General features: G+C 42.1%; 1 long non-coding RNA gene across 1 annotated transcript; it reads left to right on the plus strand.

The window, feature by feature from the left end:
* Positions 1 to 30,734: 30,734 nt before the first annotated feature.
* Positions 30,735 to 104,831, plus strand: LOC146036665 (uncharacterized). Its single transcript, XR_014460914.1, has 3 exons — positions 30,735 to 30,973; positions 75,138 to 75,227; positions 104,762 to 104,831. It is a non-coding gene; the product is annotated as an uncharacterized LOC146036665 (long non-coding RNA).
* Positions 104,832 to 144,179: the final 39,348 nt, after the last annotated feature.

The raw sequence follows: 144,179 nt of genomic DNA on the forward strand, positions 1-144,179 counted from the left end.
CCTTTGGCTTTCCTCAGTTTGGTAATTGGTCAAACATACTCTGACAGTGCCAACTACACTGGTTGTGTGCTGCCTTTAACCCCTTCCTGACAGAGCCAGTTTTTGCGTTCCTGACAGAGCCCTTTTTTTCAAATCTGACATGTCTCACTTAAGTGGGGATAACTTTTTTTTGCTTTTACTTATCCCAGTGATTTTGAGATTGTTTTTTCGTGACACATTGTACTTCAAATTAGTGGTAAATTTGGGTCGATACAGTCTGTGTTTTTTTGTGAAAAATACCAAAATGTCGTAAAAAAATGGAAAATTTAGCAATTTGCAAAATGTTAAATTTTCTGCTTGTGAGACAAATAATCATACCACTCAAAATAGTTAATAACTAACATAGACCATATGTCTACTTTATGTTGACATCATTATTTCAACTTCCTTTTAATTTTTTTGGACACTAGGAGGCTTACAATATGAATAGCAAATTCTCAAATTTTCAAGAAAATTTCAAACACTGATTTTTTTAGGGACCAGTTCAGTTCTGATGTGACTTTGAGGCACTTGTATGTGAGACACCCCCATAAATGATACCATTTCAAAAACTGCACCCCTCACAGTATTCAAAACAGCATTTTGGAAGTTTTTTAACCCTTTAGGTGTTTCACAGGAATTAAAACAAAGTGTAGGTGAAATTTCAAAATTTCATTTTTTTGCAGATTTGCAATTTTAATACATTTTTCTAAGGAACACAGTACATTTTACTAGAGAAATGTGACTAAAAATTGATTCCCCCAATTCTTTTGTTTTCATAAATATCCTATATGTGGCCCTAGTGTGCATGTTGACCAAACCACAGGCTTCATAATAGAAGGAGCACCTACTTGATTTTGGAGCCTCCTTTTTATGAGATTATTTTTTAGGCACCATGTAGGTTTCTAGGCACCATAAGATGCTAAAAGTTAGGAACCCCCCCACAAGTGACCCCATTTTGCAAACTACACCCCTCAGGGAATTCATCTAGGGGTATAGTGTACATTTCAAACCCCCAGGGGTTTCACCAATTGTGGTACAACTGGGCAGTGAAAATGAAAAATTACATTTTTTACACAAAAATGCAGTTCTGGCTCAAAATTTTTCATTTTCAGAAGGTATGAAGGAGACAAAGCACCCCAAAATCTGTGCCCCAATTTCTCCCGAGTACGGAAATGCCTCACATGTGACCAAAAAATACCATTTGGGTGCATGGCAGGACTCAGAAGGGAAGGAGTGATTTTTGGATTTTGCAGCTCAGATTCTGGTGGAATTTTGGTGGGTGCTATGTCGCATTAGCAAGACCCCCCAAGCACCAATACAGTGGAACCCCCCCACAAGTGACCCCATTTTGCAAACTACACCCCTCAGGGAATTCATCTAGGGGTATAGTGTACATTTCAAACCCCCAGGGGTTTCACCAATTTTGATACAAGTGGGCAGTGAAAATGAAAAATTAAATTTTTTTACACAAAAATGCAGTTCTGGCTCAAAATTTTTCATTTTCAGAAGGTATGAAGGAGAAAAAGCACCCCAAAATATGTGCCCCAATTTCTCCCGAGTACGGCAATGCCTCACATGTGACCAAAAAATACCAGTTGGGTGCATGGCAGGACTCAGAAGGGAAGGAGTGATTTTTGGATTTTGCAGCTCAGATTCTGGTGGAATTTTGGTGGGTGCTATGTCGCATTAGCAAGACCCCCCAAGCACCAATACAGTGGAACCCCCCCACAAGTGACCCCATTTTGCAAACTACACCCCTCAGGGAATTCATCTAGGGGTATAGTGTACATTTCAAACCCCCAGGGGTTTCACCAATTTTGATACAACTGGGCAGTGAAAATGAAAAATTACATTTTTTTACACAAAAATGCAGTTCTGGCTCAAAATTTTTCATTTTCAGAAGGTATGAAGGAGAAAAAGCACCCCAAAATCTATGCCCCAATTTCTCCCGAGTACGGCAATGCCTCACATGTGACCAAAAAATACCAGTTGGGTGCATGGCAGGACTCAGAAGGGAAGGAGTGATTTTTGGATTTTGCAGCACAGATTTTGGTGGAATGAATGGTGGGTGCTATGTTGCACCAATACAGTGGAACCCCCCCACAAGTCACCCCATTTTGCAAAGTACACCCCTCAGGGAATTCATCTAGGGGTATAGTGTACATTTCAAACCCCCAGGGGTTTCACCAATTTTGATACAAGTGGGCAGTGAAAATGAAAAATTACATTTTTTTACACAAAAATGCAGTTCTGGCTCAAAATTTTTCATTTTCAGAAGGTATGAAGGAGAAAAAGCACCCCAAAATATGTGCCCCAATTTCTCCCGAGTACGGCAATGCCTCACATGTGACCAAAAAATACCAGTTGGGTGCATGGCAGGACTCAGAAGGGAAGGAGTGATTTTTGGATTTTGCAGCTCAGATTCTGGTGGAATTTTGGTGGGTGCTATGTCCCATTAGCAAGACCCCCCAAGCACCAATACAGTGGAACCCCCCACAAGTGACCCCATTTTGCAAACTACACCCCTCAGGGAATTCATCTAGGGGTATAGTGTACATTTCAAACCCCCAGGGGTTTCACCAATTTTGATACAACTGGGCAGTGAAAATGAAAAATTACATTTTTTTACACAAAAATGCAGTTCTGGCTCAAAATTTTTCATTTTCAGAAGGTATGAAGGAGAAAAAGCACCCCTAAATCTGTGCCCCAATTTCTCCTGAGTACGGCAATGCCTCACATGTGACCAAAAAATACCAGTTGGGTGCATGGCAGGACTCAGAAGGGAAGGAGTGATTTTTGGATTTTGCAGCACAGATTTTGGTGGAATGAATGGTGGGTGCTATGTTGCACCAATACAGTGGAACCCCCCCACAAGTCACCCCATTTTGCAAACTACACCCCTCAGGGAATTGATCTAGGGGTATAGTGTACATTTCAAACCCCCAGGGGTTTCACCAATTTTGATACAAGTGGGCAGTGAAAATGAAAAATTACATTTTTTTACACAAAAATGCAGTTCTGGCTCAAAATTTTTCATTTTCAGAAGGAATGAAGGAGACAAAGCACCCCAAAATGTGCCCCAATTTCTCCTGAGTACGGCAATGCCTCATGTGTGACCAAAAAGTGGCAGGACTCAGAAGGGAAGGAGTGATATTTGGATTTTGCAGCACAAATTCTGGTGGAATGATGGTGGGTGCTATGTCGCATTAGCAAGACCCCCAAAGCACCAATACAGTGGAACCACCCCACAAGTGACCCCATTTTGCAAACTACACCCCTCAGGGAATTCATCTAGGGGTATAGTGTACATTTCAAACCCCCAGGGGTTTCACCAATTTTGATACAAGTGGGCAGTGAAAATGAAAAATTACATTTTTTTACACAAAAATGCAGTTCTGGCTCAAAATTTTTCATTTTGATAAGGTATGAAGGAGAAAAAGCACCCCAAAATCTGTGCCCCAATTTCTCCCGAGTATGGCAATGCCTCATATGTGACCAAAAAATACCAGTTGGGTGCATGGCAGGACTCAGAAGGGAAGGAGTGATTTTTGGATTTTGCAGCTCAGATTCTGGTGGAATGTTGGTGGGTGCTATGTGGCATTAGCAAGACCCCCGAAGCACGGTGAAATGATGAACCTAATAATCCATAGATGTGTGGTATATTTTAAAACACTCCTTTATTCATAGGCCGGGTTTGTCGGGGCAAGTTTCACAGTGGAAAATAGTTTCCTTTCTTATTCCCTTTTTATAGCAAACTTTGCACCTTTTTTGTGTCCTGCCCTTTCTTGCAGTGGAGGGGATTTCGTTCGGAAAATGCTGCCCTGGTACAATACGGGGGCCAGTACTAGAAGTACTGGGGCCCTCTGCCTGCTGGTTCCCAAATACTAGGCCCTTTATGACTTCCTCTTGAAAGTGCATAAATGTCCCCCTCTGGCCGGTAGAACGGAATAGCACGTAAGCGTTATACAGTGCCATCTGGATGATATACTGGGCAGTACGGACGGTGTAATGGTTAGCATTACTGCCTCACAGCGCTGAGGTCATGAGTTCTATTCCCACCATGGCTCTAACTGTGCGGAGTTTGTATATTCTCCCCGTACTTGCGTGGGTTTCCTCCGGGTACTCCGGTTTCCTCCCACAATCCAAAAATATACTGGTAGGTTAATTGGCTCCCAAAAAAATTAACCCTAGATCGTCTGTGTGTGTGCATGTACATGTGGTAGGAAACATAGATTGTAAGCTCCACTGGGGCAGGGACTGATGTGAATGTATAACTATACTCTGTAAAGCGCTGCGGAATATGTGTGCGCTATATAAGAAACTGTTAATAAATAAATAAAATAAATATACACGGCCAGCTTCTTGTACCAGATTTTTGTTTTCCGCAGGGCACTGTACGGCTTCAGTACCTGATCTGAAAGATCCACTCCGCCCATGTACCTATTGTAATCCAGGATACAATTAGGTTTTGAGGTGTGGGTACTGGTACCTCGTACAGGGACGGAGGTGGTACTGTCTCCGTGAATTGTTGTCAGTATAAGGACATCCCTCTTGTCCTTATATTTGACCAACAACATATTTTCGGTGCATATTCCCCTGCTTTCACCCCTTCTCATTACTTGGGCAATGTGCGTTTTTGGGAGGCCTCTTTGGTTCTTGCGCACAGTACCGCAAGCTGCTGTACCTCTTGAACCAAGGGCCTTAAACAGGGGGATGCTAGTGTAAAAGTTATCCACATAGAGGTGATAACCTTTATCCAGGAAGGGGTGCACTAAATCCCAGACAATTTTTCCACTAACACCTACGAGGGAGGGGGGGCATTCTGGCGGTTCAATTCTTGAATCCTTCCCTTCATATACCCTAAACCTGTGAGTGTACCCTGAGGTGCTTTCACACAGCTTATACATTTTTATGCCATACCTTGCCCTCTTACTGGGAAGGTACTGGCGGAATTTAACCCTTCCTTTAAAATGTATAAGGGACTCGTCTATGCAAATGAATTTATCTGGGATGTACATCTCTTTAAATTTGGCAATGAAATGATCAATGACCGGCCTGACTTTGAATAGCCGGTCAAAGGTGGGATCATCTCTGGGTGGGCACTGTGCATTATCGTTGTAATGCAAAAATTGAAGGATCGTCTCAAATCGAGCCCGGGGCATGGCCATACGGTAAAATGGGGTGCTGTACAGAACATCTGTACTCCAATATTGCCTAATTTCTGGCTTTTTTACTATGCCCATATGAAACACCAGACCCCAAAACGTCATCATCTCTACTGCATCTACAGGGGTCCACCTAGCAAATGATGACGTGGGGTTTAGAGCAATAAACTGCTGGGCATATAAATTAGTTTGGTCCACCATTAAATTTATAAAATCATCAGAGAAAAATAATTTGAAAAAGTCAATTTCTCTGAGACCTGTGGAATCAAATTGGATTCCTGGCATGGCCAAAAACTCAGGAACCTGGGGCTCAAAATTGTCTGGTGGTGGGGTCCATACGAGATCAATTATTGGGGGGGGGTCTCAGCTGCTCTACGGGGGCGTCTTTGAGGGGGTCCCTCATCACCAGAGGAGGAAGAGGAGCTTAAGGCGAATCCTTCAAATTCCCCGCTTGCATCACTGGCTGTGTCAGAGTCAGAAGCAAGCATGGCATATGCCTCCTCTGCTGAATACATTCTTCTGGATGACTGGGATGACATTTGGGATGACATTTGGGATGCCATTTTTATTTTTGTGTTACTGGTAGTGAAATGTTTCAACACGTGTATAGTGTAGGGGGGGGGTACAAACCTTATTTCAACCAGGGGGGTATGTAGTGTGTAGTGTGTATGTAGTGCAGAAAAAAAAAATACTTTATACAAAAAAAAAAAAAATGAAGGGGTTAAAAAAAAAAAAATTGAAGGGGTTAAAAAAAAAAAAATTGAAGGGGTTAAAAAAAAAAAAAAAAAAGGTCCTGCGCCAAAAATTGAGCACAGATGTTGGTCAGTAACGTCCGTCACTGAACAGCGCTCAAAGGCAACAGGAATTTGATCAAAAAAAAAAAAAATAGATCAACCCTGTGCCGAAAAAGATGATCAGTGATGTACGTCACTGATCAGCGCACGGCGGCCACAGGACACCCCCAAAATCACAGTGTGTGTAAAAAATAAATAAAAAAAAGACCCCACAGCACACACAAAAAAAAAAAAGGTGATCAGTGATGCGACACTGATTACCAGTGAGGGGCAGCAGGTGCACAACCTTTGGTGCAACTGACAGTGCAACTGGCAGGTATATATATATAAAAAAAAAACCTCTGCACCCCTAAAAAGTTGCTGATCACCTCAGATATAGTGATCAGCACAAAAGGCGGGGGCAGCAGACACAAAATTTAGCACTCTCTATCACTCTCTGTCACTATCTCTCTATCTCTCTATCTCTCACTATCTATCACTCTATGACACTGCAGCAGCAGCACTGACAGTTATATATATGAAAAATAACCCCTGCACCCCCAAAAAGTTGCTGGGGGTGCACAAAAGGGGGGCAGCAGACACAAAATATAGCAGTCTCTATCACTCTCTGTCACTATCTCTCTCTATCTCTCTATCTCTCACTATCTATCACTCTATGACACTACAGCAGCAGCACTGACAGGTATATATATATATATAAAAAATACCCTGCGCCCCCAAAAAGTTGCTGATCAGTTAATTTATACTGATCAGCACAAAAGGGGGGGCAGCAGTCAGTTATATAAAAAATATATAGCACGATCTGTCACTATCTCTCTATCTCTCTCTATCTCTCTCTCTCTATCTCTCTCTATCTCTCTATCTATAACTCTATTACACTGCAGCAGCACAAAATATAGCACTCTCTGTCACTAGGCCTCTCTATCTCTCTCTCTCTATCTCTCTCTCTCTCTAACTCGATGACACTGCAGCAGCACAACACAGCACAACACAGCACAGGATGTCACAAGATGAAGCAAGATCCCAAGCAGTGATCAGGTAAGTATTGAGCAAGGTTCTGGTCAGTAAATGGCGACAGCTGGGCACGGTGACCGCACTGCACGCTATTCCAGACCGGAATGGCGTCTGCAGTGTAGTCCCCGTTAGTTTAAACCCCCCTCCATGGCTGTGATTGGTCCGTCGGTCCGACGGACCAATCACGGCCTTTGGGGGCGGGCGGGGTGAGGTGGGGTGACACCAGTGTCACCCTTACACCCCGCGGTGATTGGTTCTGTACTTTACAGCACCAATCACCTCCGATCCCGTGTCACCGGCGAACGTTATTCGCCGGTGACACAGAAAACGCTGTAATTGGCTGTTCACACTGAACAGCCAATCACAGCGATCGCCGACGGGGGGGCTGCATCGCAGCCCCCCCTGGGCATGCAGGGACATGTCTGCTGTCAGGGACAGCAGACATCGTCCCTCTGTCACTGCGTCTCTAAAAGCAGTGACAGTTAGAAGTCATGACGTATATATACGTCATGTGTCGGGAAGTACTTCCCGGCCATGGCGTATATATACGTCAAATGTCGGGAAGGGGTTAATTCACAGACAGAAGTGAATCAGAAAAAAATGTACAGCTGTCTGTTAATTAGAGGCAGTGCGTGACTGTGATCATCAGTGCCCATAGGTGGCAGGATGCTGTTATTAGACCGGAACTCAAGGTCATCCATGCCTCTCTAAGGTAAGGGCCAGGTCCATGCACTTCTCCTTGCACTGGGCCATTCATACAACAATGCTCCAAATGGTTTGTGGGAGGGCCATAGGATAATTCATTACTGGTTTGGGAAGCAGTGGGCCCCTTAGTCTTCAGGGGCCTGGTTGAAATGCACCTGCTGCACCAATCTGAATGTACCTGTCTGGTGAGCATACTGTGGAGTCTATTCATGAAGCATTGAAAAGAGTGGAGAAGTGAGCCGGTGGAGAAGTTGCCCATGGCAACCCCTCAGCTGCTACTTATAATTGTATAGAATGTACTTGATGTTGCTTGCAAGCTGATTGCATGAATTGCGAATGTTCCTGCAATGCCGAGTTCAACATATTTTGATCGCCTCTACACTTTGGTTCAGTGATGGAGTGTCAAAGCATTTACAGGCTATGCAGGGTAGGGCATAACTAAAATATGCCTGTTTGGAGGCCAAATGAATGTATTTGTGCACACTTTGTGGCAGAGTATGTCAGATTAATTTGTACATATGCAACAAACCCTAGTTGTTTTTTGTAATGTAATGTAGTCTTTTGATTTTGATTGATATATTTATAGCATCTATATGTTTTTAGAATTAAATTCATTTTTATGTCAATACTTTTTAGTCAAAATCATTGTCATTATTGATGTAATTGGATTTAAATTTGCTCAGCAATATGGTTTTGTTATGCTCCTAACTTTAAGGGGAAGATTAATATAACTGTGGTGTTTACCACTCGGTTAAAGCTCTGGGTTTAAAGCATTAGTCTTACTTGCCTAGAAGTTGCAGAACACTCACAATTTTTTGGGGTAGTCCATTGCACTCTGGATGAATGGGTTCTCCTCCTGCATACAGGATAGGCAAATAATGGCAGGAATCGTGGGACAGAATGAAGGAGGCAGTGTTAAAATGACACTAATTGCTGCCATCTTAGCTGAGCCCCCTTTGGTACGACCTGTCACTGACTCACAGGATTGAGCATCATGTGGGTAGGACGTAATGACATGGTAACCTGATATTGGGGCAGATGTATTAAGCTTGGTGGAGAGATAAAGTAGAGAAAAGGTGGAGATAATATGAAAGGAGGTAACATACCAGCCAATCAACTGCGTTTGAAAAATGACAGTTGAGTATTGATTGGATGGTGCGTTATCTCCTCCACTTTATGGGCCAGATGTACTAAGCCTAGAAAAGTGATAAAATGGAGAGTGATAAACATCCAACCAATCAGCTCCTACCTATCATTTTTCAAACACAGCATGTGACATGAAAGTTAGGAGCTGATTGGCTGGTTGTTTATCACTCTCCATTTTATCACTTTTCAAGCTTAGTACATCTGGCCCTCACTCTCCTTCAGGTTTAATACATTTGCCCCATTGCCTCCTAAAGTCCCCAGCTGCTTCTCCTCTCTGTGCTTCTCCTGAAGAGCATTATTGCAATGTAGGCAAGAATATGTTAAGTGCCATAATCTATGGAATATTCTGCTCCATTCAGGGCCGTCTTAACAGCAGTGTGGGCCCCTGGGCAAAGCAATGCACTGGGGCCCTTACCCATTCCCCCCTCCTAGGGGTGGGGGGTGCTATCAGCAGCAGCTTTGATGTCCCACGGGTGGCAGGGGGTGCTCTATCTTCCACTCAACATGTAGGACCTGGAGCAGTAACTTCTGCTAATTACTCCTTTACTGCACAGGTGGTGGGAGGGAGAACACTAACATGTGGAAGGGGGCACTGAGCTGAATGAAGGGTCCCTTGTAAATTACTTCCAGGGAGGTAGGGGGTGTTTTATACGCAGGGGAGGGTTGGATAATGGAATGGGCTTAATATTAGTCATTTTCTGGTGGAAGGGCAGCTTGTTTGACTGCAGATATCGCCATTATCTGGAAATAAATTTCTTAGCCTTCAATAATATAAAAACCTAGAGTCCCAACTTTCAGGAGGTGCTGGGAACTTGGGGATCAGAGATCAGGAGCCAGAGCAATCTGATGACAAAAATATAAAACTGTACACAGACGTTTGGAGCTGGAGCAGGGACCGGCTGCTGGAAGGCTGATAACTCTGGTTCTGGGCATGATAGGGACAAGCTGATGGTGTCAGCAGAAAGGAGAGAGTCCCAACTTTTGAAATATACTCTCAGAAAAACTTTACGTCAGAGAGAACCTGAGAAATATGACTGGGAATTGCAATTAACAGGTGGGATGTGGACTTCTGCTTTGAAGTTGGATATCTCCAGTTCCCCAGGGCCGATTTTCAAAATTCTGGTATCCCCGGAAAAAGGGGATCCTCAGCTATCCCCATAGGCCCCTTATACACCTGGGGCCCCTGGGCAAGTGCCCATTAAGCCCATACGAAAAGACGGCCCTGGCTCCATTAAATCCTTAACACACATTTTTCCTCATAGGTCCTGAGACTGAGACATTGGTACAGACTGTAGCTAATGAAAAATAAGTGTTAAATGTACCCTCTGGAACATGTGGGGTCATCCATAGATTCCAGTACTTAGGGTCTGATTCTGGTTCACTCGCAAAAGTAAATTCTCTCTTTAATGTACAAACCCATACATACAGAAAATGTCCAAATAAATCACCCTCTGGCACAGCAGCTAGGTTAGTCTCAAACACACCTGATGGGAAGACACCACTTCCCCCACAAAGTACAATACAAAGAATACAGGCGGAAACACACCAGCTCTAAGGATATGGAATATTACTTCCCTTTTAGATTATTTTAGTATATGATGTTCAAATGATTTGTCAACAGATGAATGGATGGAGTCTCAGCAGAAATGTTTATGGAGGTGAATACATGAAGAAAAAAAAAAAAATACACAATATCGTGAAGTATGTCCACAAAAAGTCTTTCTATGATATCTACACCAGTGCAGATGTATTCGGGGAATGTGGGCGGTTCTCCTTCCACCGGAAAAAGGTAACAGGACTCGTACCCAACTCACATTAATACTTATATGATGAAACCTATCAAGGTATCTTTTTAAGGGAATCGTACCCCAACTCACAGTATATATATCAGATGCTCTTTTCTATTAAGGTATCTTTAGGGGTCACCACAGGACAAGGGTGTTTAAGTTGCATACCCCAAGTCACTGATAAAAGCAATGTGATCCTCCCGTAAAGGTTTCTTTTTAAGGTCACTCGATGCAAGGTCTTAGAAGAAAAATTGAATCCATTTTTCAGCATACAAAGTTTAAAAACACGAAGAAGAAGTGATGGTATTCCAAAACTTCCAGACTTCGAAACAGGGCAGATGTACAAAAAAAGTCTACAACCTGGGTGAGATCTGGAAAAACATCCCAGGAAGCATGAGATGGTGTCCCACAGTCTTTAAGTCAGGAAGTCAAGGTCCTCCTCCTCTGCTCACAGACACGTTTATATCCCACCTGGGATCTTTTTCAAAGTGTCACATGTGCACGGCAGGTGGTGCAGATATAACGGGTGCAGAGTGAGTTAGATTTGGGTGGGGTTTGTACTTCAAACGGATATCTATATTGCAGCGTAAAAATAAAGCAGCCAGTATTTATGCTGCACAGAAACAAAAGAACACAAAAATCTAACTCTCTCTGCACATGTTACATCTGAGAATTTGCTTTTGCGAGTGAACAAGAATAAGGCCCTTAATGCAGCATCTATGTGATAGCAGTGTTAACCATGGATTTACTATACGAGGAGCAAAAATGTAATGACTTGTGCAGTAAAATAAACAGGTACAGTACAGTTATTAAATCTACCCTAAATGATCCAGAGAGTGTGGATCATAAATAAGCTAAAGTACTTTATTTAGTATATTATAACCTTTTAACAAAGTTCATGTAGAAATTTGTTAAATGGTCCAGGTTCTAGAAAATGTGCTAAAATCTTCCGTTTTACATTTGTGTAAATAAGCACTGCATACAGAAGGACTTTTTGCACATATTGATAAATGTAGCTGTTCATACTTATGTTGTAAAACGTTCATTAAGCAATTACATTGTACAGATTCTAATAAACTAATTTCATTGGCTCACCTATAAAGGGTCATTTTGCTTAGTATTGACTCAGCACAAGTTCTGCTAAACCATTATGTACAGTATAATGATTAATCTAAAACACGCTGACACAGTCTGTCAACTCCTGCTTTATATTTATCAATAAGTTTGAATATTATTAGGACAAAACTAATGTAATGTTCATAAAAAGCGCTCCCAATAATCCAAGGCCATTATTCATACTGTAGCGATACATTTCTGCTGGATGACTTCGGGCAGCGGATAACTTGTCCCCTTATAAATGAAGACCAGAGATTCTGTCATCGTACACTTCTGCATATATTCAAAGGTTGTTATCTTGACGGATGGTTTTGTAGAAAAGGAAAAGCTTTTAAAGCACGAGAAATATATTGTGTTAAAGTCGATAATTTTATGAGTGCCGTTTGAAAAGGAAAGTATACTTTGGCTTAAATACATATTTAATTCACTTTTCCACGTTTATTGTTGTTACATTCCTCTGTGCTTAATTGATTTAGATGAAACATGCAGGGGGCGTAACTTAAAATTTTGCGCCCCCAAGCCAAAAAAATCACTGCCCCCCCCCCCCCCCGATCGCTCTCCCGGCCACGGCACACGGCCGCCATGGTACCTGGTCACAGGGCTCCTCCTCCAAGATCCGGCTACAGGCCACTGCGGCGGCTCCATGTCTAGCCCCATCTAGTCGGACGCCCGTTGCAGGTGAGCCTTAAGGTCGGTGCTCAGCACTAGAGTGGGCCGTTTGCATCTCCCTGGCAACGGGTCAGGCGTCTTCTCGAGTAGTGACAGCGAGGTCCTCCGGGAGGCAAGGGTTTCACCCCTGCTTCTGGTGCCGCTGCCTGTCAGTGTGAGAAGTGCAGAGGCGGCCGGCAGCAAGATCAACAAGGTCCCTCTCTGCACCTTGCTGATCTTGCTACCGGCCGCCTCTGCACCTCTCACACTGACCGCCTGTACTGCATCCTGAACCCGGCGCCCTCCGCAGAGCTTGCTCCTCCAAGCAGTGGCAGGGGCTGCCACATGGTGGCTACGCCACTGGAAACATGCAGTGGCGTAACAATAGCCCAGCAGACCCCATGGTGGTGGGGAGGTGCTGAGTAAGTGTGGTTGCCAGGGGTCTGCGGGGGCTATCGCTGCACTGTGCTGCACTGCCACCGGGACCTGCCTTAACCCTCCGCTTGCCGCTGCTGGGACCTGCCGCAGATCTACTTGTCTGTAGTCCTCCCTGCTCCTGCTGCTAATGAATAAATAGCTCTCACAAACTGTGCGGCCCTTACAGCAGACGGTCTCCTCTAGCATCCTTAAAAACGGTCTGCTTTTGGGGGCAGCATTTTGTGAAGGTAATCTTTCATTAGCAGCAGATTCCCGGAGGAGTGCTGGGAGGCAGATAAGTAGATCTGAGGGTCCCTGCCACAGAAACGGCAATCGTGGCGCCAAGCGGCAACCAGAGGGGTAACACAGGGCAGGGGTTGTTTTTACTTAACTGTGAGAGGGAGGGGGGGGGCGCCGAGATTTTCTTGATGTTCTAACATCCGTGACCCCTCTCCGCCCCTAATCGCATATGCACTAACATACAGTATGCAATTAGTGATGCAATGGACAGCTTTTTGTGATGCTGCACAGTACCTCTGCGCATGTGCAGAGTGATGACGCCGGCTGTGGGGCATGTAGGACATGCCCCACACATGTATAAGTGGGGTGTCACGCCTGTGGTTAGATCTTGGCTGGAGATAACCACAGGCTTAGGGGCTGATGGGTACTGGAACTTGGGAGCCTTGATGAGGGTGTGGTGCATACCAGGGACCCGCGGACCGTAGCAGACGTGACCACTTAGGAGAAAAAAGTAAAAGTCTTATTGACTATAGCAGATAAACAACTGGTAAGTTTGAGGAATGGTATCGCAGAGGATCACAGGCAGTAATGAATTACAATAGCAAGGTTGGTGTTAGCTGCAGTGTGTGCACACTGATGAAGTCCATTAACATATAGCATAGATGGAAGGAAGCTGGTTCAGTGCTAAACGCACTGATGAAGTCCAGAGCATATATGATGGAGCTGTGTAAGAACACAGATGGAGTCCACAGTTAAATATGCAATGCAGATGGAAATAAATACTGACCACTGCGAGGAGCTAGATACCAAGGAGAAGGGTCACAGGATGAAGGTATTGAAGGTAGTGAGCACTGCTACACAGTCACTGGAAAGAACATAGAGTCACTAATGCAACATCGATGATGGCAGTAATCAATGTCAGAGCACCGATGTTGCAGAGGAACAATGTCAGAGCACTGATGTTGGAGAGGAACGATGACAGAGCACCGATGTTGGAGATGAACGATGACAGAGCACCAATGTTGGAGATGAACGATGACAGAGCACCGATATTGAAGCCAGGCAGCCGCTTGCAGGAGATGACACAACCTGGAAGGAGTGGAATCCTCAGGAACTGGAACCTGCAACACAGCTTGGAGACAGAACACACCAACAGGTAATAACCTCAGGATGAGATCAGTAGCACTGGCCTTGATCTGACTTCACCCAGCCTATTTATATGGAGCAGTGGAAGTGGAAAGGCGGGGTAATGAGCCCGACTGAGGGATGGCCAGGATTGGCTGGAACTCCAACATGTGACAGGAAAGACATGGCTGCTCCCATGTCTGGGAAAGGCGTGAAGCCTTGTTTGTTTGGCACATAGTCTGAGCTACTGTAATGGCGGCGGCCTGGAAGCTGCAGGAGGCTGAAGCTGAACCTCAGGAGTGACAGGCAGGTAGTGAAGAGCAATTGCTGAGACCACGGCACTGGGTAATTGCAGATGCTGTACAGTGCGGGCAGCGCGGACATGGCGCAAGTGGAAACCATGTCTGAAGCGCAGCGCCAGTCTTCTCAGGCATCTGGACAGTAAATAAGTTTGTTGTGATACCCGGATGGTGACATAGGGTATATGTGTCTACAATATGTATGTGTGTTTTTGAGTTTGACAGTGTGTTTTTGAGTTTGACATGTGTGTGTATGACATGTATGTGTCTGTGAGTAATCCATTTGTAAAATGTATGTGTGTGTGTGTGTGTGTGACATGTACTGTATATGTGTATATGAGTGGGACATGTGTGTGTGTGTGTGGCATGTACTGTATGTGTGCGTGTGTTTATTTATTTATTTACAGGTTTTTATATAGTGCAGCAGATTCTGTTGCGCTTTACAATAGTTAACAGTGATAAAACAAACTGGGTAACAACAGACAGACTTGGAGGTTAGAGGGCCCTGCTGCAAGCTTACAATCTATAGGGATATAGGAGGGAAACACATGTATTTGTGTGTATGCAGCAGTCTGGCATCCCTGGCTTGTAAATTACCAAGGCAGACCCGGCTTATGTCTGAAATCATACATCATAGGAGTATAACAGGTCTCAGGTGTAGTGTGAAAGAGGATCTCTAGCAAAAACCTGGGTACTCTTTACCTAGAAGGGCGCCCACGATTTTGATCGTGGGCATCGTTAGTAAAAAAAATCGCGTCGGTCGCATCGCATGCGACCAAAAAATCGCATGCGATGCGACCGACGCGATGCCCGCGATTTCCCATAGGGAACAATGTTAAATGTCCCAATTGACCCGATTTTCCTGTTCAATGTCTCAATTGACCCGATTTTCCATAGGAAACAATGAGGCCAAATAGGCACCCTGAAGTGTGAAATGTCCCCCACAATTGTTAACGCCACCCCACGATCAACGTGAACCCGAAGCGTGGCGAGTGCAGCGAACCCGCGAGGGCCGGCGGTACGCGTCCTACCACCTTTTCATACCCCCACTATCCACGTCGGCGTGGAGTTGAGAATAGAAAGTGTGGCGAGCGCAGCGAGCCACCGAGCCCGAAGCATGGCGAGCGCAGCGCACCCCGCGAGGGGACGCGGACAGCTGTGAAGGTGTCCGCGTCCCCTCGCGGGGCACGCTGCGCTCGCCACGCTTCGGGCTCGGTGGCTCGCTGCGCTCACCACACTTTCTATTCTCAACTCCACGCCGACGTGGATAGTGGGGGTATGAAAAGGTCGTAGGACGCGTACCGCCGCCCCTCGCGGGCTCGCTGCGCTCGCCACACTTCGGGTTGACGTTGATCGTGGGGTGGCGTTAACAATTGTGGGGGCCATTTCACACTTCAGGGTGCCTATTTGGCCTCTGAGGGCCATTTAACATTGTTTCCTATGGAAAAATCGGGTCAATTGAGACATTGAACAGGAAAATCGGGTCAATTGGGACATTTAACATTGTTCCCTATGAGAAATCGCGGGCATCGCGTCGGTCGCATCGCATGCGATTTTTTAGTGCATGCGATGCCCGCGATGGCCACGATGGGCGCCCTTCTAGGTAAAGAGTACCAAAACCTGGAATTCTGCTGAGGCGAAAGACCAAGGTTTCTGCTGGGAAATTCCGGGGTTGAATGTATAAAAGTGGTATCAGCATCCATAAAGAGACTGTGGCCTTTCCAGCTCTAAACAGAATTGCAGTGGCTTACTAGACAATGTCGAGATAATGTCCCAACATGACTGTGTTTTTCTCTCCACCCCCAGATACCTCCACCAAAAGCTGACTACATGTCATTTACTTTGTGAATAAATCTTGGAAAACAAGCCAATTGGAGCATGCAGCCAATAAGGAGCCCACAAGGCTGTTATCTGGGTGATGAAGCAGCTACTGCTGTAGATCCCAGATAGGGAGGAGCAGCTGCTCTGCATGCACATGTCACATGGCTAGTGAAAGTTAAGCATTTAGAATACATTTGACCATTTTTTCTAATCGGAAAGATAATGTTGTGGAATTGAGTTTAAGTAGTGTTCTGCTTTTACTGTAAATGCTCTTCTATTAAAAGCAAAATCTTTCCAAATGTTAAACTATTGGGTCATGCATTAGCTAAACTAGCCATTCAATTAGTACTGAATACACGATGACGGTTGCAGCTGACCTCCTTTCTACACCTACATGGCTTGCTGACATTGTGGAGACATTCATTATGGAGCTATGGACAGCACATAATGGTACCTATGCGCATGTTGGCAATGTATCTATGCTGATATCATACAGGCAGCATTCTCAGAAGGCAAAGAAGGTTAACTGTGATAAAAGTTTTTGCTGAAAATCTGAACTTTAACTTCTAAAACAATAGAAATTATTCCCTACTCCCCCACAACAGTTTTATATAATTCCTTTTTCAGTGCCACATTTGAATGAAATACTGCTATCGCTGTCTATACAATGGTTGCTGCCTATGATGTGCAACAGGAGCAACCAGGTGATATCCGCACCACTGCTAGTCAGGCTGTGGAGGCCAGGAGCCACTCTCTTCACTCAGCTCTTCCACTTTCCCCTTATACTGTATGTGACTCCTGATCTTGAGAACTGGGGATCTGACTTTGTGTTGTAGTAACAGTCCCCAATGCCAAATGTCTATTGGAGAGCTGCCAGCTGGAATCTAGGCCAGTGAGGAGATAAGTGTCTGCCTGGAGCAGAAGAGAAAGACCACTCAATCTCCTGACCATCACATTTGCCCCCTCCCTTCGAGTCCCCTGTGCTTCCTAAACCTGTCTGCTAGTGACTGCCTGCCTGTCTGCCTGTTGTCTGAGGAAGTTCTGCATCTGCCCTTGCAACCATTGATGGGTATCTGAGGTTATGCTGCAGCTTTATTGTGCACATGGGTAATTAAGTAATAACTAGTTCTATATTTGTCACCTACTTCCTGTGGATCTGGCTTTTTCAATAGTATTTTATGTGGATCTAGTGGTTTCTATGTATAAATGTTGATCTCTACTTACTGTATATGTGTGCATAAAGAATTTAAGTGGCTTTCCATATATATATATATATATATATATATATATATATATATATATATATATATATATATATATATATATATATATATATATATATATATATATATATATATACTGAGTGGCCAAACTATTATAACCGCTTGACACTTTTACGCAGATCGGCCATAACTTCACGTTGTTGCCGCTAAAGGGTAAGATAGCTATAAAAAAAGGGAATGCAGTGAAGCATTAATTGCACTGTGTTGCTTATAAAGAAGTGGGCAAAACATGTGATTTAACTGAGTTTGAACACGGGATGATTGTAGGCACTCAAACCGTCAGAACCAAAACGGCTGCACTTGGGACGTGTTCGAGAGCAGCAGTGATTAATGTTTACAGAGATTGGACTACTAAGCAGACAACCGTATCTCAACGTCAGTCTTATGGTCATCACAGGCTACTGAATGCTCAATCTGAAAGGAGACCTGCCACAGTTTTCAGTACATCAAATTGCGGGTAATCTTAATCAAGGAGCAACTGTGAAGGTCTCCGAACAAACTGTTCACCGCACATTACACTTTATAGTCTATGGAAGCCAACGACCTGGTCAAAAGCCTCTACTGTCTGCCTTGAACAAGAGCAGACGTTTCCAGTTCACAAAGGAGCACAAGGATTGGAAAGCAGATGACTGGAAAGGGTCATGTAGTCAGATGAATTGCGTTTTAAATTACACCATGCAGATGGCAGGGTGCGAATATGGAGAAAACAGCACGAGAGCATGGACCCCAACTGCATTTCCACAACACATCAAGCTGGTGGAGACAATATTATGGTTTGGGGGATGTTTTCTTGGCATTGTATGGGTCCTTTGATTCCTGTGGAACAACGTCTGATTGGCCAAGGGTATTTGAGTGTTATCACAGATCAAGTACATCCTGTTATATTAATGGTGTACCCTGCTGGTGATGGATACTTCCAGCAGGACAATGCTCCCTGTCATACAGCTGGCATTGTCCGCAGATGGTTCGAAGAGCATGACAGAGACTTTAGCTTGCTTAGTTGGCCTGCACAATCATCAGATCTCAATCTGTAAAGAGCAACACTTACGTTATTTAGTCATTTAACATTTACTGATTATTTGTAACATTTATTTTTTTATCAAAAAATAAATAAAACTATTGAGCATGGCTAACAAAAGGAAATGTTGAGATAAGGATTCCTCTGTAATAATGTTAAATTAGATTATTATTATGCTTCATTGTTCTTTAAACTGTTTCAAAATTGCATGTAGAAAGAACATTTCACCTTTTTTATTTTGCTGAGTCGTGTTCTCGAACTGTTCATTGTTTTCATACCTTTTGTTCTTTGCAGACGGTTCATCAATCAATATAAAACGTTGCATTTAGCAGTTGTTTGTTTTATTTTGAAAATGTGTCCGGTCACTGGATTCTGTTATATAAACCCCAAGACGCCCAATACCTAGAGGACTGTGTTTGCTTGACAGTTTCACAGTCACAGATATTTAATAATGTGGCTCTATAAAACGGTATTAATATTAAATACCAACATTTTATCTCTATCATATGCTTCTATATCTGCGTACAGCAAGTCTTCATAAAATATTTATATTCTTTAATTTCCCCTAAACACAGTTTAAAGTGTAACTTAATGTTTAGTACAAACAATAAAAAAAAAATACGCTAGCATCATGCTATCGTATGAAAACAGAGATGTTGGAATTTTGTAACTTTCCAAGGGATCAAAACCGCAGTCTGTTAGCAAGACAGCTTGAAACAGACAGGCGGCAACAGGGACAGTGAAACCCCAAACCACTATATATCATCCTGCTGTTTCTAGAATTGAATGCCCCAGCATAAAATATACACTTTGAGCTATCACTTTAGAGATTTGATTCTATAGTTATATTTTCTTTTTGGCTCGCATCATATTTGGGTCCAGATGTACTGAGCCTTGCAGAGTTATAAAGTGCCATTTAACCATCTCCCAACTATCATTTTTCAAACACAGTCTGTAACATGGCAGTTAGGAGCTGATTGGCTGGTACTTTGTCACTCTCTCATTTATCACTTTCCATGGCCCTCAGTGTCTGAACGCAGCCATTTCATTTTTGCTTGGCTTGTTTCTAGAACTTGTGCGAGATAGATTTTGAGAGCAGGACTTTTTTCCCTCGAGAGTGACAAGACAGTCTGCGAAATAAATGGTACAAGGGAACAGATTCAAAATCATTATTTAATGGGGAGGGAAAAGGCTAGTTGGAATAAAACAGGACTTTTTAACCTCCTGATAAAATCCATCAGAACAATTGGACAGGCCATTAAAAGTTGGAGTAGTACCAAGGAATGAAAGATACCTAGTTAGTTCACTTGTGGTCTGTGCCAGTTTGTTGAAGGACAGCTCACATTGGTAGGCTAGAAGCAAGAAGAAGAGAACTGTGGTATACAGGATATTTACATCTAGTGCTGTACATTTTTCATTATCCCAAACAATAGACAATTATCATCTGCAACTTTAGATAATATTAAGCCTTTGAGTGCCTTCATCTCTGTGAGAGATGTGCAAAATATCCACTAAAAATCCCAGCGCCGCTCACATTTGTTATATAAATTCAAATAAAAAAAAGTGTGTAAAAAAAGATTATATTTGGTATATAAGAAAATCATTACAGGTCGTTATGATGAATAAAAATGTTTGCCTGGCAATTTTCACACCAATTTTTGACAAATTCACTTTAATGGTTAAGAGAAAAATATTCTTATTTTGCAGATGTTGTTATGCCTTTCACCCCACAGACACCTTTGGATCTAAAGGTTAAATAATGTTAGAAAGCAAGCAATATTGGGCCTGATTCAGGCCTGATTGCTGCTGTGTGGACTTGCCCGGGGAGCCATTATCGATAGATTGTGTGAGGCCAACCTGTGATGAAATCCTGCGACTTTTATTAATCGCTAGCCGTTCGCAAGGTGACTGACCGGAAGCCAGCGTTTGAGGGTGGTAATCGTCCGTTTTATGGGAGTGCCAAAAAAAACACAGGCGTACCTAGACATTTGGAGGGAGGGTGTGTGACATCAGCTCAAGCCGCAATCACGCTAATTTCATTGTAGCCGCCACGTAAGTCCAATGCGATATGCGTGCTGGATACTGGCGATTACAATTACACTGTAGAGTAAATGGGACAGATTCTCATGGTCTGGGAAAACCCCCATGCCAGACCATGTTTGGCTGGTGGGCGGGGCAAAGTCCCGTTCGTGTGGAGCCCCAGATGTAAACAGAACACCGGAGCCTGGCTGCAGCAGTGAGGGGGTCCCAGAGAAGCACCTGAAGACATCTGGGACTTGTGGTTCTCCAAGTCCCTGCATGCGGTGCAGGTTTGCTGGGACTCGTAGTTCCACAGCAATACACAATAGGTTTAAACTTCTTTTTACACATTTATCAGCTCGATGTCCACTGCCCAGGGGCATCGAGGACTTGTATAATAAGTTCCCCCCGGCTGTGGCATTACCCTGCTGGCTTGTTGGGCCCGGTGCTGGTTCTTGAAAAACAGGGGACCCCTAGTCATTTTGTTCCCCGTATTTTGGGAACCATGACCGTCCCTTGAGCCTGGTGCTGGTTTTATAAAATCCTGGGGACCCCTATTTGGTTTGCCCCGTGATTTTATGAAACCAGGACCGGCTCTTTGAGCCCGGGGCTGGTTATGCTCAGGAGGGGCAATACATTGCCATATGCCAAAAGTAGTATTTTGTCGTGTTGCACTTAATGGCCGGGATTTTAGTAAAAAAAACACTGCAGGTTATGCATCACTGTTTTTTATTCTTTCATTTCCTTTGAACTATGAATGTATTTCTATTTTGAAAGGATTGTAAGGCTTCATGAGGCTTCAAAGGAAATATCATCTTCTCTCATGACTTTCCTTTACTAGCCGGTTCCCTATAAAAAATCTACTAAATGTGTATGTTACTCTGGCCTGATACTTATTATTATTTTTATGTGTACTGCTTGAGCTTTCAGTACTTATATTTTCTTTTAGCAAGAAGCTGTTGTTTTTGTTTGTCTCCTATGGGAGTTTGAATAAAACTCTACTATGTGAAGATGTTTGCTGTGAGACTAGGGAAATGAATTATTAAACCAATTGAGCAAATATTTGGAAGCATCAAAATATTACTTATTATAATGGCTACTTGTAAGAGTCGTGTGCCTGTTAATCAAACATGTCAATGGTGTATTTTGAATTATTTTTATTTTCTTGTCTTTTTATCAGTTTAGAACTGAACTTTATTATACTAAACAAGAATCACGTTTTTTAAAGTAAAAAAAATTGATGATGGCATGATTACTAATTCATGACACAATAATGCATCTGAGTAACACTTGATAAGAATTCAATTGTATGTAGATCTATTTTTGTTGAAAATCTAGGGTGGTTTACAACACAACGATATGTTCCAAATCTATTCCTTGGTGTGCAGTTTTAGCATTTAGCATGTAAGCATACATGTGGCACAATTGTATTTAGATACAGACTTCAAGATACCTAAATAGAGCTTTTATGTACAGATCTTCCAAGATGACCCATTCTATCCTGATACCGGTACTTAATTAATTGGTCATTAAATAAAGAAACTTTCACATCAACTAATTAACTTTGTAATGGTAATAGTAAATTAAATGAACAGCTGAGGTGGAGAATGGTTTGTACAGGGTGAACAGGTCATGTTGCAGTGTTTTTGACTATGAAGGTAACACAAGCTCTTCCTAAGATATTATTAAATGCAAAAGAAAAAGAAAGGTGCAAACTAGGTCAGAAAAAATGATACAAACCATAACTTTCAAGTGTAGAGAGACAAAGAGGTCTTGCACATACAAAATGTACAATTTATAAAGAAAATATATTGTGGTTTATTTTTAAAAAGTTCCAGGGACGGGGGAGTTGGGTTGATCCAAGATTGTAAAACCGCCTTGCCGGCTGCCACACTTATTGCTTTCACTAATTTTTTACACTCCTTGGTTATTCTTTGGGAGTCGGGTATAATCCCAAATATCGCCCACTCTATTGTAAAATAGAGGTGTGTAGTGGTAAATGATTTAATTTGTTGCCAGAACCTGCGAAGCATAGGGCATGTCAAAAGGCAATGGATGAGCATTGAACATTTAGTACAATTACTTGAGCCTGACATACCTGCTAAGAATTGAAGATTAGGCGAGTAGTATGCTTGGTGAATAATGTTAAGAAACATTTCTTGATAACTTGCTGCTGGTATGCAGGAGGTGATGTAGGATTTCAGTAGTGTGGCATATGTAACTGTTGGAAAGTTAGGTAGCCATTGTGACATGCCAGACTTGAGTTTGGAATGATCTATCTGGGAGTTGAGGATTCGATAGTGAATAGAAATGGGTAGGTGTAGAGGATCTCAACACTCCATCTAAAATATTATATAAATAAGAGTCTGACAAATGTCTTAATACTTCGCTTACATAGTGTTTGCATTTGGGGAAATGCTATCGGAAAGTCCCTGAGGACAGGAAAGTATTGGCATGCTGTTGAAAATGTCATAGGTTTGCCAGTTGCATAATCTATGAGATTATTAACATTTTTAATTCCCTCTTTGTTAAATAATGTAAAGGGATAATCCGCCTCCCCATGCTGGAAACTTTGGTTACCCCGAAATGTCAAAAACAAACTTCTATGGGGGTGTAATGAATATTCTCGTTGAAGAATATGCCACAGGCGGTAGACTGACCGCAATAAGGGGTTTTCCCTATGATTTAGAATAGTTTTTGCTTCAAGTTTCCGGAGAAATGAGATTAAGTTCCCCCCTTTCTAAGAAACCTGCCTCAAGAGCACTGTTGGCATAAATTTCAGTATCATGTATCCAGTCTCTGAGAACTCTAAATAGACTAGCCTGGTTATAAGCCTGTATGTTTGGGCATCCAATACCTCCATTATATTTTATCTGTTGCAGCTTCTGCAGTGCTATTCTTGGTTTCTTTCCCTTCCATATGAAATTTCTAAAAAGGGTATTTATTTAATTAATATCCGAATTGCTAAGTAGGACGGGGAGGGATTGTAACATATACAGCAGTCTTGGTAAGGCAGTCATCTTGATCAGGTTAATTTGTCCCAAGTAGGACAACCTAAGATGTTTCCAACCATCAAGATCATTTATTATAGAATGTATTGTGTCCTTTACATTACTGCGATTCAGCTCTGCAGGGTTTTTTGCTAATCGGATTCCTAAATAAGTAATGGTGGATTTGGCCCATGTAAATGGTAATTGTCTGCACCATCTTGGACACTTCATTCCCTGTTTCAAATAGAGACCTTTGGATTTGTCAAAATGTATTGGAATCCCGAGATGTTTCCAAGTATCTTGAGTAGTTCAAGAATATCACCCAGAGTATTTTGGTTTATTTATATACAGTACGACATCATCTGCGAATGCCAATAATTTTATCTCCTTATTACCTATTTTAATGCCTTTGAAACAGTGGGTCAATAGACAAATTCAAGAGGAGAGGGGATAAAGGGCACCCCTCTCTCTTGCCTCTCTGCATGAGTATGGGGGGCCCTCTCTTACCATTAATCAATACTGTCGTCATAGGTCATGTGTAGAAATATTTAATTAGATTTATGAATTTAATATTAAAGTCTCTGAGTTCAAGTATTTTAAATAAATGGTTCCAGCACACAGTATAGAATGTCTTAAAAACTTAAAAGCATGTTATCAGATTCTTTTTCTTGGCTAGAGGTGACATTAGCTGCTACCAGGGGCGCATCCAGGATAAAATGACAGTGGGGGGCACCATGATAAAAGAGGATTTGGGTGGGGGAGGGGAGGTGTTAGTGGTGCCAGTGTACATGCTAAGAGGGTGGTAAAGAGAGGGTGGGAATGGGATTAAAAATAGGCCCTGGCATTTAAAGTACTCAGGCCCACCACGGCGACAAAAGTGAAGGATGTAGTTGTGTGTGCGCCGAAGTCGCACTCCGGAAAAGGGGGTGTGGCCACTCAACAGGGGACGTATCCTTAAATGTAGTGTACCACACCATATACAATTCTACACATTATGCAACAAAATACTAGACCCCATTATACTTGCCCCTTACACATGATGCCAAATGGAATGAGCCAAAATTCACATAATGCCACATGGATTGAGCCAAAATTCAAATAATGCCACATGGATTGTGTCAAAATTCACATAATGCCACACGGATTGAGCCAAAATTCACATAATACCAAATGGATTGAGCCAAAATTCACACAATGCCACACTGATTGAGCCAAAATTCACATAATGCCACACGTATTGAGCAAAAATTCACATAATGCCACATGGATTGAGACAGAATTCACATAATGCCACACAGATTAAGCCAAAATATGCTTCATAAACAGGGACATTGTCTGCCAAAGAAGCACATTAAACATTTACACCATAATGTCCATTACACGTTAAGTTACACGCCATTATGTCCATTATGTATTATGCAAACACCATAATGCCTATTTAAAATTATGCTACATAACGGCTGCTTATCTACATGCTCATTGCCAAGGGTTCCATGCTCATTGCCTGAGGTTCCACGCTCGTTGCCATGTGGGATTACATGCTCATTGCCAAGGGGGAATACTGTACATGCTCGCGGTAAATGGGGGACAGCCGCCAGGCAGAAGTGATAGCCACTGTCAGTGGCAGAGCCTGGCTGTATTCAGAGCACTGCAGGTCCCGGCTATTTGAAATAATACCCCTTTCACACCAGAAAATGCATTCCCAGGTTGGCCCCTTTACACCAGTCTAGTCCCTGCATTTTCTGGTGTGAGGGGGAGAGAAAACCACCCCTCCCCCCCTTTAAACAGTTATCTCATTTAACCGGCTATATCTTCGGAACCAACTGACCCATTTATATGAGACAAGTATCATATTGAAGAACTTTAGTGTGAGCTTTGAATGATTTTGGTGGTGAAACTGGAATGTTTAGTTCCAGAGTAATCTGCCCTCAAACATGAACAGCCATGAAATTACATTTCAAAAATAAAAAGATTGGTTTAACCGCAATATCTCTGGAACTGATTGACCGATATGGACCAGCCTGGTATCATATTGAAGGCCCAGCGATTTGGAATTTAATGAGATCAACAAGCTTCTGTGATGCCAAGGGGGGAACTGGCAGCCGTCAGAACCGGGTGGGGGTCGGAATTAACGGGTCCCATATTATCCTATGGGGAAAACGTTACAGCTTTGCCAGGGGATATCTCCGGTTCCCGTTGGGCTAGAGACACAGGGCTTGTTGGAAAGCCCTGGTCCTCAGTTACAAAATGAAATGACAGAGGGGCACGTGCCCGGGTGCCCCCTCTGAATCCGCCAATGGCTGCTACTGCCATTCTAATTGCTTTTGCAGTGGTGGTCCTTTACAACAAAAAGTACAATTTATATTGTTATAGATATTTGATTTTACTTTTTTTTGCAGCATGCAATAGTAAGCAATAAATTGGTAGATACAATAGATATAGAGCTTTCTAGTACCACACATTTAAGCAGGTCTACCCAGCCTCAGAGGTTTACTAGGTGATGGTGCCTTTGGACTCCCTGGTTCCATACTCACGCTCTGCAAAATCTGGTGTGTGCAGATAGCTAAAGCAGTACAGCCACTAGTGGCGTGCGGTGGGGTGAGGCAGGTGAGGCACAGCCTTTCCTGTCATACTAGTGCATATGCCGGCGTTTTTATTTTATTTTATTTTATTTATTTTTTTATTCTGTTTTTTATTGAAAGAAGACACGGATACAAATTAAAACACCAACAGTTAATGGGACATCATCCAACAAATTAGTTAACTGGAAGTATAACGGCATGTATCCATGCATATACTATCAAAATAATGAGTCCAACATCCTTTAGCTCCGTATCAGTTTTTAACAAGAGAAATGATTAGAAAAGGAGGAAAAAGAGAGGGAATGAAAGGTAAGGAGGGGGTGACCTAGAGCCGAGGATATATACATAGAGCATAATAACAACATATATGCATTATTAGTGAATCGTCATTCAAAGCTTCCAGATGTGGTGATATAATCTTTATATACTTTTGAGGATTTATACTCTATCCACGGGAGCCACGTAGTCGTAAACTCAGAAATTCTGTCCCTGGAGCCCAGGAGCAAATCCTCCATGTTCATATAATAATCTAGTCTAGAGAACCAGGAATATCGGGTGTGGGGGGGGGTACAGGATTTCCAAAAAGTGGGAATCACCGCACATGCAGCATTTCCTAGGTGACTTAATAGTGATTTCTTATAAGCAGATATGGACATAGAAGAGTGATTCAGCAGCCAGAAGGCTGGGTCAGTTCTCTCTCCCATTTTTGAGTAAAGAGAGTGTTTGTTTGGGAGTTGGTTCGTTGTAATATCTGGTATAGGAAAGATATTATATGACTGGGGTGTGTGGGTGAGACTCAAAGTTTTTCAAATGTGGTCAGTTCTCTGGAAGCCTGTCTAAAAATATTTCCTGTGAACAGGAAGTGTCGTACCTGCAAGTACTTCCAGAAATCCGCTCGTGGTAATTCCCATTTTGTCTGTATGTCTGAGAATTGTTTCACTCCAGACATCTGTGCCATCTGGCCCACTCGAAAGAGGCCCTCTAAGGCCCAGTTCTTGTAGTGGGAGAGAGTGCAGACGGGAAGGAATGCATTGTTGCCTAGAAAAGAGGTAAGGGGACCAAATTCTGAAGATATGCCGGCGTTTTCAATTTATAAAGTATGTCAAAAATACAAATATTTTATAAAAAAAATCTTATTTTTATTATTCTAATCATTTTTATAGTCAACACGCTGGAGTAAAAAGTGCCTCACCTGGCTACCTTTTCTGCACATCTCTTATCAAAACTCAGTAAAGCTCCAGCAGTACACACTGCTGCACATGTGTTTATTGCTGGTATGTACCCCATGGCTCATATATTGTGTGCATATCTGGCTCTGGTACTTGCCAGGGACTCTTGAGCCATTTACCTGACCGCACGTCCATGACAGCCACATTAATAAAACTAGAATTGATAAGCCCACAGTCACTCTTTCTTGCCCTTATAGCGACTACAGCGAGTCTGTTGGTCCATCTTACATGTACGTAGTGAATATTAACGGAGATACTCACGAATTGGGGGTGCCGGATATCTCTCTGACAGCCGGGATCCCGACGGTTAGTATACCGACACTGAAATCCCGAATGTCAACTGCTGGACATTTGGGATCTTGACCAACAGAGGCTTTTCTTCCTTGTAGGAGTTCACAACCCCCATAGGCCGAGAATAGAACCTGTGGCAAGCATAGCGAGCCACCGAGCCTGCATAGGGCTTTTTTTGCGCTCCCCTTGACCGTCGGAATCCCAACCATTGGCCGGTCATACCACACTCTGCATTGGTAGCACAAGAAATAAATAAAAAATTGCTCTATACATTATTATCTGGAAGTAAACCAGCATCAGAACCCTGATGATTGCCAAGTTACTTGCTTCAAGTATAGGCCCAGATGCTGTGATTTAGCACAGCTCTGCAGGAGAGGAATACAAATTCAAATTCATCAATGGTTTAAACCATTATAAAATAAACAAAGAAAACAATCAGTTACTCACATTAATTAGATGAAACAAATGTTAGAAGTTTGTTCAACTTCAGGTATAAATAATTTCTGAAGAAATATACAGAAACCCATCTAAATTGTGGAATACTGCACCAATGCCACACAGAACATGAAATATTATTAAAGATTAATAATCTCTTCAGTACACAGTGCCAACTGTCTGATATAATATTCTAATAACGAAGAAAACATTTCTGAATAAAACCATAGAAAGATAGTTATGTTTGACAATCAAATATTTGTTGGTTAGTCAACATTTGTCTAATCCTTTGTGTGAGAAAGTAAAATGAATTAACAGTCATGTTTTATGGAACATGCACCTAGAAATAGAAACCAATTACCAGCAATGTATTATTTCCTTCTTTTTTTTATGGAATTTGAGTTGACAGGCATACAGTATTGATTTTTTTTGTGTTCAAAAGCAAACATGGAACATTTGGAATTCTGACATTTCTACTGAAGATTGCAATCTTTAATAAGTGCTTATGGCAATTGCACTTTATGGTGACATTGGTGCTTAACATTTTTCAAATACCTACAAAAAACACTAGTTTTCTAATTTTTCTTAGCATTAACAATTAATAAAACTTTAATATGTTTATAGCTCGTTCACTTACTTGGCAGTGGTCAATGCGAAATGAACAGTCCTGAAAATAGAGACTGTTGGTCCCATATCATAAATGCAATGTCAGTACACAATGCCTGGCAGACCAGGTTACTTTATAATTTATTATTATTTATTAACACTTTCTTATATAACACACACATATTCAACAGCGCTTTACAGAGAATATTTTGAACATTCACATCAGCCCCTGCCACAGTGGAGCTTACAATCTATATTCCCTACCACATACACACGCAGACACATTCCGTCTAGCGTTAATTTTGTTGGGAGACAATTGACCTAAAAGGATTCGCAGAGAGTCGAGGGTTTTACATTCCTCTTCAAACTGCAGGTCATGGCGCTTTAATTGAAAAAAATATATAAATAAATAGAAAATATATAAAAAATAATCCACTGCTGCTGCTGGTGTTTAGTGAGTCTGCTGGAACTCACAGTAACAAGAAGAAGGGGTTGAGGATTTAAATACCGTGCACTGCTAAGTGGAAATATTATTTAGAGTGAACTCCACTGAATAAATTTACACTGGACACACTGTTAATTATTTAAGTATAGGAAAACATATGATTAATACCGCTTCAAGAAGCACATTTATATTAGCACTGGTAATTCATACACAAAATATTTAGAAAAATGGCTAATAAAGCATAACAACAACAGTAGAGGGTAGTCCGTTAGTAAGGGAATCTCCATAAGGTCAGGTCAATGGGTAAATAAAAGGGTTAAATCAGGTCACTAATGCAAAATAATTTGAAAGTCAAGCAGGTGTTAGAAGAAGGCAAGTTGCTAGCACACATATAGCCAATTAGCGAGTAGGCAGTCCACGCATAAAGCAGTCACTAGGCACGTGAGTAAAAGCAGCAATTAGTACTGTGGGGAATAAATGTAAATCTCATCCTCCCTTTAGTGTTCTTGTTTGGAGGAGGAAGATGGGGAGCCATACAAGTCGACGGCTCAACCGAGTAGTGGTACTAGTGAGCATCCCCAGATAAATTTTACCCCAATACACGGGGGCAGGCGGTTACCTCTCCTGCTGGTGGTGATGCGCACAGTTGCTGCCAAGTGAAGGCGGCTCCGGGGGACATGACGTGGCAGACCAACTGTGTATCAGAGATTAGTGGCCATGGAGAATTCCCACGTAGAGTGGAAGTGACGTCGCCGCGTTTCATTTCTATGACAACCGGAAACTTTTTCAAGAGAAAAAGTTTCTGGTTGTCATAGAAACAAATATATCACCACTGGGAACCAGTGGTGATATATTTGTAACAGTAACGCCGATAGGAGCAGGAGGAGGCACACGTGGGTGAGAGACAAGGTGCCGTCACATAGGACCGCCATCATCGGCAGCATGAGTGAGGTCCATCCGTCAGTCTCCTCCAGGCGGGACACTCCACAGCCATACTGTGCAGGGCTTCATCACACGGCATTACACATGTGAAGTATGTGCATACCGTGTTTTGACACATCCATTGTCAATTACTTGATCTTATAAAGTGGCCAACTTACTTTAAAAAAACTTTTGTGTTCGGCAATACTACAGATAACAACTTGGCAAAACATCCATCCTTATTATTATAAGCAAGTTCATAGTACCTTCCAGACAAAAACTGAAAGCCGTATATTTATATCATCATTGAATATCAAGTTTCCTCATATATATGTTATATGTTTTATAAATATTAGTATTTATTAGTATTTTTTTTCATTATTATTTTGTATTTATAGGTGGCCACCTAATTTAATAATATTTTTATGTATCAAAATAAATTGTATATTAATTATTTTTCTTGAAACAGTCTCCATTCTTATTACTATACATGTGCTCTCCTCCATGGTGTATCAGATTTAGATTTTTACAAACTAGCACAGTTTTCACATTTCCTTTTGGGAAATCAGTGTCATAGAAACCAAACGCGTCAACGTCACTTCCGCTCTACGTGGGAATTCTCCGTGGTCAATATTCTCTGATACAAAGTTGGTCTGCCGCGTCCTCTCCCCCAGAGCCGCCTTCACTTGGCAGCAACTGTGCGCATCACCACCAGCAGGAAAGGCAAACACCCACCCACCCCCTAGTATTGGTGTGAAATTTATCTGGGGACGCTCACTATTACCACTACTTGGTTGAGCCGTCGACTTGTCCAGCTCCCCATCTTCCTCCGCCAAACAAGAGCACTAAACGGAGGGTGAGATTTACAATTATTCCCCACAGTACTAATTGCTGCTTTTACACACGTGCCTAGTGACTGCTTTATGCGTGGACTGCCTACTCGCTAATTGGCTATATGTGTGCTAGCAGCTTGCCTTCTTCTAACACCTGCTTGACTTTCAAATTATTTTGCATTAGTGACCGGATTTAACCTCTTATTAACCTATTGACCTGACCTTACGGAGATTCCCTTACTAACGGACTACCCTCTACTGTATTAATAGATTCTGGTTCCGTGTGTAATTATATGGACACAGGACTTGTACAAGCTTACTAGGTCTGTAGCATACCTCTAGAAACTATTTATGGTCCTATTATTTCTGGAACTGTTAATCAAGAAAGTATGCGTATGATATTTAAACCATTAATAGGGAGACATAATTTATGTGCTGGATCGCCACAGTCAGAGAGCTGCAGCCCCGATAAAGTAGACTCAGACTCAGCTGTTTATGAACTAGGCTGTCGTGACCTCTAATAGAAAGGGATACAGATTATAAGAAGATTTGTGAGAGCCATTTGAAAATGTCCATTCTGTTTTTGACACAAGACTCCTTCAAAATATATCCTGCCAACCTGGAGCACCTGGAAGTTGCATGGAGTAATATTATAACATTCTACACTCTTGTCTGTGGTGCTGGCATGCTTCTTTAAAGATATGAGTAATTTTTATTTTTTATTTTTTGTTTGCAAGATGTTATGGGTCTCAGGTGTTTCATATTCTTGAACAAGATTATGGGCCTTATTCTAGTTCACTCTTAGAGGCAAATTCCTTCTCAAATGGACAAAACCATGTGCGGTGCAGGTGGGGCAGATATAACATGTGCAGAGAGAATTAGATTTGAGTGGGGTTTTTCTTCAAAGTGAGATCTATATTGCAGTGTAGAAATAAAGCAGTCAGTTAGTATCCCTGCATGAAACAAAATAACACCCAAATCTAATTCTATCTGCACCTGTTACACCTGCCCCCTGCAGTGCACATGGTTTTGTCCATCTGAGAAGGAATTTGCTTCTAAGATTGAACTAGAATAAGGCCCTATGTTTGGAGTGGCGTCATGGTATCCAGTACACAAATGTGAAGAGTAAAGACACTTGCCCAGACTCTGGGACAAGTATTTACCTTTAAAGAATGATGGTACTTGTTTCCTATCTGGGCGCCCATCGCGGGCATCGCGGGTACATCGCATGTCATTATAATGACATGCGATGCGACCGACGCGATTACCGCGATTTTACATAGGGACCAATGTTAAATGTCCCAATTGACCCGCGATGACCACGATTTACCATAGGAAACAATGTTAAATGGATCAATTTCCCCAAATTATCATAGGGAACAATGGGAAATGGGGCAAAAACACCCCTGAACATAGAAATGTCCCCCCAAAAGTAGTTGACGCCACCCCGCCATCAACGTGAACCCGAAGCGTGGCGAGCGCAGCGAGCCCGCGAGGGGGCGGCGGTACGCGTCCTCCGACCTTTTCATGCCTTACTATCCACTAGGGCGTGGAGTGAGAATAGAATAGTGTGGCGAGCGCAGCAAGCCACCGAGCCCGAAGCGTGGCGAGCGCAGCGGATACCTTCACAGTTATACGCGTCCCCTCGCGGGCTTCCCAGGTGTCCATGGCGACGCGGACACCTGGGAAGCCCGCGAAGGGACGCGTTTACCTGTGAAGGTATCCGCGTGCGCTCGCCACGCTTCGGGATCGGTGGCTCGCTACGCTCGCCATACTATTCTATTCTCACTCCACGCCCTAGTGGATAGTAGGGCATGAAAAGGTCGGAGGACGCGTACCGCCGCCCCTCGCGGGCTCGCTGCGCTCGCCACGCTTCGGGTTCACGTTGATGGCGGGGTGGCGTCAACTACTTTTGGGGGGACATTTCAATGTTCAGGGGTGTTTTTGGCCCATTTACTATTGTTCCTATGCTGATTTGGGTAAATTGATCCATTTAACATTGTTTCCTATGGTAAATCGTGGTCATCGCGGGTAAATTGAGGCATTTAACATTGTTCTCTATGGGAAAATCGCGGGCATCGCGTCTGGCCCATCGCACCCGATTTTTTATCAGCCGCGATGCCCGCGATGGCCCCGATTTTACCCCTGATGCCCGCGATTAAAATCGTGGGCGCCCAGATAGGAAACAAGTACCAGAATGATCTTACCTGGCACAGAGAGGTAGATGTATGAAGCACTGACAAGGGAGAAATTATAAAGTGCTTGGTACTTTATCACTAGCCCATCAGCTCCTGACTGTTAAGTTATAGGCTGGGTTTAAAAAGGGACAGTTTGAAGCTGATTGGCTGGTGATAAAGTAACAGGCACTGTATCACTTTTCCTCCCTTATAACTGCTTCATTCATCTACCCCTAAGTGTTATAAAATTGAATTGAAATACTGCAAACCCTATTAGTGATAACTTTTATTCAATCTAGGTTTCCATTATTGAGTATTCTTTTGCCGGAGCAGATGATGGGTTGGTTACTGAGCACTGAGTTACTGTAGCTGGTGCACCTATCGGGTGACCGATCCGATAATATTAGTGAAGATAATTGGATATAGATGGGGGATGTTTGTAATATTGAGATCTCCAATGCTTGGAGTATTCAGATTAGGGTATGATGTACTGTATAAAGTGAATATTACCATCCTTATGAATCTTCTGGATAATGTGAGTCCAGTGTTGGTGACAACAAATGTCCTTGGTTGCCCAATGTTTTCAAGGGCTCAGGCCTCCCGATTTGGCGTGTTAGATATCCTCCTATACACTGGAATTAGGGATAATGCAGGTATCCCAAAATGTCCCGGATATTAGCGTCCGGCTTCTTCAGGAGCAAGTACTTGCTCCTGAAGAAGCCGGATGCTAATATCCGGGGAAACGCGTTGAGTTGACCTAATTGCTTTGGTCCTCTCTCCCACCGACGTTCAAAAAAACCTCCAAATTTACTGGACATTCCATTTTGGGATACCTGCATTATCCCTAATTCCAGCGTATAGGAGGATATCTAACATGCCAAATTGGGAGGCCTGAGCCCTTGAAAACATAAGGCAACCAAGGACATTTGTTGTCACCAACACTGGACTCACATTATCCAGAAGATTCATAAGGATGGTAATATTCACTTTATACATCATACCCTAATCTGAATACTCCAAGCATTGGAGATCTCAATATTACAAACATCCCCTGAAATAATCCCCTGATTGCTCTTTTTTAGATCAATTTTTCATGTGGATTTTTCATGTGATTTTTTATGTGATTTTTTTATTATGATAAATGTACATTACCTTAATTAAATATTAATTGTTGAGAACCGACTTGTCTCAATCCTTGGAAACAGCTAGCGCTGGCACATCTCTTGTTTTTCTCCTTTCATACAATTTGGGCTTGACAACCCAGTCGCCATTTTTTAAGTTGCCAAAAGGGTGATCCAACAGGTATGAAATTTGTTGGTTTAGAGGTTGTGTCGTTGGATATTTGGGGAGGCAATAGGGAAAAATTACTGCTCAAAAGGGAATCTTTTTGGATGTACAATCTGCAGACCCTACACCCTGAGGGACTAAATGAAGGGATGGAGATCACTGCATTTATTGGTTGAATGTACGGCTGCCCCATGAATTATTGTTGTTGCTGCTATCCCTCCCTCTCTTTTTCGTTTTCCCCCTCCTATTGCTGCTTCATTTTAAATATTTTAAATAGTCTAAATATTTTAATACATGTTTGTATATCCTAAAATCGATTTTATATGAAATTATTTGATATATTATATGATCTGGTTGCTTGTTCAATTATAGGCTACTGTTGGGAGCAGATTTTTCATGTTTTTTCCTATATACATTTATATGTTTTTTCAACTTCTTTCCATGTACTCAAAATAACATTTTTATAACTTTTTATTGTATTTTTTATATATGGTGTATATGCAAAATGTTTTGTATTATATATGTTTTATTGTATAAAAACAGGCAGTGGAGAATGCCGTTTTAAAGTTCAGTATAAAGATACACAGTTTTCTGCTTGACGGGCAGTCAAAACAGCTGTTTCTGCTAATTGCGGTCACAGCAATGAATAAAAGGAGGATACTGACTGACGCTAGGCCAGCCCTCTGACGAAGTCCATTGACGAAACGCGTAGGGGCGTGGCCTAGCATCGTCACCAGAAGGAAGGAGATCGAGTAAGAGTGTAACCGGCTCCAACTTACTGGGTGATATATACCTTCTCATGCTGTTTTATCTGCGGTACTATTAGACCGCCCTGTTTGGTACGTTATTCCATCCTCCGGATGGTCTACTTTGTCCTGTGTGTTGTGAATAAATCTTTAAAAACAGACTCATGCACTATCGAGCGCCTGTTTTCATTTCATTGTTCTAGAGATACCTGTTGGACCCAGGGAACACCGTTAAGGTGGAAAAACAGAGCTGCCGGGTTTAATAACCGACCTGAGTGCTATGAAGATATAATTGTTCATAATACTGGACTGATTTGCACAACGGCTGGGACTTGCAGTTCCATTATAAGTATTATTTCTTTTTTGCGCACTGTTATTCTTGTTTTTATATATATATATATATATATATATATATATATATATATATATATATAGTTTAGATGCTGTCACCTCCGGCACTCCCGCTACCCCCGTTGGGGCTAGTGTGCTCCGGTGCCCTCCCACAGGGCAAAAGCCAACACTATACTGGAGTAAATAGGCGGCACTTGAAGTCTTGTGAAAATGCAAAGAAGTGTATTGAATCACATCAACGTTTTGGGGAGAGTTTCCCCTTCATCAGGATGATGATGAAGGGGAAAACTCTCCCCGAAACGTTGATGTGATTCAATACACTTCTTTGCATTTTCACAAGACTTCGAGTGCCGCCTATTTTCTCCAATATATATTTATATATATATATATATATATATATATATATATATATATATATATATAGAAGCCAGGGGTGCGGCACTCCAACCTTGTCTTAAGAAGCAATAAAGGAACACGCAAGACTGCAGTGTGTACTATTAACGTTTCAAATGTTTAAATTTGTCTTCAGAATAAACAAACATACAGTGAGACATACCTTTATAGTGTACACCATGATAGAAGTCAGCGTGCAGGAGCGGGACCACACACCCGTCCACGCGCCGGAACGGAGTGACGTCATCATAATGCGCCCGCAGCCCTACGGCGCAACCTGACAACAAAACATAGACAATAACCATGACAACACTTAGAAACTCGTATACATATAGACACATAAAGCAAACAATCAAGCAATGACAGAAACATCAAACGGTATAAATATAGAGCAACAGTATCAATGTAGATAAATGTAGCAAAGATATAGAAAAAGATATACCAGCACAGGGTAGCTGGATTTATTTAAGCGCAGAGAATGAAGGATTCTCATTCAGACCATAAGGTGCTATAACATTAAGTTTATAAATCCAGCGCGCTTCCAGCCTGAGTAATTTTTTTGATCGATCCCCACCTCTGATGGAGGGGGGCACACAATCGATCATTCTGTAACGAAGGCTATTAAGCGGGTGACGATTCTCAGCAAAATGACGTGCCACCGGCTGTTCACTATGGCCACAAGTAAGAGCTTGTTTAATGGCACTGCGGTGACCCCCCATACGTTCTTTAAATTTTCTATCGGTTTTACCGATATAATTTAAACTACAGGGGCAGATAATTTGGTAAACAACGTACATCGAATCACATGTGAGACGATGCCGTATGCTGAATTTTTCCCCAGTATGTGGGTGGGAAAAAGAATCACCTGGGAGTAGAAACTGGCAAGTGACACAAGAACATTTGATGCAACCCAATTTGGGTGCTCCAAGAAATGTAGGTAAGGGCTTTGTTTTGGGGATTTGTATTTCAGTTTTTACTAACATGTCGCGAAGGTTGCGACATCTCGAGTAACATGGCATAATGGTTTTGTTAGAGAATGGTAAACTGCCATCACTTTTAATAATAGGCCAATGCTTTTTAACTGAAGACGTAATGTATGGGGAATTAACGTTATATTTGTTAACCCATGCAATGCGGGTATCTGAAGTATTTTTTGCTTTAATATTTTTATTGACCACTGCTGATTTAGACTCGTCAAGCAGTTATATATATATATAACGAGAGTACAAAGCACAGGCTACATGTCGTCTTGATAATGATGCTGCGGGCATCGAAACGTTGACTGGTATTCATGTACCCTGATGTATCATTTTGACATGCTTTCAATGCTTCACTAAAAATCTTGTTGAAAAGACCCCTGGAGTGACACTGCTTTGTACTCTCGTTGTTCTATACCACTGGAGGCACCCGGGGCAGTAGTATCACATCTACAAGGAGTGCCAAATCTTTCTTGCATCTATATATAACCCAGCTGGGTTACGGAGCCTTTGTTCGCCACAGGCGTGGTGACGTCATCGGGGACGGACCCGGAACTGGACGGGCGGCGTGCACGGTGACTGGGGAGCACGGTGGAGGTAAGGTGTATTTAAACGCTGTTTGTTTTACATTGTATTAAGCCTGATGAAAAGCGAGTAAAGCTTGAAACGTTGCTGCATACTGCAAGACCCTTGTGTCCAGTTTTTTCCTGCTATTGCTAAGTCCGACGAGTGCCTGCTCTCCTCCATCCTCTACATTACCTGGGTGACCAGGTGTTCAGCGCACCAAGGCAGTTTGAAAACCCATCCTCACCTGAGTGCCAGTCATCCAGCATATATATATATATATATATATATATATATATATATTAGTCCAGGTCAGACTGCACTCTCACTTAATTTGTCCAACTTTGGGGTGCCTCACAAGAGGGCTTATAAATAAAACATAAACCCCAACAATAGTGTGTGGGTTCTCACTAATTTATTTATTTATTTATTAACAGTTTCTTATATAGCGCAGCATATTCCGTTGCGCTTTACAATAGCAGACAGTGATACAACAAAACAGGGTATTTACAGACAGTCAAAATGTAGGAGGGCCCTGCTCGCAAGCTTACAATCTATAGGGAAATAGGCAATGATACATAAGGATAGATACTGTATTCTTTATTTCATCGATTCCACCAGAACGCAAGGTTCTATGACTGGTTCTGGAATTTGATAAGCTTGCCTGAAGAGATGAGTTTTAAGGGAACGCTTATAGGTTTGGAGACTGGAGAAGAGTCTTATTGTGCTTGGGAGGGCATTCCACAGAGTGGGTGCAGCCCGAAGAAAGTCCTGCAGTCGGGAATGGGAGCGAGTAATGAGTGTGGATGAGAGACGCAGATCTTGGGAGGAGCGTAGAGGTCGTGTTGGATGATATTTTGAGATAAGAGAAGATATGTATGTTGGTGTAGTTTGGTTTATGGCTTTGTGTGTAAGTAAAAGAATTTTGTATTGAATACGGTAGAATACAGGTAACCAATGAAGTGACTGACAGAGTAGCTTTGCAGACGATGAACGTCTGGCTAGGAAGATCAGCCTTGCAGCTGCATTCATAATGGACTGTAGTGGTGAGAGTCTGTATTGGGGAAGGCCAATAAGGAGACTATTGCAATAATCAATGCGTGAGATGATGAGAGCATGGATTAGAGTTTTTGCAGTGTCTTGTGTAAGGTAAGGGCGAATTTTAAATATGTTTTTTAGGTGGATGTGGCATGATTTTGAGACAGATTGAATGTGGGGTACAAAGGAAAGTTCTGAGTCAAGGATAACACCTAGGCAGCGAGCTTGAGAGGTAGGAGTGATTGTCATCTTCTCAACAGCGATAGAGATATCAGGTTGGTAACTACTATTTATTGGCGGAAATATAATTAATTCTGTTTTTGAGATATTAAGTTTGAGGTGGCGAGATGACATCCAGGATGAAACAGCAGAAAGGCATTCAGAGACACGGCTCAATACAGATGGGGACAGGTCCGGGGAGGATAGGTAGAACTGAGTATCATCCGCATACAGATGATACTGAAATCCAAAGGAGCTGATTAGTTTGCCAAGAGATGAGGTATAGATTGAGAAAAGCAGGGGACCTAAAACTGAACCCTGAGGTACTCCAACTGAAAGAGGTAGCGAAGAGGAGGTAGAATCAGAGAAACGAACAGTAAAGGAGCGGTTAGAGAGGTAGGATGAGAACCAAGAGAGGGCTGTGTCTTTAAGACCTATGGATTGTAGTGTTTGTATGAGAAGTGTGTGGTCAACAGTGTCAAAAGCAGCAGAGAGATCTAGAAGAATTAGTAGTGAGTAGTGGCCTTTAGACTTAGCAGTGACCAGATCATTCACAACTTTAGTCAGTGCTGTCTCTGTGGAGTGTTGTGCACGAAAGCCTGACTGATGCGGGTCCATTAAGTTGTGCGAGTTAAGAAAGTGTGTGAGGCGAGTATAAGCAAGTCTTTCAAGTAGTTTGGAGGTGCATGGAAGTTGAGAAATGGGACGGTAGTTTGAGAGAGAGCTTGGATCAGAATTCTGTTTTTTCAGAATCGGAGTAATAACTGCTTGTTTGAACAATGAAGGAAAGACACCAGTAGAGAAAGAGAGGTTACAGATTTTAGTTAAGATTGGAATGAGCACAGGAGACAGAGATTTACTTATTTGCGAGGGTATAGGGTCAAGAGGAGAGGTAGTAGAGTGTGAGGCAGAGAAAAGTGCAGATACTTCCTCTTCATTTGTGGGATCAAATGAAGCAAATGCTTCAGAGGGCTCAGGTATGGAATTGAGCATATCATCGACTCAGTTGGAGCTTACCAATTCATCTCTGATCTTGTCAATCTTATCCCTGAAGTAGGAAGCAAGATCTTGTGCATGGATAGTGGTTGGTGGCTTGGGTGAGGGAGGGTTGAGAAGGGATTTAAATGTATTAAAAAGACGTTTTGGGTTAGAAGCTTGAGCAGAAATGAGAGTTTGGAAATATGTTTGTTTGGCAGTTTCCAGGGCATAACTATAGTACTGGTAGATATTCTTATATGTAAAGAAATCCATTGGACTGTGAGATTTACGCCATTTACGCTCAGCTTTGCGTGAGATATTTTGTAGGTGTCTCGTTAATTTAGAGTGCCACGGTTGGCGTCTAGGCCTACGTGGAGTGTGGTGGGTAACTGGAGCTACTTCATCCAGGGCTGTTTTGAGGGTTAGGTTTAGGTGTGATACCGCCATCTCAGGAGTAGTGAATGCAGAAATAGGAGCAAGCTGTTGTTGCAGTGAGGAGGAGAGTACTTGAAAATTAATATCATTAATATTTTTGCGGGCTTGAGGTGGATTAAAGGATTTCTGTGTTTTTGAGTTAGAAGTACTAGAGGACAGCATGCAGGTGATAAGGTTGTGATCTGAGAGAGGGAAAGGAGAATTGGTGAATTCCGACACTGAGCACAGCTTAGTGAATATCAGATCAAGACAGTGGCCATCCCGATGAGTAGAGGAGTCAGTCCATTGGGAGAGGCCGAGAGAGGAGGTTAGAGAGAGTAGTTTGGAGGCATGAGCAGCAGATTTTGGGCTATCAATAGCAATGTTGAAGTCACCCATGATGATGGTTGAGATGTCAGCGGAAAGGAAGTGAGGGAGCCAGGCAGAAAAATCTTCCAGAAATCGTGTTGGCTGCCCAGGTGAGCGATAGATAGCTGCAACACGCAGCGAGAAAGGAGTGTAAGTTCTGATGGAATGTACTTCAAATGATGTGAATGTGAGTGATGGAACCTGAGGTATAACTGTGTATGTGAAGGATTGGGATAGTAATATTCCAACCCCACCTCCTCTGCTGTCACCAGGCCTGGGTGTGTGTGTGAAGTGGAGAGCACCGTGTGACAGGGCTGCAGGGGACGCTGTGTCTGATTGTGAGAGCCATGTTTCTGTTATAGCCAGCAGGTTGAAGTTGTTTGAAATGAAGAGGTCGTTGATGGATGTTAATTTGTTGCCAACAGAGCGTGCATTCCATAACGCACATTTTAGTGATTTGGGGGATGAAGGGAGGCATTTGATGTTTATGAGGTTAGCTGGATTACTATGTTCCTGAGAGTTAGGTGCCTGTGAGCGGGGCAGGCAGCTGGGGCCTGGATTAAGTGAAATGTCACCAGCTAATAGAAGCAGTAGAGAGAGATAGGTGTAGCTGCAGGTGGTTTGTGAATGTTGTTTCTGGCGACAGTTTGTGGATGTTATTGTCAATGTGGAGAGATATGTAAAAATCTCATGAGTGTTAATAAGAGGGGTGTGGATAATGGAGGCAGAAATGTGTATAGAGGGCTGAGCTTCAGGGAGAGAGAGAGAAGAGACTGATTTTGAGAGAAAACCATGGAGAGCGAAGCAGAGCAATAGTTTGTAGTACATGGTATATTTGAACAGTTCTATTGGCCAAGAGTTATATTAGACTTGCAATAGTTAATACCAGCTTACTGGTGTTGCTCAGATAGTCATTTATAAACCCTACATATATGTGAGTGCACAGCTGACCATAGATTGCATACAATGCTATGGCATGCAGTGAAGTCAATGTTTTCAGTTGTAGAATTACCCTGTATTTTGTGAAGCAGGCACCAGCCTAATATGGCTCCAATTAGCAAGTTTGCAATGTCTAAATGTACAAACACAAGTATTGCAATATAGAAGCAGATTATGTTATTAGAATGGATGAATCACATACACAAACAGGCAGCAGAGTGACAGTGTGAGTATATAGGAGTGCAGGTTAGGTACATACGTTCAATTTTAGTGGTTAATGCAATGGGTTTTTAAACTTTCTTAGGCTTGAAGATGTCTTGGTGTTGAGTTAATCTGTTTAAGTCCTGAATAAGTCCTGAATTTGTTGTTTCATTACAGAACCCTTTTAAATAAACCCTTATAAAAATAACCCAACAGCCCAGGCTACAACAGCCTAGTGAGGCTCTCTTATAAATGATGGATTCTGTCCATGTGAAGTCAATACAACTAATCAAAGCCTGAACAATCCACCCCTCCCCAATTACAAGGCAGGCAATAAAACTCCTATATAAACAAACATTCAAATAGCAGATTGCCAGCACTTGAAGACAAATTAGTTTAAACTTATACAAGAGCTCTCAAATCTATAAATAATATTAGCACTGTCTTGGATTACCCAATCAAAATATTTGATTCCCTGTTAAGCTGCAGGAGCAGACAGGCCAGTATACCAATAGCGATATTTACCCAATCAAAATATTTGATTCCCTGTTAAGCTGCAGGAGCAGACAGGCCAGTATACCAATAGCGATATTTACCCAATCAAAATATTTGATTCCCTGTTAAGCTGCAGGAGCAGACAGGCCAGTATACCAATAGCGATATTTACCCAATCAAAATATTTGATTCCCTGTTAATAATAGTGGGATGTGGAGCACTCTCCACTATAACAAGTAATCAATACTCTGTTATAAAATCATTGATGAATTTATTCCAACTTGCACATCAATTCAGTAGAAATCCATTAATCCTTCATGCCCGACGTTTCGGTCCTAAACAAACGGACCTTTATCAAGGAGCTTTAGAAAGATGGGGGAAATCATTCTCAATGTAGCCATAAGATTCACCTCAGCAAGGCAGGAACAGCTAAAATATATATCTACAGTATATTACAATTTCCGACACTCACAGGATGCAGGAAGATATATTGCCGGGTGCCCTCCAAAGGTGCACCCGTAGGACGCCAAAGGGGTGAGGCGGCATTCCAGTCATAAAAAATATATACTGAAAGCCAAAACTTGGTAGACAATATTTCAGCACCTTTTATGTGGTCACCTAAGTTTACCACACCATATACAACCTACAACGCAATAGTAACCCCCTTATACTGTACTTGCCAAAAATCACACTGACTGAGTCAAAATTCATGTTATGCCACACAGATTAAGGCAAAATTCACATTTTGCCACATGACTTGAGCCAAAATACACACTATACCAAACAGATTGAGCCAAATTTCACAATATGCTTCTCAAACAGGGACATTGTGCGCCAAAAGTGTGCATTAAAATTAAATTTACACCATGATATCCATTACATGTTAAGCCACACACCATAATCTCCATTATGTATTATGCCAAACACCATAATGCCATTTAAAAATTAAGCTACATAAGTGCTGCTCACCTACATGCTCATTGCCAGGGGTTCCATGCTCGTTGCCATGTGGGATTACATGCTCATTGCCAAGGGGGAATACATGCTCGTGGTAACTGGGGGACAGCCACCGCCAGGCAGAAGTGACAGCCATCAACAGCCGGGCAAAGAGCAGGGTGCTGCCCAGCTGTATTCAGAGCACTGCATGTCCAGGCTATATGATATAATACCCCTTTCACATCAGAAAATGCAAGGATTTACCTGGGAATATGGTCCCATGATCATGCAGGGACATTTCCGGGCTGGCCTCTTTTTCACCAGCCTAGTCCCAGGATTTTCTGGTGTGAAGGGGAGAAACACCCTTTAACGAGCTATATAGTTATAGTTAGCTTCAAATTATTTTGTCCCATGAAACTAAGCCATTTGGTTTCAGAGAAATCTGCCCTCAAAGAACATGAACAGCCATGAAATTACATTTCAGAAAGAAAAAAAAAAAAAAAACGGTTTACCCGCAATATATCTGGAACAAATGAACCCATATAAACCAGCCTGGTTTCAGTTTGAAAGCCCAGCGAGTTGGGTTTGAATGAAAACAACTTTGAGCGTCTGTGATGCCAGGGGGGGGAACTGACAGCCGTTGACAGGTAGCAAATAGAGCACTTACTGTTGCAGATTTGAACTTGTTTAGAGTTTTTTTTTTTTTCAGCAATGTATGTCCAATTGATTTATTGCCAACTCTGCAGATGCTTCTATAAGTTTAAATAACTTTAAAAAGTAGAGCTAGTGAACCTGTACTGTGGTGTAGACTGCAGTAGCCGCCAGATTGCTATAGCACAATTGTGGTATATTAGACTAAATAATGTTTAAATGAGAACACAAATAAGACAGTCAGAAAAGCACTGCAGTTTGTATATATTTATTTTTATGACTTACTATTGAATTACTGAAAATGAGTTTGGACATCTTACGGTTACCTTGGTATTTTAACCAGCAGTTCATGTTCAGTCATATATTAATATATTGGGTTACTTTATGCTATCTTGCAGATAGACTGTACATTAAACATTATCACAGCACATTGTTTTCAGCATTTCTATGAACTGTAAAATGAGTCTGTTGCATCTGATTCCCATTATTGTTTTGGCGTGCTATGCAGTACACATTCATTATGGTACAATTATGTTTTGACATTGTTTCTGCCCTCAAGGTCCCAAAAATAAAATATCCTATTATTGTATTTGTACTGGCTCTTATTGATCACACAAAGTAGAGGTTCTGGTACCTGACATCACAGATTTACCATTTAGATCACTCCACACAAGGCACAAATAGATTTTCTAGTTTGGCTTTATAATCCATTGTGATGCGTTGAAGAAAAATTGATATATGAATACACACAGTCAACAGATAATATAAAGAGATTAACATTATTGCCATTTACAGACAGGATTAACTAAATATAACATTATTATCTGCAGTACCTTCAGGCTTTATGACAATACAGCAAAATGTATTTAAATATAACGTTTCAATAACATCTGCTATATACCTGTAGATATTACAATAAATTCATGTATGTAATATTTTTAGAATTGATTTATATTTTTAAACTTTTTGAATATTCTTATTTGTACATGGTTTTATGGTGACTACCCATCTAAAGAACCAACATCATCAGCTATAGCTCCAGCTGCAATATGAGATTCATGGAAAGAAGGGCCCCACCATTTACTGTACCTTTTCTGTAGTACCTCCACATATTGCACATCCTGCCAGCAGCAACCTACGCAGTGCACCATAGATGGTTGCTTCAGATGGTTCCTCTGCAGGCTGGATATGCTTTATGCTGTTCTTTCTGCACAGGGTATATCATACTACTATACAAGTGTCAGTTTTCCCATATAAGCATTGGGCCTTTGTGAGGCTCAGCTCCCACTATGTAACCTTCATAGTGCACCCAATATGGCTGCTTCATCTGGTATGCTTGTGAGTGGAATAAACAATGCATGGGCCAGATGGTTTTGTTGGGACCTTACTCTGCGCATTAGGATGCTGCAATCACCCCGTTTTGTGTTATCTCTTCTAGGGGTAACTCTAAAAGAGGGTAATTCTATGCAGTGCACCCAAGATGGCTGACTCACCTGGTACCATGTGAGGGTGGAATACTCAACCCGTGGAAGTTATGCTAACTGTGGCTTCTAGGTTTTCTTTATTACAGTATGTTTGTGTGAAAACCTGTGGAAAAATGTTTCTCAAATTACATTGTTATGGCTGAACAAACCATTTAGAAGGACTAAAAGATGCCATGATGCAATCTTTCAGTTTTCCTTTTTCATACTGCACAATGGGCCCGATTCAGATAGGATCACATATTATAAGCTGCTCACAGCTTATCATATGAATAGGAAAGATCATATCCCCCCTTTGCCTAGGGGAGGAGACAAAGTTATCCAATTGTTATGGCTTGAGGCATGCTGGATAAATAAGCTTGGTGACCTTTCTCCCAAAGGTTTAAATAAGACTCTAGCACTAGAATGTTTTTTGTAATGGTGTATGTCATAAAAAAAAAGTGTATTGGGCTTGATTCAGAACTGATCACTGCTGCGTGAATTTGCACAGCAGGCCGATCACTAGCAATTCACAAGGTGATTGACAGAAAAGCAGAGTTTAGGGGTGGTAACCGGTCGTTTCATGCAAAGGACAAAAAATAAGCAAATGTGCCCAAGCGTTTTAGTGGAGAGTGTGTGACATCAGCTCAAGCCATGAGTGGTTGGGGCAACATCTCTCATTTCTAAAAACTCACACAATTGAACCCTAGGTGTCCATTTTGTGGTATATGCTGTTTATCATGAACTTTTTTTATTGCAATATGTTTTCCTTTATTTACTACTAATAGAACAAATGACACTGGCTATATAATTAAATACAATAATAGATTCAATTATAGATCCATATACAAGGGTGAACCAAAAATGATCTGTATTTTTTTTACATAATCTCCCTTACAATATACTTTGCCTATCTGTCAACCAACAAGCTTTCATATTCCCTAATATAAAATGTTTTAGGCTGAGCTGCGAGCCATGAATGCACCCACGTTTGTTGTGAATTATTGCATAGGCCGAGCCATCGCCGATTTGCAAATAATTTGCAACATAATCCACTGTCTATCCAACAGAGTCAGTTCATGTGCATGCTCAGTGTTCTCATCAGTTGTGGATATGCATCTGGCTTCTTCTTCGTGGCTGACACTTGTGTGAACTTCTTTGAACGTCTGTTTGTCTATTCACACACTTCTTCATGACAGAACGCTTTCTCCAAACTGTGCACAAAGTCTTTGATAAATAGTATTGTCACCAGATAAGCCCTTGGGCAACAAAAACTAATCACTGCATGCTGCCCTTCTTTCATGCGGCTTAGTAAGGAAAGTTTTAATAAGATGTGCGGACAACAGAAGTTTTAATGTAACTGTGTTGAGTATAATTTTTTAATCACCCTCATATAACATCAGTATCATTGGCCTAAATATGAGATGGATTCACACAGCCACTTTGTCTTTGGATGCTCCAGCAAACACCTTGCATCAACATCAGTATTAATACTGGTACTTGTGTACTAGCACGGCGCCCACGATATTTGGTCACACAACTTTTAATCGCATCGCATGGCATACACCCGATGCACTGCGATGCGATACGATTTAAAATTGTATAAGCCCCCTATAAGATGTTAAATTGTATTATCACCCTAATTACAAAGTTAAATGCACCCCCACGCCACCCCCACCATGAACGTGAACCCAAAGTGTGGCGAGCGCAGCGGTACGCGTCCTCCGACCTTTTCATACCCCCACTATCCACGTCGGCATAGAGTTGATTTTATATAGTGTGGCGAGTGCAGCGAGCCACCAAGCCGAAGCGTGGCGAGCACAGCGAGCCCCACTAGCGAACGCGTAATACCTGTGAAGTAATGCGCGTCTGCTCGCCACGCTTTGGGCTCTGTGGCTCGCTGCGCTCACCACACTATATAAAATAAACTCCACACCGACGTGGATAGCGGGGGTTTGAAAAGGTTGGAGGACGCGTACCGACGCTCCTCGCGGGCTCGCTTCGCTCGCCACGCTTCGGGTTCACGTTCATAGTGGGGGTGTCGTGGGGGTGCATTTAACATTGTAAGCCCCCATTAGGCTGCTTTTACAATTTAACATCACATTGCATCGCATTGTATGGCATTGTATGCCATATACAATGGTATACAATTTTAAATTGTATACCATCGGGTGCCAATCGCGTCGCATCGCATGCCTTATGGTCTGCGATGCGATGGGCGCCGTGATAGTACACAAGTACCTTAATACTGTACCTTGCAAGAACTCAGGCATGCAAACATTGAAGAAGTCCTAATGAGATCATATAATGACATCACTGGATTTTCCTGTGACATCTCACTATACTGTACAAATAAAAGCCACATGATGATTGGTTATTATGGCTTCATGCTTATTTGTACTGTGCTGTATATAATCACCACTTTGTTTTAAATTTTTTATTTTATTTTATTTGTGAGTCAGTTTTCTGTGTCTAATCTATTGCATTCGAATGTGTTTTACTCCATTAAAAGGCACTTTATAATTTAAAATATTTAACAGTACAATTTATTCATAATTATTAATGAGTCAAACAAATCCATCAAAGCAAATAAACTGTTTCACCAAACAAAATAAGAACCCACTGATAAGACATGAACAATGTATTTACACCAAGGTATAGAGTTTAAACATCTCTAAAACTCCAAAGCTGAACTGAACAGATGTTCTATATCTTATTGTGTTTTAACAGATGACAACATTTCTGAAGGCAAAGATCTAAAATTAAACATTTACTTTCTAATTTATTAACAATAATAAAATACAATTAAGAAACAGCCAGGGAAATAACCCTGGATTTCTTCCTCAATAGAAGACTCCTCTTTCTTTGTTAGTTACTCTTATTAATTAGAGATCTGGAGCCTGTTTACCATATAAAGTTTGTATGTTAATTATGCAATGCCGTTTTGGAACATGCCCCCAGTGAACAGACAGATCTTTCTAAAAAAAACTTTTGTTTCAGTGCTGAATCAGAAGTGTGGAAAGGGATTCCTAAACAGAGAAAGTAACTTTGCTTAAAATTATTTTGCATGATTAAAATCACTGAACGGGGTAATGCAGCATTTGAAATGATTCCTGCCACTTAAAAAATAGGACTTTGGCTTGAAACAATAAGCTGTGGCCTCATTAAAACACTGTTACTGTAGTTTGACAGATTAACAATGTTAATGACCAGTGGAGAATACTGTTTCCATGGTTGCAGATATTGCATAGGTAGGTCAGTTATTCACAACACATCAGTTAAATTGCAGGCACAGTGGGGCTGATGAATGAAAGTCAAGTCATAATTACTTCCACACTGCATGCACTGATTAAAATTCTAAGGTCCATGCATCTATGTGACCTTGCCTAATCATACACTTGGGGGGTCATTCTGTTCCATTTGAACAGGGCCCAATGCCCAAAGTCTTATAAGACTTATATGTGAGTGGCCTGAAGAAATCGCTCGATGGTTGGCAACTTCGTGACACATCCCCTTGCATGGTTGCGAGGGGTTATGACTGTGGGGGTTGGGGGGGCGGCAATTCAGAAGGGTGGCGGGGTGTGCCCTCTGGGACTCGGTAAGCTGCGATCATCGCAGCTTACTGAGTCAACCAGAATGAGGACCTTGGTGTCATAACCTACTGTACATAATCTTGTACTTAAGATCTGTCTGGAAACAGGTGTACTGTATCTTTGCCAACAATTGACATTGCATAGCCCATGCACTAAACATTCCTTCACTAAACGTTGCCTTTGTACTAATGGGAATTGGTGGGCCCGCTTTACTTAAAATAGGGACATTGTGCACCAAAAAGTAAGGGGCGTGGCTTCATGGTGTGGTGTAGTCACATAATAGTACACATAATAGTACCAATTCACATTACACCACACAGTAGTGTCTATTATGACACCACACAGTGCTACTTGTACATAGGGGATAATTCATGTTGGCTAAGTAAGCAGTGAAAAATCACTGCTTACTGAGCACTGAAACACTACTGCACCACACTGTACCAGGTAGTATATTAGACACTCTGTGACACATAGAGCCCCTTAGACACACTGTGCCAAATATAGGTAGACAAACTAGGCCAGGCACTCCTGTGGACCCATAATGCCCACAGGAATAGCGATGCTTACGCACCCAAGTCCCACAGAACTAGTGCCGTTTATGCACACAATGCCCACAGGAACTGCAAAGCTTATGCACACAATGCCCACAGGAGTAGCAGACAGTATGACAGAAGCAGCGGCTGGATAGCAGCACAGGGGTGGATTGGGATGGAAAACAAACCCAGGAAATTTCTGGAAGCAGCCCTAATGGAGGCAGGGTGGTGGGTGGGGTTTGTCAAGAGGGGCAGAATACTCCCTATTTCATTTGGACTGATTCTGAGTGGGGGGCAGTTGCACATTACTTGCATCTTTTGCTACAGTTGCATACATTACTTTATGTTAATGGAGCTACTAAATCCTCCCAAGGTTTCCATGCATGCATTTGCCACTACAGGAAAAAACAAACAAACAAACAAACATATTAGCCTCAATAACAATAAATAAACACACTGGCAGCCAAAGGAAAATATATAGGTCCCTATAGATATTTTTAAGTACACTAGACCTGAAAGAGGACACTAAATTGCAATTGCCTCAATAGGAAAAAACAAACACACTGGTCCCTACATGAGTTAATAAAAGACATTGGCCCCATACTCCTTTCCATTGCGCTATATCACACTCGCTCACCCAGCTACCTGCGCTCTATCACAATGACACACTCCACGCCTCGTGGCCTGTGCTCTGTCACACACTCCATCCCCCTGTGCCATATACCACTTTATCCCCTTTGTTTTGTATCACACTCCATCCCCCTGCACACTATCACACTGACATACTCCCTACTCTCTATCACACATACTCCCTCCCACTGCACTATACCACACTCCCTCGCGGCCATCCATCCCATGCTGCTCCCTTTCTCCCTTAGACTTTCCACCTCTCTACAAAATTTCAGAAGGGCTCTCAAGATCAACTTCTTCACCAAACACGATGAAATCTCATCTTAACCCTCTGTTCCATCCTCACTGTCTACCCCATCTGTGTCTCCCCTGTCTGACTTCCCAGCACTATTGAATGTAAGCTCTTACGAGCAGGGTCCTCTTCCCTCAGGTGTTTTTCCTTCTCTTACTTAAACCATTAATGGCACCACATTCTACCACCCTGGTACTTATTTTTGTGTTGTCTGCTGATGTAGCTGTGATTATGTACCCTGTACTTGTCCTCTATTGTATTCAACTGTAGGTCACTGTTTTGCTTATTCGTTTATGTAATTTGGTGCTGCGGATCCCTTGTGGCACCATTTACATAAAGGATAATAATAGGAAACAAAGTGAATCATCCTACAACCACAATTGTGAATTTGCTAATATAGTACTGTGGGCCTAATTAAGGTTCAGTTTTAGTTTTGCAAAACAAATTGCAAATCTACAACTGCCTACTCTAGCATGTGGGGTTGCCCAGCAGCCTAGCTTCGATGGCAGCCTAGCTTCGATGGCAGGCACAGTTTAGGCTCATAGCGGCTGCATGTGACAGAACACAGCCAATGCAAAATGCCCCACAAACCTTTTGGACAGACTTTACCTTCCCAACACCATGTTGCCGCCCCTGCCATCACTAAGACTTTGGTTGCATTTTCCAAGATTCGTCCACAGTTCAAGGGCTTGCGCAATTCATACAGTATGTGTGAATTATCTCAGATTTATGAAAATTGCAGATTTGATATTTTAGCAAATCTATGAGCACTATTGAATTAGACCCTGTAAATATTGTATTAGTGACCATATTTAAATATTTAAATTTGTCATGTTTTAGACCTATTTGCAGCAATAACAAATTAAATACCATTAAATTTATCAATATATACACCAGCAGGGACAATGGTGTTTTGATTCCACTATCATGACTCCTGCACATGCATGGTAGCAATTGTCTGGAAAGGTTTCAGAGACCATATGCTACAACAGGCTAACACCATCTTCAGATGGCATTATTTTCTATGTCCCAGTGACCGAGATTGATGAATATGATAGATTTGCAGCTCCTATAAAAAGCTATAGGGGCTGGGGCTGGGGCTGTGGTCAGAAATAGAGGGAATCGTGGCAGATATTAGAGGGAATAATTAATATATTCAGGTATCTACCAAAAATGCCTGTTTCTCTTAAATATTATTTGATAAATAAGCTCCATTATCATTGGAAAATGTTTGAATATTATAAATATATGATGTAATTATTATATCTCCAGCATAAGTTAGCCCGGGGAGTGCCCAAATCCAGCCCCAGGCCTCACTATCCCCCCCCCCCCCCACCTCCACCACCGGTTCTCCTACAGGAAGTTGGCGCCGCAAATGGCTGCCTGGGATCTGTGCACTCAGCCACATGTAACCTTATGTATAACTGCATATCCCCTGTGTGATAACTGTAATTTCCCTGCTGTAACTGAGCTGTCTTTGCCCATAATGTACTGTCCCTGCTTATATCGTTACCTACCTGGCGGCTGCAGTGATCAGTGGCGCAGCTAATAGCTGCCTAGGCGCTGTGCTGCTCGGCAGGTAGGTGTTCCCTGTGTGGTACTGTACTGTCCCTGCTAATACCATTACCTACCCGGTTGCTGCAGCGACCAGTGGTGCCGCCGATGGCTGCCTAGGTGCTGAGCTGCTCGGCAGGTATGTGGTCCCGCATGTAATGTCTCAATGTAATGTATGTAATGCCTTCACCCCCCCTCATCCCACTGCTGCACTGTAAATCCACAAAAAAATCCTAGTGTGCGCAAGCACACATGGCCAATAAAGTTGATTCTATTCAATTCTATAACTTTGTGAATAATAAAAATGTGTAATGATATTCATGTACTTAAAATTAAACTTGGACCCATTATCAGACTAATGGGATGGTTGGCTGATAGCAAAGAATGCTGGGAAATTTACTCATGAGAAGTTGGCTGCCACGGTATGAGTCATTGGGTCGATCAATTTAAGGTCGACAAGCATAGGGACTACTACTTAAGGTCATCAGGGCTTAGGTCAACACTGGAAATAGATCAACATGGGTAAATATCAAAAGGTCGACATAGGTTTTTAATTTTTTTTGTCCCAATGTCTACACAGTCAACATGGACACCATCAAAGACGACAAGAACTACAAAAGGCTTCTTCCCAATAGCTGTCCACCAACTAAACCGTATTGAACATACCAAATACTAACTCGAACTTTTCTAGATATATGTGAAATGTATGTGATGTATGTTTATGCCTCTCTTCCCACCCCCTTTGTGTTCCCTGATTAATGCTGCACTGGTACCACAAAAAATTCCAAGCATACGCAAGTATACCTGGCCAATAAAGATGATTATGATTCTGATTCTGATCAAAGTCAACATGAACACCATCCCCTTGCATGACTCGCTGTGCTTGCCATGCTTTTTTGTGCTCTATTTTATCTCCTAGCACGCCGTAGTGGGTGTTGGCACATATCGGCTAAAAAAATTAGTGAAAAACTCATGTTAACATTTTCATGGTTGACGTCGCCATTGCCGAACTAATGCTTGTGATGATCTTCCAACCCTGTTAGCCATGTCAACCTATTTCAGGTATCAACCTAAGCCCTGTCAACCTTCAGTGGTCGAACCAATGCATGCCGACCTAAATGGGGTCAACCTAGGCCCTTATTCAGATCTGATTGCAGTACAAATTTATTCTCAAAATGGGCAAAACCATTTGCACTGCAGGTGGGGCAGATGTAACATGTATAGAGAGAATTAGATTTGGGTGGGGTGTGTTGAAACTAAACTCTAAATTGCAGTGTAAAAATAATGCAGCCAGTGTTTACCCTGCACAGAAACAAAATAACTAACCCAAATCTAACTCTCTCTGCACGTTACATCTGCCCCCCCCCTGCAGTGCACATGGTTTTGCCTATTTTGAGAACAAATTTGTACTCTGATTAGATCTGAATAAGGGCCCTAGTGACCATATCAGGCTGCCACAAGTTTGTTAAAACTCCTTTAAAGGGGTACCAGTAACGGATTTACAATAGAAAGAAAAATTTAAAGTCTGTTTTCCTCTTTAAATCTGCAATTGTAATTTTCTTAATTGGATTTTCTGTTTGTAAAATGAAGTACCAGTTATCTGCAGCCTATTAAGTAACAACCACTTACTGAAACATCTTCATTTGTGAATCCCAAATGACTCCATGGCTGTTTCTACGTGTCTGAACATTTCAAACATGGCCGTCCTTTCAATTAAAGATATTTTTGTTCTACTATATTTTGAAAATGGTTCTTAAAGGCACTAGGCAAAAATATTTTTTTAGAAAAAAAGCACTGAACTGAATCTAATAGTTTTGTAAATCAAAAACAATTTATTAGTTTTTATTTTTAGGATTTTGTAGTTTATATGAAGAATTATGTGTGCATATTCATTTGCAAAGGTGTCTATTTATCATCTCAGATTTAAGATGTAACTTGGTACTAATATTTCATGTATATCTTGCTGTGAAGAAACATCCAATAAGATACTTTTTTGGGGGGGGGGGGGGGGGGGGGGGGTATAGGGATGGCATACTCAAGGGAGGAGTTTCCAGCTCATAAAAGTAACCTTCATGAAGATATATAAATAGCTCCATATCACTTTCTCACTTTCATTAGTGTTGACATGACCCATGTCGACACTACTGTAATGTCACTTACCTCAGAATGATGCCAAAACAGTGGGTACCTGCAGTGCTGCAATAACTTTTCTGTTCAGGGACCCAACTGTAGGTGAGGACAAGAGGGAGTCTAAAAAAACAAATGTTGAATAAAATTTCAAGAGGCAGTGGCCCTGGTCAACATGCTTGTCTCATGCTTGTCTCTAATTGGGAAGTTTATTATGGGAAGCATGCAGCTTCTTCAGTGAAAATGAAGAGGCAGTTATGGGCAGCAGCAATGCTGGTGATTAATTATTTTGGGCATTTTACATGGACTGTGGTCCTCTGCAGGAAGTTCCTCTTGGACATTAGTAAAAATGTCCAAGTATCACAAAGTAGGATGCAGGATTGTTGATGGTCCCTTCTGTAGAAATGGAGTAGCCTATGCAGCAGCAACACCAACCTCACTCCAGCTATTCAATCACTGCAACAATACACTGATCATTTCCACTTCCTCCCTCACCAATGGCAAAATACAAAAATAAGTCTTAATAACAAAAATAAAAATCACCTAGTCTCATTTGACCATTGGCCTTGCAAGGGTCTCATGGAAGTAAGCATGCTATGCCACTGCCCAACAAATGTCAGCCCTAGGCACATGCCTCCCAGGTAGGGATGCCAATCCCAGGGCATTTTTTCAATCCCGGGATCCGGGATTGAAAAATGTTCAATCCCGGGATTCCCGGGATCCCGGGATTGGCATCCCCACCAAAAAAAAAACGATTTTAGCATAGGACCCACCCCGGCCGACCTGCACATCTACTTACATTAGGGTGCGGGCGGCCGGAAGTGGGTTTGGAGGTGCACGGTGCCTCCCGGCAAGTGCACCTCCATAGAAGACAGCAGGCGGGCGGAGGCAGGCGGGCGGCGGAGAAGAGGTGGGCAGGCGGGCGGAGTCAGGCCGGCGTGCTGGCGGGCGGCAGAGAAGAGGCGGGCAGGCGGTCACTGGTGACGTGTGGCCTGCGCAGCGTGACCTCTACTGTCACGATACGCAGGCCGCACGCCGGGACAGGTTACGGGAACAGCCGGGCAGCGTCTGAGCGAGTGCTCAGACGCTGCCTGGCATTAGACTGCGCATGCGCAGTCTAATCCCGAAATCCCGGGATTGGATTCTCCTATCCCGGGATTGAAATCCCGGACTTTTTTAGGCCAAATCCCGGGATCCCGCCGATCACGATCCCGGGATTGGCCACACTACTCCCAGGACATGAAATATTAAGGCTAAATGTGTGAGAACATACCTGTAGAATGTTTTGCTTTGAAAATTCAATAATTTTTGCTTTTCTTTCATCAAGCTGATTCTTATCAGCTAATGTTATCAAAAGATACAGGGTGAAATTTAATAGGATAAGAGATTCATAAAGTGAGAGATTTGGTAAGAAATCTCCAGTTTTTTTGAAGCGGCAATCATTTACCTTGCAAAACCAGTTTGATTTTGAAATGTAAATGATTGCTGATTTAAAAAAAACTGGAGATTTCTTACCAAATCTCTCACTTTCGGAATCTCTCATCCTATAAAATTTCACCCACAGTCTCAATTTAAACTGTGCCAGAGAACTGGATTAAGGAGAGGAATGGGGTAAGATCAGTTTAACTGCAACTTCAGAGCACCAGGAACCTTGACCCTGGACCAATTAATGCCCCTATCCCACTGCAGCCTTAAAAAGGTATTTTACCGATTTTTGAGGGCAAAATACCGTTTAAGGCTGCAGTGGGAAAGCGCCAGAGTTGAAATACCGTTTAAAGTTAAACGGTATTTCAACCCGTTTTCAGAGCAGGGTTTTAGCCGGTAATCTACCGTTTAAGAGGCAATGGGAATGCCTCTTAAACGGTTTTACCAGCAGATGCAGTGAGGATGGCTCATATTTGAGCCATCCTCGCTGAATCTGTATACAGCAGCCGGGCTGAAAGATGCACGGCTTTCAGTCCAGCTGTCTGCTCCCTCCCTTGCCACCCCCCTCCCCGCCCGCAGCGTCATATACTCACCGCTGCTCACCGGCGCCGTCCCGCTGTCGCTCACCGGCGCCGTCCCGCTGTTGCTCACTGGTGCTGTCCCGCTGTCAATCACCGCCCGGCAGTCCTGCTCCCCCGCCCGGCCACACAAGCTGGGCGCTCCGCCCCTCCCGACCTGTTCGCCACGCCCCCGACTGCTGAACACGGAGACCTGCTCGCCCCGCCCCCCCCCCCCCCCCCCGCTGAACACGGAGCCAGTAACGGAGTATCAGCCAGTAATATATACATTGCTGGCACAGGCCAGCAATGTATATATTATTGGTACCACTGCACACCAATGATTAATTATCAGCCAGTAATATATACATTGCTGGCACAGGCCAGCAATGTATATATTATTGGTACCACTGCACACCAATGATTAATTATCAGCCAGTAATATATACATTGCTGGCACAGGCCAGCAATGTATATATTACTAGCACCACTGCACACCAATGCTGTAAAAACGTTTTGAAGAGCTAAAACGTTTTACCTGCAATGGGAATGGGACTTAAATGGCATTTCAAACTGTAATCTGCTGCAGTGGTAATGCTAAGTACCGTTTAAGATTACCTGTAACTTAAAACGGGTCTGCAGTGGGAAAGCAGCATTAAGGCCCCCATACATTAGGCCGACTTGTCCTAGGGACAAGTCGGACCCAATTTACCTGCGAGCCGCCCGGCAGCTCCCGGGGAGGCTCACATACAATTTGGCACTTGATGTGCCATTTTTACATGGGATAAATCGCATGCGATTTATCCCATGTTAAAAAAAAACCTGGGGAGCTGCAGGGCGGTGAGCAGTAGTGGGGGCGGGCAGCGGCAGTAGTGGGGACGGGCAGCGGTGGTCGGGACGGCCAGCGGCGGTAGTGGGGGCGGACAGCGGCGGCGGGGACGGGCGGCGTTTGCGGTGAGCGCAGTGTACTTACACATAGCAGCAGCGGCGGGGACGGGACGCGCAGTGGCGGCTATTATATTTTTAAAATACTTGTCAAATGACCGGCCGCTCTCTGATTGGCCGGAGAGCTCTCAGCCAATCAGAGAGCGGCCGGTCATTTGACAAGTATTTTAAAAATATAATAGCCGCCACTGCGCGTCCCGTCCCCGCCGCTGCTGCTATGTGTAAGTACACTGCGCTCACCGCAAACGCCGCCCGTCCCCGCCGCCGCTGCCCGCCCCCACTACCGCCGCTGGCCGCCCCCACCACCGCTGCCGCTGGCCGCCCCCACTACTCCCCCGGTGTCTGTATGCATATGCCTGTCAGGTGGCAGGCATATGCATACAGGGAGGTCGGACGTGATCGTATGTACAGACCGTCCGACCTCCCTGATCCGGTCCGATGCGCACGGGACCGCGCATCGGATCGGATCAAATGTCACATACCTACGATTTTGGGCCGATTTCATCCGATTATCGGCACAAAGTGCCGAAATCGGATGAAATCGTCCCAAAATCGCATAGTGTATGGGGGCCTTTAGAGTCAGAGTATAGGACATGGCGACAACTGCTGCTACCCACCATCCTGTCTGCCTACTTAGTGCTCTTAAGATGAATGTATGGCTGAGTACTACATTTGGGTGTTCTTCACATGTTTGAACACCTTTCTTTGTTAGTGAAATGTGACCAGGATTGGCAGTCATACTATAGAACACTGTCTCATCATTTTTTTTTTTATGTTCATTTTTTTGAGTCCCCTGATCATTCACTGGTGTTTTTCATTTCTTCAATAAATTTTCATTGAGTATGAGTTACCAGTTGTGATCATATCTTGGTATTAAAATTGATGCTATACCATTGACAGCTTTTGTTGATGCTATTTGTCAAGATTTCTAACCTGAAGTTTACAATAAAGGCAGTTTTACTACAGCAATTTACAAAAACAACAGGATCCACTGTGTTTTCTTAGATCTTGAATGGTTCATTGTGAACGGCCCCCTAGCCTTCTATTTTGCTACCTATGGGTATGTTAGAGATGGAGATGTTGATGGGTTTGCGTTTGTGATAGGATTAACTGTGGATCTGGTAGGGCTAAAATTAGATGGTTTTAGTAAACTTTTGTGCATAAGCAACAACAAAGAATGTTACAAAATCCTTGGTTTAAAAAATAAGAATAATAGTAGCCGTCACAAATATGTCTTTGAGAGATTTTCTGGGGAAATGCTATAACAATCATAATAATAGTAATAATAATAATAATAATAATAATAATAATAATAATAATAATATGAAGAATGATAAAGAGACTGGTAAAGGAATGAATGAAACTATAAAGAATTATTATGGTGATGAAGACAATTGGATGAAAGAACTGTTGCTGAAAATAATGAGGAGCCCCAAGAAAGAAAGGAATGACCCTTGGCTAGTCTGCTTGAATGAACTTTTTTTTTTAAATAGTATTTATTGAAGTTTTATAGTGAGAAACATACAGACAAATACATGTAACATATACTCACAGTTATAGGTTGTAGGTACAATCATTATGTTTACAAAAGATCGAGGGGCGTGGCCTGGCGTGCAACCTGACCAGACGCACGCATTTAGAGCTCCGGAACCAGGACAGTGGTTTCGGCTTTTAAAAACAATAAAAACCCTAGATCTACCCCATCCCACCTATCTAACCTGCAGCACAGAGACCCTGGTAACGTGTGACCGGCGTCGCGGAGCCGGGGAGTGCTTCTCAGCACTCCCGCAGGTTGCGGCCTGGTCGCACGGAGGAAGCCGGGGCCTAAATTTCGAGACGGGGACGCCGCGCGATGCCCGGGAGCGAGAGGACAGCACCGCGGGTGAGACTGCCAGCCTGCTGATCACCCAAGCGGACACACACTCCAGACGCCAGGTGAGGGAGTCCGCCACCAGTGACCCCACCACAACACCCGATCACCGCGACGGAGACCCGGCGCAGGGAAGCGCGCTGCCTACCTGCACATTCCCCACTTCCAGCGGAAACCTCTCTCAGAGAAGGCAAACGGCGGGTGAGTGCGGGGGAACCTGGTCAACACTACGAGGGGATAGGGGAAGGAGACGGCGTCACCAGCCTCCAGCCGCCATCTTGGGGTTATACCCCTATTAGCGCCCCAGCACAGCCCCACAAGAACTGCAGGGCAGACATCCTCCATCCTCCTTCTGACCCCTCTCCCCGGGATCCCCACCAAGAACCCCTCTTAAGGGACACAAATCCCCTCTGCTCTCACCAAACGTGCTGAGGAGCAGCAGGGTGTATATAAGACTCTAAAGCCCCTACAGCACCAGCCCTGTACCATTTATCTGCTACACCCCTCATTCCCCACCATCAGACCTCCTGGCACCGAACACAAATAACAGTGGGACAGTAACTCTCTAATTTCTGCCTTTTAATAAAGCAGAAGGAAAACAAACCCCTGTGCCCTTGCATAAACTGCAGGACTGTTCCCTATCACTTGTAATCCTAGCCTGCCCTCTAGTGTCCACTGGTGCAAATTGCAATCACTGATCAAAAAAAGGATCACCCTCTGGCAGGGAAGATACACAAGAGAGAATAGTAAACCGACCTTTTACTACTGATCAGCGGCAGCCTAAGACGCAGTAGGAGGAGAGAGGTGCCCGAGCTTTCCTTACTAAAGATGCGTCCCAAGTGAGGATGCTTCACTAGAAGCCAGGCCCCCAGGGAGTCACCGCCCGACGAGATATGCTACACTGATGCAAGTGCAATTAAAGCAACCCTACCAGTCCCGAGAGCTTCCCTCCTATTGGTTACAACCTAGGTCTCTGGGCTAATGATGGTCAAAGGCAAAAAAGCTCTGAAAAAGGGTGACGCGCCTCTTCCTAAAGAAAACATGTCCCAGGCAGATATGAGACCGTTTCTGCAATCCACCCCCGCCAAACCAGCAGACGACCCACCTGTCCACACCTCATCCACCACATCGGCAGACTTCCAGGCCTCATTGCTGGTTACGGAACTAGCCGAAATTAGAAACTCTCTGTCCTATATGAGAACCCTCCCAACGAAACAAGACATCCAGGACACAGTCCGCCAAGAAATGGCGGCGGTCCGACAAGATTTATCCCAGCTTTCCCAGCGTACAGCTTCATTGGAAAAATGCCAAGAAGAAACGGTCACATTCTGCAACTCGCTTACAGAGACTCTCGCTGCCCAATCCGCAGAGATCCGTTCTCTACAAATGCACTTGACAGATCTTGACAACAGAGGGAGAAGAAACAACCTCCGTCTCCGCGGTCTACCAGAGGAGGTCACCCAGGACAAGCTGACAGATGCCCTAACCAAGATCTTCAACGAAATCCTTGGGAACGACCCCTCAGAATCTATAATCCTAGACAGAGCACATCGGGCTCTAAGACCCAGAGGGTCACCGGCTGACCGCCCACGCGATGTAATTTGTCGTCTACATTACTTTTCACAAAAAGAAAGTATTGTACGTAAGACTCGCCAATTAGACGGAATTGATTTCAACGGTTCAACTGTTCAAATATACCAAGATCTGTCATGGCACACACTTCAGCAACGGAAGGCCCTAAGACCACTCACCTCTGAACTCTGCAAGCGACAGTTGAAATATAAATGGGGCTTCCCATTCAACCTTCAAGTAACCTCCGGGGGAAGAAATCACACCCTAAACTCCTTCTCTGACCTCCCGACGTTCTGCACAGCCTTAGGCCTACCGACTCCAGACATACCCAACTGGGAATTCAACCACCCGGAACTCCCTCCACTTCAACAACAGGGGCACGGCCGCCCTTGGCAAGAAGTCTACCACACTAAGAAGAAACAAGGACAGGCTCCAACCCCTCCTGATACGAGCCCCACCTGAAGACCTACCAGCCGATCTATACCATGATTCTCTTCTACTATGGAACCAGACACAGGACTGGTGACTATAACGTTTAGTTACAATGTTACCTCAGTTTTACCCTAAAGGGACTGTTTTTTCTTATTTTTTCTATACCATTAGGTTTTTGACTCTTAAACCCACGTGGGACTGAAAACAGTTTAAAGCAGTTCTACTTAGCCCCACTGCCAGCTAGAACCTGTAAAAATACCACAATGCTAGTACCACAGTTTAATTTGAGGTTGGGCCCCCATAGCCTGCGAGCTGGGTGAATGCTAACGGATAGACTTGAACGGAGACAGCATAGGCTGCCTCTAGAGTTCCGATACAGGTATACACCTACAAGACATCTGGCACGAAAGTTCCCCAAGTTTGAACTTAAACTAATATCTCACGTTTAATCAAGTAATTGTTGTTTGTGAGAAGGTCTGTGACGAAATAGTCCAAGACACCCCTATATCCCCACAGAGGAGACTCCCCTATGGGACTCCTGTAACTATCATACCACACCTTAGCTCCCAGTTAACCTTCCAGGTTGTATTAAGTAACTATTCTTTTGATGTAGGCAAGAAGGAGATAACTTAAACGGTTATGGGAACTCTGCTCCCATCAACAACTCACAGAATGTAACTAAAGATAAACAGTTTGGATAAGATGCACTTGTTCCCTCAATTATATCTCCACCGGGAGATCACACAATATTTGTTAGCGGTGACTCCCTCCACCCCCACACCCGCACTAGGCTCTATTGCCTTCTGAGTCGCTGGTGGACTTATTCCGCCAGTCGCCTCACAGCGGGATTTTTTCTTTCTCAAATGTTAATGTTGTTATTCACTATGTTTAAATGTACTTCTTTTTTCCATTTTTCCCCTTTTCCTTGTTCCCAATCCCCCCCCCTGACCTTTCAAAACACATCGCAGACCACACCTGACCTAGTTACATATGACCACACCAGGTAAATTGAAGATCCTCTCCATCAACGCAAAAGGCCTCAACACCCCTGAGAAAAGGAGTAGCTTACTCAGGACCCTATGGGCTGAGAGAGCAGACATAGCTATGATCCAAGAGACACACTTTAGACTCTCAGCCAAAAACCCATCACTCTCCAACCACCGCTTCCCTACCGCATACTATAGCAACACCCCGAACAGTAAATCTAAGGGAGTGGCAATCCTGTTCTCTAAGCATCTCCAGCTAACAGATGTGGCAATACATAAACCGGTCCCCGGTAGAATACTCCTCATTAAATGCAAAATATCAACTCAACCCTATACTTTTGTAGTCGTTTACGCCCCTAATCAGAACCAAGTCCCATTTTTCCACTCACACCTGTCACACTTAGACTCACTTTTTGAGGGTACGACAATTTTGGGAGGGGATCTCAATTGGACCCTGGACCCAAATATTGACACATCCACTGGTACCAGTAGATTTCCTGCCCACAAATACAGGAAAGCCCAGAAACTCCTCCACGACCTCCAACTGGCCGATTCCTGGAGGACCCTAAACCCCTCAGGCAGAGACTACTCGTTCTTCTCCCACCCTTACCAGACCTACTCCAGATTAGATTACATTTTTTTAAGCCATAGACATCTCCCGTTACTCCTAGACGCAACAATAGGTTCCATCACTTGGTCGGACCATGCCCCGGTATCAATAACCCTAGCATCTCACTCTCAGATCCCGGGACAATGGACGTGGAGGGTCAACGAATCACTGCTACAAGATGCATACTGCAAATCGGAATTAGCTAACACATTAGCAGAATACTTCAAACTAAACGACACTGCGGACATATCAAAAATTACCTTATGGGAGGCACACAAATGTGTAGTTCGAGGCAAATTAATACAGTTGGGCACATATATGAAAAAGCAAAAAGCTGCTAGAGTATCTGCACTACTAGAAAACATCCATAAACTAGAAACTATGCATAAAACGGGCTCCTCACCCTCACTGCTAGCAGATCTAATGGACTCACGCCACAACTTGAATAAGCTACTAACAGAACGCACCAAACTAGAGCTAAGGAAGTGCAAGAGCAGATATTACCAATGGGGTAACAAACCCAGCCGCTTACTCGCACAGGCCCTCAGAACACAAAGAGCCGCCTCCTTTATCAGTAAGATAAAGAAAGACGCAGACACTCTCTGCTTTAAGACCCCAGAAATAGCTTCATGTTTCCGAAACTATTACTCCTCCTTATACAATCTCCATGACGCACCCACCCTAATAGAACAGATACATAAAACCCTACAAGCAAAAGAATACCTAACCAAGGCTGCCTTCCCCACCCTATCTCCCTCCGATAGAGAATTATTAGAGAAACCATTCTCTCAGGTAGAATTGGAGTCAGTTATATCCTCCCTGCCTATGGGCAAAAGCCCTGGCCCAGACGGCTTCACAGCAATTTATTATAAGACATTTAAAGACATACTTACTCCTAATCTACTAAATGCTTTCAACACCATATCGGCGGAGGCACATTTTTCTAAACAATCCCTAGAAGCACATATAACAGTGATCCCGAAGCCAGGGAAGGACCCCTCCGTGTGTTCCAGCTACAGACCCATATCACTCCTGAACGTTGACATCAAACTCTTTGCGAAATTGATGGCAAATAGACTAAATAAATTTCTCCCCGCTCTGATCCATAACGATCAAGTGGGATTTGTTCCTGGCCGTGAGGCAAAGGACAACACCACCAAAATCCTCAATCTGATTCACCTTGCCTCTCACCACAAAATCCCCACTATTCTCGTCTCCACCGACGCCGAGAAGGCGTTTGACAGGGTGTGCTGGGGCTTCATGCAGACTGTGCTGGAGCACATCGGACTGGGCACACTATCCCTCCATAGAATCCGGGCCCTTTACCATATGCCCACAGCTAGAGTGAGAACAAACGGCTTCCTATCTGATCCCTTCCCTATCAGCAACGGGACGAGGCAAGGCTGCCCCCTCTCGCCACTGATCTTTGTATTATGCATGGAAGCGCTAGCCAGGACAATAAGGGCTAATATTAACATCTCAGGTATACAAGTGGGAGAGGGAGAATACAAGTTAGCTCTCTTCGCCGACGACCTGCTGGCAATAATTACACAACCAGCAACATCACTCCCCCACTTCATACAAGAACTTGAGCGCTTCAGCTCCCTCTCCAACTTTAAAGTCAACATGACCAAATCTAGCATCCTTAACGTCTCCATACCCCCCACCTCGGTCCCTCAGCTCAAGAGCTCTTTTTCATTCTCATGGCAACCCTCCCACATCACATACTTAGGTATAAATCTACCTAGAGACTTAACCCGATTGTATGCCTTAAACTATCAACCTCTCCTTACATCGCTCCGAGCAGACTATAGTAGATGGTATAACAAACAATTATCCTGGCTAGGGAGAATAAATGTCACTAAAATGAACTCTTTACCCAAACTACTCTACATACTCCAAGCCCTTCCAATTTCTGTCCCAGACACATGGTTCAAAACCATCAGAGCCCTGACCCAACAATTTATCTGGCAGCGGAAGAAACCCAGGATAAAACGTGAGGTTCTGATCAGAAACACGGAAAGGGGGGGATTCCGCCTCCCAGATATTAAGACCTATTATAACGCTATTCATTTAAATAGATTACTGGACTGGACCAGAAACCGTAGAAACAAGCAATGGGTAGAGTTAGAGGGGGTGTGTATGGGCCTTTACCCGGAAATCTTCCCCTGGCTACCCACAATCCCCACCATACCCGTTTCTCACCCAACTATTACCTCCACATTAAAAACATGGAAATCACTACGACAAAACCCACACATCTCTTCCGAATTCGGTCCACTAACCTCCTTTTTAAACAATCCAGACTTCCAGCCAGGTCTGACTATCTCAGACTTCTCAAAATGGGCAATAGAAGGGCTTTTCAGGGTGGGCAAGATGATGGTGGGCTCCAGCATCTGCTCTTTCTCAGATATACAAAGAAAATGGGAAGTCCCATCGAGGGACTTTTGGAAGTTCCTACAAGTTAGACATTTCATACAAACGGGTTCTAGATCCCACCCATCATCCCGCGAACTGACTGGGTTCGAACGACTATGTATATCCACCTCAGAACCAACCCACACTATTTCGCTGCTATATAAACTCCTCCAAAACCTAGACAATGACATCTCCTCAACTTTCACGCGAGCATGGGAGAGAGATCTCAACCGAAGCATATCAAATAAAGAATGGGAATCCATCTTCATAAAGGCCCACACTAGCTCTATATGCGTTCAAACCAGGGAGACTCAATACAAACTAATCATGAGATGGTATAGGCATCCCTCTATCTTACACCGCATGAATCCCAGTACATCACCAACATGCTGGCGATGCAAGAAGCACACAGGCTCCCTCATGCACATATGGTGGGAGTGCCCGTTAATTACCCCTTACTGGACAGACGTTATCAAGACCTCAAAAGAAATCCTCCACACCCCAGTCCCAGATGACCCCGCCTTTTGGCTACTAAACCTTTCCCCCACACCACTCTCCACTTATAAAACTTCTCTTTCCAAACATCTGGGCAATGCGGCAAGAGCCTGTATCCCTGTCCTATGGAAGTCGATAATCCCACCCACACGCAAAGCTTGGTTTACCAAAATTGACCACTTCATGTCAATGGAGGACATCATGCTGTCATCAGTGGATAAACACACAGATTTTACTGCAACATGGCTCCCCTGGATGGAGTATAAGACTACACAAGACTACAAAGCCCTTTATTCAGAGTGAAATGCCTGGACCAACTAAATAGCAAATGAACCCCCTCGCTTGTGAGAAAGGTCAACTCCCCCCTAATCCCCTCCCCCCCCCTTTCTCTTCCCTATCTTCTTCTTCTCCTCGCCCCCTCTTATTTCAACCACCGAGGGCATGCACATAGATTAAATACATGTGACTGCAGTAGATCGCGGTAACGTGGCCTCTGCAGTTTATCATGTTCTATTTGTGTTGTAATAATGCCTGAAGAAATCAGTACACGCTAATGTGATTTTGTTTAAAAGGAATATGTGTACATCTCGCTGCGTCGAGATCAGTTTAATGATCACATGCTCTGTTTGAAGTTTTCCTGAATATGTTCACCCTTCTGAAAATCAATAAAAAATGATTACATAAATGTTTACAAAAGATCAACATATGTCATAGATTCTAAGTCATAAATCGCAGGTACCTATGCAAGACTTCACCAAATAATGCATATGTATTATTCCCATATTAACACTATTATCTCTACTACTGATAGTCTTCCATTAATAAATTTTTATGCAAACTCCTAATGATCTTAAGTGGTGTTGTCTTATCTAGGTACTGCGTTAACCTTTTGCCTCTCAAGTTCACTAAGGTATTTACAACCTCCACATAGTTAGAATAAGACAATACACGGACAAACATAAATAACATGACATTATCTAACATGAAAGGGAAAAAGAAGGGAGAGGGGAAACAAAATTTTTTGGAGTATTAGGTCTACTAATTATACATTATCATCTATTATACTATGTTAACCGTGTGTTTGGTTTTGATTTAAGGGGCATAATATAAACAATACTGTTAAATCACTCACCCCACCACTACCAGTGGAGTGAATAGTTTGCAATCATCTACATCTTTCACACCATAAATTTATATCCCTAGTGCAAGTATTGATACATTTTCAAATATAGATGTTATATGATTCTTAGTATCTTCATCTAGAGATTCAATGAATAGAGACCATTTTTTATAAAATTTGACTGCTCCGGAAGAAATATCTAATCTCGCGTATTTTCTTTCAAAATATAGTATTTGTAACATTTTTTGTTGAACTTCCCGTAGTCGTGGGGCTGTTTTTTTTTGTCCAGTGTATTAGTATACACTTCCTGGCTACTGTAATAATGGTTATCAGCAAAGAAAGTTTATTTTTATCGAAATCTTCAAGTTGCCATCCAGTGAAGTTGAGTCCCATTAAGGCTGCCGTATTGTTTGGAAACCTGATTTTAAAAATTCCACTGCAATAGTCAATGGTTTTATTCCAAAATTGTTTTAATTTATAGCAGTCCCACATGCAATGTGAGAAGGTAGCTGAGCTCACTCCACATTTCAGGCAGTGGCCTGTTTCTTCCGGTATCATGTAACTCCTCCTAAGAGGGGTGATATAGGCCCTGTGTAAGGTTCTTAAGTAAACTTCCTGTAGATATGAAGATTTTAAAGATGAGAGTGATTGAGTTTGTAGGCATATGATATCATCTGTCGTGTGAAGTGACGGTATGTCTTTGTTCCATTTGTCTCTCAATAACGTCCATTGTGATTCCGCCGATACTGTGGATTTTATCAATAGAGCGTATAGATGTTTTAATTTAAATGGTCTTGCAATTAAATATCTCAATAAGTCATCTATGGTCTCAACTTTCATTAATGATTTCGGCTGGCTGAGGTCTGGTTTAGGTGTTTCAGAAGACAAAATAAAGTGTCTTGTTTGTAAATACATGTACCAATTTGAATTTGACAATGCATATTTCACTTGTAGTTCTGAAAAGGGTAGTAATATTCCCCCTGGGTCAAAAACTTTTGTGGAGGAGTCTAGGCCCTTATCTCTCCAAATGAGGAAAGCAGGATTCTCAACCGATGGAGGAAAATCCGGATTTCCCCATAATGATTTGAATTGGGATTGGTAAGGATTTCTGCGAAGAGCTTTATTCATTTTCACCCAGCTGTCGTATGTATCTTTAAAAAGAATATGATCCCGAATGTATTGTGGTATTTTTGTCTTTTTTGACTGTATCAGAGCTCCCGGTGAGAATGGAGTAAAAATCGCCCTCTCTAACGCGTCATCCGTGTATGTTGATTTGCCCAGGATCCAATCTACAACGTATCTAAATAAAATAGTGTATGAGTATGTTTTTATGTCTGGGTAACCAAGGCCGCCATCTTTCTTTGGGGTTTTCAACTTATTTTTTGCGATTCTAGGTCTTTTGTTTTGCCAGATGAACTTTGAGAATATACTCTCCAATTTAGTGCTATCGGCTTTGCTTAAGGATATGGGTAACATCTGCATTGGATATAGTATTTTAGGGTATATTATGGATTGTATTACCGCTATTCTTCCCAAAAGAGAGATAGGCAGGTTTTTCCATGAATCAAGCTTGGTGTCTATTTGGGCAATTATTGGTGAGAAATTTAATGAATATAAACGTGAAATATTAGAACTAATCTGGATTCCCAAATATTTGAAGTGAGAAGGGGTAATAACAAAGGGCAGATGGAGTGGTCGTAATATCGCAGGGTCTGTATTTCCCAAGAGCAGGATCTCTGATTTAGACATATTTACCTTATATCCGGACACGTCTCCAAATGAGCCGATCAGGTGTAGTAGAGCAGGGAGGGAATGGGTTGGATTTGAAATAAATAACAATGCGTCGTCCGCAAATAATGCTATTTTTAACTCTTCTTTATCTATTTTTATACCGTGTATCAGCGGGGAGTTTCTGATCGCAACCACTAAGGGCTCAATTGCGATCGCGAAGAGGAGCGGGGATAAAGGGCACCCCTGCCTCGTTCCTCTTCTCAGCTCAAAGGGGCTGGATAGGAGACCGTTACACGCTATGGTAGATTTAGGGGTATTATATAATATGTTAATTAATCTGACAAACTGTTGTGGGAATCCAAAATTCTCCAGTGTCTGGAATAAATGAGGCCAAAGGACCATATCAAAAGCTTTTTCCGCGTCTAGCGTTAGCATCAAATTTGACGCCACGCCAGACGCGGAACCTTTGCTTGACTGCTGAATGGCTGCTAGGACTCTACGGACATTGACCGCGGAGTGGCGCCCAGTAATGAATCCCGATTGATCTTTGTGTATTATACAAGGAAGCACGGGCTTCAACCTCTCAGCAAGAATCTTCGTAAAAATTTTGAAATCTACATTTAGCAGAGATATTGGTCTGTATGACCCAGGTCATCTCAGATCTCTGCCAGGTTTTGGCAAAACTTTTATGACTGCGTCTGAAAAATGGTCTGGTAGTTTGCCTTCTTGTATAATGGCATTATAACAGGCCGTCAGAGTTCCAACTAATTGATCTGCCATAACTTTATAAAATTCATTAGTGAATCCGTCTGGACCCGGGGCTTTTGCAAGCTTAAGCTGTCCAATTGCCCATAGGACTTCAGATTTCGTAATGGGGGCTGTCATGGTCCTGGTCATGTCTGTTGGGACGTGTGGGAGGGTTAACGAATTCCAAAAGTCACTAGACAATAAGGGGTTAAAATCATCAGTCGGCCCATCTGGAGACGAATCCGGAGGGGCATACAGAGTTTCATAGTAATCTTTTAAGATCGCAGCTATCTGGTCATTTGAAGTTGTTAATGTTCCATCCTCTTTCAATAGGGGCTGTACAACCACATGTTGCCTAGATCCCTGCATTAAATTAGTAAGTAACTTTCCCACTTTATTCCCAAAAGTATAAAATTTTGAGTTGACGTTAAATAAATATTTGTCCCCTTGAGCCTGGAGGAATTCATTATATTGTGATTTAGCCGTCTGGTACAAATTTTTATTGGCCTGTGTTGGGGATAGTTTAAATTTCTGGAATGTGTCGGTCAGGTTAGATTGTAATTCTTTGTATTTACCCATCTGATTTCTCTGGAGTCTCGAAGCATATGCCATAATCTCTCCTCGCAATACTACTTTGGCTGCCTGCCAGTAGATGCTTGGTTTTTCTTTCTGATATATTTCATTATTGGAGCTATAATCATTCCAATTTTTCATTATGATTTCCTGCAATCCACGAGACTGGGATAAATGAGACGGGTATCTCCATATTGGTCTTGTATTAGTGCGTTCCTGTAGAGCCATAGTTACAGTGATTAGTCCGTGGTCTGATAAGACTGGGGGTGTAATTGACGCAGAGTTTATCTTTGGGAAGAAAGGTTCTGCTACTAATATGTAATCTATTCTAGACCATGTATTATATGTAAGTGATAGACAAGTATAGTCTCTCACGTCTGGGTTTAACAATCTCCAAGCGTCTACCAAGTTTAGAGATTTCGTTAGGTAAGGAACTCCTACTTTTGGGAGTGGTCTAGATTTTTTTGGGGGTGGTGAGCGGTCCATGTATGTGGAAGACAATAAATTTAGGTCCCCACAAATAATTAAGGATGTCGGGTCATATTGATACAATTTTGTCAACAGCTGGGTGAAAAAAGACCTTTTATATTGAGTAGGGGCATAGACATTGCAGATATTCAGTTCAGTATTTTTTAAGTTACATGACACTATAACATACCTGCCCTCAGGATCCGCATCCACTGAAGTGACTTTTATGTCAACTTGTGACTTGACTAGGGTGACAACTCCACAAGAATTAAAGGTATGGGATGCAGAGCCCAGTACTTTCCATTGAAGAAAATGAAGTTTTTTTACTTCAGCCGGCAGTAGGTGCGTTTCCTGAAGGCATATCAGTTCTACACCTTGTTTATTTAAGTACGTCAGAAGCTTTCGCCTCTTCGCAGGCATATGGATACCCCTTATATTAAGTGAACCTATGGTTAAAGACATAGTATCCTAAAAGAGCTACATATGCAGACCTGAGAACTCTTATAATAAATGAAATGAAGAGGGGGTGACACATGAGGGAAGGGTACAATACAAAGACATGTCACAGACATACAGACAACATAAACAAATTCAAATGCAGAAAGTTATACAGCAAAATGTGACAATAGTCACCACAGCCTGTAAGTTTTCTATTCTGAACTTCCGATAACTATCAGGTGGGGGTATCACCTGTATACTACCCATCTGAAACTTATATGTAAGAGAACTATGTATTTGCGGCATTACTCCTAATGCCTTTGCTTCCCCATAAAAAAAAATTTCATTGGAGTTTTAGCTCCAAGAAAAATGTTAACAGGAATTATTAACGGTATGTCAGTTTAACTTTAAAGCATAACATATGCAAATAATAACTTTATCGCAGGACCCCTAACTTTTCAAATTCAATGTTGCATTTAACCATCTATTTGTGATGTAGATGGGATTAGTCCAATTCCACAGTAAAATTGGTTGCAATAGGTCTTGACTTGGATTAAGATTCCTAATTTTTAGGATAGTGGACGTCTTTTAGTATAATGTTAGAAAGAGAGATTCATCATTATGGAGCGTCTGCTATATCTTCCATGTTATTAAGGAGTTTCTCCTTCTGTAGATAGGCTTCTGCCTCCGCTGCCGTTAAAAAGTCTCGAAATTTATCCCCTGTCAGTGAGAATACCCGTAACTTTGCTGGGTATAGCATATAGAATTTCCTCTTGGATTTGACCAGAAAGGAGCATACATCTGTGAATGAGCGTCTAGCTTTAGAGAGCTCCATTGAAAAGTCCTGGTGTATGCGTATAGTGTGTCCTTCCCAGATAATGGGGTTAATTTTACGGGACGCAGCCCAGATTGCCTGCCTGTGGAGATAGTTCAACACTTTGAAAATCACTATCCTTGGTCTTTCTTTAACTGTAGGTTGGTAGTTCCCCAGTCTGTGAACCCTTTCAATTACTATGTCAGCACATGCTGCTTCAATGTGTAACAGTGCTGGTAGCGTGGTATGCACAAAGCGTTCCAGCTGCAGTCCTTTAATGTTTTCAGGTAAACCAGCCAGTCTGAGGTTTTTACGTCTGGATCTATTTTCAATGTTTTCTATACTATCAGTAAGGCGTTTGTTTTCAGTTTGGAGGGAGGTAACTGCCTTTTACAGGTCTTGGATCTGGTCAGTATGGTCCCCAATTTTATTTTCTGTCTCTGTGACTCTGACATTTAGGGATTGAATCTGCGCGGTAATGTCCGTTACTGCTTTCTGTAATAGCGGTGCCATCGTTTTATTTATGGCGTCCACTAAGTTATCAAATGTCAAGGGCATACCTGGGCGTCCTTGTGCAGAATCAGATGTAAACTCTGGCTCCGTTATCGGCTTCTTTGCCGCTGGCGTGCCTTGGGCGTTGTCTTGGCCCGGCGCCATTGCATGTTCCCCACGCCGCTTCTCCTGCCTCTGTTGCTGCGGGGGATGTAGCGGAGTCTTTGCGGTCTGCGACGGGGAAGTGTGCTTCTCCATGTCGGGTGGATACTGCCGCGGGGATCGTGAGCGGGTCCTGCGTGTTTCCGACAGTTTGCAGTTAATTGGGGTTGCTAAAGGCACTGAGCTCTGTGTAGAGGCTGTTTACTCCACGATGCCGGAAGCGGAAGTCCCTGCTTGAATGAACTTTAAAGCATGAACAATCTGGGTAATGAAGGGGTCAGAAGTCAGACTGAACATCCGGTGGGGTTTCCCCAAGAGACAGCAATTAAAGCAGGCTGTGCAGAGTAACAAGCTGAGGCCAAAATTATACTAAGAGAGACTGGGAAGTGCACTTCTTAGGAGACACTTTGTACTGGCAGCAAATAGCCCGAGATATGCCAACTATCAACTCTGATAACAAATGCCATTGGTTGCCATAGAAGAAAGGCAGGAACAGAGCCCAGGATGACCAATAGAACATTTACCTACAGTCAGGTCCATCAATATTGGGACATCAACACAATTCTCATATTTTGGGCTCTATACACCACCTAAATGGATCTGAAATGAACCAAACAAGTAACTGCAGACTTTCAGCTATAAGTTGATGGTATTTACATCCAAATCAGGTGAACGTGTAGGAATTACAATGGTTTCTATATGTGCCTCACGCTATTAAAGGGACCAAAAGTAATGGGACAATCAACTTAAAAGCTATTTCATGGACAGGATTGGGCTATTCCCTTGTTATTTCATCATCAATTAAGCAGGTAAAAGTTCTGGAGTTGATTCCAGGTGTGACATTTGCATTTAGAATCTGTTGCTGCCGACTCTCAATTGGAGATCCAAAGAGCTGTCACTTTCAGTAAAGCATGCCATAATTAGGCTGAAAAATCAAAAGAAATCCATCAGTAAGATAGCAAAAACATTAAGTGTGGCCAAATTAACTGTTTAGAAAATTCTTAAAAAGAAAGAATGCACCGGAGAGCTCAGCAACACCAAAAGACCTTTAAGACCATGGAAAACAACTGTGGCGAATGACAGAAGAATTACTTTCCTGGTGAAGAAAAATCCCTTCACAACAGTTGGCAAGATCAAGAACACTCTCCAGGAGGTAGGTGTATATGTGTCAATGTCAACAATCAAGAAGAATTCACAAGAGTGAATATAGAGGATTCAACACAAGATGTAAACCATTAATGAGCCTCAAAAACAGGAAGACCAGATTAGTTTGCCAAACAACATCTAAAAAAGACTTTACAGTACTGTAGCAACATCCTATGGACAGATGAGACAAAGATAAACTTTTATCAGAGTTATGGGAAGAGAAGAGTATAGAGAAGGAAAGGAACTGCTGATGATCCAAAACAAACCACCCTTTCAGTGAAGCATGGTGGTGGTAGTGTCATGGTGTGGGCATGTATGGCTGCCAATGGAACTGGCAGCAGGATGAATTCTGAAGTGTTACAGGCATTATGATCTGCTCATATTCAGTCAAATGCTTCAGAACTCATTGGACGGTGCTTTACAGTGCAGATGGACAATGACCCGAAGCATACAGCAAAAGCAACCAAAGAGATTTTTAAGGCAAATAAGTGGAATGTTATGGAATGGCCAAGTCAAACACCTGACCTGAAACTGATTGAGCATGCAGTTCACTTCATGAAGACAAAAATGAAGGGAAAATGTCCCAAGAACAAGCAGGAACTGAACACATTTGCAGTAGAGGCCTGGAAGAGCATCACTATGGATGAAACCCAGCATCTGATGATATCTATATGTTCCAGACTTCAGGCTGTAATTGAATGCAAAGGATTTGCAACAAAGTATTAAAAAGTGAAAGTTTGATTTAGGATTATTTAGTTTGTCCCATTACTTTTGGTAAAGTAATGGGATGAAAACCGCCTGAGAGCAGTTGAAACAGCTGTCAGGTCTACAGCTGCTACTGTCTGCAACTATGCTTGTACATTAAAACTTTTTTTTCCCCTTCAACAACTTCTGTGTGCCGGCTCCATTCCTTCTCCAAGTGGGGGGTAAGTGCTTTCTATTCATTATCTTATGTGCCTGGCACCAGTGACAATTTTAAGGATCTGCTTGGAGTGCCAACCTGCACCAGGCCAGGATGCGCAGGGTTAATGGAGGCAGGCATGGGGATCAGCTGTATGATCCCCGCACCCACAGTACAGGTGCAGCGGGGATGGAAGCGGCGGGAACGGAGCGATGCTTTGAATCTGGCGCCGCTGCGGCCGCCAATCCAAAGCGGCGGTTTGAATCTCCAGCTATTCGGGAGACAATCAGGGAGCCAATGGCAGACGGCTGCGGTGAGTCAATCAGCGCTCGCCACACCGTACTCAGCCTCGCCCCCGGCGTCTGACGTCAGGCGCTGCTGGGAGGGCGAGCAAGGAAGTCCCCCGGCTGAGGCGCAAGAGGACGCTGGATGCCACAGAAGACTGCGGAAGGGAGAAGAGCTCCTGCGGCTGCTGAAGAGGCCAGAAGACGCCGGGATCAAGAAAGAAGATCTCCGGCGCCTTCTACAGGAAGAGGAGAAGCAGCGCCGCTGCTGGCCAGGACAGTCCAGTGGCAGAAGAAAGATGGTGGCCGGATCCGGAAAGGCCAGTAGTAGGGTAAAGCAGCAGAGCTGATGAAGCTCCCCCCTGCAGCCTCTCCCAACAGCAGGTAGGCGGCCCCAGGCCACCTACCCCTCCCTAGACCACCGGGTTATCGGGCACTAGGCCCGTGGGTACAGATCAGGCCCCTCCGGCCTGTGGGCATGATAGTCGGGCCCCCTCGGCCCATGGGCATTTCTTTCCCTCCTGGCCCTTATTGTATTTAGCTGGGCCTCCTGGGGCCCTCCTATTGTTGGGCGGTCGTCTTATACGGCCGGTCGTCTTATACGCCGGCAAATACGGTGTATATGTGATGTCAATGTAATGTTTGGTATTGTGTGTTTGAATTTCACAGTTCTGAGTGTTACAGAATAAGAAGCTGATCTGATTGGACCAGAATATAGAAGGCTGATTGTCACCAAGTACTGTTTTCAATAGCTGCAATTAAAGTCTAAAACTTGACTAAGCAATAACTGCAATAATGGTTAATAAATTAGCTTTCAAATTGCAATACTTAATTTAACATGTTTCAACATTTGTCCTCATTTTGTTGAAAATTAAAAGAGTATACATTCTGACAAAATTAATGAACACTATCCTTATTGATCAACTGTTACAAGATTCAGCCTATCTCTACGCAATTAGAATCTACAACGTTTTCTTTGACACATCTGTTCGTCTTTTGGTTCTGCTGTAAATAACCATATGCTTGGAGAAGTGCTTTGAAGTTTACTGATACATGTTTTCAATTTTCTTCATCCAGCTATACTTCAAAATTCTATGGACTCTATCAGCACAAGGTCAATAGAAGATTAAGATGCAAAGAGGACAACAGGGAAATGACAAATATGATGTATGTAGTACATTATTATGTGTATGAGTATATAATCACAGTGAAAAAATAAAGTGAAATATTCTGTACACCTGCAGGCAGCCATTTTGTAGGCGGAAATTGCTAGCCTAGTTTTTAGTAGATTGAAAAGTCGATTTTTTTATGAATATAAAGTACCTCTGTGATGTTCTAGTTGTGAATTGACAGGCTGTATTTTTAGAAGCATGGACTCAGACCACAATAAAGCTGCCTACCAGTATGTGCAGGAAACAAAATAAAAAAATTAAAAACAAACCCTTTAATGCGTATTACATATTCACTATTTCTATCCATAAGATGAGGATGAATACTTTGATAACAATAGAACTTCTTTTTATCCGTTACTCATTATCCAGTCAATGTCTCTGTCATCAACAAAATGATCATGAAATTATAGTGCCATACTGTATGTCTACCATACTGTACGTTATATTATTATGTCATGTAATTACTAGAGATATAGGTTGCCATACTGTATGTCTACCATACTGTACGTTATATTATTATGTCATGTAATTACTAGAGATATAGGTTGAGGGGAACAATTCTATTTGGAATTATTTAACATTTTGATGAAAAAATACTATTATTACTAATTAATTCACAATTGTTTTATTTAAAATAATAATAATAATAATAATAATAATAATAATAATAATAATAATAATAATAATAATAATTTTGAAATGGTAAAATATTGAATATTTTAAATTGTTGCTATTTGAAATGTTTATATTTAAATTATTATTAAATCCAAAATGTAAAACTGTTTTGTTTTAAAGAAAGTGATTAAAAATATATAACGATATCCTTGTTCCAAAATCATACAGATAAATTCTCATACACTAAGCAGCACCAAGACGAGTAACGTAGTATCTTCTTGTTTTAATTGTGCATCTTATATTTGTGATGCATTAGTGGCAAAACACTAAAGATTACTAGAAATGCTGGGCAACAACCCGAAAAGGATATTAGTTTTACAAATGTACAAAGTTCCAGATGAATCACCATGGAAATTGATGTAAAAAAACTACAGCATGGCACTTACTATATACAGTAGATTCCCACACAGCTATACTAATGTCGCACATCAATTTGATCCATGCAATATAGAAAAGAAGTTTTCACACTTGTACATTTCTTTTTACATGAATTTCTCTGATTAATTCCTGACTGTGAAATACAGAAATGCTTAGGAACATTTTGAAAATGTTCTGCTCTACAGTTAAACACAGTGATTGTTGTCATCCCTAAAAAATGTGCTCAGTATTATTAAAGTCAGGGTATATAGAGTACAATTGCTAAATTGTTCAAGCATATAGCAAGGAAGTTAAATGCTAATCTTTAAGCCCTTGAGACCAAAGTGGGACTTGTCCTCCTGGTGTGATTTAAAGTGCTACAGTTAATGCACTTTCATCCTAAACGTGAAGTAGTTTAAAAAGGAGGAAAAAATATTAACAAAAAATGCATACATTCTGTACATTGCTTATTCCTACCCCTTGAGCCAGGGAAAGTGCAAGACTTGATTACATCATCACCTACACTTTTACCTGTTACCCACAACCCTATCACATGCAAAACCCGCATCAGTGTACAGATTACTCATGCACTGCACTTTTGTTGCATAAACTCAATAGCAAAATATTTTCATGTTCCCCTGTAAATATTAACTGTACATAATAGATGTGTATACATACAATATATACAGTATATACAGTTGTGCTCAAAAGTTTACATACCCTACCAGAATTTGTGATTTTCTGGCCATTTGTCAGAGAATATGAATGATAACTCAAACAGCTGTGTTTATTCTTTTTGAATCATAATGACAACAGAAACTACCCAAATGACCCTGATGAAAAGTTTACATACCCTGGAGATTTTGACCTGATAACATGCACACAAGTTGACACAAACGGGTTTAAATGGCTACTAAAGGTAACCATCCTCACCTGTGATCTGTTTGCTTGTAATCAGAGTGTGTGTATAAAAGGTCAGTGGGTTTCTGGTCTCCTGAAAGACCCTTGCATCTTTCATCCAGTGCTGCACTGACGTGTCTGGATTCTGAGTCATGGGGAAAGCAAAATAATTGTCAAAGGATTTGTGGAAAAAGGTAATTGTACTGTTTAAAACAGGGAAGGGATACAAAAAGATGTCCAAGCAATTGAGAATGCCAATCAGCAGTGTTCAAACACTGGTGGAAACCAAGTGGAAAATTAGGGATTCTGTAGAAAACAAATCACGTTCAGGTAGACCAACAAAAATGTCAGGCACAACTGCCAGGAAAATTTCGGGATGCAAAGAAAAATCCACAAATAACTTCAGCTGAAATACAGAACTCGTGGTTGTTTCAAGATGCACAATAATGAGGCATTTGAAGAAAAATTGACTGCATGGTCGAGTCACGAGAAGAAAGATATTATTAAGCAAATGCCACAGAGCATTCCGCTTACAATACTCTAAACAGCACAGAGACAAACCTCAAAACTTCTTGAACAAAGTATTTTGGAGTGATGAGGCCAAAATTGAACTTTTTGGCCACAATCATAAATGTTACATTTGGAGAGGAGTCAACAAGACCTATGATGAAAGGTACACCATTCCTACTGTGAAACACAGAGGTGGATCTCTGATGTTTTGGTGATGTGTGAGCTACAAAGGCACTGGAAACTTGGTCAAAATTGATGGCAAGATGAATGTAGCTAGTTATCAGAAAATACTGGAGGAAAATTTGCACTCATCAGCCCGGAAGCTGCGTATGGGACGTATTTGGATGTTCCAACTTGACAATGATCCAAAACATAAGGCCTGTATATTGGTTACAGAAGAATAAAGTGAAGGTTCTGGAGTGGCCATCTCAGTCTTCTGACCTCAACATTATTGAGCCACTCTGGGGAGATCTCAAACGTGCAGTTCATGCAAGACAGCCCAAGAACTTACAGGAACTGGAGGCTTTTTGCCAAGAAGAATGGGCAGCTTTACCATCAGAAAATAAAGAGCCTCATCCACAACTACCACAAAAGACTTCAAGCTGTCATTGATTTTAAAGGCGGCAATACACGGTATTAAGAACTGAGGTATGTCAACTTTTAATCAGGGTCATTCTGTAGTTTCTGTTATAATGATTTAAAAAGAGTAAACACAGTTGTTGGACAATAAATGGCTTCACCCAACCACTAACCCTGAGTGAAAGAAAAGTTTGGGAGTTATCATTCATATTTTCTGACAAATGGCCAGAAAATCACAAATTCTGCTAGGGTGTGTAAACTTATGAGCACAACTGTGTGTGTGTGTGTGTGTGTGTGTATGTATATATATATATCTATAGATATTTATATAAGTAGAAATTTGAAAGAATGGGCACTCCAGGGCTAGTTACTGCGATGAAGTGGACCAAATTGATTTAATCTAGGTCAATGTTTCGGGGTCACTCCCCCGTCATCAGGACATATAAAACATTGTATGTATGCTTCCGGGATCCCAGCCCGGTGGTGCACGTGAGAGACGACCACAGGGAGGGGGTAAGTATATGTTGTTATAAATACACCTTTTGCACTTATGTCTATATTCTATTGTATATGTCCTGACAGGGGAGTGACCCCAAAACGTTGACCTAGATGGAATAAATTTGGTCCACTTGCTTTACCACAGTTACTAGTCCCGGAGTGCCCATTCTTTCGAATTTCTGTATTGTTGGCTCTGCATAAGATCCAGGAGGTTGGCACCTGGGCAGGCTATACAGTTTGGCAGAAATAAGACCTGAGTGATGGCTCTTATGTTTTGGCTATATATATTAGTAAGACTAAAAACACAGGCAGTAGTGCTGTAAAATTCATTATTGACCAATTATATTTTGGATTGGTGTTGGCATGAAACATGCCCACTCAGAACCAATCTTTGACATCCAACTCTCCATTCCATAACCATTAAAGTTTCAATTTTAAAGGAAAAAACAGATCTATACAGTGGAATTTAAATAGTTTTAAATAGTTTTACTGTAATAATGTTTATCTGTTAATGCCATTTAAATGAAAAAGATGCTTCCAGGGTGAGTATAGTTGATCTAGGAATATAAAAGTCAAGCACCTTTGTTTTGCGTCATAATTTTATAACCGGAATAATTGAATAAAGATCAATCACGGAGAGGAGAAGACGCAAAAATTGAGCTGAGTTCCCTAAGGATATCAAGATATCACCTGTGTATAATGCAATTTTGTGTTCAGTGGGACCAGTGAGAGATGTCTGAGTTACTGCGAATTCTGGCTGCAAGAGGTTCTATAATTAGAGCAAAGAGCAGTGGAGAAAGTCTGTCTGGTACCGTTGGAGATTCCAAAAGAGGAAGAGGAAATACCATTGACAGAGACTGTAGCTTCAGGTGATCTATGTAGAGCTGAGATACCTACTAAAAATTCTCCCTTTATTCTCATCTGTTGAAGCACCCTAAAGGCTAAGGACCACAAAATATGGTCAAAAGCCTTATCGGCATCCAGTGCAAAAAGTAGAGAGGGTAATTTCTGCCATTGTATGGACTGGGTCAAATCTATAGCTGGTGTTGTATTGCCTAATGCTTGGTGACCAGGGATAAAACTCACTTGATCAGGGTAGATCAGAGTTATAAGGAGGGGGGGGGGGGGGTAATCAGTTATCTAAACGTTTTTGCATACATTTTAAGATCTACATTCAGTAGAAAGATTGAATTGTGGGGTCTCTGTCTGGTTTCGGAATTACCACTATTTTTGCTAATGTAGGAGCTGGAGCAAAGGAGTCACCTTTCAAAGCATCATTAAAAAAGGGCCGTGGGGTTTGGGGCAAGTTGCGTCACAAAAATCTTATATTATTGAGCAGTATTAAAAACATCTGGACCTGGGGCTGCCACAGAACACATAGATTTGATAACAGCTGTCATCTCTTCTAATGAGATTTCTCTATTAGGCTACAGTAGCTGAGATTCTGATATTGAAGGAGAATAGGGAATACTTATGAATGTACTCCCTCAGATACACCAGAATCAGTCAAAGTTGGCTCAGGTAAATTATAAAGGGAACTATAAAAGTCACAAAACTCTACCATAACTTTCGGATAATAAGTCATGGAACCTAATTTGCAAGAATATCATTTGTCATTCAGGTTTGTTTACGCCTCAACTTATTCGGTAAGAGGGTACCCATTTTGTCAGCTTTATCATAAAACCATTGAGGCAGCTTCTGTAAGATGACAGCAGCCTGACGAGAGAGAAGGGCATTTAACTGGCCTTGAGGAAATTTATCTGGGATTGAATAGGAGTAGGAGAAGATTTATGCCTTGCTAAAAGGACTGATATTTGGGATTCTAAGGCTAAGATTTCTTGAGTTGCTTTTTCATGTACACTAGAAGCTTTTCCTATGAGGTGGCCTCTAATAGTCGCCTTATGTGCCTCCCAGAGGATTCCCGAGGAAATATCAGGAGAGGCATTCTCATGAAAATAAGGCAGAAGGGTTGTCTTAACATCTAGAAGGGTGATTGTCCTTTCTTATGTGTGTATATACAGTATGCAATATATGCATTGGCCAGATAAACTGGTGTATTAAATTGAAATATTATTACCTACTTCCCAGCACAGTTTTATTTTTTTGAATTCCTTTCCCATATTACCCCAGAAGCTTTCAAAATAAATTCTTCATATTTATGGGATCTCTACCAATACACTGTAATATGTTATATACAGTATTTTTGTTGCTATAATGTGATAAAAAATGTATATGATACAGTTTAACATAATAAGTATCCTTCCATTTTTAATCCACAATTCATTCACACTCTAAAGGGATTATTCAATCTGGGATTCCGACTGTCGGAACACCCCGACAATCCCAGACCATTTTTGGTCTGCTCAAGTGCAATTCAACAGCAAGAGTTCAATGTTCCAGCTGTCTGGTGTCGGAAAGTCTGAGGATTGGTAAAAACGCAGCTGCTTTGTTGAAAAACAATCCACGGCCATTTCCAACAGGAAGAGGAGTCTGTAGCAGATGAGACTTGGCCCGAATGGAGAGTCCCGACAGGTATTGAAAACCTTAACTGACTATATTTCCACTGTCAGAATATCAGCAGACATTGAATATTCCCCTAAGTGGTTTATTTGCTAAGCTGGGAGTTCAGGGGCAAATGCAGGATTTTCATAATGGGGTTTCAAAAGTGGCGGAGCAAAGCACAGAGATGGACACTTAGGTGACCCAGTATATGCCGGGTCAGTTAAAGTATTATAGACCAAATGTATATAAATAATAATGATGATAATAATAATACAAATTATATATATATATATATATATATATATATATATATATATATATATATATATATATATATATATATATACACATACAGGGGCGTCAACAGCAGTGTAGACCCCTGGACATAGCAATGTATTGGGGACCCTACCAATCCTCCAGCGGTAGGGGTGGGGGAAGCTTTGATGTCCCGTGGGTGGTAGGGGGTATTATATCAACCGCTCAGCATGTAGGGCCTGGATCAGTAATTTCCACTAATTACCCCTTTACTGCACAGATGGTGGGAGATGGGGTGGGAGAAGGGGGCATTGGGCTTAATGAAGGGGCCCTGATACATAACTTCCAAGGAGGTAGAGGTTGTATAATTTGCCGAGGAGGGGTGTATAGTGGAGTGGGCTTATTATTCATAATTTTCTGGTGGGAGGACAGCTTGCTTGACTGCAGATATCTCAAGTTCCCGGAAATAGATTTCTTAGATTTTAATGAAATTAAAAACTAGAGAATCCCACCTACCAAATGGTACTGGGGACTAGGGGATCATATTTCAGGAGGCAGAGCAATCTGCCAACGAGAATATAAAACTACATACCAGGTGTGTAGAGCTGGAGCAGTAACCAGCTGCTGGAAGAATGATATCTCTGGTTCTGGGAAAAGTAGAGACAAGCTTCTAAAGTCCCTCAAAGAGGAAGAGTCACAGATTTTGGAATATACCCTCAGAAAAACACTAAGTCAGATAGAACCTGAAATATCTGACTGGGAAGAGCAATTAACAGGCTTGGATGGGGACCACTGTTTTGAAGTCAGATATCTCCGGTTCCCAAGGGTCCCTAGTCTCCTGGGGGGTTTCTGGGTACTCAGACCCCCCCCCCCCCTGCGTGCGCCACTGGAGTTCTATTGAATACGGGATGTTGCTTTGGGCAACCAATCAGAATCAAGTTCTTATGTATTTAGCACCTTCATTGAGGTAATAGACAAAACCTGAATGCAACGTCCTATCTTAGTATATAAACTTGTAAGAGATCAATGTCCTTCTGGGAGAGCGCAATGAAACAGTGAAGACAGTGGAAAAGTGAGCCAGTGGAGAAATTGCCCATGACTATCAATATGTATAGAATATCAAGTGCATTCCATAAAATTTTCCATACAATTATTCATAGCAGCTGATTGGTTAGAGAAGGATGGAGTGAAATCTGCACACAAATTGGTAAACCCAAGGTGTTGGGGATAATGCCGCTATATTCTTTGGATTTTAGCGGGGGTGCTATCCTATCAACCAGGTAAGTATAGTCGAGAGAAAGAGAGAAAGTAGTTGCAGCGGATGCACACCAGGAAGGAGATATATTTTTATATCAATTTTAATGGAATATTCCAATTTTATTCAAAAGTGGGAAATCCTATTAATCTTTAATAGTACATGGATTCGGGATTACCCACTATAAATGCGAAATCAATAAGAGGTTAAAAAATGACGAACATGCAACATACAAATACATGACATAGGTGAAAAAGATTCTTTGGAAAATATGTGCTAAATAGATTTAAAATGTAGGTAGATGGGGCTGAAAATGGTAATGTTGATTATCGACTTGGGATATAATTCACCAGGATATATTACACAGAAAATAATTTTGGCACAAAAAATAGTAATCTATCTTAGATATCTCTGTGTCGTTAACTAAATTGCTTGACTGGATACCTGGCAGGTAGACTGTGTTATCCTTGCCGACCCGTATAAGCACTGGATGATACTATGCTGTTATATGAGGTTTTTATCCACATATGTGGTTCAAAGGTGGTTGTACATCTTTTTTATCACTTTAATTCGTAGGTATGGTTGGTACAATTTGGGCAGGAAGGCCGCTCATATGATATTAAAGCCCTTATATCACATAGGTGGGCATGTACCTGTCACACAGTTTTAAATAATCTGGGTATATTTTGTGTGTACCACAATTAATACCAAGCTAAGTATGTCATTGGGGTATCAGTTTGTATGTGTATTACTGCTGTGTATTTGACACATAGCTTGGACACAGACTCCAAATGATTTTTGACACAGACAATACAGAAGTGGCTGTGCTTATGGGAGTTGTATGATTACAATACTGACCCCTGGTGGTAAAATAAAGGAAGTGATATAAGTCAGATAGTCTGGATTATGTACAGACTACTGGTACAGCCGATATAGTATCTATCTAATAAGTGCGGGTATAGGCATAAGTCTGGTACATTCACATTATAAATACATCAATCAACATCCATTTACAGCCCTCTATCTAACGCTACAGACATTGGGACACGTGTTTCGCATATACAGCTTCTTCAAGCCAACCACCCGACTGTCTCACAGTGGCTTTATTTATTTGGATAGCCCACCAATCATTATTGGCATAATAATCACATGGTTCCCTGAGAACCAATGGTTAATCGTTAGTCCGGCTGATATCATTAGTGATTCCGCCCTTACTGCAGCGTCCCCGTCGGTGACGTCATCACGTTGATCACGTGATCTGCGCACCGCGTCATGCGTCGTGTCACGTGGTCCATATGGACCAATCCTGCGGCGTATCTGTTATACCCGGAAGTTTGCTTCTTAAATGGGATAGCCCTGTAATGAGCATATATAATAACGCCTGAGTTATTATCGCTCGTGAATCCTTAGTATGTCATGTCAAATCATGAGGATTATATGGAGGTATTGATCGGGTATTGTCCTTTTGATGTCTCTATTTTTGAACCTTGGAGTTTAATGGTATAGGTGTGTTTTGACAAATATTTATTGAATTATGCTTTATCCCAAGGGAGACGGTGGCCCTGTACTATGTATTGGTGATACTGGGGATATTCCATATAGATGAGTACCTTCCCATAATCGAGCCCTGTACTGGGCATATGTGATGCTGTATGAATTTGTGGTACCCTGATGTTCATAGGGTATGATGCAATATTATAATATTACTGATTAAGGCAGGTCTTATAGAGCTCTATTCCCTAATTTTAATGCTCTGTGTCCGACAGGGTAATAGTGGACATTTGGTAAGTCAATTAAGTATGTGCATAAATTAGATGAAAATATAATAAAAGTGAAGAAATGTGAAAAAATGTATATATTTGATGAATTGTTCCAAGATGATACATGGATAAATTTATTGATAATAAAACGAAAAAGAGAAAGAATAAGATTTTATTATTTGTTTGTTTTTAATAAATAAATAAATATGTTATATAATAATGGTGTTATTATTTCACTCGCCCTGTGATGTGAGGATGTGAATAAGTGACCACACAAGAAATACATAAAAAATACATAAAAAATGTGTAAAGATAATAAGTGATAAAAAATGGGGCAAGGAGTGCATGTGTGATTGAATGAGTTAATGTTATCAAACTATTACTGTGCAATATGTATTGATATACGTTGAATGAGATATGAAGTGCTGTTGGTGTTTGTTCCGATTGTGTACATCTATCGTTTGTGAGTAGGTATTTTGTATCCTGAATCCAAACTGTGATGGTGAAGGTGGGGGGTGGGATTTATTTGTGTTCTCCCAGTATATAGTGGGTGTTGTGAGTTTGATATGATATTGAAAAAGTTATAATATTTCAATTTCTGTTTACGACATTCAATTATAATTTTCCAATCTTTCTTCTTACAGAACACTGTGTATGGGGCACTCATGTCATACACGTCTCTTATCCCTGGTCTTGTCCAGGTAGGGGGGCCTAGTAGTTATAAAGTTTGTGATAATAATAAGATATAGACACCTCATGCTAAAGTTATAGTGCCGAGTTCATAGAAGCTATTATTGGTCTCAGGGTTGAAGGTAAGTATTTTGTACTTGTTGCTAGTATGTAATATTACAGGGTTACATTTTGAAGGTTTGCGGATTTAACGTTAAAAACACGTATCTCGACCCTACCTCGGTAGGGGAGCCTTATTTTATAAGACTTATGAGAATATTGAGTTTTGAATTCTAGACATTTAATATCAAGTCACAGCTGGATGTTTAAATGCTGAGGTCATGGTGAGTATTCTTTATCTCAGAATAGATGGAAGATATTTATACTCAGTGTTTTTGTTTGATATATTATATTCCAGGATTCCATTTTGATAATTTGCAGATTTGACAGTAAATGCAGTAAGGATTGTTTTGGTCTTTATTCCATATCTTCTTAAGTAGATGTTGAATCCACATCCATTAATCCTTTGAAGGGGCAGGCCGAAAACCAGGCAGAGATCCTGGCGAAAGATCAGGAGGGGCCAGGGGCGGAGGAAGGAGAAAGGAGAAGGAGAAGGAGAAAGAGAGCTGCACCCGAATGGAGGGAAGAGACACGAGAGAGGAGGAGATTCAGGGAATAATGTCACTAGACCAACATCTTATCCCCATAACATCAACCTCCCTCAAAATTATCAACCTGACTGACAGAGTACTATCCAATAGCCAGGAGTCAATCCTAAAACATGGTCTCTCTCACCTTCATCATCAATGGATAGATTTGAAGCAGAAAAAGATCTTAACCTATTCACTCGTAAGATCCTACTTAAAAAGTTCTTTGCCCAACAAAAACTACAGAAAGAGGAAGATCCCAATCTAATGTCCAACCGCACCAATGAGTCCAACAGCCAACCTAATCGAAATACAACAACAAATTTTGATGAGGAAGACTTGTTAGCCATCCAAATGCTAGAGGAATTAACATCAGATTCCCAGGATAACATCATTGAGTCAATACAATCAGATCAGTCTTCTTCCAAACCACAACCATTTGACGGATCTAAGATAAAAAAGAAATCCACTTTTCTCCCGGATTCTAAAATATGTCCTCAAATTGAGGTATTCCAGGCCTTGGTCGCACAGGATCTAGATCATCTCTTCACACAACAACGATCCAAAAATAATAATACTAATGCAGAAGAACGCAGAGCCTTGAAAGAGATAACAACCTGGCAGGACACGATCGTGAAACCTTCTGATAAAGGAGGAAATATAGTTTTATGGCCACGAAACCTGTATGTCCAAGAAATGGAAAGACAACTACGTGATACAGCATGCTATAGGAAGCTTATTTTCAACCCAAGCATGGAGTACACACGCCAATATAACAAACTAATTGGATCAGCACATGACAAAAAAAATTATATCTTTAAAAGATTACCAATTCCTGCAGGTGGAAAACCCTAAGACCCCCACTTTATATCTACTCCCCAAGATACACAAGAGTGCCACAAACCCACCGGGGAGGCCTATAGTGTCGGGGAAAGGTGGACTCACTGAAAAACTGAGCATCTATGCAGACCAATTCTTAAGAAAATACGTAACATCATTGCCATCTTACCTTCGTGATACGATGGACGTGCTAAATAAACTAGAACATCTGACAGTCAGCAAGGACACATGGTTGGTGTCCTGCGACGTCGAAAGTTTATATACTAGCATAAGCCATCAGAATGGCATTAAAGCCACAAGGTATTTTCTGAATATGGATGCAAGTTATGAATTTAATGAATTCTTGATTGATGCCATCACCTTTATTTTGACCAGAAATTATTTTACCTGCAATGGCTCCCACTACCTCCAGGTACGGGGCACAGCGATGGGGACAGCATGTGCCCCAACGTATGCCAACCTGTACCTGGGGTGGTGGGAAAGAGAGGTGGTCTTCCAAGAATCCCATATGAAATATACAGATAATATTCCACTCTTCCTTCGTTATATTGACGATATTTTATTTCTATGGGATGGAGACAAAAGCGAATTAGATGAATTCATAAAAATATTAAACATCAATGAACTCAATCTTAAACTGACATACGAAGCCAGCCAGCAACAGATCCATTTCTTAGATCTTACCATTGGAATCGACACAAGGGGAAATATCCATACCGACATGTACAGAAAGGCCACAGCAACCAACAGTGTCTTACATGCGGTGAGTGCACATCTGCCTAGCACCATTAAAGCTATCCCGAAAGGGGAAATCATAAGAACCAAGCGCAACTGCTCAGACCCTGTGATTTTCAAAAAAAGAGAACAAGAACTTTCCAAACGCTTAGCCGAAAGGGGCTATAGCAATAGACTCATCAGAAAGTCACAGAAATCGGTTGAGCAGATACCCCGGGAATCTCTACTTGTCCCTAAGAAACGAGACACCAAAGATGAACCTATACGGTTCATTGGGACCTATAATAACTACTGGAGAGAAATACGGCAGACACTCCAGAAGCACTGGGCAGTGTTACAAACTGATAATGACCTGAAAGACATCCTCCCCCCTAGAGTCGAAGTTAGCTGGCGAAGGGCTAAGAATATTGGAGACCATCTCGTACACAGTCATTTGGCTGACCAATATCAGATGAAGACCATAAGACAGGGATCCACCAAGTGTGGTCGGTGCAAGGCCTGCCAATATATGGTACCCACACAAACATACATGGACAAATTCGGGAAAACGTGGAAAATTAATGAACTCATTACCTGCACAACCATAGGGGTGATTTACCAACTTCAATGCCCTTGTTGGAAAATTTATGTAGGTAAAACGAAAAGACCTCTCAAAGTACGAGTATTGGAACACATTTGTTCAATCCGTAATGCGATAAAAGATACCAACAAATTTAAGAAGCTAACCCCAGTGGCTAGGCACTTTATGAGGCATCATGGAAATGATCCCCAAGGACTCAAAGCATTCGGTATGAGACATATCCGCATGGGGATACGAGGAGGCAATTTGGATACTGAATTACTTAAAGCTGAGACCAAATGAATCTTTCTTATGGACTGCCTCCAACCCAAAGGTCTCAACGAATATAATAGCTATATGCATTTTCTGTAGATGCCAATAACCAAGAGCACCTACATTCCTTTCTGCTCATTTCAATTTCCTGCCCAGACACTAATGGGAAATCCAAGCCCCTTCAAAGGATTAATGGATGTGGATTCAACATCTACTTAAGAAGATATGGAATAAAGACCAAAACAATCCTTACTGCATTTACTGTCAAATCTGCAAATTATCAAAATGGAATCCTGGAATATAATATATCAAACAAAAACACTGAGTATAAATATCTTCCATCTATTCTGAGATAAAGAATACTCACCATGACCTCAGCATTTAAACATCCAGCTGTGACTTGATATTAAATGTCTAGAATTCAAAACTCAATATTCTCATAAGTCTTATAAAATAAGGCTCCCCTACCGAGGTAGGGTCGAGATACGTGTTTTTAACGTTAAATCCGCAAACCTTCAAAATGTAACCCTGTAATATTACATACTAGGTATGAGCAACAAGTACAAAATACTTACCTTCAACCCTGAGACCAATAATAGCTTCTATGAACTCGGCACTATAACTTTAGTATGAGGTGTCTATATCTTATTATTATCACAAACTTTATAACTACTAGGCCCCCCTACCTGGACAAGACCAGGGATAAGAGACGTGTATGACATGAGTGCCCCATACACAGTGTTCTGTAAGAAGAAAGATTGGAAAATTATAATTGAATGTCGTAAACAGAAATTGAAATATTATAACTTTTTCAATATCATATCAAACTCACAACACCCACTATATACTGGGAGAACACAAATAAATCCCACCCCCCACCTTCACCATCACAGTTTGGATTCAGGATACAAAATACCTACTCACAAACGATAGATGTACACAATCGGAACAAACACCAACAGCACTTCATATCTCATTCAACGTATATCAATACATATTGCACAGTAATAGTTTGATAACATTAACTCATTCAATCACACATGCACTCCTTGCCCCATTTTTTATCACTTATTATCTTTACACATTTTTTATGTATTTTTTATGTATTTCTTGTGTGGTCACTTATTCACATCCTCACATCACAGGGCGAGTGAAATAATAACACCATTATTATATAACATATTTATTTATTTATTAAAAACAAACAAATAATAAAATCTTATTCTTTCTCTTTTTCGTTTTATTATCAATAAATTTATCCATGTATCATCTTGGAACAATTCATCAAATATATACATTTTTTCACATTTCTTCACTTTTATTATATTTTCATCTAATATATGCACATACTTAATTGACTTACCAAATGTCCACTATTACCCTGTCGGACACAGAGCATTAAAATTAGGGAATAGAGCTCTATAAGACCTGCCTTAATCAGTAATATTATAATATTACATCATACCCTATGAACATCAGGGTACCACAAATTCATACAGCATCACATATGCCCAGTACAGGGCTCGATTATGGGAAGGTACTCATCTATATGGAATATCCCCAGTATCACCAATACATAGTACAGGGCCACCGTCTCCCTTGGGATAAAGCATAATTCAATAAATATTTGTCAAAACACACCTATACCATTAAACTCCGAGGTTCAAAAATAGAGACATCAAAAGGACAATACCCGATCAATACCTCCATATAATCCTCATGATTTGACATGACATACTAAGGATTCACGAGCGATAATAACTCAGGCGTTATTATATATGCTCATTACAGGGCTATCCCATTTAAGAAGCAAACTTCCGGGTATAACAGATACGCCGCAGGATTGGTCCATATGGACCACGTGACACGACGCATGACGCGGTGCGCAGATCACGTGATCAACGTGATGACGTCACCGACGGGGACGCTGCAGTAAGGGCGGAATCACTAATGATATCAGCCGGACTAACGATTAACCATTGGTTCTCAGGGAACCATGTGATTATTATGCCAATAATGATTGGTGGGCTATCCAAATAAATAAAGCCACTGTGAGACAGTCGGGTGGTTGGCTTGAAGAAGCTGTATATGCGAAACACGTGTCCCAATGTCTGTAGCGTTAGATAGAGGGCTGTAAATGGATGTTGATTGATGTATTTATAATGTGAATGTACCAGACTTATGCCTATACCCGCACTTATTAGATAGATACTATATCGGCTGTACCAGTAGTCTGTACATAATCCAGACTATCTGACTTATATCACTTCCTTTATTTTACCACCAGGGGTCAGTATTGTAATCATACAACTCCCATAAGCACAGCCACTTCTGTATTGTCTGTGTCAAAAATCATTTGGAGTCTGTGTCCAAGCTATGTGTCAAATACACAGCAGTAATACACATACAAACTGATACCCCAATGACATACTTAGCTTGGTATTAATTGTGGTACACACAAAATATACCCATTACCATTTTCAGCCCCATCTACCTACATTTTAAATCTATTTAGCACATATTTTCCAAAGAATCTTTTTCACCTATGTCATGTATTTGTATGTTGCATGTTCGTCATTTTTTAACCTCTTCTTGATTTCGCATTTATAGTGGGTAATCCCGAATCCATGTACTATTAAAGATTAATAGGATTTCCCACTTTTGAATAAAATTGGAATATTCCATTAAAATTGATATCAAAATATATCTCCTTCCTGGTGTGCATCCGCTGCAACTACTTTCTCTCTTTCTCTCAGCTGATTGGTTACCATGGGCAACTTTTCTTCTTTACTCTTTTCACTGCTTTATACACATATCCCCATAGTGAGCTAAGTGTTTACAGTATATTGGGAGGTAGGTGGACTTAGGTGACCTAGCAATTAAAAATTCTAATTGTGGGAACTCATCATTCCTCTAACATAATATTGGTATGAGTCAGACTAAAGTCAGTCTAAATAACATTAAAAAAACATGGATAGATTTGTGGGGTGAGTTCCCAGATAAAAAACATCCAACATTCACAGCATTGATTGATCTGCATGCCAAAATGTATACAATTATTAATGTATGAATTATTTAAAATATTATAATGTTATATTATTATTTGCTATTTTGCAGATGCACACATGTAAACATGTACACAAACACATTAAACACACCTAACCTGGGTATAATAACTACCTCATTAATGACCTTCAAGACAATTTTGCATTTATCAAACCATTACCAAGCTATCCAGGGATATTTAATTAGTGAATATTTTTTCCATAGGCGAACAAACAGAACTGATCTGACCCTGACTATTTAAGCCGTTTCCCCCCCCCCCTATTGAATGCATTTTTTGCCAATGCCTTTTTATTTTGTTATTTGAGCAAAAAGGCATTGTCGAAAAATATGGCACAAAGCAGAGAAAACAGATGCAATTTTGCCAGCAATGTGGCCTAAAACAAATGGATCAGTGGCTACTTCACCAAACCAGACGTTTCTTGCCACTTCTGAATTTTTCACGTATGCAAAAATTCAGCCCTCTAATTGAAGCGATTCCACTAAAAAATAGAAAAGTGTTCTAAAAATTGGCACTATTTAAATATCCCTATTTGTCTTTTTGTTGTAAAAAAATTACTAATTAAATCTTGAAATACATTTTACAATAAATAAATAATAATACATTACTCTTTCAACGTGAAAAGAATGTTTTTTTCTTACTGATGAGAAATTGGGGCTAATGCATTTTGAAGTGGAACATTAATGCCTCTAAGGAAGATATTGAATTTAAAATGAACATTTTTTTATTTAAATAAATATTGTGTAAATTTCTGAAGACAGAGAATTAAGAGTGAAGGATCTCCATTGTATTTTACCATCACACAAGTTCACTGACCTCAAAGTGGTACTTTTCTTGTGCTACGCTGCTTTCTGAAGTGTAACTGCAATAGGTCAGAAATGGCATGTCTCAGAACTGACAGATGGATTTCCATTTGTGCTGCTTCACTTTCTAAACAACTTCACAGATATTGCAAGGATTTGAAATAAGTAAAATATAGAAGAAAATGGATGTGTTTCAAAAATATTTTCCAATGCTTTCTTGGCTATAAAGTATTCTATGTTTATGCATTGTCTATATTTTTTTTTGCGATAACTGGTTTAACAAAACTCACATGAAATCAGTTTAAACATTATTTTTCATCGATTTGTCATTTAAAGGGGGTTTTGAGTGCTACGTGAATTTGTAAAAATAGGTGTAAATAATTGTCAAGCAAAAATTTTGATTCAATACAATGACCTGTAATGTTAACCTTATATAGGAAATATAGGGTGAAATTTAATACGGTGAGAGAATCAGAAAGTGAGAGATCCAGTTTTTTTAAAGCGGAAATCATTTACATTGCAATATCAGTTTGATTTTGTAGTGTAAATGATTGCCTCTTTTAAAAAACTGGAGATTTCTCACCAAATCTCTCACTTTCTGATTCTCTCACCTTATTACATTTCACCCAAAATATTTTTTACACAACATTTTTTAATTGAATTTATATAACAAATGTGAGCGATGCTGGCATTTTTAGCAGATATTTTGAACATCTCTCACAGAGATGTTGGCACTCAATGGGTTAATTCTTATTTTCATACAGTAGGTAGATAGCAAAGGTGCCACTAATTTCTCAGTAACAGCCATTGAAATGAAACTCATGTTTTACAGGAAAACCTATGCACAACAAATACTCAGGTGTTGATCAATCTTGTGCTTAGAGACTAATGAATATACGACCTCCCTTTTCAGGGGTAAATATCAATCCTGGTTGCAGCCCATATAGGAAGCAATTGTTAACTTTCCAGATACACCAACCAACTTTTTCCACTAGCTATGCTATCAGAAGTACCAGTCCCAAGTACCAAAATGATATGGCTCTTCATGAAAATTGAAAGTTTATTTCAAGTAATCAGTGTGTGATAGGAGAAGGAAAGTAAAATCTTCTGATTTAGAGTTGTTTATTATTGCCAGATTTTATGCTATATGTATGTATTTCTGATACGAGACTGTAGATAAATGTTTGGGGAGATAAAAGGATCAATAACACACTGTTCACAACATATATTTAATACTGTTGTGTTCTATAGGGATGTACCACCTGCTTGAGTCATGCCCCTCTTGCCCTCTTCCACCTGTGTAAACCGTATCCCCCCCTCCTTTCCAAAGTGGGAGCTATGTCCCCCTCCATCCCCCTGTGTAAGTTATATTCCCCTCCACTTGGATCACATACCGTTAACTTTTGGAGTGGCAGCACCCACTGCTGCTCCGAGTCCTGCTGCTCTCCCAAGTCCATCATCTGCATTTAGTGACACCACAGTACCCTCCTCCTTCCTACTCTGTGTCTTCCAGCTGGCAGCTCCTCAATCAGGTATAGTACAACCTACTGAGCGCCGAGTCTAGGACACAGATGGGGGCATCGTGCTGCTGCTGATCAGAGCTTCCCCTCTACTTTGGGACTTTTCGATCAAAGCCGCCGGGGGGGACAGCCAGTGTTCTCTCACCGGTGTTGACAGCTCGCTCAGCACACTCGCTAGCATCCTTAAGGATCTAGCATCCTTAAGGTCGCTCAGCACACTCGCGATGTGTGTAGGCCCCATAAGTCCCCTGCACTGTAGTGCCTAAACCTTCCACTGCCCCCCTTCAAGCTTAAAGGGGTGTAAACAACACTAAGCAATTTTGACTACATTATCTAAATTGCTTAGAAGGTTTGCCCCATGGTTCAATACCCCTATAAGATGTCCTTGTACAATCTATGGAGATTGTAACGGCATAAAAAAATATTTAAGAACATTTGGGTAACCTGCAAGATGAAATTCTTTGTATTTAAAAAAAAAAAATTATCTTGCTGAATAATGTTCTCCTTATTAGGCAAAATGTTCAATTGCAAGTATTTACCGTGTCAAAAGTAAAAACACGAATTGACTTTTGTTGCTTTCAAAAGTTTTAAAATGTAAAATTATGTTTTATTGTAATTAGTTTTAGGCACCACCTTTTCAATAAGCTATTTGACTAAGATATTGTTGCTGTCAGTCCAAATGGCAAGCATGCTGAGAATAGTTATACACTTGTACATAAATTGAAAATATTTTAATTAGATTAAATTATGTACATTTCACCTCTCCAGTGTAAAGAAAAATCAATTATATCCATGACTGCTGTCAAACTTAATGCAAATTGCTTCTTTTACCTTGCAAATGTTACACCTCTTAGGAAATGTAGGAAACATTAGTTTGGCTATACTCATCATTTACTGACACAAGGAAAATATCTCTTAGGAATAATTGGTATCCTCATTACGGCAGTGACTGAAGTGACACTTTTGGGGTTCTGAAAATGTCTATTTTATTTTTCTTTAAATATAATGTGTCCCTCTATATCACATGCGGTCTACTTCTTGAAGTATATTAAATGTAATTTTAACTGTTTTTATTTTTTTTATTTTGCATAGTGTAAAACTGTACTGTATGTTCTTGATTTTTTGGCATTTCCAATACAAAATAATGTGGGATCAAGAATAAACTTTCCTGTAGAACCAATGGCATTAGAAATATAATGTTTATTATAGCTCATGTTTCAAATAACAGTTGGAGTGCATACAGTGTCAGAATTCTCAAAGTGGTCATTCTGACATAAAAGAACATTTGAAATGAGGAAAAAATAAAGTTACTTTTGTGAGCATAACAATTGATGTCTCCCACAGAAAATGTATCAAAATTATACCTTTTGTGGTAGGATATTTTTTTGCCAGAGCACGGAATCAAACTTTTTAGGCCAGTATTCAATTATCGGTACTTGTTTCCTAGCAGGGCGCCCAGTGCGAATTTAGCGTACTGGGCTATTCACCGTAGTGAATTCGCATCGCATGCCACGTTTTAGTAGCATGCAATGCGATGTCCATATAAAGTGCACAGGATTGCTTATACAATGAAATATCGAATGCGATCTCAGTGCACCAAATTATGATGCGATACGATGCAATATTTCATTGTACAAGCACCCATGCCACGATATGTGATGGGTGCTTACAATGAGATGTGATGGTATGAGATGTGATGTGTGCATAGTATGAGATGTGATGGGTGCTTACAATTGAAAGCACCTGCACCTATGCCATTGTTTAGCGTCAACTCCAGTATCAACACCACCCCGAAGCGTGGCGAGCGACGCGAGGGGCGGCGGAACGTGTCCTCCGACCTTTTCATACCCCCACTATCCACGTCAGTGTGGAGTTGAGTTTATATATTGTGGCGAGCACAGCGAGCCAACGAGCCCAAAGCATGGCGAGCAGACGCGGAATACATGTAAAGTAATCCATGTCCCCTCGCGGGGCTCGCTACGCTTGCCAAGCTTCAGGCTCAGTGGATCGCTGCGCTCACCACACTATATAAAATCAACTCAACGCTGACGTCGATAGTAGGGGTATGAAAAGGTCAGAGAGCGCGTTCCGACACCGCTCGCCACGCTTCGGGGTGGCGTGGATAGTGCTGGTATTTTAGGAACACATTCACACCTTCACATTCATACAGCTGACACAGTAATGACGACATGTGTTAACTAATAACTAATTTACTTAAATAGATGCGGGAACTGGAAAATCGCATTGCATCGCATGCTACTACTATACGTGATGCGATGCGATTTCACTACGTTTGCGTACATAATAAATCTGGGTGCCCTGCTAGGAAACAAGTACCCAATTATCTGCCGTAACTTACTGAAGATAAATGACCCACCCAGGTCTATTCAATTGTCCTTGATGCAGTTATCAGAGATTTGGCTTCACCCACCTGAGGCATGCAAAGCAAAATCCATGATAATGAGCCCTATCAGCGCTGTATTTTTCACAAAACACATAGGTCGATTAACTTAATCTGGATCCCAAGGGGTACATTTACTAAGCTAGGAGTTCTATTGAATATTGTATCTATTATATTCTAAAAGGTGCTAGATAAATAATGACACCTTACAGGAGGTGGAGAAATGCGTCATATGACTACATGCTATCTCACCATTCTCTCTGGAGCTTCAGAACGTGATCCCCCACCGGTCTGCAAGACAAGCAAGTACTGTCATACCATAATCCAGCACTGCACCATTAGCAGCCTGACAGTCAGCAGCCAGCAATTACTGGAATCTCTATTTTTTATTTTTTGAAGGAAAAAATTATTATTATTTTTTTTTAACTGCATACCAACCATTGGTTTGGTGTCGTCTGACCATACAGTGGACATTATAAAACTCTCTTTTTACACTAACCAGTGTCCCTAAAAACCGTCGACACACAGACGACAGGACGTATCCAATAATATCTGGATATAAATTACCCTACGGAGGACACACACTAACAAACTATCGACCATTTTTATTATTAATGTTTAGCTACTAATAATATATGCATATTGTTTTTTTTTTATATTTTGGTATCACTGGCCAGTGAGAAAAATATATGTGTCTAATAAATTGTAAAACGTATTTTTTATACATTGTTTCTAGCGAGTGTATCCATTTTTCTTCTTTGTTATTACATCGGGGATTGGCATTTCCCTCCCACGATGCCTGAACCCTATACGCATCGGAGATATATTCTAGACTGATTATCTTATAAAAAAATTTCTATGCGTTTATTGCTATATATTAATTTACCACTATTACGTGGAGTCAATAGTGTTTTGGGTTAACAGGAACATTCACCGGTTCCCACCATACAGATAAATAAGTAGAATCAGATTAGTTGACAAACTGTTTGATTGCTGTTATTAAAAAAACATGATGGGCGAAATGTAATAGGGTGCGATTTTTAGACATGTGCGATTTTTGGTCAAAAACGGCCGAAATCGCACATTTTCCGAAAATCGCACATTTAATAGGTTGAAAATCGCGGTAAAAAATTGCACTTTTTACCGCGAAATCGCACTTTTGGAAGTTGCAATTTTTAGTCACATTTCAAATCGCATCCAGATGTTTTCCCATTATAAAGTATACAACTCGCAAATGTAATAGGGTGCGATTTTTGGTAAACGTTACCAAAAATCGCAAAAAAAATAGACCAGGTTCTGACAGGCGAATTTGACAGAACCATGCACAGATCATTGAGATCTGTGCATGGTCCTGTTAATAAAAATGTGTAAAAGTGTTTTTATAAAAAAAAAACGGCGTGGGGTCCCCCCTCCTAAGCATAACCAGCCCCGGGCTCATTGAGCCGGACCTGGTTCCAAAAATACGGGGGACAAAAAATCTGGGGGTCCCCCGTATTTTAAAACCAGCACCGGGCTCCAACAGCCCGCGGTGTCATGCCACAGCCGGGGGACACTTTTTATACAAGGTCCCCCAGCCAAAACATGAGCACCGTGGCTGGTCAGCCTTGGACGGGGTACCTGGAGGAGTGGGGACGCCCCCCCAATAAAGGGGTCCCCCCCCCAGGCTTCACCTGTCCAGGGCTGAAGCCCGGGGCTGTCACCGGCGTCCGTGGCCAGTGGACGCCGGCCTGATAGGGTTAAATCGATCATTCGTTACATTGCTTTATACCTGAGAACTACAAGTGCCAGCAGACCTCCCCCGCATGCTGGGACTTGGAGACCCACAAGTCCCAGTATGCGGGGCATTAATGGGCCCACTGGGACTTGTAGTCCACCTGTAAAAAGAATGTTTATAAAAAACACACACACAGAGAAGTAAAAGTTTATTACACACACACACCTCACTTTTACACCAGCGTTACTTACCATTCCTGGATCCAGCGCTGGTCTGGCTGCTTCACAGCCGGCTCCCCCCGCACTGACAGGCAGCGGGGAGAACCGGCTTTCTCCGTTGCCTCTAACAGCTTCTGTAGCGCTGTTCCAGCGCTACAGAGGCTGAGAGCGCGATTGGCCGATACGTCTCCATGGAGACGCATAGCTCAGTCCTGATTGGCTGGGCTATGCGTCTCCATGGAGACGCATAGCTCAGCCAATCGCGCTCTCAGCCTCTGTAGCACTGGGACAGCGCTACAGAAGCTGTTAGAGGCAACGGAGAAAGCCGGTTCTCCCCGCTGCCTGTCAGTGCGGGGGGAGCCGGCTGTGAAGCAGCCAGACCAGCGCTGGATCCAGGAATGGTAAGTAACGCTGGTGTAAAAGTGAGGTGTGTGTGTGTAATAAACTTTTACTTCTCTGTGTGTGTGTTTTTTATAAACATTCTTTTTACAGGTGGACTACAAGTCCCAGCGGGCCCATTAATGCCCCGCATGCTGGGACTTGTGGTTCTCCAAGTCCCAGCATGCGGGGGAGGTCTGCTGGCACTTGTAGTTCTCCGGTATAAAGCAATGTAACGTATGATCGATTTAACCCTATCAGGCCGGCGTCCACTGGCCACGGACGCCGGTGACAGCCCCGGGCTTCAGCCCTGGACGGGTGAAGCCTGGGGGGGGGGGGACCCCTTTATTGGGGGGGTCCCCACTCCTCCAGGTACCCCGTCCAAGGCTGACCAGCCACGGTGCTCATGTTTTGGCCGGGGGACCTTGTATAAAAAGTGTCCCCCGGCTGTGGCATGACACCGCGGGCTGTTGGAGCCCGGTGCTGGTTTCAAAATACGGGGGACCCCCAGATTTTTTGTCCCCCGTATTTTTGGAACCAGGACCGGTCCAATAGTCCGGGGCTGGTTTCAGAAATACGGGGGACCCCTATGCTTTTTGTCCCCCGTATTTTTGGAACCAGGTCCGGCTCAATGAGCCCGGGGCTGGTTATGCCTAGGAGGGGGGACCCCACGCCGGTTTTTTTTAAACTTTTTTTTTTTTGCACAAAATCGCATTTATGAAAATGCGCACATTTTCATGACTGAAAATGCGCACATTTTCATGACTAAAAATCGCCCGAAATCGCGGCAAATCGCATTTTTTGCCGCAAATTCGCATCTCATTACATATGCGAATTCGCGGCAAAAAATGCGATTTTTAAAGGTGCGATTTGGTGCGATTTTTTTTTTTGTCTAAAAAATCGCACCCTATTACATTTCGCCCGATTTATCCAAAAGTTGTTGTCTTGGTGGTGATAACTGCAACACAAATGTTTTTGCCATGAAAAGAAAAAGCAAAAACAATGTTTACAGCTGTTTAAAGAAGAAAATGGGCAGACATATTGTGGGCTTTAGGCTCTCATATTGTCCACAACTGTCTTCAAACTTCTGTTGATGTCTTTCACAAATACACAGCTTTTGTTACCAGGGGAGAAATTAGTGGACAAGCAGTATTATGGACTACATTACCGGTACCCTTCATCATGTCACTGCCTCCATCATGTTGGATTCTACTGACTTCTGAAACAGCAAGAACCTTACCCACTCCTTCATCTCTGCAATGTACTGACCATAACTCACTCCTCCCTCACAAAGTTACCAAATAAAATAATAAATCACAATGAAAAAAAAAAAAAAAACATTGACCTAGCTGGGCACTCATGCAAATGATTATGACAGCCCCTCCCTAGCAAATGTCACTCCTAGGCATTTACAGGTTTAGTATCCCCTATCCAAAATGCTCGGGACCAGCAGAATTTTGGATAACGGATTATTCCGTATTTCAGAATATTTTAATATTTCAATGATGTATTTTGAAGTATCTTGCATTTAACACATGAAATGCACACAAATATATTTTATTTGTTCAAAAAACAAGGTTTCAAAACATGAAACAAAATTTGTGTACTATCTCAGGCACTGAATTTGAATGCCAAGCAATCATTCTCTTGCACATATATAGTGGCAGTTACATATAATGTCCTCAGTAGTGCTGTTACAGTTGTCCCCAGAAAGTTTTTAGCAAAAAAAAAATATTTTTTCCACATTCTGGAATGTATGGTTTTTGGAATAATTCGTATAACGTACACTCGGATACGGGATACTCAACCTGTATCTCACATACCTAGTGCAAAATCCACCGTTGACTACAGGAAGGTTGGAAAGGGATTGAAATAAATGATTTATCTTTCTGCTACCAGCTATTGAGAGACTCCTCCAATCTTTTGAAAATCTTCCTTTTCTTTTAAAGAACACTGCCGACTGATAATAAAAAGGTGGTGCAATTAATTTATGGTTTGTTAATAGACAGCTACATACATTATGTTCAATAATTGGTTATAATAACCATCTTCAACTGATTTAGATTTTTCTGATGTTGCTGAACTTAAAAAAATCTAATTTTGAAGAAAGAAGAGATAACTTTATACTGCAAGGAACAAAAAAACTGCTCAAGAGTTGGAGAAAACTTTATCTGGAAAAACAATAATGATATTATGTGGCCCAAAAAAAAGACACCAGCTTAAATATGAACTTAATGTTTCGCAGTACAGTTATAAATGTGGATGAACTGTTTGATCAGCTAATGGTTGCCAAGGTAATTTTTTCTGAAAGTGCGACAAATGGAAAGTAACTAATCTAACTTGTGTAATGGGTTCTACTGTTTTCATTTTCATTTTAAGGATTAGAAAAATTTTCTGGTTAGCCTTTTCCATGTCATGTTAGAAAGTATTTTGTATACCAGGCAGTCATACTCCTGTGAAAAGGTTATTCTCGATGTATGGTCTAAGGAAGAGGCAGTGCTCGATTTAGGGGTGATGGCACCGCTAGGCACAACAATAACGGTTGTGCCCCCCCCCCCCCTGCGTAATTGTATTGTATTTCTTGATTACTTATAAGCCCTCATTTGATAATAGCTAATCTAATGGATTAATAAAAAAGCCACTAACTGTGACTTTTTTATTTTTTTTATGTATACATATTTACTCTGCAGGATAGTATACAGGGGCGGTATCTGCATGTACAGTACTATCCATTTACTCTATTCAAGATGGAATATGTTATAGTACAGTGGATATTTTGCAGTTTCTGGTACATTTCAGCCTGGCAGATACTTTCACAAGCATCCAAGTGCCTGCTCCAATCATATGCTGCCCCTAGGCACATGCTTCATGTGCTAAATGGGAAGTTTGGCTCTGGAAAGAGGTAGGATGCTTGAATCTGCAGAAAAGTGGATGTAAAGCAGTACAGTTGATGTACTGTTAAATAAATACTGATTTATGTTGAAGTTAGATTTACAGTATGACTAAAAAATAAACCACTGCTAACGGGCGGATCCAGGATAAAATGACAGGGGGGGGCACGATGATAAAAGAGGGTTTAGGTGGGGGAGGGGCGGTGTTAGTGGTGCCAGTGTACATGCTAAGAGAGCGACAAAGAGAGGGTGGGAATGGGATTAAAAATAGACCCTGGCATTTAAAGTAAGCAGGCCCATCATGGCGTCAAAAGTGAAGGATGTAGTTGTGCTTGCGCCAAAGGCGCACTCCGGAAAAGGGGGTGTGTCCACTCAACCGGGGGCGTGTTCTTGAGTGTAGTATACAACACCATATACAACTTCTACACATTATGCAACAAAATACTAGACCCCATTATACTTGCCCCTTACACATGATGCCAAATGGAATGAGCCAAAATTCACATAATGCCACATGGATTGAGCCAAAATTCACATAATATCACTGGGATTGTGTCAAAATTCACATAATGCCACATGGATTGAGCCAAATTCATAAAATGCCATACGGATTGAGCCAAAATTCACATAATGCCACATGGATTGAGACAAAATGACTTTGCATTTTCTCTCTATCTGTTGCATTTTTGAATTTTGTTTGGTATGTTTAAAACGAAAAAAAAATTTGTTTGCATTTTGTAAATATTTTGTGTAGAATTCATACCAGGAACCCAAGCAATCAATTCGGCATCCCAGAACATTTGTCATCCATCTGTGACACTTCCATTGAAATAACCATCAAGGGAAGGCCCTCAACATGCTCCTTGGGTCAAAGGTATGCCCGCCATACACCAACTTGACATCAGACAGAGGTCCTGGCCACTCCAATAGGCATCCCAGGCCATTTGTCATCCTTCCCTGAAGATATCATCCAGTCCTCAATGCTGCTGCCCAGCTCATCTTCCTCTCCAATCACACCTACATATATGACCTTATCTTTCTTTACACTCCCTCCCACCCTCTTTGTTCCTCCCAATCTGCCTCCAAGATTTTGCCCGTTGTGCTCCTTATCTCTGGAATTCTCTAACCCTCCCTATCGGACTCTCCAGCTTCCTACAAAACTTTAAATGGGATCTCAAGACCCACTTCTTCATTAAACCCACCCACTGTCTGTGTACCACCCCCTTTAGAATGTAAGCTCTCACAAGCAGGGCCTTCTCTCCTCATGTTCTTTTCTTTGAATATATATCTCTGCCACCCCAATAGTTGCTTCAGTGTCCTGTCCCCTGATGCAACTATATTTATTTAGCATGTACTTTTCCTAAATTGCCTTGGAATTCCTTATTTTCTTTTTGTAATTGTTCAGTTAGGCACTGTGGAACCATTGTGGCACCATATAAATAAAGAATAATACTAATAATTATATTTGCAATATGGTATCTTGCTTTTGTGAGCCATGGATTCCGTGTGGTCCAGGAGAAATCCACCACACAGGGCTGGAAAAACATGTGTGAAAAGCCCTGAGCTGCAGCACCTGCGAAGCAATGGAGGGGTGGATCGCTAGGCACATTGAAGCTGTTTGAACAGTCCATTCACAATCACTTCCCATGGATCGCCCCATGGGCAGCACCCGAGTAGCCATAGACTTACTTTGTGTTGTTATCATCCTGTGGAGTTTGGGGCTAGAGTTGATGTCAGAGGCCCTCCTTGTAAATGTCCGTGATCCGCCTGCATTTTCCCAGATACTCCCATTAAATGGCTGAGTACCTTCCCAAAATACCAACTGACTATCAATCATGTTGCATTTGACCAGCGATGAAAAGCCATTGCTGGCTTTCATCACATGATGGCAAGGTATGCACACTATGAAACATGCGTATGCTCTGTTGTTCAATAAACGGCAGGGCCGCGATTTCGAGGGCAGAAAAAAATGAGTTTATTCCCTAAACAGGGACAAGGCTGTTGTTTTTGTTTCATTTTATCTGCCAGTAAAGCTGTTTTGTGATCCTTATTAAGCAGGGTCATTTTAAGAGAGGAGGACACCTCCTCTTTTCTTGCCTCTTCTTTCTACCAGCAGTGCTGTAGAGACTGAGCACTAGAGGGCTCAGACTCTAATGTGCATGCACAGATTTCTGAGAAAATGGTGATGGCTGGCGCTAATACTAGGCAGCTTTAGACATTTGATTAAGGGCGCTAGCCACTGGAGCTCGGCACCGAGTTGAGGTCTGTGAAAGCGGCAAGGAGCAGGAAAGAAACAGCAGCCCGATGCTCTTCCCAGCCGGGACAATAGCATCATTGAAACACTGAAAAGTAAGCTCCCTCCAGTACACTACTGCCCCCACCTCTGTGTGTAGTAGTAGTCATTCATGGGTAGCACCCACCCTCCTTCACCTCCCTCCCGGTGTGGCAGCACAACTGCCTTGGGTAGCACACCCGCCCCCCATGTGTAGTAGCTTAGCGGCCATTGGTAGCACCCCCGCAGGTGTTTAGTAATGTAGCAGTCACTGATGGCACCCCCCACATGTAATAGTATAGCGGCTGCTTTGGGTAGCACCCCCCACGTATGTTAAGTTTAGAGGCTAGCGAGTACCACCCCACTGCATATAGTAGTTTACTAGCCGTGGCTCAGCTTTGCCTAGGTTGTCTAGATGCCCTGCAGCCATTTTCCTACTACACATGTGCAAAACATCAGCAACATTTTAGTGGCTCCATGTTTATTACAGCGCTGCTGGTATAGGTGTGGAAATCTGAAGGTTTAAGTATTAAGTAATGGATGCAGTGTATTTATAAAGGTGCAGTCTGTACAGTGTACATGGGCCCTAGAATCCAGGGGGGCTTATATACACCATACACACTGCACCCTTTATAAGTAAGCCTCTGTGATTAAGCACTTATTGCATTGTTCCCACTGAACAAACACATTTCTGCGGTAACTTTTTATCTGTTGATTTATTGCTATTACTTATTCAATTCATATGCTAAATGGTTTACATCATTTTATACATAAATTATATAATAGGATAATGTGTGCCCATTATTTAAGCTCAAACAATGGCTTAATGCATTTTTTGATAAGGTACAAAGGCAGGCTCTTATCGATGACAACAATTTCATTTTGTGGAGAATAGTAGGCGTCTTTTGTCAAGGTGACCTCTTGTAATATCGTATTTTTCCCCCTTTTACAGACAGCACAGTTTAAATTGTAACTGAAATGACAGAAATGAACCAGGACATCTGTTCCCATAATTGATAAAACTAAAAACAATTGAATTTGGAATTTCAGAACTTGTATGTAGTCATATAGGACTTCAAGGTAAAAATGTACAGTGAAAAAGCATAACATTATAAATGAATAAGGAATTTAAAGTGTATGTTTCTTACATACAGTATGTGTCTGTTGTACTAATAAATCATTTACTGCTTTATGCTAACTGGTTTAGACAGCATATTTGATATGTTTATCTTATAATTCTATCTTTTATTTCAGTGATGCATGTGGGAAGGGAAGCACAGTGATGCATGTCGGATGTACGAAGGGGATCACAGTGAGGCCGGTAAGATGGGGAAGGGGAGCACCGTGATGCATGTGAGAGATGTGGAATGTGGGTAGTGGAGCTCAGTGGCAGATTTATTAAGCTTGGAGAAGAGATAAACTGGAGATAAAGCAGAGAAAAGGTAAAAGGAGATAAAGCACAGCCAATCAGCTGTGTTTGAAAAAGACAGTTGGGAGTTGATTGGCTGGTGCTTTATCTCCTTTTACCTTTTCTCCGCTTTATCTCCAGTTTATCTCTTCTCCAAGCTTAATAAATCTGCCCCACAGTGAGGTATGTGGGATGTGGGTAATGGAGCACAGTGAGGTATGTGGGGTGTGGGTAGTGGAGTACAGTGAGAGATGTGGAATGTGGGTAGTGGAACACATTGAAAGATGTGGAATGTGGGAAGTGGAGCACAGTGAGGCATGTGGGGTGGGGAAAGGGATCACAGTGAGGTATGTAAAATGTGGTAAGTGGTGCACAGTGAGGTATGTGGGTAGGGGAGCACAGTGAGGTATGTGGGATGTGGGAAGGGGTGCATAGTGAGACATGTTTGATGGGGAAGGGGATCACAGAGAGGTATGTTGAATGTGGTAATGGGTACACAGTGAGGTATGTGATATATGGGAAGGGGTGCACAGTGAGGCATGTGAGATGGATAAGGGGGTCACAGTGAGGCATGTGGTGTGGATAAGGGGATCACAGTGAGGTATGTAGGATGTGGTAAGGGGTACACAGTGTGGTGTGTGGAATGTGGGAAGGGGAGCACAGTGAGGAATGTAGAATATGGTAATGGATGCACAGTGAGGTATGTGGTATGTGGGAAGGGGTGCACAGTGAGGCATGTGGGATGGATATGGTGGTTACAGTGAGGCATGTGGTGTGGGTAAGGGGATCACAGTGGGGTATGTAGGATGTGGTAAGGGGTGCACAGTGTTGTATGTGGGATGTGGGAAGGGGAGCACAGTGAGGAATGTGGATTGTGGGAATAGGAGCACAGTGATGAATGTGAATTGTGGGAATGAGAGCACAGTGATGAATGTGGATTGTGGGAAGGGGTGCATAGTGAGGCATGTGGGATGGGAAGCATAAAAGGGAAAAGATAGCACAATATGGGATGTGGAGAGTGGAGGGTGAGCACAGTATGCAATTTGATGGGGAAAGGGGAGAACAATGATGAATATAAGTGGGAGGTAAACTCCTCCTCCATGTTAGCAACACAGCCATAGGTCCTTCCGGCTGCAGGGAGGAGGTGCCCGGGACAGCCTGCTTAGGCTCCCGGCCATGGGGGGAATGAGGAGAGCCCAGGGAGGTGACAGAGACCCCCCTGAACACCACATACCAGATATCGTAGGGGGCCTCCATCACCGCATTACTATGCTAATCGTATATATAAGTACATATCGCTGCGGTGGCACTTCGAGGGGTGACAATGTATTTTATCCCGCCCATAGTCTCACAGCCATAGGCTATAGCAAAAGTTTTTTACAACTTCTCCAGTGCAGGTAGCAGCACAGGGAAGTGTGCCCAGGCTCAGTGTGACACCTCCACACCCACCAGTGCCATGCAGACCCTGCTGACTACATACACGGGGTGCAGAGGAGGAGAGAATATATTGCATTTGCGATTTGCAGGAAGAAAGTGCACTTTTAAAAGGTGTGATATGGTGCGATTTCCCATTCAACCTAATAATCTCACCCTATTACCCATAATAGTTAAATAACCAGATGCTTGTTATCCTTTATGTGCATTGAGTTATTTATAAAACATTGTTTTACTTTTTCGATAAGTTTGTTGCATAGCAATCCTCAATAGTCATGTGAAAGATGGTATTCTAGGGTTTTATGATAGGTTCCATACAGTATGAATAAAATACATTACAGGAGATATGTTTACATTTTTTAGTCCAAATACAGTATCATCTTAGGGTATTTTTAATTTGAACTTGCTCATGGGGGGGGGGTCTGTCCCATCATATAAACCGCAATGAATAGTCATGTGATATACAGTACGCAGAAGGACAGTTAATAATTAAGTGGAACTATGCAAACATTATTTTTTTTAGTACATTCAAGATGTTGTATTCATAGATGAGCCTTAATATATGGTACCGTATGATGTATGAACTAGTAAAGACCATTTTAAAATTTGGGTAAATAGTCAGATTACTTTAACCGGCATCCAGGGGGTTAAAAAAAATCACAAAAACCTGGTCCATACAGAGTGAAGGAAGCCCATGTATACAGACCACTCACTAGACCTAATTAACCTTTGTGGCTTTGGAAACCACAAAGTTCGCATGGCTATTAAGAGCAGGGAATACCTCCACTTTCTAAATAGAAAGCGAACTCAGCTTGACTGACAGGTCAGCGGAGCTCAGCCAATCGAGGGAGTGCTGCTGACATGACGTTCCCTGATTGGCTGCCGGGTCCTGCTGTGACAGGAGTCATATAGGAATTTCCCCCGGCTGTGCCATGCCTTGGCTGTTGGAGCCGGGTGCTCAATATAAAAATACAGGGGTCCCTATTTTTTGGCCCTCATATTCTTGTAACCAGGACCAGACCAAGAGCCCAGTGCTGATTTCTTGAATACTGTAAACCCCTACTTTATTTTTCCCAGTATTCGAGAAACCAGGAACGTCTCAAAGAGCCCTGGGCTGGCTATGCTCATGGGGGTGACCCCATGCTGTTTTGATTAATTTTATTTTATTATTTTTATACATACTGTAGAAGCATTTCATGGATTTGACTGATCTGTGTGATGCTTCAGCCTCATCTGTATTTGGCTGCCGGGGAAACTCAGCAGCCAAATACAAATGACCAATGCATTGGAAAACACGAATTCTGAGAAAACAGAAGCTGAGTAAATTTGCGTATTCTCAGTTTATATTTTTAAACCAATTATGTCCGATCCCGGTCGTAATCATTTGTACATGGGATCGGCCATATTTCGGATTCAAAGTAAATTTCCCCCAATCAGATAATAGATGACTGAATATAACAACATAGCGCCTGATTCACATTTGTTTGCTAGGCTAGCGAACAGATTAGTGCCACCTGCCCCTCCACCGAATGTCCAGAACCTGGAAAGGGGGCTGGTACTGACTTCATGTGACATCAGCCACCCCAAGAAGGTATCGACCCGCCTGCTTTCCCAGGGGAATACTCAGCATTTTCATGGGAACACTCATAAAGCACTGGGCATTCCCAAAAATTCGTCCCAGATGATCAAACATAAATCAGGCCCTTGGTCAATTGATTTTCCATTATGTACAAGCTTACTGTTATGTTTATTCTGTCACATTACCATATAACCGCTGTCATTGGTGATAAGTCATTATAATATGAACATCTAAAGAACGGATTTATTTTTAAGGTTGATTTTAACCCTTTGAGTGCCAACATCTCTGTGAGAGACAAGTGGATTTATATCAAGAGATACTGTATGGAGAGGGCGCTCCGTGGTGAGCTGGTGTGCCAAGTAGCTGCTATTACAGAATACTGGGGGTAGTAACTTCCCCCAGTCAAAAACATACAAGAAAAAGAAAAAGTGTAACAGCGCTGATCACCGGATTCAAATAGTTAATACATATCTCTGTGAGATATGCGCAAAATATGTGCTAAAATGCCAGTGTCGCTCACATTTAGTATATTAAGTCAAATAAAAAATGCTGTGTAAAAAAATAGTATATTTTCTATATAAGGCATGGGTCTTCAAACTGTGGCCCTCCAGATGTTGTAAAACTACAAATCCCAGCATGCCTTGCCACAGTTTTGCTATAAGGGAGTGTTAAAACGGTGGCAAGGCATGCTGGGATTTGTAGTTTCACAACATCTGGAGGGCCACAGTTTGAAGACCCATGATATAAAGGTAAACATGACAGGTCATTATGAGGAATAAACATGTTTGCTTGGCAATTTTCTACACCTATTTTGACAAATTCACTTGGCACTTAAAGGGTTAATATTATACATTTCTATGCAAACAAAACGTTTTTGAATAGGTTTACCTTTTAAAGGACTGTCTACACTCCCAAAAGTATGTTATATATATAATACAATATTCAGCTCAATATAAATGGCAAATTGCTGGTAGAGAGAATTAAGTCACCAAGGTTAATGTCTTTAACTGTGATCACTGAAGTGCAACCCTGCCAACGTGAGCTTCTGTATTGTAAAACTCTCACATTAAGAGAGCTTGAAACTTTCATATGTTTCTTAAACTCCAATTGTAGTTCTTTAAACAGCACAATGTATACAGAGCAGGTGGAAAAAGCAGACCTGTGTAGTCTCCGTTACATTGAATATATGCTTTTGTGTACCATGGTACTGCTTTTGGTTATTGCTTGAAATGTAAGCAGGAACATTTTGTCATGTTAATGACTTTCTGCTCAAGTTGTCAAGCCTTCTGCCATATTACTTGCAGCAAGTCAAAGTGCATGCTGTGTAAAGGTGCAAGGAATATGTAAAAGAGGTGATTGTGTTCTTCTATGACACCCCAGGAAGGAAAGCTCCTATAGTTCTCATCACTGTAATTATGTAGATGTATGATTAGGCAGAGAAAAAGCTGACCTTAGTACAAAGAAGCCTTCAAATAACTGTAGGTAGCAATTTCCCAGTGTGTTTCTTTGCATCATACTTTTTTTTGTTACATTTTCCTTTACCAATAAATGCAATATTGGGAAAATTATTATTAATAATAATAATAATAATAATAATAATAATGATAATTTCACTATACACTGCAATAAACATTACATGCAAAAATAATTTTGCTATGGAGATTAAAAGCAGTATAAAATATTGCTTCCTACAATTAAATATATATAGTTAAAGCATCTTTTAATAAGGGTAAAGAGGGAGAATTAGGGGGCAAGGCCTCATGGTCATAGGGCGTGGCCTATGATTAGAGCACTTTCTGTTGCCCAATTTTGCCACTGTGGGAGCATAGCCAGCGCTCTATAAGCATGCATCTAGGAAGAATTGTAGTTTTTTTTTACTATTTATTCAGATTTCATACTTTTTCATTCAAAAAGCATTGAAGCAAAAAGGGTTTGCTGCTCAATACATATTTACTACTAGTAAGCCTACTCAAAGGAAATGCTGCTAAAGCTAGTCTGCTGCCTTGCGATTTCCTCTCTGCTTATGCATGTGAGAGAGAGAAAGAGATGTAGGGTGACATTTATTAGAGATCGATGTTGGGTTTTTAGCGATTTTTATCGCAAAAACGTCAGTTTTCGCACTTTTTCCCGAATTCGCATAATTAATGAGATGTGAAAATCTGCAAAAAATGCGGTATTTGCCGCGAAATCGCACTTTCTGAAAGTGCAATTTTTTTTATCTCCGGAACTCGCATCCAGATGTTTTCCCATTGAAAAATATACAAATTGCATATTTAATGAGATGCGAATTTAGAAATCGCCCCCCCAAAAAATAGACCTGATCCTGACTGGCGAATTTGACAGAACCATGCACAGATCATTCCAATGTATATTTACTTTGAAAAATTGCATTGTCTGTATGGAAATGTACAATGCTAGATTTATATATGTTATGCGGCAAGGCTCCAATGATGCAGCTAATTTGAGCAGATTGCATCTACCGACACCTGTGAGAGTGGGTGGAGGATAAAAGAGGCAACTGACCATCGCTAGGCCAGCCCTCTGACGAAGTCGATGACAAAACGCGTTGGGGCGTGGCCTAGAGACGTCAGTAAGAACTAAGGAACCTTGGTGTAAGCAGTTCCTAGGATTACACGGTGCTGGGCACCTATTCATGCTGATTGTGTCTGCGGTACCCTATACCGCCTGTCTTGGTACGTGATCCTAACCTACCCTACCCTTGTTACCTGTTTTCAATAAATTTACATCTTTTATCTGCACTATGGAGCGCCTGTTCTTATTCTGCTTTTAGATTGACACACCTGTTTGGACACAGGAGAACAGTGCTGCCGGATCAAGGAGAGATCTGAGTGCATTCAAACACCACAGGATTTGGACTGTGATCAGAGACTCTGGGAACGGTAGTTCCATATATTTCATCGCTTATTGCGCACTGTATGATTTCCATATATATATATATATCTCTGGATATGTGCGAGCCGGCACTCCCAATGTCTGGGTAATAAGGTGCCCCGGGTGCCCTCCAGTCGGTTGTAGACAAAACGAAAGAAAGTTGGCGTCACTCCTGAGGTCTTTTTCAAAACGATTTAATGATGTCAATCAATTCAACATATGCACGTCAAACAGGGTCGATGTTTCAATGTTGCTTAGACATTTTTATCAAGACTTGACATGCATGACAAAAAAAAAATCTAATCTAACTGAGAAATATTTGATCCTGTGCTGGTCTTATCTCTTAAAGGTGGTGGAATTCGATGGCACTCTCTATTACTATATCCATTCTTTTTTCATCTCCCACTAACAGGGGAGATTTATAGAAGAAGCTGCTTTTGTATTAGTGGCGCAACCAGGGTCACCCCTTCTTTTTTCATATATATATTTGCAATATGCCGGCACTCCATGTAATCAAATTACAACGTGGTGGGTGCACTTGTAGTCTTCAAACATATTCTCCAAATGAAGGCACTCCACACATTTTTTGCAGATAAAAAAGCTGTATTTCAGATGCTCCACATAGCCAAGTACTTTAGGAGCCTCAGCTCCTTCCTCAGGGCATGGGCAACAGCTACCACAAATAGGATATATATATATATATATATATATATATATATGCCGTTATTGTGGCACACACAGACTTGCAAATAAAGGGGCTCATCACACCCGGTGTGATGCCAACGTTTTGGGGTTTATTCCATTTTCAAGGCTTAGAACAACAGACATTTACCTAAATGCCTTCTCAAATTTGATCTATTTTATTTATTTTAAATTGTTTGGCTTCTAGTGTTATAACACAAATTTACTAATGTTTAATAATGCATATAAAAAATCATGTTAATAAAAGTGTTAAGATTTGAATCAATCTGAAAAAAAAAGTATAAAAATCGACCTTTAACCCCTTCCCGCCGCAGCCTGTTTTTGCCTTCCTGACAGAGCCCTTTTTTTCAAATCTGACATGTATCACTTAAGTGGGGATAACTTTTTTTTGCTTTTACTTATCCCAGTGATTTTGAGATTGTTTTCTCGTGACACATTGTACTTCAAGTTAGTGGTAAATTTGGGTCGATACAGTCTGTGTTTTTTTGTGAAAAATACCAAAATGTCGTAAAAAAATTGAAAATATAGCAATTTGCAAAATGTTAAATTTTCTGCTTGTGAGACAAATAATCATACCACTCAAAATAGTTAATAACTAACATAGACCATATGTATACTTTATGTTTCCATCATTATTTCAACCTCCTTTTAATTTTTTTGGACACTAGGAGGCTTAAAATATGAATAGCAAATTCTCAAATTTTCAAGAAAATTTCAAACACTGATTTTTTTAGGGACCAGTTCAGTTCTGATGTGACTTTGAGGGACTTGTATGTGAGACACCCCCATAAATGATGCCATTTCAAAAACTTCACCCCTCACAGTATTCAAAACAGCATTTTGGAAGTTTGTTAACCCTTTAGGTGTTTCACAGGAATTAAAACAAAGTGTAGGTGAAATTTCAAAATTTCATTTTTTTTGCAGATTTTCAATTTTAATACATTTTTCTAAGGAACACAGTAGATTTTACTAGAGAAATGTGACTAAAAATTGATTCCCCCAATTCTTTTGTTTTCATAAATATCCTATATGTGGCCCTAGTGTGCACGTTGACCAAACCACAGGCTTCATAATAGAAGGAGCACCTACTTGATTTTGGAGCCTCCTTTTTATGAGATTATTTTTTAGGCACCATGTAGGTTTCTAGGCACCATAAGATGCTAAAAGTTAGGAACCCCCCCACAAGTGACCCCATTTTGCAAACTACACCCCTCAGGGAATTCATCTAGGGGTATAGTGTACATTTCAAACCCCCAGGGGTTTCACCAATTGTGGTACAACTGGGCAGTGAAAATGAAAAATTAAATTTTTTACACAAAAATGCAGTTCTGGCTCAAAATTTTTCATTTTCACAAGGAATGAAGGAGACAAAGCACCCCAAAATCTGTGCCCCAATTTCTCCTGAGTACGGCAATGCCTCACATGTGACCAAAAAATACCATTTGGGTGCATGGCAGGACTCAGAAGGGAAGGAGTGATATTTGGATTTTGCAGCAAAGATTCTGGTGGAATGTTGGTGGGTGCTATGTCGCATTAGCAAGACCCCCGAAGCACCAATACAGTGGAACCCCCCCACAAGTGACCCCATTTTGCAAACTACACCCCTCAGGGAATTCAACTAGGGGTATAGTGTACATTTCAAACCCCCAGGGGTTTCACCAATTGTGGTACAACTGGGCAGTGAAAATGAAAAATTAAATTTTTTACACAAAAATGCAGTTCTGGCTCAAAATTTTTCATTTTCACAAGGAATGAAGGAGACAAAGCACCCCAAAATCTGTGCCCCAATTTCTCCCGAGTACGGCAATGCCTCACATGTGACCAAAAAATACCATTTGGGTGCATGGCAGGACTCAGAAGGGAAGGAGTGATATTTGGATTTTGCAGCACAGATTCTGGTGGAATGTTGGTGGGTGCTATGTCGCATTAGCAAGACCCCCGAAGCACCAATACAGTGAAACCCCCCCACAAGTGACCCCATTTTGCAAACTACACCCCTCAGGGAATTCAACTAGGGGTATAGTGTACATTTCAAACCCCCAGGGGTTTCACCAATTGTGGTACAACTGGGCAGTGAAAATGAAAAATTAAATTTTTTACACAAAAATGCAGTTCTGGCTCAAAATTTTTCATTTTCACAAGGAATGAAGGAGACAAAGCACCCCAAAATCTGTGCCCCAATTTCTCCCGAGTACGGCAATGCCTCACATGTGACCAAAAAATACCATTTGGGTGCATGGCAGGACTCAGAAGGGAAGGAGTGATATTTGGATTTTGCAGCACAAATTCTGGTAGAATGTTGGTGGGTGCTATGTTGCATTAGCAAGACCCCCGAAGCACCAATACAGTGGAACCCCCCCCAAGTGACCCCATTTTGCAAACTACACCCCTCAGGGAATTCAACTAGGGGTATAGTGTACATTTCAAACCCCCAGGGGTTTCACCAATTGTGGTACAACTGGGCAGTGAAAATGAAAAATTAAAATTTTTACACAAAAATGCAGTTCTGGCTCAAAATTTTTTATTTTCACAAGGAATGAAGGAGACAAAGCACCCCTAAATCTGTGCCCCAATTTCTCCCGAGTACGGCAATGCCTCACATGTGACCAAAAAATACCATTTGGGTGCATGGCAGGACTCAGAAGGGAAGGAGTGATATTTGGATTTTGCAGCACAGATTCTGGTGGAATGTTGGTGGGTGCTATGTCGCATTAGCAAGACCCCCGAAGCACCAATACAGTGGAACCCCCCCCCACAAGTGACCCCATTTTGCAAACTACACCCCTCAGGGAATTCAACTAGGGGTATAGTGTACATTTCAAACCCCCAGGGGTTTCACCAATTGTGGTACAACTGGGCAGTGAAAATGAAAAATTAAATTTTTTACACAAAAATGCAGTTCTGGCTCAAAATTTTTCATTTTCACAAGGAATGAAGGAGACAAAGCACCCCAAAATCTGTGCCCCAATTTCTCCCGAGTACGGCAATGCCTCACATGTGACCAAAAAATACCATTTGGGTGCATGGCAGGACTCAGAAGGGAAGGAGTGATATTTGGATTTTGCAGCACAGATTCTGGTGGAATGTTGGTGGGTGCTATGTCGCATTAGCAAGACCCCCGAAGCACCAATACAGTGGAACACCCCCACAAGTGACCCCATTTTGCAAACTACACCCCTCAGGGAATTCAACTAGGGGTATAGTGTACATTTCAAACCCCCAGGGGTTTCACCAATTGTGGTACAACTGGGCAGTGAAAATGAAAAATTAAATTTTTTACACAAAAATGCAGTTCAGGCTCAAAATTTTTCATTTTCACAAGGAATGAAGGAGACAAAGCACCCCAAAATCTGTGCCCCAATTTCTCCCGAGTACGGCAATGCCTCATGTGTGACCAAAAAATGGCAGGACTCAGAAGGGAAGGAGTGATATTTGGATTTTGCAGCACAGATTCTGGTGGAATGTTGGTGGATGCTATGTCGCATTAGCAAGACCCCCAAAGCACCAATACAGTGGAACCCCCCCACAAGTGACCCCATTTTGCAAGCTACACCCCTCAGGGAATTCATCTAGGGGTATAGTGTACATTTCAAACCCCCAGGGGTTTCACCAATTTTGATACAACTGGGCTGTGCAAATGAAAAATTACATTTTTTTACACAAAAATGCAGTTCTGGCTCAAAATTTTTCATTTTCATAAGGTATGAAGGAGAAAAAGCGGTACTTGTTTCCTAGAACGGCCACAATCGTGAGTGATCGTGGCTCTTAATTAAGGGACACGATCCTCACGATGTGGCCGATTTTTTGCAATTTTTTCCATTTGATTGACAGAAATCGGGTCAATCGGTCGGTCGCGACCAATTAAAATCGGCCGCGATGCGACCGACCGATTGACCCGATTTTTCCATAGACTTCAATGTTAAAAAATCTTTTAACATTGAAATCGGTCGGTCTTGTGCCATTATAATGGCACAAGATGAGATGGACTTGATTAAGTCCATCTCACATAGGGAAAAATGATAAAAAAGGTGAAATGGGCCAATATGACCCATTTCACATTTTTTATGTGCCCGCCATGACCCCACGATAGACGTGAACCCGAAGCGTGGCGAGCGCAGCGAGCCCGCGAGGGGCGGCGGTGCGCGTCCTCCGACCTTTTCATTCCCCTACTATCCACTAGGGCGTGGAGTGAGAATATAATAGTGTGGCGAGCGCAGCGAGCCACCGAGCCCGAAGCGTGGCGAGCGCAGCGAGCCCCGCGAGGGGACGCGTATACCTGTGAAGTTAGACGCGTCCCCTCGCGGGGCTCGCTGCGCTCGCCACGCTTCGGGCTCGGTGGCTCGCTGCGCTCGCCACACTATTATATTCTCACTCCACGCCCTAGTGGATAGTAGGGGAATGAAAAGGTCGGAGGACGCGCACCGCCGCCCCTCGCGGGCTCGCTGCGCTCGCCACGCTTCGGGTTCACGTCTATCGTGGGGTCTAGCACACTTATTAACATTTGGGGGGGCAATTTAAACAAATCTGGTGGAAAAAAAAAAAAATCGGGTGAAAAATCGGTCGATCGGATCGGTCGCATCGTATGCGACCAAATCGCATGCGATGCGATCGATCCGATTTTTTATCTTACGACCACAACGATCTAAATCGTTGTGGCCGTTCTAGGAAACAAGTACCGAAAAAGCACCCCAAAATCTGTGCCCCAATTTCTCCCGAGTATAGCAATGCCTCATATGTGACCAAAAAATACCAGTTGGGTGCATGGCAGGACTCAGAAGGGAAGGAGTGATTTTTGGATTTTGCAGCTCAGATTGTGGTGGAATGAATGGTGGGTGCTATGTGGCATTAGCAAGACCCCCGAAGCACGGTGAAATGATGAACCTAATAATCCATAGATGTGTGGTATATTTTAAAACACTCCTTTATACATAGGCCGGGTTTGTCGGGGCAAGTTTCACAGTGGAAAATAGTATCCTTTCTTATTCCCTTTTTATAGCAAACTTTGCACCTTTTTTGTGTCCTGCCCTTTTTTGCAGTGGAGGGGATTTCGTTAGGAAAATGCTGCCCTGGTACAATACGGGGGCCAGTACTAGAAGTACTGGGGCCCTCTGCCTGCTGGTTCCCAAATATTAGGCCCTTTATGACTTCCTCTTGAAAGTGCATAAATGTCCCCCTCTGGCTGGTAGAACGGAATAGCACGTAAGCGTTATACAGTGCCATCTGGATGATATACACGGCCAGCTTCTTGTACCAGATTTTTGTTTTCCGCAGGGCACTGTACGGCTTCAGTACCTGATCTGAAAGATCCACTCCGCCCATGTACTTATTGTAATCTAGGATACAATTAGGTTTTGAGGTGTGGGTACTGGTACCTCGTACAGGGACGGAGGTGGTACTGTCTCCATGAATTGTTGTCAGTATAAGGACATCCCTCTTGTCCTTATATTTGACCAACAACATATTTTCGGTGGATTGTGCCCTGCTTTCACCCCTTCTCAGTACTTGGGCAATGTGCGTTTTTGGGAGGCCTCTTTGGTTCTTGCGCACAGTACCGCAAGCTGCTGTACCTCTTGAACCAAGGGCCTTAAACAGGGGGATGCTAGTGTAAAAGTTATCCACATAGAGGTGATAACCTTTATCCAGGAAGGGGTGCACTAAATCCCAGACAATTTTTCCACTAACACCTACGAGGGAGGGGGGGCATTCTGGCGGTTCAATTCTTGAATCCTTCCCTTCATATACCCTAAACCTGTGGGTGTACCCTGAGGTGCTTTCACACAGTTTATACATTTTTATGCCATACCTTGCCCTCTTACTGGGAAGGTACTGGCGGAATTTAACCCTTCCTTTAAAATGTATAAGGGACTCGTCGATACAAATAAATTTTTCAGGGATGTACATCTCTGCAAATTTGGCACTGAAATGATCAATGACCGGCCTGACTTTGAATAGCCGGTCAAAGGTGGGATCATCTCTGGGTGGGCACTGTGCATTATCGGTGTAATGTAAAAATGTAAGGATTGTCTCAAAACGAGTCCGAGTCATGACCATACGGTAAAGTGGGGTGCTGTACAGAACATCTGTACTCCAATATTGCCTAATTTCTGGCTTTTTTACTATGCCCATATGTAACACCAGACCCCAAAACGTCATCATCTCTACTGCATCTACAGGGGTCCACCTAGCAAATGATGACGTGGGGTTTTGAGCAATAAACTGCTGGGCATATAAATTACTTTGGTCCACCATTAAATTTATAAAATCATCAGAGAAAAATAATTTGAAAAAGTCAATTTCTCTGAGACCTGTTGAATCAAATTGGATTCCTGGGATGGCCAAAAACTCAGGAACCTGGGGCTCAAAATTGTCTGGTGGTGGGGTCCATACGGGATCAATCATTTGGGGGGGGGTCTCAGCTGCTCTACGGGGGCATCTTTGAGGGGGTCCCTCATCACTAGAGGAGGAAGATGAGGTTAAGACGAATCCTTCAAATTCCCCGCTTGCATCACTGGCTGTGTCAGAGTCAGAGGCAAGCATGGCATATGCCTCCTCTGCTGAATACATTCTTCTGGATGACTGGGATGACATTTGGGATGACATTTGGGATGCCATTTTTATTTTTGTGTTTCTGTAAGTGTAATGTTTCAACACGTGTATAGTGTAGGGGGGTTACAAACTTTATTTCAACACGGGGGTATGTAGTGTGTAGTGTGTATGTAGTGCAGATAAAAAAAATACTTTATACAGGAATTTGATCCCAATAAAAAAAAAAAAAATTAGATCAACCCTGTGGCAAAAATGCTGATCTGTGATGTACGTCACTCAGCAACTTCAAGGCAGCTTTTGGTACAACCTTGAAGGGGTTAAAAAAAAAAAAAAAAGTCCTGCGCCAAAAATTGAGCACAGATGTTGGTCAGTAACGTCCGTCACTGAACAGCGCTCAAAGGCAACAGGAATTTGATCCCCAAAAAAAAAAAAATAGATCAACCCTGTGCCGAAAATTCTGATCAGTGATGTACGCCACTGATCAGCGCTCAGCGGCCACAGGACACCCACAAAAGCAACGTGGGTGTAAAAACAATTTAAAAAAAATAAACCACAGCACTCTAAAAAAAAAAACAATTTAAAAAAACTGCAGAAAAAAAATTATATCAACCCTGTGCCAAAAATGCTGTTCAGTGATGTACGTCACTGATCAGCGCTCAGAGGCCACAGGACACCCACAAAAGCAACGTGGGTGTAAAAACAATTTAAAAAAAATAAACCACAGCACTCTCCAAAAAAAAAACAATTTAAAAAAACTGCAGAAAAAAATTATATCAACCCTGTGCCAAAAATGCTGTTCAGTGATGTACGTCACTGATCAGCGCTCAGCGGCCACAGGACACCCACAAAAGCAACGTGGGTGTAAAAACAAAACCCCACTGCACTCTCCAAAAAAAAAAGACTGCAGATCAGTGATGCAGTGATGCAACACTGATTAGCAGTGAGGGGCAGCAGGCACACAACTGTGGGTGCAACCTGACAGGGTATATATAAAAAACAAAACCCTGCACCCCCAAAAAGTTGCTGATCAGTTAATTTATACTGATCAGCACAAAAGGGGGGGCAGCAGGGGGGGGCAGCAGTCAGTTGCACAGGCAGCACAACCTTTGGTGCAACTGACAGGTATATATATATATATATAAAAAAAAAAAACCCTGCACCCCCAAAAAGTTGCTGATCGGCACAGATATACTGATCAGCACAAAAGGGGGGGCAGCAGACACAAAATATAGCACTCTCTATCACTCTCTGTCACTATCTCTCACTATCTCTCACTATCTCTCACTATCTCTCACTATCTGTCACTCTATGACACTGCAGCAGCAGCACACAGGAAGTCACAAGATCCAGGAAGCATCCAGCTGCTGACAGCACGCTACCAGCGGTGATCAGGTAAGTATCAGGCAAGGATCAGGTCAGTATATCACGACAGATTGGCACGGTGACCGATCTGCATGCAATTCCAGACCGGAATGGCGTCTGCAGCGCAGTCACCGTTAGTTTAAATCACGCGCCATGGCTGTGATTGGTCCGTCGGTCCGACGGACCAATCACAGCCTTGGGGGCAGGTGGGGTGAGGTGTGGTCATCACCGGTGACCCCCTCACGCCCCCTCACACCCGGCGGTGATTGATCCCTGTGTTACCGAGCGTCTGATTCGCCGGTAACACAGGAAAACGCTGCGATTGGCTGTTCACATTGAACAGCCAATCGCAGCGATCGCCGATGGGGGGGAGGCATCGCCGCCCCCCCTGGGCATGCTGGGACATGTCTGCTGTCAGGGACAGCAGACTTGTTTAAACTGTCACCGCGTCTATAGACGCGGTGACAGTTTAAAGTCATGACGTATATATACGTCATGTGTCAGGAAGTACATCCCGGCCATGACGTATATATACGTCAAATGTCGGGAAGGGGTTAATAAGTATACCCCATTGTCTAATGTTATTGCTTTGTTTGTTTTTTAGATTATTATACATATGATACATCAATAATACTTTTGCTCTTTTATTATGGCGAAGAAAGAATAGAATGTACCAGTTACATTTGTGTGAGTTATTTCTGTGCAGAGTAAATTCTGGCTGCTTTATTTTTACACTGCAATTTAGATTTCAGTTTCAACACACCCCATCCATATCTAACTCACTGTGCACATGTTGCATCTGCTCCCCCTGCAGTGCAGCATTTTTTTGCCTATTTTGAGAACACATTTTTACTACGATCAGGTTTGAATAAGGGCCACTAGTAATGATGCTGACCGTTCATACATTCGGCCTGCTATCATTTAGATAGCAGCACCGATATGGACTGCTAGACCGAACACCATATTCACAATTGAAACCATGAAAATGAGTCATTTATCAGAAGTTTACCAAAGTCAGTCTCTTTGCACTAGGACAAGCTCGTACTCTCTTTTACTAAGCTAAAGTATATTAATAAACCACTCTAAGACATCATGACATAATTTTAGCTAGATCGGAGCATCTTCACAGTTTTCGTCATTTTCACCAAAATGTAAAACTTCGGTCCTCTTGCCAGAACAGAAGATGTTGACTCAGATCAAAAAGCTTTTGCACGTTTCTTATTCAGGTGAAGTCAAAACTTTCCCACACTAGCCAATTCTGAATATCTCAATTTCAGTTTTTTCACTCCGCCCTACTGTACATACAGCTGAACTGCAGTCATTGTAGCATGGTGTATGTACTGTGTCACTTTTTTTGTGAATAAACATGAAGTCATCAGTGAAAAAGTATGAACTTAGAGCCTGATTCAGCTTGCAACACTTAAGTGCATGTCACAGGCAGCCAAATCATGGCTGAGCTGCGTCTGGCTTCACAGCTAGACTGTGCAGCCAGAGAAAAGCTGTAATGTGAGAGTGCTTAGCTATGTAGTGAAATTCTGGCACTTCAATGGTTGGCACTGCCCTGTGCTGCTCCCTGCAGCCTGTGGGGCAGCGGATGCCGCTGACCTGTCTGCTAGGCTGTGAGAATATGCAGGCCAGCAAAGAGGTCTGAATCAGTCCGAATATTCCATAGAAATTGTAACAGAGAAAAATCCCTCAAAGATCATAGTTTTATAATCCCATTATCTCCTCTTTCACAGGGGTATTTTTTTATATCCATGGGCTCTATCTGAGTGCATGGCACTGAGGGCAATCCTAAGAAAATGAGCAAAGAATTGACTGCAGGAAACCTGACATAAAGGTGACCCGCTTGCTCCTGTGAATATTTCACAGCTAATTAAACTCAACATTTCTAGCAACAAAGTGCTGGAGAGAGAGAAAGCAGTCAGTTGCTATCATTGCATGTGTCACCAGGGATTATGTTTACACCAATTGCTGAGAGGTTGCTGGGAAAGAAAGAAAAATACTGCCGCTTGTAAAACTATAAGAAAATGCATCAGTACATTTTTGCGTGATCATTTTAATAGTCAGCATATCTAAATTTACTTCTGATTTATATTAGTATACTGTAATAAAATGTACATATACAATATCACAAGGCCAGGGCTAAATTAACAATGGGGTAGGATGAAGCTGCAGCTAAAATGACACAGTAGCAACATTTTACATCATTTAAGCCCCACCCCCTCTCCTCAGTCCGCGAATAAGAGTTTTGTGGCATGAGGTGGGGCCAAGTGATGTCACCCTTGTCCCCACCCCCTCTGACAGGTTGCCTCTATGGGCTTCTCCCGGAGAGGTGAAGAGAAAAGTAGGCAAGTATGGAATTATGATCACCAGCTAGCCACATGGTTGACCATAAAACATAAGTATTAAAATTGCTCTTTTCAACACATTTATGATAGTTTTGTGTTTTGTTCTTTTATATGTTTAAGAACACATAGGCTTCGAGTATATATGGGTTCTACATGCCTACATGTCACTGACCTTACCGCCTCCATTTCTCATAATAGGCCCTTGAACAATTCCAGCTCCAGGCCCAGGGCTGCTGAGAGGGGGGGAGCGGGTTCTAATTACCCATGCCCAGGCTTGCTGGAGGGGCCCGGCGGGGGCCCTAGTCTGACCCCCCCACCTTCCTACCGGGCAGCACACACCTACAGCATGTGCTGTGCTGACAGCAGGCTCAGCATGAGCGTCTCACTGACAGCATGAGAGCTCATGCTGAGCTTGCTCTCAGCACAGCACATGCTGTAGGTATGTGCTGCTGCTGATGCTGAGGGGAGTGGCAACAATAACACTCCTCCCTCGACTTTAAAGTGTGTTTTCACCCCATAAACATTTTGGGTGTGTGGCCTATTTGCACAAAGTGGCCACGCCTACCACGATTAGGCCACACCCCAAAAATGTTACCGGACCACCTGGCATACCTCTCGGCTGCCCTGTCCAGGCCCAATAGGTCCTTAATCCAGCACTTCACAAGGCTAGCATAAACAGCCACCTGCCTTATTATACTCAGACATAAAGAAAGTATAACCCAAAAGCAAACTATTTATTAAAAGATGACAGAGGGCACATAAAATCCAGTAGGCTAATATCAGCAGAATGTAGACTGCCCTTTATGAATTGACAGGATCAAGTTCACCTGACTTCGATACTTACACTTATCAAGTGCCACCATGTTTCTGATGGCCAAAGAGGGACACGTAAAGTTTAGTATGAGTAGAAACACTATTTATGTGCATAGACACAGCACAACTCTCATTGGATATGAAGCAGCAATATCGCATAAAACATAGTTTACAATACAAAGCTGTAAAACTCACAATAGGACCCGTGGTGCTTATAATTCTATTCATTGCACAGCATGAGTAAAGCAGACACTTTCAGGAGCCAGAGTATATAGATAAATATCTATATAGTAGACTGACAGGGAAGTAAGATTTAAAACTGCAACTGTTGGTTCAGAAGAGAGACAATTGGGAGGAAAAAGTGAGATGTACAGTACAGGAACCAGTGATGTAAAATGCTGCTAGAGACAATATAAACAACTGAGCCTGAAAGGAAATTTGTCAAACTGTAGATTGATGACATGAAAGCCAGTTATCTCACAGGTGATTGACTGACAGGTAGATTGGTAAAAATGTCAATCTTTTCAAATGATGTTTAGAAAAATTGATATGCAAATGTAAGAAATAACAGAAGATACTGTACAGTAGATGTTTGCAATAAATAACATTTTGGGATTCAAAATGTATTTGTGTAAACCACATTTTCTCAGTAGGGAGACATTTGATTGCATTCAAATCAAACTAACTTATGTCCCAGCTAATTCAGCAAACAAACCACATCTGTACTTTCAGGATTCAGATTGTTGCTATTTTATGTGATTGTGTTTGATTCATACTGTATTTTTATTAAATCCCAGGGCAATATTTTGGCTGATGCCCCTAGCACCACCACTAGTTTCACTTCTAACTCAGCACCCCCAATACAAGCACAGCAACCATTGCCCAACAGCACAGACAGCAGCTGCAAGTTATTACCCATGTTCCCCCTGGAAAAGACACCAGCAAATCACCAAATGATATAGGAAGTGACAAAGTGAGTAAAATTGCAATATTTGCTGACGACACAAAATTGAGTAAGGAAATTAACTCAGGAGAGGATGTGGATACACTACAAAGCGACTTAACGAAACTGGAAAGGTGGGCGGAAAGGTGGAAAATGCAGTTTAAGGTTGATAAATGTAAAGTAGTTCACGATGGGAACAAAAATGAACAAGCTACTTATAGTCTAAATTAAGTTTTTATAGAAAATTCTGCTGTAGAGAAGGACTTGGGGGTCATCATAGATAAAAAATTAGGTAATTGTGCACACTGCTCAAGTGCAGCAGCAAAAGCAAACCGGACACAGACATGCATTAAAAGGGGTATGGATTCAAGGGATGCCAATGTGATAGTGCCTCTTTACAAGGCCTTTAGTGAGACCACACTTTGAATACTGTGTTCAGTTCTGGGCACCGCACCTTAAAAGGACATAAATGAATTGGAACAGGTACAGAGAAGGGTGACTAAGCTAGTAAAAGGTCTTGAATCACTAGAATACAAAGATAGACTAACCAGGCTGAATATGTTTTCACTGGAGAAATGGAGGTTGAGAGATGATATGATTAGTATGTTCAAATACAGGATTTGGAATCATATGGAACTGGGAGATGATTTGTTCATTAAATGGCCTATACTTGGGACATGCGGGTATGTACTGAGGCTCAAGGAAAATAAATGTTATACTGAATTAAGAAGAGGATTGTTCACCACTAGTTCAGTAAAATTCTGGAACACATTGCCTTTGGGGGTGACTACAGCAACTACTGTTAATGAATTTAAATCAAAACTGGATACATTGTTGTCCGCTAAGGGAATCATATAGAAATGACTTACTCAAGTCAATTGGAAACATGCTGCATTTTGGGGGTCATTCTGATTCACTCTGAATGGCACAATCACTCTCTAATGTACAAAACCATGTGCACTGCAGGTGGGGCTGATGTAACATGTGCAGAAAGATTTAGATTTGGTTGTTTTATTGTTTCTGTGCCGGGTAAATACTGGCTGCTTTATTTTTACACTGCAATATAGATATCAGTTTGAAGTACACCCCCTATCCAAATCTAACTCTCTCTGCACATGTTACATCAGCCCCACCTGCAGTGCATATGGTTTTGTTCATTAAAGAGTGATTGTGCCTTTCGGAGTAAATCAGAATATCAGAATAACCCCCTTTCTCCAGTCATTAATTGCAGGTGTGTTGGTAACTGCTCACCTATAAAAGCACAGTATGCTGTGAGCTTTAGACCAGATAGCATGCCTGAAATCAAGCATTGATGTGATAGCTATGTGTATTGTAACCATTTTGAGCGCTAGTGTTAGGACCTGCAGAAAAGTGGGGTCCATTGAAGGGGGCTGCAGGCTTAAATGCATTGATCAATTCATTGATGCATTGATCAATTCATGAACCAAATCTCCACTATTTATTATCAGTTAACTTAGTGTGTGCAGAGCCCCTACAATGTCTGCTTAAACAATGTGGTCACAAGCCATAGGGCACCCCAAAACTAGGAAAGGTGAGTGCCGATGTTTAGTGTGTGTGTGTGTGTGTGTATATATATATATATATATATGCCAAAACTATATAAAATGTGGCCTTCTGCTTCCAAACATTATTGGGAGCTTTTAACTTTGAGGGCACTATTTTCTATGTTTTCTATGAATGTCCCATTTTATGTCCCTTCTGGGTTAAGATTGACACAGCCCTGCAAAGAGGTCAGCAGAAGCTCAGATATTCACCCTTCCGGCTGTGCTGGTTCTCCTATCTGGCTGGCATTTTGCTGGCATTGTCCAGCAGGCTTGGGTCAGAGGTGCGAACTCCTCTCTCGGCAGCTCTAGTGCTGGGTAAATACTGGCTGCTTTATTTTTACACTGCAATATAGATATCAATTTGACATACACCCCCCCCCCCATCTCTGCACATGTTACATCAGCCCCACCTGCAGTGCACATGGTTTTGTCCATTAGCGAGTGATTGTGCCTTTCTGAGTGAATCAGAATAACTTCCAGTGTGTCTAAGAGGCTCGAAGTGGAGCAGTGTGTTTAAGGGGCTCTACCTGGTGCAGTGTGTCTAAGGGGCTCTATCTGAAGCAGTGTTTCTAATGGGCACTAAATGATGCAGTGTGTTTCATGGGCTCTAGCTGGCGCAGTGTTTCTAACTATGGTATCATATATAGTTGCTCATATTTAGGTCCGAATGTAAATGTCTCAAATTTATTGGTGTTTTTTTTATAGCATTCTTACTGAGTGAAGCTGCAGTGTAAGAGGAGACTTTTCCAGAAAAAAAACACTAATACTAATGAGGCAAAACATTTTTTTCATTAAATACATACAGTAGATCCTGCATGTTTTTGATAGCATAATTTAGAATGTGCGCTTCTCAAACTCAAGCTAGTGAGAAAAGTGAATGAACATCTCCAAACCTCCTCTTATTTTCTTGTTATATCTAAAGCCCCATACACACTACCCAATGCGCATATAGTTAACAATATTGACACCGGCCATGGGTCACCGATATTGAGTGTACACTCTGAACAATATCGGTTCAGTGACATCGCCGGGATCCGCTGAACATGCAAGCCATTGGCGATATAGCCAAATTGACCTGCATGATGAACAGACGGGTGGGGCCATTAACGATGCGTGGGAGAGGATTTTAGGAATTAAGATGCCAGACCAGATGGACTGTATGATTCTAAACTGATATCAACTTTTTCTGTCCAGTTGCACATTGTGTCTACAGTATATACTATTCACTGGAGTAAAGGTAATGCCACTATTAATATATCAATATGTGGAGACTACTAAAGTTTGTCCAGAACAAATATGATGTCATATATTTACAGTAGAAATTTTGGTACTTGTTTCCTAGCACGGCGCCCCTGATTTTGATTGTAGTGCATCTTATACAATCGCATTGCATCGCATGCAATATAGCGGCATGCGATGCAATGCGATTTTTAATTATACAAGCACCATGATGGGTGCTTACAATGTTAAATGCACCCCCATAGTCAACGCCACCCCCACTATAAACGGCAACCCGAAGCGTGGCGAGCGCAGCGAGCCCGCGAGGGGCGGCGGTACGCGTCCTCTGACTTTTTCCTACCCCCCCTATCCACGTCGGCGTTGAGTTGATTTTAAATAGTGTGGCGAGCGCAGCGAGCCACCAAGCCCGAAGCGTGGCGAGCACAGTAAGCCCCACAAGGGCACATGGATTACTTTACATGTGTTCCGCATCCCCTCGCCACGCTTCGGGCTCGTATTCCGCGTGCCCTTGCTGTGCTTGCCACGCTTCGGGCTCAGTGGCTCACTGCGCTCGCCCCACTATCTAAAGTCAACTCCACGCCGACGTGGATAGTGGGGGTATGAAAAGGTCGGAGGACGGGTACCACCGCCCCTTGCCATGCTTCGGGTTGGCGTTGATAGTGGGGGTGGCTTTGACAATGGGGGTGCATTTAACATTGTAAGCACTCATCAGGGTGCTTGTACAATTAAAAATCACATCGCATCGCATGCCATTTGCTGGCATGCAATGCTATGCGATTTTTCATTGTACAAGCACTCCGGTTAATTTAACGGGAATATCGCATCGCACGCATCACACACCACTATGCGATGGGTGCCGTGCTAGGAAACAGGTACCGAAATTTTATTAAAACACTATGCTGCTGAATTGATGCACACAACAAAAAATGAAAACATTTAAACAAAAATGTATCTTTATTTCAAAGTACTAAATGTTCCGTGCCTGAAATTAAAGTGCTTAAATTTTGCTACTAAAGCAAGCTAAATATTTTAGAGAAAAACATTCTTGTTTAATTGTATCTTTTTCGGCAAAGACTACTCAATTTTAAACTATTTTTTTCTGTTCAGCCACAAAGTTCTAGTACTTTATTTTCAATCTTTTCACTCTTTATTTTGTACCTTGCGTTAAAAACATGGCATTACCTTTGGCAAAGACATATAGTGGATGAATGTACATGACCAGGCGATCAGTAATGTCTTCCGTTGGCCTTAGACAAAGTCATTATTACAGAAAAACAAAATTGTTCCGATTGTATCTGTAAAAGAACACATTGTTCTAGAAGGTGATATATTTGAAAGCACCGAATACATTAATTTAGTTTTCAAAGTATTACTGTGCCAATTCTATTTTCCTGTGTTATTATTGCAAATTGGAATAAGCCACAATGCATGACCTGTTTGTAAACAGTATTTCAATGTTTCTCAGCTCTTATCACATGTCGTTACATGATGTATTCTTGCAAAAGTGCCTAAAGTAATACATTGCAAAGCACCTGCTAAGGAAAATTATTTTTTAATAGGACTCTGAAACTATATAGCAGCAAATAAAATATCCTGAATGCAATTGTTAGTGAAGCCTAGTGTTCTATAAAGTGATATCAGAAATTACTTTTGTAATGACTTTTATACTTTGCAATATTTCATTAGGCTGAGTTTAGCATTCGGTGCTTAGGATATGCAGGATATATTTTACATATAGCAAAATTCATGCAGTGATCAGCTCCAGACTTGCTGCAGGAAATTTGTTTCTAATCATTGTTGGACTGGGGAATGAAAGGCCCATTGGGGGAATGCAGTGGTAGGGGGTCAATGTTTAGGTGTGTGGATAGTCTCCAGAGATGGTGTGGCCAGCAACCACAGAGACTTGTCTAACCATTATAGCATACATTGTCTGGGCCTCTTGATAAATAGTATATATAGTAAATACTGCTAATGTATGCATGATAATGTAACCTACAGTATATGCAACAGCAAAGCATTGTATAAAATACACCTGTGCAGTATAAGGTAACATGTATAACGTATAATACAAGTGTGCAGTCTGAACAGTACAACAAAAAAATACAGAATATCTTTACTAAATGCTGATATGCAGTTACTAGGCCTCCAGGTCCCTTATGAAAACTGACAAGATTTACATTGTAAAAGTAATGCCCCATACACACAGTGTGATTAGGGTTAGGTTTTGGTTTGATTGTGAATATATATATATATATATATTATAAATCGAAAAGATCAAATGTTTTTTTCACCGCTTTCGATGCTGATTCGATCACAATGGGCCTTATTCTGGTCGATGCGTAATTTTCCGAATTCTTTCGGATGGCGTTTTTTAGCCGTCTGTGCATGCGTGGGCAACGCTATGCGCATGTGCCACGCACGGTCTCCGTACTCATTCTCACTAATACCGTACAGAAAAGTGCACCGCATTCACTCGGGAGATATGGGTGTAATATGGGTGTCATTCGGACCTGCACAGGGGCGTAGTTTCAAAGTGGGCTAAACTGGGCGTAAACATGGGCGTACACAAGGGAGTGCACTAATTCTGGTAGGCATGCATTCGGACCGAACACCGACTGCAAACGAACCAAAAGGCAGGAAATATGCGGTATCTATAAGCAAGTATTGCTTTGCGGACACCACTCGGTCATGCGCTAGGCATTCGGAACACCCAATTAGTACGGCCGCACCTGAACCACAGTCAGCTGAACACAATACAATCCACTCCTCTACTCATTACTCATTAATTACACTCTTGTCATTGCTTCAATTGGAACCATTGCAGCTTAAATGGGCCATTGCAAAACACACAAATCTATGCTGAAAGCACGGCTGCATTTTTTACACACATTTACACTACAAGCAATGGACAGAACTTGCTATCACTAATATAAATATACATAAATGGCACCATGGGAATGGGAAAAGGTATAGCACTATTTTGTATGTTAGTGGTGTATTGCTTTCTGACCAATAAGTTTGACTAATAAGGTTTTAATGAGGTTGCCTAATTGTATAAGTGGGTCATGTGACCAATTTATGAGTTCAGATAATAGTGGTGAGTTTTGCGATAATACACCGCATCGGTGCGTACGGCCAGGTTCCCGTCCGTTGTGACGCGGTAAGACCGTGCAGACGCTGTAAGACCATGCAGAATATGTGTGTGTCCACCGCACATGCAAGGTTTGGATGTAGTCCGTAAACACGCCCTCTTCTTAAAGTGTGAGTCCGTCCGAATGCGGAGGACCGGTGGGCGTTTCTTCGTACGATGTCCGCACAGTGTGGCGTGCGGTCCGCTCCGAAATAATTCGGAAATTTACGCACCAACCAGAATAACCTCCAATGTGCAGCCCCTTACATAGCATTTTGTATATAGATACAGCCTTGGTCGCATACAAAATATAGGTATGCCATATACCACGCAAATCAGCAGAAGCTGCTTGTGCATCTTGTTTGCTCCATTTTGTGAATAATTTGAATGGAAAAAGTGTCAAAAAAGATGCTCAAGCACTACTGAGTCACTCCATGACATAGTATGATTAGAAAGGCTTTTTAACATAAAGCAGGCTACATGTCTCTGTACACATCTGTATTTCAGCGTGTTACTATTTAGCTCCTTTCATTATTAGTCACCTGTGGATCTTATTGATAAAAACATGGTTTCAGTTGTGTCATCTTGCTACATACAGAAGAATAATAAAGGTTTTGGGGTATGAATAAAATCCTGGAGAGAGATAAAGTGGAGAGAAATAAAGTACCACCCAATCGGTTTCTAACTTAATTTACAAGCTATGATTTAAGAATGAATACTGATTAAATGGCAGTTTATTTTTCTCCACTTTCTCTCACTTAAAGTTTTAAAACTTTTCTCTATTTTAGTTTTAATGTTCTAAATATGTTGTCAGCAGGTACTGTGTTTCTATTGGCTTTATAGTCCAGCATGTCTTGTGTACAAGACATTATAGCATAAAAAGAGAATGGAAGTACAGTGGCCAGAAATAGACTTGTCTACACAATGAACAGCTAGCATCTAAATAAGCATTGAACCCAGGGGCGGATTGGCCCACTGGGAAACCGGGCCGTTTCCCGGTGGGCCGGCACATTTTGGAGGAGTAGCGGCCGCAGCAAAATGCTCCAATTAAAGATGGCCACGGCCGGCCTCGGCTGTGCCCAAAGTTAAAATGGCCGTGGGAGGGCTGGTGCGCATGCGCTGGCGCACACAGCTCCTCCCGCGGTGCATAAAAAGCTGTGGGAAAGTATGTGTAAGTGTGTATATTAGGGGGGGCGCAGTGGCTTAACTTGTGCTCCACAGCCCCAGTCGGGGCGGGGGTGGGAGACAGCGGCACTGGGGCGCAGCTTGTTGTTCAGTAGCTTTTGGAGCCGGCCAGAGGTAGGAGTCCGACCCTCAAATACAACTCTGCTGCGGCAGCATCCAATAGCATACTTCTCTATCTCTGGCTTTCGGTGTGAGGACGCTCTCAGTGACCCTGACAAGGCAGGGTCACTGAGCAACCTCACACAGACAGCCAGAGAGCTTCCCCTTCCTCCCTGCCCACCGCTCCCCCTTCCACCCTGCCCGGCGCCCACTGCCCGTCCACTGTGGCCGCCACTACCCCTCTGCACTGCATGCAGTTAGAGCAGCAGCCAGCTGCTGCCAGGCCCAGCACCAGGGGGGTCCCCAAAACAGCCCCCACCCCATTGCCCGGCACCCCAGCTCGGCGGGTGGGCGGGGCTTCGCGGACCCGATGGGGGCGGAGCTAAAATGGACCCGGTCGGGGGCGGAGCCACATGGTGTGATGGCTGCTGCTGCAGTGCTGCTGCTGCCTGGGCAAAAGGGAAGGGAAGAGATGCTGCTGTGCAACCACAGTTCCAGGCCTGCCCAGAACCAGCCAGACTGCACTCTGTGGATGTTCTAAAGGTAAGAGTGAGGGTTATAGTATGTGTGTTTATTTGGGTGGTGGGTTAGGCTCAGGGAAGGGGGGGTAAGTGTTAGGCTAAGGGAGGGGTAAGAGTTAGGCCTCAGGGTATGAGGGTTAAGTACTAGTGGGGAGGGTCAGAATTATCCTGTGGGGGGTCAGGACAGAGGGTTAGGGAGCTCATCAGCATAATAGAGCGCAGGCGCGGGGCAATTGAGTGTGTCGTGGGATATCGTGCAGGGTGAGGGAGTGCGTCAGTGTGATAGAACGCAGGCAGAAGGGTGAGGGAGTGCATCAGTGTGATAGTGCGCAGGCCGTGGGGTGAGGTAGTGCATCAGTGTGATGGAACGCAGGCAGCATGGTGAGGGAGTGTCAGTGTGATAGGACACAGGCCACGGGTTAAGGGAGTGCATCAGTGTGATAGGACACAGGCCACGGGTTGAGGGAAAGCGTCAATGTGAAAGAGAGCAGGCCGCAGGGCGAGGGTCAGTGTGATAGAGCGCAGGCCAGAGGAGGAGGGAGAGTGTCAATGTGATAGAGAGCAGGCCGCAGGGCGAGGGTCAGCGTGATAGAGGGCAGACCAAAGGTGGAGGGAGTGTGTCCAGTTTATGTTCCAGCATGGGAAGGAATTGATGACGTTTGATAGAGAGGGGGGGCAGCATAGATTACAGTTTATGGGGCCCCATAATTTCTGTTGTCGTCCCTGGCCGTTACAGAGAGCCCGCTGTGCATCGGCGAGCACCCAGCACACAGGTAAAAAGTGTGCTACTGTAACAGCACATTTAATCCAGGATGTGCTCCTCCCGCTACTCTGGGTGGGTTGGGGGTGGTGGGAAGCAAGGAAGGAGTCTGGTCCTCTTTTAATATATTTTACAGATCTCAATGTGTTCCTAGTCCGTTCTCAATGATTTTATATATATATATATATATATATATATATATGTATATAGTTGAATGGAGAGATTGGCACGCTCGGGGGGAGGTAGACAGTATGGGGCCCCCGGTGCCATCCAAAGTGCAGCAGCACTAGATATAGTGACCCCAACGTTTTGACCCTATCTGGGTCTTTGTCAAGACAGCAAGGAAACCACATCAGTGCATCACGGAGGTTGGAGGCCAAGGCACGTGCCCCCTCTGTCATTTAGGTAATTATTTTTTTTTAAATCTAGTTTAAGCCAGGAGCTGACACCAGAAGCAAGAGCCGCGAGCTGGAGTCTGAACCTCGCGGGAGCCAGAAGCAGACAGGTAGAGGCGGGAGCCTGACCCTCAAAGCTGCCTTGAGCTGACACCAGAAGCAAGAACCAGGAGCTGGGGTATGAACCTTGCTCTAGCCAAAAGCTGACATCTAGAAGCAGGAGCCGGGAGATGGGGTCTGACCCTCGCAGCTGCAGGGAGCTGACAGCCAGAGGTAAGCCGGGAGGTCTAGCGCAGCTTAGGATGTGGCGGTATGGCCCTCTACCTCCCAAGCTGCTTCACACCACACTTGCACCAATGTTAGATAACTCCATCTTTCTCTTGTCGTCTCTCCTTCTCTCTCTCTCTATCCACCCTTCCGTCTCTCTTTTCCTTTCTCTCCCTTCCTTTACCCCTGATCTCTCCCTCCTTTCCATTTCTCTCTCCTCCCCTTCTCTCCCTCCGTGAGCCACCTATTCTATACTCCCTCTATGGGGGTCATGGACCCCCATGAGGGAAAATAGCGAGTGACCGCCGGGAACCCAGCTTTCAGTTTTTTGACAGTCGGGATCCCGACGTCGGGTGAATGGCTGTCGGGATCCCGACTGTCGGGACCCCGTCCGGCACCCCTCCATTTCCGTCTACCCCACTCTCTCTATCCCCCTTCTTTCTCTCTGCCTCACTCCCTCCCCGCCTTCCCTTCTATTCCCCTCACTCCTTCCCCACTATTTCTTTCTGTCACCTCTCTCTCCCACTGTCACCCCTTGTCTTTATCTCCAAAGTCCCACAGGCTGCAGAATAGACACTGTGCGCATGCACCTATCTGCAGCCTGAGGGGCTGGGGACATAGCCACTAGCCATGCCCCCACAGCGGCGATAATGGGGCATGACCTCACTGAAATAGGCCACGCCCCTATTGCTAGGCCACACTCTGAAAAAAATTGGCCGCGTCACCGGCGCGCAACAGATCCCCCCCCCCCTTTAGGGCTGCCTTAAGATATTTCCCGGGCTGGATTTTTTTCCCAATCCGCCCCTGATTGAACCCTTCCTGCTGCAGCTCAGTTAGATTCCAGAAGAAGCAAACTGAATCCACATGTAGTACTGTACTGTATTTACTTTGTTTTATATCCATGTGGACTATTTACATGAAACATGATACACTATGGATTTAGGAGTAACAGAAACATGACAGAATTTGTGAGATTTCCGGACTTGGAGCAGGACCTCAGGTTTGTGTATATTTGGAGCCATATGTAGAATATTAGAAGGTTTGATGAGGTTTCTCCTAATAGGTGAATACAACCTGTTTATTGATACTAGTAGACACAGGTAAATATATAAGCAGGGTTGCATAATTTCTGGCTGCCCCCTCCGGGAGAGGGTAACCAGTTCAGTGAGACTGAGGCGCTGATGGGGTGGGAAAGTGGCAGGATGGATCATCCAGAGTGGGGGCGTGGTCAGCACAATCATGTCCTTGTGGCCATGCCCACACCATGCAATGTTGGTATTTCAGGCGTTGCACAGCGAGGGACAGGGCAACATTTTGTTCCCACAGACCGCCTGCCACCTGTGTCATTTGCTCCGATGGACCCACCTGCTGAGGGGAGGGCGCGGGAGACTGGCCACATTAATGGCCACATTGTGGGAGGTTTGCCCACTTTCCAGAGGGCCAGGAGGGGGACCCAATTTCTGGGACCCTCCTGGCCATTTGCCCCTTTGCGTGCTTTTTTGCTTTGCTAACAAAGCTGAATCAGGCCCTATGTTTATACAAATTAACAATGAAGAGCTGGTTGGCTGGTTCATTAGATCTCTCCAAGGCTTAGTATATAGAACATTTTATTTGCTAGTATGTAGAATTGAAACCTAAACCTTCTCTGTACACTCTACCAGCATTGTAAATCACAAAGTTATATCCTTCTTTTCATATCCAAGATCCAAATGTGATGGAAAGACCCAAGTTGTCACTTGGTTCTACTCAAAACGCCAAAAACTGATCCGAACCAGGACTCTGTTTGAGTGAGAACCACCAAAACCGGACCATCAATCTCTAATAATAAATAGATATATTGACTTGCTTCATTTATTGTATCACTTCAAAAAAATATGGAGTCATCTTTATAAACAATAAATGAAGCAGCAAATATAAGAGTTATTTGATTTCAATTAGGATTTCTTCTAAAGTACATTTTTATAGTAAAATACACACAACATGATCTGCACCCTGTATCTTGGGAATGGAACTGAATGTCTCTTGTAACTTTCATATTCCTGTAGGTAACAGACAATTTATTAAACATTCAGAAACCTATTTAACAAGGATGGCACAAAATGAAACAGTTGGGTTTGCCAATGTGAAACAGCAAGAGATGAGTATTTTACATTAAGTTATGTATGTGCAGTAGGCCGAAATTCTAAGCACATTTAAGATCAGTAATGAAAAAGCAATACTTAGACTCCGAACACACTGTGTTTCAACAAAGAGCATTGAGTCGCAATATTATCTATTGATTTTCGGACAAAAGATTAATTTTGCCTGACATCTGAAACTCTGCTGCCTATTTCTAAACTCTTAGTTGAGAATAAAAGGACAGTTTAGCAATTTCCCCCCAAAAATGTAGATCAGGGTTAAAGGAAACTTAAATAATTTTTTCCACGAAAAAAGGAATGATGTTTAAAAAATCCATTTCCATCAGATTACTCCTATCTTGTTCCAGTCATTGTCTGCCTCACAAGATATTTCAAGATTTACAGAAATTGTAATTTTAAAAAAATATATATATATTATTATATATATTATAGTCATTATAAGGTTACACAAAATTCCAAAGGGCTATTCCTTCTTTTATTTCAGAAGCTGTGTCACTATACATAATACTTGTTTTTTTTTACATATTAATCCACTGTATGTGTCCTGAGTAACAATTACAATAGAACTACTATTCTCTAGTCCTAGAACCTCCATTATTAGTTTGTATGGAATACATACAATATCCAAGTGGTGGTTATATGGGTGGTAAAAATACAGAGGAAGCAAGCAGGGGTTCCACAAGTGACCACTGCCCCTACCTTTCTAACCCTAACCCTAAGTTCTTACTGTAATCGTAGCAACTAGCACACTATCTGTGCGTAGTCTAAGAGCGGACACCCCACAAGTAAACCAGCACCGCAAATACGCTGACAGTTGCAGTGGTTCAGCACCACAGATCAATGTTCTGATTACAATGGGGCAGCTAAGCTCTACCATCATTATTATATCAAACTGACTCAGCAACAGTGTATAAATGGCAATAGCCCAGGGTACACCTAATGTCTTATATATGCACATATAGCAAAATATAATACCAGTTATTATACTGGAATCGACTGGCATACAATATTAAAGACATTAATAACCCACTTGGGTTCTGTACCACCGCGAGAGCACACACACCCCATAAAATTGCGGGGAGGTGATTGGCAGCCCTCATATCAACCTTCACACTAAAATCACACTGTAGCTGTATCGACACAGGGTGCCGACATATCCACACAACCAGTCAGCGGTCCATCTCCTGCTCACATACACACGTTGCTTCAGTATAAGCAGCTCACCATCACAGTAAACAACAATTGCAACAAATGTAACAAGAGGAAGTTTTTTTTCCACATTTGATAACATTACTGTTCATTTGAGACGCCACTTTGTATAAGTATTATAAGAGACTTACTTTGAACACATAATCAGTCCCCACACGTGCTGTTTTTAAACACGCACTACTCTTCACTTTGTTTGTCGTGTATTTGTTTTATATTTCGCAGTTTTAGTAATACTTTATTAAAGGTTACATTTTATTAGCATCCATTACTTCTTTAAGGTGCACCACACCAAGAAACACTTTCGCTTTCTGTGTATAACCCTAACCTTGCCTGCTTGCAGTCTAACCCTCCACCTCCCCCCTGCAGTCTGAGACTAACTCCCATACTGCACAGCCTAAACGTATCCCCCACCCTGCAGTCTAACCCTAATCCTTCTTCTAAGTGCCTAAATTGAACCCTCCCTCTCACAGCCTAACCTTAACCTCTATGTACCTTGCCCCACACAGCCTACATGATTTTTCAGTACTTGTTTCCTAGCACGGCACCCACTAAGCAATTTGCTTAGTGGGCTATTCTGCGTAGTGAAATCGCATCTCATCGCATTGCATGGGCCATTTTAGGGCCATGCGATGTGATTTTCCTATGTAATTTATTCACTGCTCTCTCAGCCCCGGGCCAACGCATCGCATCTGCCGCAAAGTTACTTATAGAAAATTCTGGAAAAAAACAACAGCCAACTGTTTGGGGGAATACTGTGTTTATTCCCTTATGGCCACTGCAAAGTGTGCCCAAGAATGGAAAAGGGGGCAAAAACTTTCTCCTGCACCAAAAATATCAATCAATATACAATCAAAAGCCTCAATAATTGTCATTCCATATTCGTTGTCTATATGCTGGAGTGTCTGTGTGGCCTCCAGTATATGTGCTTGAGCATATGAGAAATATTTAAAAAAACAGGGTGACCAATTATAGCATCCCGCGACATTTTGCCCAATGTCATAATAGTGATCCCAATATGCTCAGGTTCAAAGGAATTGAGTGTATATCTGTGGATAGGAGGGGCGGTGATAGGGAGCAATGGTTAACTAAACGTGAGACATACTTGATTATTTCCCTAAACACCATTATTCCTAATGGGCTAAATGAAAACTATGAAATAACTCCATTAATACAAGATAGCTGAATAACTAATGTCATCTGAGAATGAATGTATACAGTAGGTCTCCAATTTATGAGGCTGTGTAATTAAGCATTGTGTCTCTAATATTAGTTTCCCCTTAGTGTCTGTCCTATACTGAATACAGCTGCCTCGTTAGTATGTGTCTATTCTATATTCGAATATAGATCTGCCTTTAAGAACTAAAACTGTAAAGCACCTTCCTTCTACTATAATGTTTCCTTTAATAATTAAGGATGTTTGAGGAGATTGCCGTAATAGAATTGAATATTCATATAAATCCTTTCAGAGAGTTGTTCGTTCAACAGTATATAAAATATTGAATTGTCATTTCTACCTATTTGAACATACTTATATGTAACAAATTCAAGGAATTCCTATATTCTCACGTACTTATATCAATATATATATAGTGAGGGACAGGGGTTAAAGTGAGGGGGAACGAGGTGGAACTGAGTTCCACCACCTCTAATGATTAGGTGGAACATTTTAAGGTCCACATTGGCCCTGCACATTAATTCTAACAGAAAAGCATTCTAGTTTGCAGGGGAATGCTAAAAACCGTACCACTGGCCCTGTCTCTGCGTAATGGGGGGAGGGGAGTGGGGGGGGGTAATTAGGTGGCATAGAGAAATGAGTTCCCCCACCTCTGCATGGCCACTTTAAGCCCTGGTTAGGGATGAAAAGCCCTACATTTTCTTTATAATTTGGTGAAGAAGGGATGTGCTATTAAGTCCCCACTATGTAATTAAACTATATTCTAACCCAGACCGCTCTGGTGGAGGGCTGGATAAAAAGCTGTTCATGCGTCAGTCAGGCCACTACATTGATGAAGTCCTATGATGAAACGTGTAGGAATGTGGCCTGACTGAGGCAATCCAGAGACCGCAGCATTGGAGGTGTAGCAAGCTTTACCGCGAGTTGTGCCGAATGCTGAGACGCTGAGATCGGTGGCTGACCGGCGGGATCTGTGAGTGCACTGTGAGGCCGGCAGCCGTGACATTTGCCAGTCTGGAATTGTTTGAAATCTTGTGGAAATCAGCCCACTGCTGATGAAAATTGTGGTAAGCAAGTTGTACTTATACTGCTGATTTTACAGCTTATTAGATATTATGAATGGGGAATATACTCAGAGGCAAATTTTCCACAAGACAACCTAGGCACCTGCCTATGGCTCAGCAGATCTCAATGGGCCCCATAAAGATATCCTGGCCATCCAAAACATTCCCAGAAGAGCATTGCATGTCTACTGCATGATGTTATGTCATCATTTGGACCTGCCCACACTCCCAAAGTCCCTTTGATGTTATATGATAAGATAATACATTTTTGGACACACAAAATGGTTCCAGCTACTGTGTGTGGGCAGTCAGTTTACTGTCCTGCCGATGAGGTCCAGCAGGACAGACGCCGGTGCCCGGCGGGGACAGAGCAGAGGCAGAAGGGATGCATATATGGGAAAAATGGAGGAAGTTATTACTTTGCCTATATGTAATTCCCTGGAGGTGGTGAAGGACCCTGAAAGCGCTTGGCGCAAATACAGCTTTTACTGCCTTATTGATGTTTGAGTCGGCATCCGGACTGATCATAGACCGACTCATGATAGACAGTCATATGGTCAACCACTAATGGTCGACAGGGTCAAAAGGTCAACAGTCAAAATATTAACAGGGTTTAAAGGTCGATAGGCAATAGGTCGACATGGTCAAAAGGGCGACATGGAAATGGGCTACATGCATTTTTTATTTTTGCAAAATTTTCAGCCGACATGTGCCGACAGGTGGTATTTTATGCCCCACTAGGGTGTGGAGAAAAAAAATAGTGCCCGAAGCATGGCGAGCGCAGCGATCCACGCAAGTGAACGCGGTACACTTAAACAGTGTCTATGTCGACACCATAAAAACATTAAAAACTCATGTCGACTTTTTTCCATGTCGAACTTTTGACCATGTCGACTTTTTGACCATGACAACGTTTTCAAGTCGACCTTTAGACCCTGTCGACCTTGTGATCCTATCGACCACATGACTGTCTATCATGAGTCAGTCTATGTTTTATACCATAACCGTTTGAGTGCCTCCTTCTTGTGGACTACATATGAATTATTTGGGAAGGCACCTGATGTTAGATGAATTTTCATAAGCTCTACACATTCCTAACTACAGGTTGAGTATCCCGTATCCAAAATGCTCGGGACCAGGAGAATTTTGGATAACGGATTATTCCGTATTTTGGAATATTTTAATATTTCAATTATGTATTTTGGAATATCTTGCATGTATACTGTAAAAAACACATAAAATACACACAAATATATTTTATTACCTCATAAAATACACACAAATATATTTTATTTGTTCGAAAAACAAGGTTTCAAAACATGAAACAAAATTTGTGTACTATCTCAGATATTGAATTTGAATGCCAAGCAATCATTGTCTTGCACATATATAGTGCCAGTTACATATCATGTCCTCAGTAGTGCTGTTACAGATGTCCCCAGTGAGTTTTTAGCAAAAAAAATATTTTTTTTTCACTTTCTGGCATGTATGGTTTTCGGAATAATTCGGATAACGGATACTCGGATACGGGATACTCAACCTGTATTACTTAATTTGGTACCATGAATATGCCCAATTTTATGGATACCCGAATGTCTGCCATGGTCTGGCAATATATTTGTCTCTATCTGTTTTAAAAAAAAATACAACACAATCAGGGCCCCCCATGAATCAAATGCAACACGAGAGAGTTAAAAATAAATATTTATTGATAATGTGCATTATTGTTAGTAGAATGAACTACCCACCTTTAAGTATCCAATATACTATTTCATGCTGCACATGCAAATCCCAAAATATCTATCTACAATATGTATCCATGGTCTTTATTCACCTTTTTAACACATGCCTTCCTTCTATGATTTGTAATGCAGAACAGGGTACGGAAGGGAAATGTACAGTAGTGCTGCTTTCAGACCGCAAAACTGGCTTTGACCCTGTATTTGGAAACGTTTCCAAAAACGGGTCTGCCAGGTAAAACCCCTTTCACACCGCATCTCTGAAACGGTATATTACCGTTTAAGTGCGTTTTTTTTGACACTGGCAGACCCGTTTTTGGAAACTTTCCAAAAACATGGTCAAAGCCAGTCTTCAGCGCGCGCCGCCCCCCCTCCCCCCGGGGGTTAACACCCCCAAATCCCCCCCACCCCAGGGATAACAACCCCCCCCCCCCCCCTGTGCAGCCGGTACCTCCGTTGCGTGATCCGGCACTGCAGTTGGTCGGGGAAGCACTTATGAAAAAAAGCGTCTTTCAGAAAATGGCTGCCCCATAGGAAAATCAGTTTTAAAAAACTGTCTTTCGTATGGGGGCAGCCATTTTCCGAAAGTCACTTTTTCTGAAAGACGCTTTTTTTTCATAAGTGCTTCCCCGACCATACTTCACTGCCGGGATCCACAACGAAGGTACCGGCTGCACGGCGGGTGTCGACACACGCACCGCGTGGGGGGGTGTCGACACATGCGCGGGGGGCGACACGCGCGGGGGGGGTGGCGGGGGGCGGCTCCAGTGCTGCGAATATTTAATGAGTGCTCATTAAATATTCGCTGCTCTGAATTTAGGACCCAGCTCATTGGCTGGGTCCTAAATACCGTTTCAGACCCGATTTTGATGCAAAAATACCGGGTCTGAAACGGGTAGGACCCTCCATTTTAACCGTTTTACAAAATCGGCTTTTGTAAAACGGTTAAGGGGTCCTGCACCTTTCAGACCGCACAGATTACCGTTTTAAAACGGTAAAAAAACGGCAATATACCGTTTACAAAGTGCGGTCTGAAAGGGGCATATGTGTAGGCCAAGTGTAACACCCCAATAAGGGTTAATGTTTATACATAAACTAAAATGTTATATGGTTGTGATACAGTAAATCTAGCAGATATCAAAAGTAATATTAGTAGTTAATTAATTATTTAGGAAAAGTATTAATGTGTTAATACCCCTTATTAATAGAATATTGTGAACTGAACACTGTTTACCCCTTTCCTGAACTGACAATGGACTTGTCCTCCTAGCCCATTAGGGTGGACTATACCATATACCCTGCTTTAAAGGGGAGAACTGTGAGGAACATTCCAGAAAGGAAAATATACTCTAACAGTTGGCAGAGCCCCTGCTCATCAGGAAACCCCAGAGCAGAGACTATAAATAGAGCTGCTGAGTAGAAAGTACAGTTAGTGTGCTATAGAGAGGGGCTGAGGAAAGCTGAAGTGCGGCAGAAAGACGCTGTGTAGCAGAACCTGTGGAGGGAGACACTGCAGCAGCTTCCCCTGAAGGCAGGCAGTAAGGTGGAGAATAGGCAGAGGCCTATAATATGAGAAGAGAGGAGTGGTGAGTGCACTCAACCCCTAGGACTCCATATATGACCAAAGGGACTGTAACAGGCCCAGCCAGCGTAGAGTGACAGTCAGATAGGATGCTCAGATACACCAAAAGGAACTTCTTTAATAGTATATAACATCTCCAGGATAAGTCTTGCACAGTGAACATATTGTAAAGATAGGAGAATTACAGTGTTTACAGAGGAGATTACAACAGATATTGTTGTGAGGACATTGCTAGAGAAATATACAATAAAAGTTAATGTTCTTCATTTGTTCTAATGGACTGTTCACACTGAAATAAAGACACCAACTCTATGGTTAACAGTGGTACCAGAGAAGTGTAGCCAGACAATTCTGTGGAGGCTATCCTGCCAGCTTATTTACTAGTGAAAAAAGGTACCAATTTCAGCAGCAGTGTTACTTCAGAAAGAGCCGATTGAAGGGATACAATGTTTCTGTTTTAAATACTTTATACAGTGACTACAGAGTTTCCATAGTGGATTACAAATACTTAGGGAAATAGACACCTCAACGTGGGACCTAAAAATCCTGTAAAAGAAGGGACAGTTAATCTAAAATAAGCGCTTATACAAAAGGTGACTGCAGTCGCACAAGGGTTAACCCAAGACTATTATAGTCCTAAATAATTATTGCGCAATAATTAACCTAATTGAGTAATTAGAGGCCTCATAGAGTAGGAAAAGTGTTGTGGAAATGTTTAACATTGTAATTGCTATTGATACATTGTAAGTGCATAGGCAGCAACCGTTTTGCCCTGTTGCAAAATAGTAGCATTAGTTAAGGAATTGATATTGATGTTAATATACTTTACCACTGTTAGAAGGAAAGTGATTTTATTGCTTATATCTATATATTTTTACATTGGTGCCGGATTAACCTTGAATTTCCTCATACTCAAGGGAAGCTGAGTTCCAGTGAAATAAAACCGTTATATTGTTGTATTGGTGTAACTTATTGTGGTGAACTGTTAAAGTCTGTTAATAACAAAATACCTGTGAAGAAGACAAAATACTTACCCGTAAAGCAAAGGATACTTACCTGTGAGGGTATCACATTTGGCGTCCGCGAACAGGATAGGAACAAGATGTTGGATATCCAGACTCCTGTGTTAACTTTGAGACGGAGATTGTTACCCATGTCACCCAGGCAAAGAACAATGGCATCACCAATCACAATGCCTTACTACCCTGGAGCCCCATGGCTGCCAACTTATTCTGGGAAAGCATGTACTCCAGGTAACAGTATATTTAAGGACTTCAAGTCAAAACTGCTGTCACTATTTTGCATAGGTTCCCTTAATGAGCCACAGAAGGTGGAAATATTGATCGGACAGTTAAGAGGCCTAGCCCTTCGGGAAGTAAACTCTTGGTCTACTGAACAGAAGAAGAACGTAGAAGACATATTTAAAAAATTGTCCACTATTTTTGATTTGCAAACTTTATCTAAACTTAAAATTAACTTCTATGGAAGAAAGCAACAGCCCCATGAATCCTTAAGAGAATTTGCTATCAGTTTGCAGGAATCACTCAAAGAACTACAGAACTTTGACCCCCGTGAAAAACAACAAGAGGATGAAACATTGACCAGTCAATTTATAGAAGGAGCTCTCGGGGATGCAGTGCGTACTACATTATGCATGGTGAGATCACAGAATCCAACTTGCCCTTTCCCTGAATTTAAGGAGACTGTTATCAAAATTCTGGGACTGAATACATCTTCTGAAACTACCTCCTCCTTATCAGTGGAAAATTCTGAGGCCAGAAGTCCCTCTAAAATCAGCTATAATGAAAGAAAAAAACCCATGGCACCCAAAGAAGCAGTCATACAGCATGCTCAGTTATCCTCCTGCCCTGACCAAAGTGAAGTATTAAAAAGCAAGATTGAAGAATCTATCCAGGGTTTTACAGAACTGTGCAGGGAGGTGGAAAACCCAACAAAAGAGCAATTGCTTCCTCAAAAACAACAGAAAGGTTATATCGAAAAGAGAGCCAGGAATTCGAGAATAAAACGGACCGACCAGTTTGACGCACAGGGATTGCCAGTATGTCAATGCCGTAGACAAAAGGAACATGTTCAGTTCAACTGCAGGCAACATGAGAATTTAAACTCAAACCCTGAGGCAGAGGATCAGTGCTCAGGAAGCACAGCAAGAATTGATCAACCTGTGGATGACAGACAAGATATAGGTCCAGAAACAGTATTGCAAAACCAGGCTAAAAATGTTGGTGTACCTAATGCAGGCAGTGTTCTGCCAGCCAGCACAAGGAACATTTTGGGTCGAGTATTATGGTTTAATGTCCAACGGGGTTATGGCTTTATAAACCGTATTGACACCAAGGAAGATGTATTTGTGCACTATACTGCCATTAAGAAGAACAACCCAAGGAACTTCTTCTGCAGTTTGGAAGAAGGAGAGTTGGTGGAGTTCAATGTGGTGATTGGAGAGAAGGGCACCAAAGCTACTAATGTAACTGGTCCTAATGGTGTTTCAGTACAAGGCAGCAAATATGCAGCAGGTCGCAGTCCATATGCCAATGTCCCAGTGCAGAGAAAATCA

Source organism: Crinia signifera, chromosome 9 (genome assembly GCF_055691185.1).
Source record: "Crinia signifera chromosome 9, ASM5569118v1, whole genome shotgun sequence".
Classification (NCBI taxonomy): domain Eukaryota; kingdom Metazoa; phylum Chordata; class Amphibia; order Anura; family Myobatrachidae; genus Crinia; species Crinia signifera.